The following is a 139055-nucleotide window of genomic DNA, read 5'->3' on the forward strand; positions in this document are numbered from 1 at the left end:
ACGATTACAGTATTTCCTTACCACTTACAGCAACCCTTCCAGCTTTGTCAAGGCCTCCGTTTTCCGCGAATATCAGCACTGCAACCAAAGTTATATGAGTTTTCTCAGCATAAGAACATGAAAATATATGAGGCAGACTGCTAGCTGGCACAAGGCAGCAGAGATTATTGGGCTTGGAGCCGGCGCAGACTGACACCGGCCAAGGATGCAGCCCTGCTGATCGGCCGCCTCTAGGAGGATTACGAGAAAAAAGGCCGTCAAAAAGCCAAACACCAAACTTGCCACCTGGGTGCAATTTGTGGGTTTCAGTATTTGTTTAGGTCATCACATATTTCGTCTCGAATGAAGCAGCCGTGAAGTAGCGCAGCGCTGTCTGGCATAAAATAGCTCCTTAAATGGAGATAATTAGCAGGAGTTCCGCGGAACCCAGGCAGGCTGTGCTGCACATTCAGCTCCCGCGTTCCTTCCTGATGTGCTGCTGCTCGGACCCCATGGATCTGGCCATTTTCTCTCTTTTTAGCTTTTTACAGTGCGTGACCCAACCTGATGAGCTAACAGGAACCTTACATCATTCAGGACAAGAAAGCTCTGTCCAGGACTAAAAATACCACAACTGCTTGTCCAAAAAGAAAGACAAAGTGTGCTTCCTTGAGTGCTGTAAATATTCCATTGGACACCATCCTTTACAGCCTCTTACTCATGGATTCTGTCTTCTCCGTCACTGAAGCAGAGACAAGACCCAATAAGCTGCCTTGCTCGTGTGGTGAAGAATATTTTCCTAACAGCACCATCCAAGGTTTTTTTTGCCAAGATCAGCGAGTGGCTTCCACCATTTCCTTTGTCAGATCCCTTGCAGGATGAGGAATGCAGGGCTGTTTTCCCCTGGTGCCTGTTGTGAGTTCGATCTCCTCCCTGCCCAGTGGCACAGGGCATTCCAGGTGGCCTCTTTGTTGCAAAACAAAACCTTTGTGCCAACGCCATGCAAGAAACCCAATGTTTCCCCAATTTATACCATCCTCTGGCCAAGGATTGCCCTGAGCGCAAACCCCGCGCTTCACTTTCCTTGCAAAGAATAATTCTTCTGTCCAGGACTATTGTTTCAATCTCTTAAAAGAACAATATGACACCTATTTCAGAAATTCTGCAAAAGCACAACACAGAGAAATACCAGGGGATCCATAAAGCAGAAAGCTTCCTCCAGCACATGTTTAAACTATTCGCGGTTCTCCCGGGGCATTTTGAACCGACACAATCGACTCCGCGTCCATGAAAACAGAACAGCAAACATCGACCTGTGCCAAGTATTTGTGTGCTCACTCCTTCGGCTGTGACCCCGGCTGCTTTGAGAGTGGAATTCTTTGATTTGGGAAGAGGAGGTTCAGAATGGACCTCATGGCTCTGCGCAGCTCCCTGAAAGGTCGTGGTGAGATGGGAGTCAGCCTCCTCTCCCAGGTAACAGCGATGGGATGAGAGGTGATGGCTTCACGCTGCCCTAGGGCTGGTTCAGGTTGGATATCAGGAACAGTTTTTTCTCTGAAGGAGCAGTCAGGCACTGGCTCAGCTGCCCAAGGAGCGGGGTGTCAGTGCCCCTGGGGGCGTTCCAGAATGAGGGGATATGGCACTGGGGGACACAGTGAGCATGGTGGGGTGCATTGGGTTTGACTTGGGGATCCTACAGGTCTTTTCCAACCTGAAAGAATCTATGAACCTCAGGAACGTGGTGCAACACGGGCCTTGCAAGCTCCTCCTGTGGAGAACCCAGGTGATGCCCACACAGCATAGGGATGGCAGGATTAGCCACGGGTGAACATCAGTGCTGCTGGGAAAAAAATAAGTGAGCTTCAGAGCACCGTTATGGCCTACAGCCAACCAGAAAAACATATTAAGTCTTCAACGAGTCATGGCCAAATGGAAAGGTCTGAACAATTCCTTCTTCCTTCTCATTTTATGAGCCCCCAGGACTGCCAGGCTTTGTTTGATCTTGTAACACCTCACCTTGCATTCCTACACATCCATAAAAATTCCATATTCTTTGGCAAACAAATGCTACTTCGTACAATGCCTTTTAAAGTTGAAATAGCCTCCTCTCAACAGAGCCCTCAGCTGCTCCTGCTCACTGGGGCTCTATCCAGAGAGGTGCAAACCATGGGGCAGCCACACGCCCTCAGTCCTGTGGGATTTCAGACAGATCCACTTTGGCTGAATCCATAGGAGCATGCGGCAGAAAGCCGGGGGCTCCAGCACAGCTACCTGCTTGGTTTGCTGGCTGTTCACCATTAGGTGCCACAGCATTTCCCATCCAGTGATAGGATGAGAGGTAATGGCCTTAAGTCATCTGCTTGAAGCACTACTGTTGTGTTGGTGAGGACAATTTTGGAGATAATGATTGTTAAAGGCACTTAGCTGCCTTAGCTAGAGAAACAGACGGGGCTTATTTTCCTAAGAATAAATAAAAGGTCAGCTATATTCCTTACAGTAAAGTCACACCATGCTTGAGGCAGACATATGCTTAAAGCGTGCTCATACCATTTGCCCACTGTTATTATCATCCCTGCTGCTGCTGCTGCTGGGAGCACTCCTATGGGCATCGCTGCATCTCGGTCAGAGCTTTCCATCCTGATAGACTTGGCTTTGTACAGGATCCTAAATATCCTTAGTTTTATTTAAACTCTGAGGGCGAATTCTACTCCAAATGATGCTGCATAGCACTCAGCCTAACTGAGCTGCCCTGATGGAAGCAGCACAGAACCTCTGCTTGGCAGAGTAAATGGCTGACCCACTTCTCCCTGTAATGACAAATCCTTCAACATACTTTAAATGCTGTTTTCAGGCTCAGCTTTTCCAGGTCTTAGTAACTACTGCATCCTTGGAATGAAGGGAAAGAGGAAATTAGGTTACCATTCGTGCAGGATGAGTTTCTCCATGGGGTGTGCTCGGAAGGGATCAGGGTCGGGAGCCTGCAGCCCTGTGTGTGAGCAGACCTCAGTGCTGCCAGACGCAGGGATGGCTGCACTTCTCAGAGCCCTGGGTGAGGATGGCCCACAACCAAACCTGTTCAAACCCATCTCGTCTGGCTAAAGCCAACCCGTTGAGCAGGTATGGGGAGGGATGAACCAAAGGGGACAACCTCTTCACCCACATGGCTGGAAGGGGATGGCACCTACAGCTCAATGCTGCTCATGTAGGGAGGGAACCTGGACTGGAGGCAGCAGGCAGGGCTGCTGGCAGCTGGGTGAGCAGTGATGGATGGTGTTGTGGCAACAGTCGCTGCAGGAGCAGAATGGGAACAAAGGGAACAGGATGCGACAGCGAAGGAGGCTGATGCGTTACATTCCTGCAGGCATTTATGAATCTGTGCTTATGTGCTCAAATCCAAACACTGGCAATCACTTCTATTTTTTTTTTGTCCACTCAGCAGAGCTACCGCCTGCACTCAGGGCTCCAAACGTGGGCTGTTACATTTTTCTGTGATCTCACAAACACCAAGTTAGGGAATATGAAGAGAGAAATACAAGAAAAGACATAGAGGATGCCTCTGTAGATAACTTCTGTATAGGTGCTGTAAGTGATGAGAAAGGAGGGGAAAGGCCTCAGTGCAGTGCTGGGTGTTGTGCTTTGCCCCCTGCTTACCCCTAGTCCTGGCACAGTGACCATGTGCCTTCAACCCACTCCTTAGCACACTCCTTGTCCCTCTGTCCCCATCAGGTTAAGTCTGTGGATTATTCTGGAATGAATTGTACAGATTCTGGGAAATCCACCTACAGAATCCTCAGTGATTCCTGGGGCTTAAAGTCGGCATCTGGGGAGCTCAGCCTTCCAAAAACATTGCATTTGCCAAACTTATCTCTGAGTGATAAAGGGCAAACTCTTCTTGACCTGCATGAATTCGAAACTTTCAGCTTACTTCTCTCCGATTCCCTGTGTTCTGTAGCTGCACGACACCCAAAAAAGGAAGCACTGCTATCAGTGAAGACCAGAGGTAGGATGATAAATGCCAAAATCCCAAAGAAAGGCTTAAAGCCTATGCTGCTGAGTAGCTGCAATGGCTTTGCTTTCTACCTTATGAAATAATGACGACGATGATGTGTAGTCTGTCTGCAGAGCAGCCATGCAGCTGATGTCTGCAGTGATTTCACAAGGGAGAAGCAGAGAGGATCAGGGTTTGCTCAGGAACTGGCTCAGTACGTCTGAGACTCTGACCCTGATCTTCCAGGAGCTGCTTCAGACAGGAAATCAATCAGTTTAATCCCGTAAGGGGAACAATTAGCCCTACAGAGCAGCAGATCATTGTAATCTCATCTTCTGCCCACAGCCTTACGCCTGCACTTCCTGTGGCGTTCCCTCTTGGTCACTGGGTAGATTGGGGCAGGAGGTCCTTTCATCCAAAAAAGACTGTGCTTCGCTTTGAAAACGTACAATGGAACACTGTGAGCTTCCCAACAGCCTTGAAAAGCTGCCTTGTCCTCGTCCCTGGGGCTGCCCTTGGTGAGGAACGGGCCGTACCGCGCTCTGACTCAGCTGAGCATCGCACTCCCATCAAGGTCCATCTGGGGCCTCATCTGTGCACAGCCATGCACAGCCATGTACATCCATGTACAGCCATGTACAGCCATGCACAGCCATGCACAGCCATGCACAGCCATGTACAGCCATGCACAGCCATGCACAGCCATGCACAGCCATGTACAGCCATGCACAGCCATGTACAGCCATGTAAAGCCAAGCACAGCCAAGTACAGCCATGCACAGCCATGCACAGCCATGCACAGCCATGCACAGCCATGTACAGCCATGCACAGCCATGCACAGCCATGTACAGCCATGTAAAGCCAAGCACAGCCATGTACAGCCATGCACAGCCATGCACAGCCATGCACAGCCATGTACAGCCATGTACAGCCATGCACAGCCATGCACAGCCATGTACAGCCATGCACAGCCATGCACAGCCATGCACAGCCATGTACAGCCATGTACAGCCATGCACAGCCATGCACAGCCAAGCACAGCCAAGCACAGCCATGCACAGCCATGTACAGCCATGTACAGCCATGCACAGCCATGCACTGCCATGCACAGCCAAGCACAGCTTCTTGCTCTTTTCTTTGCAGTAACCCCACAGAGCTGCAGCCCACCCTGCCCACAGCTCCCAGGCAGGAATTCTGCCAACTCCATTTCTTCCATCACTTTGACAATGTCTATCACAGCTTGGTTTTTCACCATGGGATGCCTCGATCTGTGAGATAAACTTTTAGATAAATGATTTGGACAAACGAAAGAATTAACCAGAATTCCGAATGACAGCTTCCAACACTTGGGCACTGGCCAAGGAACTTTCAAAAGCTGAAATAATAGCTCAGATCTGAGAGATTCTGCAAGGCCCATAAATTAAATAATCCTCTTCAAACCCGCCGCCGGATCAGCCATGGGGCTGAGATTTGCCTGGACTTCATCCAAATAATGGGCTTCAAAATTAAATGTTTTCGCAGGATGTTGTTTTTCGGATATTTTGGATGTTTTTAACTATTAAGTAAAGAAATAAACTGAAACCCCACGGAACTTGTTGTACACGAACATGGAGAAGGTCCCATAGGGTCAGAAAGGCACCAGAAGGTGCTAATTTAAGCCGGGGAAATGGAAATTAAGATGAAACCATCAAGGACAAGTGATGAATGCATGAAAAGCTATACTCTGAGAAATAACAACTGCTGGGAGGGCGAATCCAACCCCAGCTGCACACAAGCCATGCAGCTCTACATGGAGCTTTCCTCCTGCAGGCACTGAGTGCATGCAGTCAGCATTGCCTTAGGGACTGCTTCCAATCCCAAACTAGAGAGGGGCAGCCCATGTCAGAACCTGCAATAAGCATTCCCAACAGCCATGCAGCCAAGGAGCTGCATTAGAGTCCCACCTTCATTTAGAAGTGAAATACAGGTGGTTGTAAGGAATAAAAGCTGCATCCTGTGAAACATGTATGTAGAATCATAGGATCGTTAAGGTTGGAAAAGACCACAGAGCCCATTGGTTCAAAATATTTCCAGCACAGAAAGAAACCAGAAGATCCCACACCTGGGGTTACCACCATAAGCTGAAACAAAGGGGCTGTAAAAATGCTTTCCCCACCTTAACGATAGAAGTATTTTAATTCTCAGGTGATAACATTAACAAGAGCTTGGAATTTTACATTGGCTACATCAGATAGAAGCGCAACAGAAGCTCTTTGAGACAAATCATTCATCCGGAACCTCCAGGCAAATAAAGCTGAAGGAAGCATTTCTGAGCTTGATGAATGTCCCATTAAAATGAACTTTTCATCACATCTCGTTTAGTGAGCAATGTGGGGAGCTGCATTCTGCAGCACACAACAGGAGGATGCCTTTGGGCTCGCTGCCCACCTGCAGAGATGCAGTACTCTCCACACACACCCTCTGCAGCTCAATTTGTGTGGGAGTGCCCTGCAGGCTCCCAGCCCCTTTGCACACACTTTTACACCACCTGACGCCGTGCACCCATCAAGCACCCAAAGGTGTCCTTTGCAAAGGGCAAATTGGCGTGGCAGGTGGACAAGTGGTCCAGTGGTCCTGCACAAAGCAGGGGGGTTGAAACTGGATGATCATTACAGTCCCTTTCAACCCAGGCCATTCTATGATTCTATGATCCTGTGAAGTGCAGTTCGCAGCACATTCCCTGCTGCAGGTTTTCTTGTTGTATTCCTGCATGCATTCTTGTTGTACTCCCAGTTGTGCAGTGAAACGTTTTCCAAGTAGAAATGGAGAAATAGAAAATGTAACTACAGGTGCTACAGGGGGTCAGCGCTGCTGGGGGTTCCAAAGCCATGTGAAGATCCTGCAGGACAATAATGCTGTGCAAGGGGTGTGAAAGGTGCCGTGCAGCAGCCATGAAGCCACCCGCAGGCACCAGATGTGCTTGCAAGGAGCACAGCAGAAATGCTGAGCGTCTTGAGCATCTTAAGCCACGTGCAGCCCAGGAGGAAGAATACATTCATAACCCGCAGATCAACATTTAAATCACTGCAAAGATATCAAAGGAACTTATGTCTATATACTCCAGACCCTCTACAGAGAGGGCTGTAGGCTGCCCTCAGCCTTTTGCCAGCACCCCGAGGAGTGCAGCCCATGCCCAGAAGAAGGCAATCTGAGCTGTCATGCTGTGGGGATCCTTAAAATCATCCTCGTGTGGGCAGATGCTCAAAGGCTTTATGGGAGGGTCATTATTGGGCCTTCCAGATAAATACAGGGCTTCTGCTGGACGCTGGAGGTTGGCACATGGAACGCAAAGCTGGATATCTGCAGATCTGTGATAACAAAGGAAGGAAGCAGAGGGACACCGGTGGCAAAGGAGAGCCTGAATGAAGCGCTGGAAAAAGAAACAAAGAGGTGATAAGGCTCCAGGGTGGAAAAATACTGGAAACAAACACCGAGCAAAACACTGGGAGGAAAAAAAGTACGGTGAGCGGAGGGGTGAGATTGAATTCATGATCATGTCTGACTTTCCCTTTGAGTAATGCATGGTCTGTGTTGCAGCATGCTGGAGAGTTTCATGCTCAGCAAAAGGAGCACACTGGAGATTCTGCTATCAGCTCAGGGCCAGGGTTTGCTCCCACAGTGAGATCTGTATCACCTCCTGGTGATCCTGGTGGTTTCTGTTCCAGCAGAGCAGCTCATTTTTGGAAATGACTAAAAATACAGCTGAAAAGTCATCGAGTCATCAGAGACACAAAAAAAGTAATACAAATCACTAAGTCCACTTTTCATCACCACAATGTGAGTGGGACTGGGCCCTTTTCAGGCTGCAGAATTGTGTTGGCTTTGGTCAGAGAAAGCAAGGAGGTGTGTGAGCAACTGGGGGGAATGGGGCAGCGAGGATGGGGTTCTGATGTCCTCCTTCCCAGAACCTGGGGATCGAGGGGTCAGGAATTAATTCCTGATGCTGTACGGTGATCTGAGGGCTGGTCCCCAGATGGACAGGTTCCAAGGGGAGGAATAGAACTGCAGATACTTTTATTCAGAGTAAAACTGGCTCTACTTCAGCTCAGTTTAATGTGTTTTGGAATGCAATTTAATTTGGAAGGAGCACACCAGCAAGTTTGAACTGATGTGGCCGATTTCCATCGCGTTTCACATGGGTTAACAGTCAGGTGAGGTGAGGGGCAGCCTGGGCTGAGGACGTGAAAGGCCTCGAAGAGAAAACCTCCCCAGGTCAGTAACTTTCCCACCGGATTTCTGAAAGGAATGCTTTAATAGTGGGGATTTCAGTGTTTTCATCATCTGTTTTCTGGGCCAACAAATTACTTTGAGAACCCAGCAGTGCCGAGCTGCATTCAGAAACCACCCTGGGACCAAAGCCCCGTCCCTGCTTCCCAGCACCCAGCAGTAGGGAATTTTCCCCTGCAGGATGGTGGGAGCTGCTCCTCCAACACTGCACACTGTGTCAGTGCTCGGCTGGGAGGGTTTTCTAATGCAAGAAGGAAACCTCAGGCTGGGCAGCTCTGCTAGCGGTGATATCACCCAGGAATGAGGGATGATTCATCACTGCTGCACAGACAAAAGGGAGCTCTGCAGCCTGGTGTGGACATTAAGGATGGGTGAAGCACTGCTGCGCCTGCTGCATCTCAGCTCTCCTTCTGGAGGTGTGATCCCATCCAGATAAACAAAGCTTGCTGTGTTTGGGGTTTGGAACAGCCACAATCTGCCCCAAATCATGAACGAGGCTGCAGCTCCCACCCAGCCCTGGCCAAAGCATCCTGCACAGCCCAGGCACGGCAGCCTCAGACAAACCCTCCTGTGGCACAAGCGAATGCACACGAAAACATTTTGCAGAGAATAGCACATAAATCAAAGTCACAGAAACCGGGCAACATGAAGCCACTTCATGAAACTGGACCTTTCTAACAATGCCTCCTTTGTTCAGCCCTGTTTGGAAGTCAGAGATTCCGGCCCAGCCCTGCCCAGGCAGAGCACTGTTTCCCAAGCACCAGCATTACGAGGTTCCTGCTCACAACTCTGCTTCCAATGGAGCCCAGGTGAGAACTTTGCCCACTCTGCCTCCAGGCTGCCACCCAACACCACCCAGTGCCACCCAACTGTGTCCTATCCAGCACCACGTCACCCACTGTTGTCCTATCTTGCTGTGCTACCAAATGCTGTGCCAGCCAGAAATCTCTGTGGCACAAGCATCCTTCTGGCATCCCAATGCAATCTGGGGGATGCAGTGCATTGGGCGACAGCCCCATTTCTCAGTGTACAGCTGAGGGGACATGACACTGCCCTGGCAGCCCTTCCTGGGCATAGCCACAGTGAGTTGGCACAATCTCCCAAGCTGCTTGAACCCAGTCCATCATTCTGTTTGGAGTTTCAACCTTCTCCTTCAACACGCATGTTGTGATGAACAACCAGTAACGCCTCTTATTTCTCCAAAATATCACAGCATCTGCCTCACACTCTTGGGGAAGCAGCAGAAATTTGCATTGGCTGTGGCCACACGATTGGTTTCGGTCACTTTGTTCAGTTTTGCTTTGACCACATCAATCATCCAACCATCCCCAAAATCAAAGCGAAACCAAACTGAGCGCCTGCAAACCCCGGGGATGTTTGGTGCTTCCCCAGAGATGCTGGGTGCCACCGGAAGCTGGGAGCCCCCACCCCAGACTCCTTTCCCGGCGGGGACAAGGAGCTCCGCTCACCTATCGGGGTGCCACCAGCTTTGTAGCACAGGACGGGGACCCCGCAGGGTCGCCCAACACGGGGACGGGTCCCAGCCTCCCCCGAGGGGACGCGCTCCCCAGCTTCCCCGCTCCCCGCCGGTCCCCACCCGGCCCCGCACCCCCCCGCCCCGCCGCCCGGGCCCGCCCCCCCGGCCCGCCCCACTGCAGGGCCGGCCTCGGGGCCTCGGAGCCGCTTTAAGTGGATGCGACGGCGGCGGGCGGGAGCGGAGCGCAGCGCTGGGCACGGAGCCCCGACCCCGCTATGCCGCACTCGGTGGCCCTGCGCGGCCCCTCGCCGTGGGGCTTCCGCCTGGTGGGCGGTAAGGACTTCAGCACGCCGCTGACCATCTCCAGGGTGAGCGGGGCGGGGGGCTGCGTTCATTCATCCATCCCTCCCTCCCTCCCGGGTCAGCGTTCGGCTCCGGTGCAGATGCTGCTCGGCCCCTTTTGTAGTCTTTAGTTCCTTAGATTTAGGTTTAAAGTTGGCAAGGCGCTCGGGTTCGTTCCCAAAAGCGGGTCTGTGGGATCTGAGGGGGGGGCACCGGTGGGGTTGGGGCGGAGTCCTGTGCGTGGCTGCGGGGTCTATGGGACCCGTGTGGGACTGGTGGTTGGACGAAGTATACTCGTAGTGCTGCATGACAGCCCGAAGATGCGTTCTGGAAACTTCTTAAGAGCATCTCGGTGAGCGCACAGTGGGCTCTGTGTGTAGAGAAAGCGAGCTGAGCCCCGCGCACGGTGGGGTTGCTCCCGTGCTCCATGCCTATGCTGCAATGGGAGCAGTGCCCAACGCTGCTCAGCCCTTCCTCTGGGTTTGGGGGTATCCGTGGGCTCGATAAACAGTGAGAGCATTGAGAGGCTCTAGGAACAGCTGGATCGTAAAACTGTTGTCCTAACACATAAAAGCTGTTTGCCATCTCTTTCTTCGCCCGCCAAAGCCATGACAGAAAATGGAAAACATTTACCCTGTGCTATAAAGAATGAATTAGGGAAGAAAGCACCTCTTAAAATCTGCTGGTTTGTGTTGGAGCTCAGATGCGCCTCTCGCGTAGCTCCCAGTGACTGCTTTTGTTCTGGTGCCCCTCATGGGGTGAAGGATGGATGTGGGGGAGCTCGGAGAGGGCAAATAGAGAGGAGGTGAAAGGAAAACTCTCTTTCCCTTTTCCCTCTCCCCCCCCCCAGCTGTGCAGAGTAATACTGAACTTCACAGTTGCCTGTGGGTGTCTGCGTGAGTGTTTCTGCTGTGAAATGGAACATCTTAAGGCAGAGGTGGGAGCTGCTTTGCTGTTGCTTTGAAAAAGTTTGGCTTAATGTTCAACAAGAGAAAACAAAGTCTGCTTCTGCACAGTGAGGCAGCGCGCAGCTGGGATGTGGGACCTCTGGAGGTGTGAGAACAGCGTTTATTGGGACAGGTTCTCCTCTGAGCTGAAGAGGGTGTCGCAGGGTGGTGCTCAGGTCATGGATCAGGCTCTCCTCCCTCTCATCCAGCTCCTGGTGCTGCCCTGCCTGGGTGGGAGGCGATGCTCCTGTGATGGTGCAGGGCATGATGATGGGCATTGGGTGTACTGCAGTCCCCATCCTGGGCTCTGCTCCTACCATAAAGAGCCCTTGCTGGCTTGGGAAATAACACCCAAAAAGGATGCAATGAAGGAGGAACTGCTGGGTTCCCTCTGCAGTGGTAGCAATGGCCGGGGCTGGGGGGGCTCTGAGAGCTGTGCACAGAGCAGGTGTGCTGCCCTGCTCCTTCCATCTCAGAATTGTAATGAGATAATTAAACTAATTGCTTGAGCAGCATTTAGGTCCCTCTGTTGGGCCAAACTGAGGCCGTGGCCCCTGGTCCCCCCCTCACCTGGGGCAGGGGGAGATCTGCAGGGCTGCAGACAGAAGTGTGGGAGGGATCCTCTCCCCGCAGCCCATTGTTGAGGCTCTTGGCTGGCTTTCGCCTCCTTCCAAGTGCTCTCTTATTTATTTTGTATTAAAACGTCATTAAATTACAAACAGAGACTGTAAAAGGCAGAAGTGGTGGTGGGAGGAGGGAGCAGACCATGGGGCTCCTGCATGCTGCGTGGGGAGCAGAGTGGGGTGCTGGGTGCGTGGCTGTGTGCTGCTGGTTACAGTGGGAGCTCAGTGGCTGTATTTTGGGATTTGAGATGGCTGTGGGTGGCTTTCAGACAGGTCTCGGTGCCAAAGCTGTCTGCCTCTTTCTAATCCTACTCCTACTTGTTGTGAAATGTGAATTCCCTGTGTAGGGATGGAGGGTGGTGGAAAAAAAGTCTTGGTTGCTCGTAGGTTGGTTTCTCTGGTCTTTGCTAGACTGCTGAAGGAAATGATTTCTCTTCAGCCCCAATAGCCCTGTGTTGTTTGGAGCTCATGCTGCTGCCTTCCTGGAGAGCTCTTCCAAAACCTAGCTGAGTGCCATTGCTCTGATGGCAGAGATATTAAATCGGTGGAGACCAACCCCAAAGTGGGGCTGCGGAGGGGAGGGTAAGAGGTAAAGAAGTGATGCTGTGAGGGAAGCTGTTGGAGCAGCGGGTGCTCAAAGCCAAGCCTTGGGCAGTACCTGCAGAGGATGAACGTGGAGAAAACATAGCTTTGGCAGTGTGGAAAACAATGATGTCGTACAACACTGGTTTGAAATGGGGCTTGAATGAGTTACCAGGGCTTGCTTTACCCATGAGCTCCCTATGTGGCCACAGTTGCACAGGTGCAGCAGCGGTGGTGAGTCCATCACTTGCAGCTGTTCCCAAGGAGCTCATTAAATTGATCCATGATCTATTTGAAAGCAATTCTCTTCCCGCTGTGCTTTGCTAATGATAAATGGGGATTGCATCGAGAACAGCTGATGCTGAGCGCGAGGGCTTGAGCTGGAGCACGAAGTTCTCCAGCCTTAGAGATAAGGAAATGCAAATGCTGATGGGTGGGCCTAGGGGGAGCCCTGCTTTGCTTTGTGCTATGGTTACAGAAAGTTGGAGCTGGGCGTAGTGCATTGTGTAATTAAAGGTTCCTCCTTCTAGGGATATTTATAGGGGAAGGGAAGTGACCCAGAGCGTCTGCTTAGAGTCTGTTTAATGACTCAGTAGAAAGTGGGTTTGGAGCTGGGTTCATTTTCTGGTAGCTGTCAGCTGCTGTTCCTTGGCTGAGGGGGGTGACAACGGGGCTGTGCCGGGGGCTACTGCAGCTCCATGCAGGTATGTGGAACAACTGACACAGTGCTGTGCCCATAACCACACCAGTCACTGCTGTGGGTCTGTGTGGGATCACAGCTGGTCTGCCCCTTCAGAAGATAATCAGTCATTAGTGTAACTAGAATGTATTTAATGGCCTGAACTTGCTCGTGGAGGTTCCTGCAGCAGCTGGCACTGCCTCCTGCCCAGCTCTGCCAATGCCAAGCACTGCTGCTGTTTGTCATAGCAGCTTGGCAGGTATTGACAAATGGACCGAATCCAGTGTTAGTAAATGTTTTTTTTTCTTAAACTAAAAGGCTATTTAATGGCATTTAAGAAAAAGACACAGTTGTTCTTTTATCCACTGCCCCCAACATCGATATACATGCTGGCCTCCAGGAGAGTAGCAGAGCGTGCATTTTGAGCTATGGGTGTGGAACCGTAACACGAGGAGAGCAAGAAATAATGGGTCTGCAATCCATTATCTGGGCATTGTTTGGCAAGTTCGGGTTGGCTTTTCAGTGTAAGGAACTTTTCTGTTTGAGCAAATAGTTCTGTTGCAGGCTGAGGAACTCGAGGAGGGGTTCTGTCTGTGGAGGAATTCCTACGAGGGCTGCTGTGTTTGCTCCCCCCTTGCTGTGCTCCTGCCCACTGAATGCTGTGACTTATGGGGTGGGTGTTCTGCAGGCTGGGATGGCAGAGTGGGGCTGATAACCCCATAGGTGCCCACCTGTTGGCTACAGGGATGCAGCTGGAGATGCCAGCGAAGGGCATGTGGCTTTCCCTTTGTTCAGCTGCTAGGCCATAAAGCTGTTTCTTAGCTTTCTGTGCAAATGGTGTATATTGGATTGTTTGTTAAGTGGAAATGACCCACTTTGCTGTGTGCTCTGAAATAATGGCTCTGGTCGAGCCTAAAGCAAGGAACACCTCTGGCTTCTGCTGCCCTTCAGCTTTCCTGTCTGTATGAAAGAGCTGTGTCACTGTTGCACCTTTGTGTTTGTTCCTCAAATGGGAACAATGTTTTTAAATGGAAGGAATTCATTTTGCTTGTTCTTTCACCGTGGTTGGTCTCGCAGTGATGGCTGTAAGGGGCTCAGTGGAACATCTGTGCCATTCTGGTACTCAGCACTGAACGTGAACTGAAGATGAGTGCTCACAGAAGCATTGCAGAGATGTTTGCTGCTGAAGGTACTGAGATGTGGAGGCTTCACTTAATAACTGGAAGCAGAGTAAGAGCTGGTGCAGGAGACAGCAGCGGTATTGCATGTTGGAAGGAAAGCTACTGCTAATTACCCTAATCAAGCACACTGATAATCCTAAGTGGGAAACCAGGCGGAAAGAATGATTCACAGAGGTCTATTCATACCCAGGCTGACCTTGGTACGGGTGCAGCAAAACAAATGCAGCACACCCCTGAGAGTGCTTCAGGCCTCCACTGGGTTGAACAAAGCAGAAAGGGCTCTCTTGGCTCTTGTTAGAATATTGACATCACCTTCATTTCAGAGATTGAAAGATTGCCTGTTGGGACAGGTAGGCAGAGCTGCTTGGAGAAGTGCATGGGTGTAACCTGCTTGATGCAAGGATAAAGTAGAATGAAGTGAGGTATTGGAGTGCTGCTGTTGGTGTGGGCAGCGTGCAAGGGAAATACCTGGGGTGTTTGGTTTGGTCTTAAACTTTGTGTTGCTCTATAGCACAGTAAGTGTTGGTTAAACATAGAATCATAGCTTGGATTGGGTTGGGATAGAGCTCTGAAGGCCACCTGGTCCCACTCCCTGCAGTGGGCAAGGGCACCACAGCTCAGTGCTCAGAGCTCCCCAGCCTGACCTGTGCCTCTCCACCTTTAGCATAAGCAACTTCTTCCTTATAACCAATCTAAATCTCCCCTTTTTCAGCCTGAAACCATTTCTCCTCGCCCCGTCTCCTGCCCTTTAGGAACTGAAGGGCCACTTGTGTAGGTGTTCCTGCTGGAGGGACATCAGTCCTTTACTGCAAGTATGTCACTGTGGGCTATGTGGCATTAACACAGACAGTTGCAATTCACTCTTCTTGTTTGGGGGAAGTGCAGGTGGTGTCTGCAGGTGACACAGTGAGTCCTAGAGCATGCACATCCTCTTACAAATAATATTTGAACTTCTGTTTGATTTGAGCTCTATGTCATCTCCTGGCTCTGATACCCAAGCACGCAGTGAATTATCTATATGCTTTAAGTCACCTGTGTCCACGGGTGCTGGAGTGTGGGGCTGATAACGCAGCCAGAGCAAACTTGTTAACAGGAGGTGCAGGCTGTGATTTGCTGTGGGTGGGGACTGCAGTGAGGCACCAGCTGTGAGTGTGCTGGGTTTGTGCACAGCCGTGAGCACCACGTGTGCTGTGAGCCCTGCAGATAAGGGCCGAGGCGTTTGGTTTCAACTTCAGTGCTTGCACGCAGCCCTGAGCAAGAGGAGGATATGTTGGGTCGTTGGAGCAGTGGCAGAGCCATGGAGCACAGTGTATATGAATGTCTCCATGCACGGGGGTGGTTGCAGAAAGTAAGCCTCTCTGACCATACAGAACAGATCCCTATTTAAAAAAAATCTCTGTGTGAGAGTATTTCCACTCATAAGTTTTCCAAATGTCACGAAGATGCCTTTGGGGCTCCTCCCTCACTCCATCCTTCTTGTCAACTGGAGAAGCAAAACATTGCAGCTCATGTTCTCACCCATTAATCCTTACATAATTCTGCAGAAATACTGACCCTGGGAGCTGTCACCCACTGTAAGGCACAGAATGCTGCCTGGAAGCCCTCAGCACACACAGGCCAAACCCTGTGGGATATCTCCATGCACAGATAAAGCAGGGGAAGGTGGTGGTGTGGCAGCAGCATGGGGCTGATGGCATGTTGCTTTCACCAGGCTGGGATTTCAGGTTTGCTCTCCAGCTGGGTGTGAGCTGCTTGTGCTGAGTGCCTTGTGCTTGGTGGCACTGGCAGGGTGTGCTGGGCATACTTTGAGGGCAGTTCTGCGAGCAGCTCAGGGTTTCACTCTGCAATGTGCCCATGGGATTCTCCAAAGAACCCAAATTCCTAGAGATGGAGTGGGAAGTTGGGGCTTTCCTGCAGTGCTGAGTCCAACAGGACAAGCCTTAGGTGCTGCACAGCTTCTATATAAGCAATTATAAAAATGCAACTGGATTAGTGAGGAATGCATGTTGGCTCAAAGCACAGTGCTTTGGAGCACTGAGGAGCATCCCTGTGAAGAGTGCTCAGAGGATCTGGGGGCTCTGTCTCTGTTAGATGGCCACCAAACCCCGCTTCTTCCTGTGCTCAGACAGTGCTGCTGTCAGAGCAGCCATGGCTGCACTGTGTGCCTCCTGTGAGCACAAGTCTGCTTTGTTTAGAAGCTGAGAACTTTGTCACACTACCTTGAGAGGCTCTCCAAGGCTTTAATCAGGCTCTTTTGATCATGCTTGCAGAGCAGAAATTTCCCTATGACTTGTCAATCTTAAATCCAAGGTAATGTGTTACAGTGTGGTCTGCATAAGGTTGTGTGAGACTGTGCATCTTAACTCATTAAGTGCTGTGAAAATGATTTTGTTAATTGATGGGATGAGTTGTTTTGTTGCTGTAGTATTCAATATGTTCATCTACTAATGTAACTTTTTAATGTGACCCATAAAGCTTTTGCACAAGCGTTAGATGATCTTCTTGGTCTCTCCCAACCTTAATGATTCATTATTCCAGCTGGTGATGTTGGCCTGGTTCTGGAGCTCTCTTGTGCAGAACTGCTGCTGGGTGGAACTGCAGTGCTTGGGTCGGCCCCTGGCTGCCCACAGGGTGGTGGCAGTGCCATCAGAGCAGCACTGGGTTCCTTCTGGGGGTTGGCTCTGTGCTGACTGCTTGTGTGGGGCTGGTGCCCTGCAGCGCTTGTGCTCCAGGACTGAAGGAATCGTGCTATGCATGTTACAAAAGTCAACTCTTAGTGCAAATAATACTGCTTACCAAACTAGATAGCTGGTGCTGGGAGCTGTGCTGGCTTAGTGGAACACTTGCCTCAGTGTGCATTATTTCCTTGGCCCAAAGTCAGATGCTAGCACTCAGTAAATCACAGCGGGGCCCCAGCGGCCAGATGAGAGGCACTGCTGGACTTGGGGCTTTTCCCAGACCTGCTCCAGAGCATCCCCACGGCTGCTGGGTTGATCCTATTGCAGCATAGCCTGGTGGTACTTCCCATGGGCAGTGCTGGGATGGAATTGCCCTTGATGTGGTGACACCGATGTCCTCAGTGAGCAGCAGTGCTGGGCTCTGGCTTAGGTCTGGTGCTGTTACCCTGCTCATGGTCCCCCCCAGTCCCTCTGTGCTGGCACTGGGCTGGTGCTCTCAGTGTAGCAGCCGTATCTGCCACAGGGACAGAGCACAGGGAGAAGGATGGTGTGTGGGCATCTGCTTCCCCTTGTTTTAGTTCTGTTTCCTCTGGTGTTTTGTGTTGATGTCTTACACGTATACATGCTGTGAGAGGGAAACAAAGAAGCAATGCCTTACTCCTGCAGAGGGGTTAAATGCAGAAGGTTGTTCTCTCCTGACAGGGCTTGGCTCTGGAGCTCAGAGAATGCCACACGTTGTGAGTGTGCTAAGGGGCACACGGGGGGGCTGCATGTGGATGGAGCTGCAGGGCTGTGTGTGCCAGAGGCTGTGATGGGGGGGGGGGGGAGGGGGGAACTCCGCAGCAGCTCCTTCCTGGCACCGCTGGGCACCTCCCAAACAAGCCTTGTTGCTGGTTTTCATAAACACGTCCTATTCTCAAGAATCAGCTCCTCTGACGGAGGCCCCTCTGGAGAGCACACAGCCCCAGTGACTCGGAGCAGATTGGTTTTGCAGCGTTTGTAACTGTGATGTATCCAGTTACTCCGAAATTGGTGCTTCGTTCACATCATGCACGCTGCTTGCGGCGCAGCAAAGCCCTCTCTCAACAGAGGCATGGATGGGTGGGTGTCTATGTTAGCAGCTCCCTGCTGCCCCAGGATTTCAGTGCCCTGCTGATGTGGCGTCCATGTGAAGTGCATGGCTGCACCCTAACAGAGCTGCAGCCACAGAGCGTGAGGGTCAAGGCTTCCCTGTTTGTGGAGGTCGATACTCAGTGCTGGTGTGGTGGCAGCTGTTGTTGGGGAGGAAATGTGGCTTCTGAAGTCCTCAGAGCGTTCAGGTTTGAGCTGACCCATGTCCCTCTGCTCCTTCCCATTTACTTGTGCATTTCTATGCAGTAAGCTGGAGGCTGGACTGCAAACACGTGCTGCAACAAAGCTTATTACACTTAATGCTGTGCCCTTGTCTTCATGTCTTGCAGGAGGCTGTGTGGCTCCACATAGAGCAGGTAGGGCTGTACCATAGCCTGGTCCTGCCCTCAGAACGACACAGTGGCACAGCCTGGTTTGCTTTGCTCTGGCACCTTTTGGTGCTGATGGTGTCACACAGCTGCAGTTGGGAGAACTTGGCTTGGAGCATCTCAAGCATTCATCACTGGCAGATGTGAGCTCTGGACCTGCCACGTGTTCCTGTGCTGGTTCCCAGACTACGACCCTGATGCTGTATCTCAAACTAATGTGCTCTTGGAGCTCTGCTCCATTTCCAGCCCTCAGTCATCTCCATGGATAGCATAAAATGCTAACATGAAGATGCTGCCAAAATAATCTGAAATAAACCAGAAACCGAAAATAGGAAACAGCAAAGAGCCCCATCTATGAGCAGCTTTTCTCTAAGGAAGGTACGATCTGGTTAAGATCAGTGTAAAGGGAGAAACGCATCAGACACGAGGAGCAGATGAGAACAAGATGTGGTGGCGTTGGGTCGGGCTGTCAGTACGGGGCTGGGTGGCCGACAGCAGGGGATGCATGTGGCAGCACGTTGTTCTGCAGAGGTGTGTGCTTGGAGGTGCTCCACGGGCTCCTGCCTGGCACAGGGCAGGGCTGGCAGCTTCCCAGGCTGTGGAAGGAGCCTGGTGCTGGGGAATGCCATTGTTTCTAATGTGGGTTCAGAGAAAAACAACGGGATAAATGAATTCCAGGGGCGGCGGGGGGGGGGGGAAACAACGAAAACAATTAATCTCTCCGGGATTAAAATGCCCCATGTCACAACTCTGCAGCCGATATGCTCTGCGGTGAGAAATGCCTCCCTTTGTTTGCTGTGGGCTGAGTCAGAGGCAGCCAGGAGGTGGCTGGGCAGGTTTGTTTGGAGGAACTATTGAAGAGCAAAGGGTGAGCGCTGATCTGCGCCGACAGCACGACAAAAGGCTCAGCACGGCATCAGCTCTGCTCAGCTGCACGGAGCTTTCAGAGCTCCCCGTGCACCTCCAGGTTCAGGGCACAAACGCTGTGGCGATGCACCTACAGACGTGCTTACCTGTCCTGCCTGTGTGTTGCACTGTTTTGTCTTGTCCCGAGAATTACAAGCGTAATAATTGGGTTGATGTAAAGGAAAGGGTAACTTCTGAAGGTTTTTCTGTAGGCTGTGGGATTGGCCCTATGTCTGAGCACAGGCGGTACCCAGCCGTGTCAGTGGTACCTTGGGAAGGGAGTTGGAAGCTCTGTAAGGTTTTGATGTTCCTACACAAACAGTCAGGATGGGCTGTGGGGATGGATGGGCTGTGGGACATTCTGTGCAGAGCTACAGAGCGACGGATCCTTGAACGACGGTCAGGAAAAACTGATGTGAAATGCAGCGTCCCTGCAGGAAGCAATTAGGGTGACTGCTCTCACCCTTAAATTACATCTTTTTCCAAAGTTTTTATGTGCTTCTAGGGACTGATTCCCAGAGCTTGTTTTAAGGCCTGCGGGCTGAAGGAGTTGGACTTGATGGTCCCTATGGGTGCCTTCCAACTCAGAATATTCTGTGACGCTGTGTTGAAGGAGGGCATTGTGGTGTTTGAAGGGGACCTGGGCACGTGCTGGGGCTGATGGAGCTCTGTGGGTTGAGAGCTGGCACCTGATGGCATCTCTGTGTGGCATGAACCCCAGAGATGTTGGTGTGAGCCCAGGTGGAACCCGAGTGCTGTTGGCTTAGCAGAACACACGGGTTTTCTCCAGAGATGAGCACACTGAGGGAGCTGTTACTCCAATAAACGTTAATTTCTTTAAATTGAGCATTCTTTTAAATGCATCTACTATCTCTTCTCACCTAGATTAACCCTGGAAGTAAAGCAGCCCTGGCCAACCTGTGCCCTGGAGACATCATTCTGGCCATTAATGGGGAGAGCACGGAAGCCATGACGCACCTGGAGGCACAGAACAAGATCAAGGCATGCGTGGAGCAGCTGCTGCTGTCTGTGAGCAGGTGGGGATGGCCTGCAGTGCTGTGTCCTCAGCAGCATATTGCAGTGGTGCTTTGCTCTTTTTGCTCTTGTGTCCGTTTTGGTTGATCCTTCTGCAGAAGGCTTGCAGCCAACCCCAGAGCAGGCGTGCCGTGGGGTTTGGTTCTGGATGCATCCCGGTGCAGCTGTTCTGTGGTTTTAGACACACTGAGGCAAAAGCTGTTTTTGAAGGAGCACCGATTAAATGAGTGGGTCTGGATTCTCCCTCAGTGCCTCTCAAGGGTCCCAGGGGCTGAGCAGGATCAGACCCTGCAAACCTCCTATATAGGAGGAGACCTGAGCAGGAGAAGCACTGGGGCCAAAACCCCATTTGGGAAAGGCCTCCCATATTCTGTTGGCTCCTACCCATTGTTTTCCTAAATGTCTCTTCCATGAATGTGTCTGGAGGTGCTGCCAGCTACACGTGGCGTTTTTGTTTCTTAATATTTCAAAGCAAAATGAAGGTTTGTTTTGGTTTCTTTGCTTTCTGTTGAAGTTAGTCTTTTAGCTAAAGGCTTTTGATGCAAGTCACAAATGATCTGTTCCTTATAAGGCTCCTAAATGGCTGCTATCTCTTAACAGATTTAAATAAATTTGTCATAATTATCCACTTCAGATTAAAAAGGCATTTCCTGCTATGAAGAAGCTGTCACTGAGTGTTTTTGCTTCTCTTAGGAAATATGTGGCTTCTGACTGGTAGCTGGGTCCCAGAGCGTGGTGCAGCCACCCTGCTTGCTGTGTGAGGAGCGCTGCTGTGAAGCACAAACCTGGTTTTGTTTCTGGGGGTTCATGGGGCAGAGGCACTTACGAAGCCTGACTGCTGCAGGGACCACCAAGCCCAGCCATGCTGTAGTGGTTACATGGCTGCTACTTTGGGAAAGAAAGGGGACAAAGATAAAAGAAAGGACCCTTCATGCAGGTGGGACTTCTCTGGCTTTCACCAGGAGCAATTTTCAGGAGGCTGCTACCAAGTCCTGTTTCTCGGCCCCTTTTTGAGCATCAATTGGCATGTCTTTGCTCATAGTGGCTTAGATTGGGAGAGACCTTAAAGCTCATCTCATTCCACCCCCTGCCATGGGAAAGGTTGCCAACCTCTAGATCAGGCTGCCTAAAATGTCACCCATGTGGCCTTCAGTGCCTCCTGGGATGGGGCGCTGCAGCCTCTCTGGGCAGCCTGGGTTGGTGCGTCACAGCCTCTGGGAAGAAATTTCTTCCTAATGTGTAACATTCGTCTCTCCTCCTTTAATCTAAAACCATTCCCCCCATATCAGACCGTGTAAAAAAAGTCTGTTCCCCTCCTGCTTGTAAGCTCCCTTCAAGTACTGGAAGGCTGCAGTGAGATCTCCCTGGAGCCGTCTCTTCTCCAAGCTGAACAGACCTGACACCCTCCAACTTAATTCATAGGATGCTCAGCCCTCTGACCATCCTCATGCCCCTCTTCTGGTCCTACTTCAACAGCCCCACATCCCTCCTGTACTGGGGATCCCAGCCTGGGCACAGTACTGCGGATGGGGCCTCACGAGGGCAGAGCAGAAGGGGACAATCTTTTGTTGAGGGAGATGGAGTTGCAGGTATTTTTTGCCCTGAACATTGACTATCTGTAAATGTGTCTGTGTGTGTAGTGTCATCCTGCAATGCTGAACTTATTCAGTACTTATATGTCCATGTTTATATGCAGAAGATAAAACTTAGCTGAATAGTCAAAGGGAACATTGTCATCACAGCAGCTTGAAGACTTCTTTCCATCTGCCCAGCCAGATGTGGGGCCGTGCCAGTGGCCATCGCTCACTTTGTGCCCAGCAAAGCTCCAATTGCTCTGCAAATGTGCCTGCTGGAGGTGGAAACTTTGTCATGCCTGGAACGGGGCTCTGCCAGATGTGACTCAAGAGCCTTGATGAAATCATCAGATTTTTCAACTGATTTTTTTTTTCTAATCTGTAAGCTGAAGGCTGTATGGCTCCCCCCAATTCATGGCTATAGAACAGGACGGGAGGATGGTCCCCCACCTGGTGGGGACTGAGGGAGTCAGGGACAAGCATTGGAAGTCAGCCACTGAACTGTGGGCATTAAACTCCTAGCTGAAGCTGTTGTGCATCCCGCTGTAGGAGCCTGATGGAAGCTGCTGTGTTGAGGCAAGGTAATTCAGGGGTTTCTGACCTTTATCCCTGCTGGCATGTTAAGACAAAGAGATGATGCTTTTGTTTTGCTTCAGCATGCTGTGCTGACGGCACAGTGGTTCAGGAGTGGCAGCAGTTGCTCTGTGCAAGCATTGTGCAGTCCTGCTGTTCACCCATATCCTATAAAGGAGGTGATTTGTTCTTCAGAGCCATTTCCCATTTTGGTGCTCTGCAGCCCAGGGCTTGCTGGCAGCAATGTTCGCTCCTCAGAGGAAGCTGGCTGTATCATAGAATCATATCTGAGAGGTCTTTTCCAACCTTCCTGATTCTGTGATTCTGTGTGTGTAAATGCAGATTTAAATCCCCTGGATGGATGCAGAGAGCAGCAGGGGCCCATGGGGAGGTCTGTGTGTGGGGTAGCTTAGCTCAGCAGCAAGGCCATCACAGGGCCTTATGGTTGTTCAGCTGTGGGGTTCTTTAGAGAGCAACTGCCTTGCAGGGCCCAGAGAGCTTTCTGTAATTCCTCCTGATGGGAAGCTCTGACACTGGTGATGTGTAACAGAGTTGGTTTAGTTTTCAGATTGCATTCAGTGAATTGCCTTTGACTGAAAGTAGGGAAGTCAGAATGGGTGAAAACTATATGGGGAAAAAAGCAGGAAGGGTTGTTTGCCATCCATTGGCACACAGACCTGGGTGTCCCGACAGCAGCCTGGCCCACATGGGCTCTGTGTGCATAGGGTGCATAGAGCCCTATGATGGAGATGCAGAGGGAGATGCTGATTATCATTTATCGGGGTCACTTGATGAAGATTCTCAGTCACACTGATGGGTAAGCAAATAAAGAACCAGGATGAGTGGTAGTTTGTGTGCAGGATAAACCTCTGGGGTGTAAAGCTTTCCCATGCAGCATAGACTGTTTGCTCCCTGTGCTTGGGAGGAACCAGCTGGAATGGGTTTTGTGTCGGGATAGGGGCTGGCACCAGTGAGGTGTGACAGCGTGGGTGAACTGCAAATGGACGTGGGCCTCTTCCTTAGCACAGTCTGTCATTAGAGACCTTACACTGGGTTTGGCTCTCTTGCCTGGTGGCAGGAGCTGCCTCTGCTTTCAGTCTGGAAGAAGACAAACAGAGTGCTTCTGACCGAAGGCAAACGTGCAATTTCCTGGCAGCGTGATGGGAAGCAGTGCTGAGAGCAGCCTGGCTCTGCACTGAGTGCTGGGAGGATGGCAGGAGGGGCATTCAGTGTCTCTGCTGAGCAGCAATGAGAAGCTGTGAAAACTGAATAATTGCAAGCTGGAAGATTGCACCTGAATTCTCTTTGCTTATTAACATTATTTTTCTCCCCTTAACCCACCTTATCCTCCTCCTGGAAGGCTGTCAGCCCTTGGGCTGGTGTATGCTGTGTGCTCTGGCCCTGAGCTAACTGGCACAACAGCACAGCTCAGCCTCTTCTCACGTAGTGCTGTGCAGTGTTCTTATTTTTTCTAAACCTCGCCTGTTCCTTTACACATCAGTGTCTCTTGTGGTTCTGGTGCAGCCCTGGTTATTTGAGAAGACTTATTTCTTCAGATGGGGTTATGCTTCAAGTGAAAGCAGCCACAGAGTTCAGCTGGAGCTGTGCTTTGCTGAAACCCAGGTGAGGCTGCAGCATGGGCACTGCTCACTCCTGTTTGTCCCAGGGTGGGGGGTTCTCAGGAAGGTGCCTCCCTGGAGGAGGAAGCCCAGCGATGGGATCTGCCTGGACCCACACGTCACTGACTTTCTGGAGTCCCCTTGTCTCTGCACACCTCTTTCTGGATGCTCCATTAGACTGAGCCACGCTGCTGGGAGATGGAAATGTTACAGTGCATGATGTGCCCCTCCTGGAAACTTGAGAACAACTGAAAAAGTGAATCACAGCTTCCCCTCTGGAGCCATGTGAGGACGAACAGAGGGGAAAATCAGCAGTGTTGCAGTGCCTGGTGCTAGGGGAAAGAAGGCAGCAGCCCCACAGCTGCGCCCTGTGTGGAGTGCTGGTGTGGTAGGGGCTGATCCTGCACCCTGCAGCCCCATGGTGAGCATTGTGAGCATCCCTTCCCAGCAGGGCAATGGCCGTGTGAGCAGCAGGAGTCACCTCTGCAGCTGAGACCTTAATGGTGGGAGATGGGCAGAATCCAAAGCTGCTGCCCTACGGAGGCACTGAGTGGATGTGGTCATAGGGGGAGGTGGTGGCACATCCTGGGCTGCGCTGCTGGGCGCTGCATGTGAGCATGGAAAGGGCTGCAGGAAGGGGATGTGGGGATTCTTACAGTGTGAGAATGGCTCTGTCAATGCAGAGAGCAGGAATGGCAGATTGTTACCAGGTGCAAAAACATTGCGGTGAAAATGTGTGAGTGTATGTGAGTGATTCTTTGAAAGTGATACTGAGTCTTTTTAGAAAACAAATTGTGGGGTAAAAGGTGTCTGCAGCTTGCTTTATTTGTTTTAGGTTTGTCTTGTTAATGAGCCTGTTTCTCACGCAGCCTTGAGTTGAAGGGCCCGGGTCAGATTATTTTCCTTAGGATTGTCCGAGCAGCCGTCAGAATAGAGCAGAGCGTTGTTAATGCAGAGTAATGATTTCCACATAGCTGACTTTAATCCCCTGCAATGTATCTGAAAACACTTTTCCCGTGAATTAAACAGCTTGAAACATGTAATTGTGGTGTCTGAGCTCTCAGCCATTGTGTTACAGAGTGTGATTGGTCTCTGCTGTGCCCGAGCAGCACAGGGTGAGTGCCTTGGGGTGGCCCTGCTGAGCCCAAAGCCTCAGTGGGTCTCCCTGGTGCTGGGGATGCTGCTTTGGGTTCATTCCTGTTTGCCTGGGAGAGGGGAAGTCTCTGAGCAGGAATGCCCCCGATACTTCAGTAGACCTTGATTTCTCTTGGGTAGGGCTGGCTGCTCCCTTGATCCCTTCTGCTTGGCAGGAAGTCTCTGAAGATGTTGGATAAAACCAAAGCTGCGCCGTATCGGTTTAATTTCAGAGCAGCTCAACTGGAAGCTGCTGCTGAGGTCAGTCTGGGTTTGTTCCGGCCATTGCTGGGGGCTGGTGAGGTTGCATCTTGTGTATGTGGGGAAGCTTCTGGTTGCTCCAGGGGAGTGATGGCAAAGCTTTCGAGTTTCATCATTAAAAGCACCAACTATGATCAGGCTTCTACCTGGGTGCCTGCACTCTGACCGCCTCTGTCACTAAGTGTGCAGACCCACAGCTCTGGGAAATGCACATTTAGCTCCACTCTGAGATGGGGTCAGTGGGTGGGGGGCTGCAGCCTGGCAGTGCTTGCACAGAGAGGATGTGCTGCTGCTTATCGCTCCTGTCTACTGCAAGCAGGACGGCTTTGTGGATCACACTTATTTACTGGCAAATCAAAATCTGTGGGGATTTGTTTTTATATGAGCTGTATTTGGCATGTGGGCTGCAGAGCCGTGCAAACAGGAGAGCCATAACCGCCTGCTCCTCAGCAATGGTGTGAGCCAGCATGGGGCTGATGCAGAGCGTGGGGGGAAAGCACGGAAACTGTAATGAGGTCTCTGCCAATGCAATCAGGAGCCTTCATTGTTCTGGGCCTCCAGATGAGATTCTGAATGCAGAATTCTGGTTCTGAATGTGGAAGCAATACATGCAGCAGCAGATGATGGTGAATGCTGGGAATGCTGCCGTTCCCAGGAAGGTCAGCTTCCTCTGTCCCAGCAAACAGCAGTCTGGGAGACCAATTTAGGCAGAAAGGTCTGAGCCTAGAATCAAGTAATTGTGGTAGAGAGGGCTTATCAGAACGAGACATCTATGCAGGGAAAAAAAGATCAACCTCCTTCCTGTTGAGAAAAGCAGTGATGGTGAGACAGGGTGGTGATTTGGGGCAAAAAAACCTCAGACCTCAGGACAGTATCCTGCGCATGAAGGGCAGAGGCAGTCTTTGCTTTTTTGGGTTTTGGGTCAGGCTCTGAGTTTGTGGGGTGCGTGGTGGTGTGTGTAAAGCAGGGCCGCCTGCAGGTGGGTTTCAGTGGGAGATACTGAGCCCGACACTCCTCATCACGGATTCCTGGGTTAAAACTATGCTCTTTCTTTTTCACAACACTTGGACTCTGCAGATAATTAAACCCAAACTGAGCACAGCACATGTCAGAGGCCAGAGTCCAAGCAAGGGCACTGGGCTGCAGCAATGAGTGGTTGGTGCCTCCTAGAGCAAGAACACTTCCATTAAGGTGTGCATGCAGGCAGTGAAGTTAAACATGATGATGTGCACTGTGTGCTGCATTTCTCATATCGCTCCTTATCCCTGGTGAGGATGAGAAGCAATGGAGCAGGCTTTGTCTGTTCTGACAACAACGTATGGGCAGCTGTATGGTGATGTCTTTGCAGAACCAATGTTATCTGCTTCCCATTTGGTTCCTGAGCAGCACAGACCTCTGAATTGTGTGCTGCCTGGTGTGGCAGTGCTGGAGGGATGCAGGTGAATAAAAACTGGATTTCGGGGCTTTCCGCAGCAGCTGCATTGAAAGGCATGCGATGGCTCATCCTCTACATGCCTTCTCACTGGGAAGCAGCTGTTGTTCCTACTGTTCCTGTATATTGTTTCTGCCATGTTGCTTTTTAAATCTAAGCTGAATGTACCTGATTTCCCGTTACAGAACTGAGGGGAGGAGCTGGTCACCACCCATACTGGAGGATGGGAAGGCACAAGCTTACCGCATCAACATCGAGCCCGAGCCGCAGGTAAGGGAGCATCAGGATGGGTGTGCTGGGCAGCAGAGCTGGGTCTGGGGAAGTGTTCTCCTGGGTTTGTGGGCTGAAATGGCAGTGTGGGGATGGGGCAGAAAGCAGGGCAGGAGAGGAACTGGTGCCTGCCTGGAGCAGCAAGGCTGGGGCTCAGGGATGGAGCTCATGGTCCCTAGCTTGCAATGACTGCTTCCTGCTGCACCTGCCTCCTGCTCCTCTTTCCTCAATTCACCGTGTCCTCCTAACCCTGTGGTGGTGATCTGCTTGAAGGGTGGTTGTGTGGGTTTGCCTCATGGTCCCCGCTCTTCCTGTCTCACTCCTTTCTCCTCCTTTTTCTGTCTTTCAGCTGTTCTCCCCTCTGTCCTCAGCTCTTTCTCTCAACCTTCCTGTGCACCCTGCGTGTCCTGGCCCTGTGTCTGCACGGTGATGGCACTGCTGCCTGCAGTAGTCAGAAGGTGATGGGCTGAACTGATCTCGTCCTGCACCCATGTGCTGCCCAGCAGGTCCTTAGCAAATTCACAGGTGACTCTGGCTCTCCTGAAAAGGCAGAGGAAAGCTGTCTTTCTGCTCCTGTTCAGCATCCCAGCTAGCTGAGTGTGCGGCATGGGTTGAAATCCTGCAATGGCCGCAGCCATTGTTCTCAGATATGGTTCTTCTGTCCTGAAGGTGGTTTGTGTTGGAGGCTGTTCCATAAGAGCCCTTCTCCAGTGCTTGCAGAACCCCCAGGAGCAGGTGCTGCTGGCTTGGCTCTTCTGCTTGTTGTAGCAACCAAGATCCTGAGTGGACTCTGAGGCTCCAGGGTGAATATCAAAGCAGCTAAGGTGATGCTGCTGGGGATAGCATTGCCTTGTTCCCTTCAAGGAGTGAGAAACTGACCTGACAGCACTGGAAGTTACCCAACGATGAGCTCAGTGCAGGGAGGATGGGGTCAGGTCCTCCACGTGCCACCAAGATCTCTGCATTCACACCCATTGATGCTGTGGCCGTTGCAACTGATCTGCCAAAATCTTGCTTTCCTGTGCCGTGACAAGGGGCAGCAGATGGGGACGAGGGCATTCACTTGAGCTGCAGCACAGTGGCCGTGTCCCTGCAGAAGGGACCCCTCTTGTCCCTCTTGCAGCTTGGGGACCAGCTGGAGCCTTGGCGTTGAGTTCTGGCTGTGCGTGCTTCATTAATCCATTACAGCAATCTCTTTTCTGACAGGCCTTCTTAATAGACTTTGATGTGCCCAAAACCCTATGAATAATGTTAAATAAGGAACAAATGTGCAGCGGTTCCACTGCCAGATACAACATTTCTGACATTTAATGCAGATTGGGTTTGATTCCTACTATTAATATATGCTACATATGGATCTTTTTAAAAAATTAGACAGTTACATAGAGTGTCATGGAGGGGGCAGGGATGGATTTCCCTGACTCCAAACCTACACAAACAACGTCTAAATCTGGAGCAATCAGTGGCTAACCTAAACACATCTGTGGCAGGGCACCAGGAAAGGCCTGGGAGCGCGATGGAGTGGGTTCAGAGAGCACATTCCTGCTCTTGCTCTTCCCAATGGCTGCAACCCAGGGACTCCATGCAGCTGGTGGGCAGCAGCCCATTTCCCATTTCTTCTCACCCAGCAGCCTCTTGGATGAGGGCAGTTACTGGTTGGAATTCCACTTTCTGCTGGTATTCAGAGCTTTGCATTATCACAGCAATCCTCTGGCTTGCCCAGTGCTGAGGATGACTGAGCTCTGGGAGTGCAGCCTATTTGCAGAGCTGGCCGTCATCCCATGGGAGCAAGAGCACTCAGCCCCATGTGGCATCAGATCCATCCCTGCCACGACAGCTCTTGTTAGATTGCAGGAAGCAAAAGGCTTGGTGTCAAGTAATAGCTTGGCTCCAGTGTGCAACCTTGAGGTGCATTTCTTAGCATCTGAATAAGCGCAGTCTGCTTTGAGATGCAAGGTTTGAAAAACGTATAAATTCCTCTGCAATTCTGCCCTCAAATTGCAATAATTTGCAATAGGTTTGGGGTTGTCCTTGAAATAGTTTTAGGATACTTACCTCTTCACATAGTTCATATGTGTTGAGTTCATACGCCACCAAGTTTGATGATCTGGTTTACTGGGTGAAGGGGTTGCCCAACACGTCTCTGTGTGCCTGTGAGGTTTGCTGTGTGGTTTGATATTGACTCATTTGAAAGCAAATGAATGTTCTCAGTCCATTGCAATGCATTGAGCTGCTGTATTGGTAACCTATGTGAGATCATCTCTACCTCTTCATTACCAGCGTCGTTAGCAAGCGAGCTTCAATAATCCCGATGCATGAAAGAGGAAAGAATGTTCTGTGGGTCAGTGGGGAAAAAAATAGGGTGAAATTTTCAAGTTGGTGTTGTTTTTTTTCCTATCCAAGTACCTTGCATAGCTTGCTCTTATTGAAAGTGAACAACTGTAATAAAATAACGACAGCTTGGGCAGATTTAGGACAAAATAGCCCTTCATCCAGTGGCGTTTCCTAAGGGATAGGTGTGCTGTGTTGTTTTCCTTGATAACATCTGTTCCAGGGGTGATTGCTGGCACGGGGAAGGAGAGATGGCATGCTGCTGCACTGGGGAACGCTTGTCGCTGTCTGTGTGAAAGCACACAGAGCTCTGGTTGGTCCACAGGGAAAGCTGACTTAACACACTGCGGTTTCCCTTTCTGCTTACCTAGAATGATCATTCTGTGCAGCCACTCGTTATCACTTCTACATCCCGAGGTGCTCCTGAGCCCCCAATGCCATCAGTAAATGACCCTGAACACGGTGCTGCTCTCTGACTTCTCTGCAGGGAGCAGAGTGCAGTCTGTGCAGGAGGGCTCTGCTGCAGGCACTGTGGAACCTCAGCAGAGCACACGCTCTGCACTTGTCCTGCTTCCCTATGACAGTGCTAATGAAGCAGCCCTGCTCGTACAAAGCCCTCCTCTGTCTGCTTGTTAAACACACCCTTGCACGGCTGATATTAAAAACATGCCCTCTGCGCTGGAGCGGGCCAGATAAATGGAAACACATTTTGATCATTCTTGCCGTTCTCGGGTAACTTTTTCCGTTGCTGTGGGTTTCTATGAGGCTGTGGGGGAGCTGGATCCCCTTGGGGACAAAGTGCTGAGGGGCTCCGTGTGCTCCCAGTGCAGTGGCTGCTCCTGGGGATGGGGACCCTGTGCCCCCAGCAGTGGCTGTGCAGCTCTGCAGTGCTTTGCTAGTGAGGAGGGATTGTCCTGCAGTCAGATGTGTGCTGTGCTCTATCAGAGCAGAACATGTGCAAGCACAGAGCTGGAATACTTTCCTAGCTTATCCCAAAAGCACTTTTTAATTTTTATTGTTATTATTAATAATAATGCCTCATTTTACATCCTGGAGCAGCTTCTCCTGAGAGCACTCCTTCAGCAATGGGTCGGTGCTTCCCGCCCCTCTGAACAATTCTGGATGTTAAGAAATCCCCAGCCATCACTTGCAGATGATTTAGGAACTTCCCCATCCGTGCAATTGCACATCAGATGGCTGCTGTCGGGACTGCTGTAATCCCTCTTCATTCAGCACTGGAAGGAAATGTTCTGCTGTTCCTCTTTGTTGCTTTTGCTTCTGATCCCCTGTTCTTACACAGGAGGGGACAGCAGGGCTTGTTTGGGTGTTGGTGTAATCACTCCTTGTGCACAAATCAAGGCTGCTGTATGGAGAGATGTGTGTCTCCAAAATGGAGTTTTGTGCTTTTGGACTCATGTCAGATGGTGGGTCTCAGCTCAGTCCTGCTCCATGCTGCAACAGCTTTAAGAAATGCAATAGGAGCTTTCTTGCAGTGTTTTTTCTTTTGTAGCTGGCAGAGCTTTAGCAGTTTCAGAATGTAATACAAAAATAGGCCAAACTGAGTCCTTATGGAGGGAGCTGTCATTGCAGAGTGCTGCCTGCAGCATCCCGAGCTGGGATGAGGACTGGGATGTGGGGCTGTGTCCTGGGTGGTGATACAGAGGGCTTTGCTGTTGGGCAGATGTCTGCAGGATGCATACAGTGAGGAGTACGTGGTGGGGAGAGCTCTCTTCTGCTCTGTGGTTTGTACTGAAATAGTCTTGGCAGAAGAGCTGAGGTCCACCTCATGAAATAACTCACATTCTCCGTTCATCCAGCTTCAGCAAACTGTGTCCTTATCTGATGATCTTCTGAGCTGAGCCCGGCAAGCAGTGCTGTGCTTGGTGTGGCTGACACCCACTTGTTTGCGAAGCAGCACGCAACCATGCCAGCAGTGTGCTCACAGCATAGCACATCTCTGCCAGGGAGCTGTTAAAGTGTGCGTGGCATAGGGGGTGTCTGTGCCCTCCTGTCCCAGCTGCCTCCCACCAGCACCCAACCTCCTGCCCTGCTGTGCTGCTCAGCTCTGTTCCTAGCTGCTCACCTGAGGATGATTTGGAATAGATGGAGAGAAGTAGTTGCACAGCATGGGCCAAAGCTGGAGGGTTGATCCATTCCTGGGGGCACGCCACAGCATCTGTCTGTTCTTTGCGTTAAGACGAGCACAGTGCTGTCTGCCCTTTGCCTCCTTTGTGTGCTAATAAGATTTCCAGGACTCTGAACCACTTTATCAGATACGAAGCGCTGTGCTTGCTATTGAAAAGCTGGGGATACAGCGGAAGGGATGTCTGTGTTGTGGTTTTTTGCAGAGGCTGAATTTCAGTCCTGAGGGATGTGCTGCTGTACACCCATGCAGCATCACCAAGCCCAGGATTGCAGCTGGCTTTCCCAGGACTGTACCACTTTCAGGCATGGCTGCAGCCCTGCGCATATTCCAGTGCAAAAGTGACCCTGGCTCTGCAGAGAAGTACTTTTGCCCTCTGCTCCCCTTCATCTAGCTGTACAGTGCAGAGGTCAGGGCAGAGGAATGCTGGCTGTGTCCCTGGGGCGCATCTGAGCTCAGTGACAGCAGCTCAGGGAGCAGCTGGCTCCACAGCTCTGCCTGCAGGAGGGATATGAGTGACAGCATGGTCACAGTGGGACCTCTGTGCAGTGACCCCGGTGCTGAGCAATGCGCTAACTCAGGATTTTGGCAGCACGCGTCTGGCTGCTGCTGTCCTGCTTGTAGGAAGGCAGCGGGTCTGAAGTACATCAGGGAGCTGCTGTTGGCTGAGCGGAGCTGTCAGTGACCTTCAGCTCCGTTAGGTCTGCTGCTGGGTGTTTATAAAGGCAGCAGGATTGCCCCCCCATTGCTTTGCCTTAGGAAAATAAACAGTGCACGGAGCAAAGCACGGTTGGTGCCATCCCACAGCTCTGAGCCCTGGATGTGCTCTGGTCCCTTGAGGTGCCTCTCATACTGATGTTTTGGTTTTAGTCTCTGTAAGACGAGGCTCATTCTGTGCTCTTGCACTCCTAAGGGTCTAGCCGAAAGCCTTGCGAAATGAGCACGTTTTAAATGCTTTGGGTCACAATGTTATTACATCTTTTGTCCTGCAAAGCTATGCCTACAGTCTTTATGGGGCAGAAATGTGAGTTCCCACAACTTCAGAAGCAGCATTTGTGCAGTGAATGCCTGGAGGGCTGTGGGCAGTGACTGCTGCAGCGCTGCAGCGCGATGGAGGCAGCTCTGCATGCCGAGGGAAGGGCTTGGGGTTAAATCCATCATTAAAGTCTTCCCAGTTCTGGATCTGGGAGTTATTCCCATTGAACACACCATTTCAGCTGCCTGCTTGCCTTGATGTATTTTTAAAAATCCAAGCGGATTTATGCTTTTTGTTGACCTTACAAATGTTGGTTACAAAACATGATACAAACTCTTCCAAAGAGAGAGAAGAGACTGAGACGAATTCCCTAAACCCTTCCAAAATTCCTGGTTGGCTGCACGTTTTTTCTAGCTATGGGAACACTTCTTCTAGCAGGGATTAGCTTGACAGAAGTGTTTAATTTCTGAGTCTTCTCTTGCGTTGTGGATTTGACTTAAAGCCTGGGAATGGAAGTTCCAATTCAGCTGCACCAGCGGAGTCTGCAGCCCAGCTTTTGTGAGCCAGCAGAGCAGAGCCTGCTTTGTACCCAAAGTTTGCCTAGAAACAGTGAAGCCACAGGATATATTTGTGTGCGTATTCTGTCTTTCTTGCACACAGTCTCTATTCTGCTGGATGGAGCTGCTGGAGCTGAGCAACACCTGTGTGAGGGGAAAGCATTCTTGCTGCCACTGTGCATGGACAGGTCGTGGGCTGAAAGCATGCCTTTGTGCAAGCGTTGATGCAAAAGAAACATTTTTCATTAGGGAAGTGGAAGGTCCGTTCCCGTTTCCAACAGAGATGCAGACCAATGTAAGGGTTTGGGCAAAGCAGCCTGTTAATTGGCTGAGCAATGTTTGGCAGGAGCTGCAAAGCCATGAACCACTCAACCTGGGCTCCAGGAGCCCCAGATGCTGTCTGTCAGCTCAGCCCCTCTCAGTGATGGATGCTCCTCAAAGGCAAGCGTGAGAAAGCAGATTGCACATCTCTGCTCTGCAGGCTGCAGGAGCTCTCCTCGGCGAAGCTGAGCAGGCCAGCTCTCAGAATGGGTTTGCAAACCCTCTTAATTTAAGAGAGGCCATAAAAAGTAGGAAAAAAAGCCAGTGGAGAGAAGCAAATTAGGTCCCAAAGGGGGAAGAAACTTTGTGATCTTGAATTTTGAGAACTGGAAAGAAATCCATCTGGTTCTAGGTTTCTGAGAATGAAGGCGTGAGCGCTGTGCATGATGTAAAGCCTCATGCAGGTCTCGTGGGAAAACTCTGAACCAGCTTTTGTGATGGAAAAAGGGAGACTGAATTCGATCCAGGGAATGGTTTTTCATGCAAGAGGGAAGATTTTAGCAGAGAAGTAAAGACAAAGAACAAAACTCTTTGTGCGCATAGAGGGGAAAAATGCTTTCTATGTGTTCCCCTTCAGCTGCCCCCTGATGCCAGCTTGGCTCAGCAAATCTGCACAGAGCTGGGGAGGCTCAGCAGGAGCCCATCTGCCTGACTGTCCCTGTTAGAGGTTTGGGGTTCCCAGCCCTACTGGGGTAGCAGCACCCTGCTGATCCTGGCACTCAGCGCTGGTGCCCATCCTTGGATAGGGGCTGGACTGGGCAGACCTGATGCTTTATGGAAGCATTTGCTTTGTGAATTGCTGAGTGGGGCAGGAAGGAGCACGCCATGCTTCGTGGGCTGCTGTGGGTTATGGTAAGCCTGCACAGGGGAAGGCTCTGTTGTGCTGTGGGGAGGGCAGGAATCCTGGCACGTCCCAATGGACACAGTGCTGTTTGGGCCCTGGAGCCCACAGCTCCTGGTGCCCTGCCGTCCAGGGGCACGTGCTGCTGCTTGCCTCCCCAAATCCTTTACAATCCCTATTTTCCTCCCCATGTCGTGGTTGAAAGTGTATTTCTTTATTTCCCTTGAAATAGCGATGTCGATCTGGGAACTGGAAACCTGCAGCCTGGTTGCAATTTTTAGGTGTTTTTTTTGTTTTTTTTTTTGAAGAGCAGAAATTGGGGAATAGTTAAAAATGTTATTCCTGGCAGTAGAATTCCCTTTTTAATAGCTAATTTGGAGCAATTGGGTTGAAAACCACTTTCCCACGTGTGTGTGCAGGTGTGCCGTGTGGTGATGGCACCCAGGGCTGCAATCACACATCTGGGGTACAGGGAAACGTGAGGGCCCCATCCCACAGCTCTTACTAAAGCCCTGTTTTTATCAATGGGGGTTTTGCCCCAGGAAGGCCGAAGGATTGGACTTGCAAAATGTTTTTCTGGCAGGATCTGTTTTTTATTTCTCTTAACCGTTCGTTTTTACTACGCTTGGAAGTGCTGGTGTTTTCTCCTCTGCACCAGTGATAGACATTTGTTTCCCATTAGTATTTATTAGATGGTTTTGGTCAGATGTAGGCTTAGAGCCCACGCTATGTGCTTTGCTGGTTGTTTGCAGGTATTTTTTCCTCTCTGCTCAGCCCTTGTGCCACAGATGTGGGCAGCACTCTCCTTTGGAGCAGGGCAGCAGCACTGCACGTCAGCCCTGGGATGGGTGGAAACATGAAAGAGAGCACGGCTGCCTGCAGAAGGGTCTATTTCTTTCATCACCGCGGGTGTGTTTCTGACTCATGTGGATGGAAATAGCTGCAAGTAGGCAAAAGTGTAGGAATTCCAGAGAAAAACCCAAGAACTCAGCTGTGGGTCACACCGTGTGCCCACAGTGCGGCCGGCTGCTGCTGTGCTTTGCTGGGTGAAGCAGCAGGAAGGCACTGAGCACTGCAGGAATGGCTGCGGGGACTGGAGCAGCCTCACAGCCCTTCTCCTGCAGAAATAACGAGTGTGCTTTTACAGGAGAGTAAATGGAGGATCCTTGGCCACGGCCGGCCCTGGAGAAACAGGCAGGTTTGTGATTAGAGACCAGGAAAGGCTGCATAGATTCAGCGAGATCTAATTACAGACTGTCCTCCTGGTGCAAACCTCTAATTTCCACGGTGTGTATGAAATACAGCTACCGCAGTTTCACATCACAGAGCAGCCTCGTGTTGCATTCGCACCAAGAGCAAGAAACCTCATGCTTTTTCTGCTTTTTTTTCTTCCATTGCAGGATAACGGCCCTGCAGTGGGCAAGAGGCCCGTGCTCCACTCTGCAGGTGGGAGCCCAGTGGACAGCAGGCAGGCACTGAGCCTGCAGCACTGCCAGCCCAGCCGGCCACATGCCAGCAGCAGCGCCGATGCTGCCTTGCCGCTGCAGCTCAGTGGGCTGCACATCTCTCCTTCCCAAAGGTATGATGCACGTGGTGTCAGCATGCAGAGGGATTTCAGTCTGCCACTGACAGCTCTTTGCTTGCATCCTGCTGAGGACAGGAGAGGTGACAGCTGGGGTGGCGCTCCCAGAGCTCCTCGCAGCACTGGGGATGCTGGGTTTGGTTCCTATTTCATTGGTCAAGTGGAGGTGGGAGGGAAAGCAAAAACTGGAGCTTGGCAGATGCCAGATTCTGAACAGAACTCGTGTTTGCAGGAGCCACAAGACCCTTGTGTGAATATCAGGGCAGTGCTTGATCATCTATCTCTGAGGTGGCCAAACATTCACTATTCCAGGTCCACATAAGACCCCTCTGTTGCTGATGACCCCCAGCCTGGGGCTGGCACCAGGGGGTATCATCTACATCACCATCCTGGTTCTTCAGAGCATGCATTCAGATGGGTTTTGTCCTCCATGATCTCAGCAGCCAACCCTTGAAACGAGCGCTGGAATTGCTCACAGGGAAAAAGAAAGCCTGATGAAATGGGATGTTTATAAATGTACAATCTGCTCAGTGCAGCTGTCCAGGAGGCCACCAAATAAATGTCCATAGGAAAAAAAAAGTTTTTATACCAAGAGCAGCCCAGGTGGGTCTTGCTGAGGCAGGCTGGGTTGCGGGCTGCCATGCTTTCACACATCCTGTGCCAGTGGTGCCACTTCAGTTCATCTCTACTCAGCAGGACAGTCACACATTGAAAGGATGCTTCTCAGCCATCCTGGCATAATGCTTTGCCTTGCTCTTTGTTTGTTGTACCCCACGTGGATGTGCTAACTCAGAGCTTCCCAGCAGAGCTGACCCAGAGGGACCGTGGTGAGAACAGCAGTCCCCTCCATGCCTGCCACCAGGGAGCTGTCACACAGGCTGGATGGATTCCCTGAGACCTACATAATTAAAAGTGTTGTTTTATCCTTTTTATTTTTCCCCCCAATAAATGCCATTTGTGGTAGGGAAGTGTGCAGTGTTTGTGAGCAGCCACCCTCTCTCCTGAAGGCATCCAGTAAGTGGTCCTGCCCTGGCTGCCTTGCTCAACAGGGAACAAACAGGAAACAAGCTGATCCCAGTTGGAATAGCTCTGTGCCGGGATGGGCATGCCTTCAGGCCTAGATTACAGGGAAGAGAGGTGCTCTGCTGTCTGTGTGAAACTGGATTCCATCCAGGTACATCCCTGATGAGCTGACGATTGCTGCGTGTATCTGATCTGAGTATTTCTTTGTTTTCAAATAGCACCGACCCCTTAAAGTCCCTCCCACGGAACAGAAACGGGATCGACGTGGAGTCAGATGTCTACAAGATGCTCCAGGATTACGAGAGGCCTGCCTCAGAGCCCAAGCAGTCGGGGTCCTTCCGCTACCTGCAGGGCATGCTGGAGGCTGGGGAGAACGGTAGGAGGTTTGCTGATAGCACTGTGCTGAGTGTCCCCAAAACACCTCCATTCTGCCCCTCCGTGCCCCCCTTCATGGCCATGTGCCCACCAGGATGCTATTGCTGGCTTAGCTGTGTTCCTTTTCCTTCTGAGCTTCGGGTGCTGGGGGCTACGAAGGGCCCTGGCAGGAGCTGGGGGCATTTCTGCATGCTGACCAGCTGGGCTGCTCCTGCTGCTCAACTGTGCATTGCCCACAGCTCAGCAAGAGCTGTGCTGGTTCTTTGCATTTGCAGAGAGCATCTCCATGGCAGCTGTGTTCCTGAGATTGTTGGTACAAATGTAATGGTTGAAAGCAGTTTAGTAGGATCATTATGAAAGATCAAATGGCTTTTTCAATAAATGGCATTTGCATAAGGATGTAGACGGTCCTCAGCAGGAATAGAGATCAGGAGTTTCTGGCTCGCTCTTAGCTCAGTCCCAGCTTCCTGTCTGTTTCATTAACTCAGGTCATCGCCAGCTCTGTGCATTAAAAAATAAGATCCCCAGAAGATACATTTCAGCTTCTTTTTATTTGCCTTTCAACCTTAAGTCCTTTGAGGCTTTTATGTTCAAGCTTTCAGGCTTCTCTTTGCAATCACTGGGGCTAAAAGCTTCTTCTCGTTTCCTTCCAAGAGCCTCTTACTCTAATCATGTGAATCCAGGAACTTAGATTTTTATGGGAAAATACCAAGTGCTGCAAATCTCATTATGAAGTTCCAAGAGTCGTAGGAAGTCAGGGCGCTGTGCTGCAGTTTGAAACGAGAGAATGATCTGCTTTGGCTAGGAGGAGGAGAGAGGAGGATACAGGAGGATACAAAGATGCCTGGGGGCTGTATGTGCCCCAGCTGTTGCGTAACAGACCAGCAGTTTTGGGGACCTGAGTGATGAGCATCTCTCCAGCACAGAGCTCTGTAATGCTTCAGCAAAGTTCAGATGACCAGCAGTGCTGCTGCTGGGTTTTTTGACTGCTTCCAGCCCTCTCCCTTTTCCTTAAGCTTTCACATGTCACAAAAACACAGCACTTGGCCCAGGGCCGCTGATCTTTAGATCTGCTCTCCTGGGGCTGTTGGGATGGAGGGCTCTGCTCCTGGCAGCTGCAGCACAGTGATGGCACCAGGGCTGTGCCTGGAGGCTGTGGGCTGGGAAACAGAAGGGTCCACTGTGCCTCTGGGCAGCCTGGTTTGGTGGTTGGCGACCCTGCATATAACGGGGGTTGAAACTACGTGATCACTGTGATCCTTTTCAACCCAGGCCATTCAATGATTGTGCCGTATTCCTCTCCAGTGGGCTTGTTTTGCTTTGAAATTTAATCACTAATCACTAATTTCGATCTGTGATGCTTTTTAAGAACGTCTGTGCATTGAATTGGCACTGTCCCAGTGGGGACAGACGTGCTGCTGGGGTGAGCAGAGCAGAGGGTCTACATGGTGTCTGTGCCCGTCTGTGCACCCAGCTGTGTGGTTTTGCAGGTTGCTGGTCTCACTGTTTACATGTTTGCTCTTTGCTTCCTTGCAAGCAAGCTGTGACAAGCAGAGCATGTCTTCTCCTGGGAAAAATAACCCTCTGGCTTCTCAGCAACAGTAAAAATAAAGAACAAAGCGCCAGGGAGCAAGCCCTCAATCTGTGTTTGTCTAAAACTCTTGGCAGGTGAAAAACTCGACAGACTGAGCAACCCTCGGAGCATCAAACCTCCAGGACCAAAGCTTGGCGCTGCCATGTCCGGACTGCAGATGCTCCCTGAGTGCACGAGATGTGGCAATGGGATCGTGTAAGTGCTGCTGCGTGCGTTGTGCAGCCAGGTGGCTTTCCACCACAAGCTAGAAGCTGTAGCAGAATCCTTGAGTCCCCTTTTGCTGTTGTTTGTTTTTTGTTTTGTTTTTTTTATGAGGATGCTTTTTTTGCTAAGAGGAGGACCACTAAAATGATCAGAGGGCTGGCTAGCTCTTCTATGAAGAAAGGTTGGAGGAACAGGGCTTGTTTAGCTTGGAGAAGAGAAGGCTCTGGGGAGACCTCATTGTGGCCTTTCAGTACTTAAAGGGAGCAAATAAACAGGAGAGGGTTGTTTACGAGGGTGATAGGACAAGGGGAAATGGCCTTGAACTGAGACAGGGGAGGTTTAGGTTGGATATGAGGAGGAAGCTTTTCCCGCAGAGGGCGATGAGGCACTGGCACAGGTTGCCCAAGGAGGCTGTGGATGCCCCATCCCTGCAGGCATTCAAGGCCAGGCTGGATGTGGCTCTGGGCAGCCTGGGCTGCTGGTTGGTGACCTGCACACAGCAGGGGGTTGAAATGAGATGAGCACTGTGGTCCTTTGCAACCCAGGCCATGCTGTGGTTCTATGACTAAAGCTGGAGTTGAGGAGGATGGTGGGAGCTGCCCCTTCTAAGGGAATCTTGCAGCAAAATGCAGATGATTCACTGAACAATTCTGCCCTGCTTATCACAGGAATAGCACCGTGCTCTGGCACTCCCTCCCTGAGACAGGAACGCTGTCAGGGTCAAGCAGAAGAGATCTGTGGTTTATTTTTGTCCATTTGTTGAGGAACGGCTCTCAGGCAGGCGCGCGCTGAGTCACATTTCGGAGAACGCCGGCGTTTTTATTTCTTCGTGCTCTAAGAAGGCAGGCTCACAAATCACAGTTTTCCTGCGCATGCCTGCAGCTCTCCAGCTCCCAGCACAGCACAGGGATAATATGGGGGGGGGGGGGGGGGTTTCTTCTGGCTGCATCCCCACTGACCCCGCTCTCCCCATCCCCAGGGGAACCATCGTCAAAGCCCGCGACAAGCTCTACCACCCCGAGTGCTTCATGTGCGACGACTGCGGCCTCAACCTGAAGCAGAGGGGCTATTTCTTCATCGAGGAGCAGCTGTATTGCGAGACCCACGCCAAGGAGAGGGTTAAGCCCCCCGAGGGCTATGACGTGGTGGCTGTTTATCCGAACGCTAAAGTTGAACTCGTCTAAACCCAGGGCTCAGACGGCGCTCGCCCACCCGCACGCACGCCGCTGGCTTCGCAGAGTGGCTGTAATCAACCCCGATTACTGCAGCCCGACTCAAATGCCTTTCTGTAGATAAAACCGTTTACACTTGGGATCTCCAGGGGATGGTGTTGAAAGCGTAGGAACAGGTTTTTCCCTTCTCTTTGACACTTTTTTTTTTGGGGGGGGGGAGGGGGGAGGGTGCTGTGCTGGGTTATTAGTCTGTGCCTTAACCTTATCCAGGATCTGTATAAATATTGATTCATTCTCTTTTCTTTTTCCCCTATAAAACCAGGATTCCTTCCCTCCCCCCTCTGTCATTTAAAGGAAGGAAAGCTCAAAGAAAATAAGGCACTTTACCTACTACAAAGAGCTGCCTCCTGTACTGCAGCTTCAGTTTCCCACCCACTGGTGACTGCTCTGTGCCTCTGCACAGCGAGCACCCAGCAAGGCTTGCTCCTGCCTTCCCCATTCAGTTGCTCTCTCCTGCCTGCCCAGCAGCACATCTAAAGGATGCTGAGGCAGTGGGAGCACACCTGGCTGCCCTCCTGCACCTCAGTCCCCCTTGCTCCCCACAGCAAGGTGCTGTGCTTCTATCCTTGCTTTGACCTTTTGTTGGGTTTTCTTGCAGAATTCCCCCCTGCCCTTATGCAGCAGCTGGGGATGGGGTGGCAAAACCCCCCCAGAGGTTGGGAGGAGACACAGGAGCTGCTTGGTCCCTGGTCCTGAGCGAGTGGATGTGACCTGTGGCAGAGCTTTCCATGGGCTTTATTTAAGGGGGAGATAATTGAAGCTCTTGGGGTGCTGTTATGTTGGAGAAACGTTTTCCATGTTCATGACTGGAGGAGAGGGGTGGAGTTCAGACACCCTGCTGTCAGATGCCACCACAGTGATAGAAGCTGTGTGGTTGGTAGCACCAGGTCCCACATTTCTGTGGGACATTTGTGGAAACATGTGGAAACACATTTCTGCTTTCTATGCTTTATAAATACGAAAGTTCCTTCTGTAAAGGCAAAGAGCATTTCCTTTGTGTTACTGCATCCCTGTGTAAGGGGCCAGCAGGACTGTGCTGCAGTGGAGCCCCCAGGTGATGACTCCATGGGGCAGATGGTGCTGGGGGGCACCGACCGACCTCTGGGGTCTGTGAGAACCAGCAGTGCAGCCCTAGGGAACAGCCCTAAAAACAAAAGTGGGGGAAAAACACCACCTCTGGGGACCAGAAAACCGAAAGTGAGATGCTGGGGGTTGGGGAAATGTCTGCTCCCTTCCATGGACAGGGATGGAGATGGGCACTGCCATAGGGCTACAGGGAGCTGCCAGCAGGATGTCCATCCCAGCTCCTTTTGCCATCTGTGTTTTTCATTGTCAAAGTACAAGGAATGCGTGGCAATGTGATCACCCAGCTGAGCCTGGGTTTGCTTGTATTTGCATAGCCTTGCTCAGTAGGTTGGGCCAGCTGAATAGAAATACTTGGGACAGCTGTAAGTGATTAGGAGACTAAGGCTAATCAGGTATGAAGTGTTATCACCTCTTGTTTGTGGGCCTCTGCTTGGAGCTCGTTAGTTTGCAATCAGCAGCAGCATTTGCTCTGACTTTCCTTATTAACCTCGCTTGTTTCTGGGCTGGCAGCAGTGCTTCTGGAGGAGGGGGAAGGAGGGGATGTTGGGCCCATTCTGCGGTTTGACCATAACTGCTGCTCATGGATCGCTTCTGTTCCCTTTATGGCTCTGTTTGGAAGGTTGCACTTCACCCAGAGCGGGGCCTGACAGCCCAGCAGGGCTCCCCCACATCACTGCAGGAGTTGTGCTCCCCAGAGCAGCTCCTCACCCTGCAGCACAGGGAATGCCCTAAAAACCCCACGAGCTGGAAGCACCAAAGTGATGCCGTGGGTACCGCAGCCCCAGGCTTCACCTGCATCTCTTTAGTTTGGAAGCACATTACCCACAAATCAATGTTTTTTACACCGTTCTCTTGCGATGCTCATTCCTACGAGTTACCAACACCTTCCATCCTCCTGAGGAGCATAAAGCCAGAGCCACCTCACAGCACTGCAGTGTGACAGTGACTCTTGGCACCAATTCCCCACATGATGCCCGGAGCCAGCATGGGACCTGGCCTCGCCAGCGCCACCTTCTCCCTCTATTTAACGCTGTAAAACATTTGCAGGATGATGTGGTTTGTATGAAATACAAAATAAAACGGTATTGTTGGTTTTCTGCCTCACCCTTGTTGCTTTCCCTTTGATCCTCGGGTTTCTGTCACCAGCACCTGTGTGTGTGTGTGCTGGAGATCCCATTGAGCACACGGCCACCCCTTGAGGCTGTTTTGTGCTCTGCAGCACATCATGTGTCTCCAGCTGTGCTGCTGCTGTGTTGTGCTCTAATCGCAATCCTGTGACATAAGCACAGCACAAAGAGGGTTTTCTTACCCCAAATCCACTCATTCCTGCTCCACCAGCCCTAAGGAAATATAAGAGATGCACCTCTCTAATGACATATCATGCATCCGGTTGTGTCCGAGGTTTGCTGCTGGGGGTGTTAGGTTTGAATTTTCATAGAACCATAGAATGGCCTGGGTTGAAAAGGACCACAATGCTCAGTTCCAACCCCTGCTGTGTGCAGGGTCACCAACCAGCAGCCCAGGCTGCCCAGAGCCACATCCAGCCTGGCCTTGAATGCCTGCAGGGATGGGGCATCCACAGCCTCCTTGGGCAGCCAGTTCCAGTGCCTCACCACCCCCTGGCTGAGCCCCTTTGGTGCATGGCAGCGATGCCCAGCGCAGTGCTGTCAGTGCTGGGGCAGATCCCAGGGCTTGATGTGGGCAGGAGGGAGAGCGGCCGTGGGAAGAGACATCCCCAAAAAGTTCTGTTATTGCTGGGAGTTGGGGAAAGTGTGCTGTCATTTCCAAGAAACAGAACAGGAATGTCTAACGGTTACGGATTGAATCTAATGAGCGCGTTTAGCGCTTCCTGCACGCGTGTGTAATTAGGGAATTAAGGGCTCAGCGGGGCTGTTCCAACGTTCCAGGTGAATGCTGGGAGGGTGAGGGAGGTTTGCTGGGCTTAGCAAGCAGATAACAGAGGGCTGTTTGCTTACGGAGCTGAATTTCCATAGCGCCCCATCGCTGCTCAGTTCAGTATGGGGGAAAGTGGGAAGTGATGTGAGTTGTTTTGTCTCCACAAATGACTGATCAAAAAGGTTTTATTTGGAAAACAATCATGTATGGAAATTGTTATTTGAACGTGCCTTAAATATTTAAAAAAGCCAAAGCTGCTGCGGATCTGCACATGCTATGAAACCTCCTGGCATCCTTTCATGCAGCCTGGCTGCGTGACCCTTGTCTGATTAGTGCACAAATTCAAATAACGAATGTGCTTACAGCTCTTCCTGCAGCCACTGCTTTCATGTCTGCCCTGGAACACTTGTGCAGGTCTCAGGTGGGGCTTTGCCCAGCAGCACCGGACCCCCAGCTCCCCTCCCCACTGCTGCCCGATGCTCCCGGTGCCCCCCGCCCTGTGCTGGACGCTCCCTGTGCTCCTCCTTGCTATGGAAACAACGCCTGCTGAGATCAAACGGGACGATGAGCGCCGTTTATTAACTCGATGAGGTGGGACGGGAGCCAAATTGGTTGAAATTCTAATTGTTTAACTTTTTCCATGTATCATCAGCGAAGTTTCCTACTTAGCCGGCGTGATTTCCATCGCCGCACCCCCTTTTTGTTCTGCTGCTTTTGTTTGGAATTGTTTAACTTCGCCCTGGTCGCTGGCTGGGCGCCCCAGGGACCTGAACAAAGATCTCAGCTGTTCCATTTGCGCTGGGATGGAAATGTTGGTGCTGGAGGAGGGGAGGCAGTGGGAAAGAGGCACTGGAAAATGTGTTCCCTCCTCGCTTTCTCATGTTGTCAGAGGCTATTTTAATGACTTTGGGGAAACAGATCTTCCCCACGCACACCGTAAAACAGACAGAGCTGCTCCTGGCGGTGCTGGAGCCGTCTGTCATGCAGGGAGCGCTGCGGGTGCCGCCCCGTGCTGCGGTGCGATGCTCGGGAGCGCTTCAGGCTCTCGGCTCTGAACATCTCCTCGCTTTAGGAGAACTCCCCGTGCTCTTCGGTGGGAGATGAGGTACGAGGGGTGCATGATACGAAAGATGCGGGGCGGTGCGTGGGACGGGCGAGCAGCGTGGGGCGCAACGCGGCTCCGCTCCGTGCGGTGCCCCTCCCGCACCACCTAGTGATGGAAAGCGGAATGCAGCCGGGCTCGGGCAGAATAAGGGAAAGACCCGCTATGAGAATTAGCGGCGCTGGGGGTTGGTTCTTGGTTTAAAACAGCATCATACAGCGGGGGAGCAGCAATCCGGCAAAGGGAGGAGCGGTTTTAAGCCGAAGCACTGCGTTGGAGTCGATGTGGCACCGGGTAGGATTGCTCAGTTCCTTGGTGAGGGGCCGAGAGGCGTTGGAAGAGCCCTCCCCGCTCCCGGAGCTAGTTCTATGCCCTATGGACTTGCCCAGCCGGCACACGCTGCTGCGGGCAGGATCCCCGCTTCCAGCAGTTCCACCTGGTGCCTGCAAAGGTGCAACTCCTTGCAAATAACGGCAGGCACCTGCACGGAGGAGACCCCCGGAGCAGCCGTTCAGACTCAGCACACAGCCTGACGAAACAGTTTCTGCTTTGCCCTGCTGGTCTGCGAGCTCTCATGTGATCCAGGAGCTGTGTGAACAACACGGAATCACAAAACTCCACGTTCCCGTCTGTGCTTTTAATTCCCAGCTCTTGAGGCACCTGAGAGCTGATTTGGCAGTGCAGAACGGGGAGTGGGGCTGTCCTGGGAGGAACTGCTTCAAGCAGAGCAGGGGATCCCAGATGGTGACACACTGACAGCCACGCTGCCATCACTGACAGCCACATCATCACACACGGTGGGGTTGATGTGAACACACGGCAGCTGCTCTGCTCCACGGCTGCTCACTTCCCCCTGACCCACCTTAGCTCCAGGCTGTGTTAGGAAATACATTTGCTCAAGCAAAATATGGGAGAAAACCCAAAGGTGTTTTCAGCTTGAAGGCATAAATTTATAATGTGTTGAGGATTCATCCGTAAACCGGATAAATGTGAGCACATTCTATTTGTGAGCACTTACTTTTATATGCTAAATTTGAAGTCTAACCACAGGTGTTTATGAGCACTGCAAATGATTCCTCCAGGCAACTGCAGTTACTGCATAATTACTGTTGACTCAATAATGGCAATAAATAAGGATCTGAGAGTGCACTGAATCCTTACACCATTAAGGACTGCAGCTGCCCATCTGCAAGCCCTGATCCCACTGTGGCCCCGCTCACTCTTATCGCCAGGACCACCTTGGGCTGAACGGTGACTCTGGAGGGCATGAGCCATCCCTTGCAGTCCTTCTGCAGGCAAGAGGAGTCCCAATCTTTTGCTCCCATCTCTAATCTTGGTTTGCAGCTCTCTGCCTGGCCTGGATCAATGCTGCCACCTGCTTCTCCTGCGCAGGCACTGCTGCAGAGCCCTCCTGGCACTGCACTGCTCTTTTTGGAGCCTCCACCTCTGATTGTCACTGCTGCCGAGATGCCACCTCAGCAAGGTTTGTTCTCCTGCATGTTGTTCCCCAGGATGCATCTTTAAAATAAAGACAAGAAAGCAGCACCCCAGCCAGGAGGGAGCAGGCAATGCCCAAGGGGGGGGCTTGTTGCTTGCTGCAGCAATTTCAGTGCCATCCTTGGGGTCAGCCCCTTGCTGAGCTCACAGCCTCACACCATGTGTGCAGCAGCAAGCAGCCCGTGCTCCCTGGGAGAACGCTGCAAACAGGAGCTGCGTCTTCCTGCTGCCTTCCTGCTGCCCACATCACAGCCCCACTTTCCCTCCTGGCTGATCGTGTTCCACATACGCCCAGAGCTGTGCCAGCATTGATAAGAGGACAGCCCCAAACCAGGGCTCACAGGGCTGCCCAGCATGGTGCATGGATGTTTTGGTGTCTCCCAAGGCACCAGACAACATCACAAGCATCGGAAGAGCCTGGCACAGAGAGCATTAGGAAACGATTTGAGCTCTGAGCACATTTCAAACACCGCCGTGTTTCTGAGTGTCCTGTGAGCTATTTCAGGAGATGATGACAGCGCAGCTCAGATTTCCTGCGCAGCCTTGCAGCTGTCTGCAGGTCCTACTGCAGCATCACGTGTTGCGCAGCAGCAGGCAGCAGATAGGATCTGGCACAGAGTGCTGCTCTCGGGCTGGAGCTGCTGCAGGAACCCTCGGAGCGGACACCGCTGAGCCTGTGTGTGATGTAGGGTGAGCACTGGGGAAATAAACATCGTGCTGCAGGGGATGGCAGCTCCTGGGGGGGCTGAGTGCATGAGGTGTGTGAAGCTGTGGCTGACGGCGGCTGTTTCTCCATCGCCGCTGCACAGCAGGGCTCTGCTCGCAGAGCTGATCCCCCTGCAGCTCAGGGATCAGGGGCAGTGCTGTCAGCCCTGCGCTGCCCGTGGCTCTGTCCTAACTGCACTCATCCCCCAGCTGGTAATGGAGAAGCCTGCTCCGAAAGTAATGCCTCCCATTTTATCGCATGGGCTCACAATAAAAGGAGGTGGATGTCGGCGATTAGGCAGTAGGGGCTGAACACATGCTGACATTCATCGATGCTCGCTGAATGTTTTTGAGACCAAACAGTGGATGTTGGCACAGTGAAAGATAGGCTGTGTGGGCAACTGTGTGTTGTGACTGTGTGTTTTCCCAGCAGCTGTGAAAAGGTGGGTCATCTCCCCCAGTGAAGATCTGTACGAGCCCAGCTGCAACTCTTGTTCATCCCTGCCAAAAACGCACATTTAATGGTGATGACTACGTTGAAAAATAGTATTTTGGAGCTGAGAACCTGCTCTATCAGTCTCTTTGTCGCTGTTGTAAATTCCACGGAAATAAACAGGCGGCATTACAGTCAGAGCGACCGACGTGTTTCTGCGTTGATCTCTGCCCACTTGCTGTGGCACATGCCCGCTCCGCACCGCCGACCGCAAAGCTCCGCACCGCATTCTGTCGGCTGTGACGGGAAGCAGCCGGGAAGCAGGAGACGCTCAGAGCGCGTGGCTGCGGAGCCGCGCTCTCAGAACTCCCGCAGCGGCTCGGGGGGCGGTGGAGCGGATCCTCGGAGCTGGACGCACCGCCCCGCGGGGCCGAACCGGGGAGGAGCCGCTCCGCACGGGGCGCGCAGAGGCGCGGAGATTCACGCAGCACCATGCGGGACTACGAGGAGCTGACTGCCTTCCTGGGCGAGTGGGGCCGCTTTCAGCGCCTCGTCTTCTTTCTGCTCAGCGCCAGCATCATCCCCAACGGCTTCAATGGTATGTCGGCCGTGTTTCTGGCCGGTATCCCCGAGCACCGCTGCGCTGTGCCGCCCGGAACCAACCTGAGCGACGAGTGGAGGAACGCCAGCATCCCGCTGGAGCTGCGCGGCGGACTGACGGAGCCGAGCCGCTGCAGCCGCTACCGCCTGGAAGCGCTCGTCAACCTGTCGGCGCTGGGGCTGCGGCCCGGCATCGACGTGCAGCTGGCGGAGCTGGAGCAGGAGCCGTGCCTGGACGGCTGGGAGTACAGCAGCGACGTGTACCGCTCCACCATCGTCACCGAGGTGCGCGGGTGCGGTGCGGTGCGCGCTGCCGGAGGCGCGGAGGCGCGGGGCGATCCCCGGGGTGGGGGAACAGAGGGACAGAGGGGGACAGAGGGACAGAGGGACACCACCTCCCGCAGGGCGAATTCCTGAGAGAATGCGTCGGATGCCTGATAGAAGGGCTGGGGCAGAGGTGATGCTCTGGAGGAGGTGAGCGGGAGCTCAGCCGCAGCGCGTGTTATCGCTGTGTGTTTTCATTTCGAGCGCCGGCGCGGTTTGTTTGGAGAGGGATTTTCTGTGGCAGAGAGGCTGAAAATAGAAGCATGATGGTTTCTCCCTGCTGTTTCCTCCTGCTGTTTTCTCCCTGCTGGCACGCTGAGCGTCCTGGCTAATTCCCATTGATTCACCTCTTGGCACGAGGATGCTACCACTGCCAAGGAACACAGAGCGTGGGTCCTTGGTGACTGGGGGCTTTGTGGACAGTGGTCGGTCGGGGAGCTGGCTTTGAGGTGTGAGCCCGTGGCCAAGATGCCCTATTCGACTGTAAGCCTGTACAATGGCATCACCATAAGCCTGTGCAATGGCAGGGACATGGGGACTTCAGTGGTGACTGCCACAGGAGCGCTTCTGTGGTTTTGATTTAGATGGGCTCTCTGCCTCTGCTGGCGATGAGCTCTGCTAGAGCACAGTGCGATGCCCCAAAAGATGTGGGACTGCTGTGCTCTTTGGTGTTGTATCAGAGGGTGATGGCAATAACCGGCTCAGCTCACGCTGGTGTGTGGCAGCCGATGGCCCCAAGTGTCCCAGGATGGGCAGTGTCCCCAGCTAGGATGGCTCCAAGTGGCCCGGGAGGGAGCAGAGCATCCCACACAGACTGAGGCCACTGTAGCCTTGGGCTTGGGGTAGGCTTGTGCACAGCTGTGGAGATCGGGATCCTGTCCAGGTCGTGCTCAGCAATGCCACCATTAAGCCTGCTGGTACCACAGGGTCACGTCCCATTCGTGCAGCCCATGGCTTGTGCTTGGGGTGTGGGCAGCAGTGGCTGGCACTGGCTGCAGCCCTGGTGACTCAGCAGGGCCATTTGCCACCAAAAACTGCTGCACGGCTGGGCAAGGTCCTGCCAGGAGCTGTGGGGTGAGCCAGGGGCATGGGGACACCGATGTGGGGGAGGGGAAAGTGGCAGCAAGACATAGGGAGGGGACAGCAACCCCGGATGTGCTCAGCCCCCAGTGCTCACTGTGGGGTTTGCCTTGGGGACCTGGGGCAGAACCAAGGAGCCAGAGCACACTCAGTTTCAGTGGCAACCAAGTGCTGGGTTCCCATCTGTAGACCAGATGGAGGAGGATTCTTGTTGTTCAGAACAGCATGAACATGTGGGAAAGATTTTGGGTTCAGTTTTGAAACAGAGAAAGCAGGCAGTGATGAAACCATGAAAAGGAGCAGTTTGGTTAAACTTGTGATGCTGTTTTTTGTGCCCAGCGTTTCTGTTTGTGTTCGTAAAGACAAATCTGGACACATCATCAGGCAAGCTGCAAAACCGTCCTCAGCAGAGGAATAGAATTGGATGGCACAGGATGAAACACCGGAGGTTGTGTTCGATTCACTGAGTTGCATCAAATCCTGTTACTGCTGCTGGAATGGAGCAGGCTGGGGGATGCCAGCTCCGTGCTGGGCTATGTGGGGATGTGCAGATCCCCTGGGCAGAGCATCCCAGGCTCAGTCACAGGGTTGATCTGAAAACAGATGACAGAGAAGGGAACGTGCTGGCGCAATAGCAAAGGGCCTTTCGGTGTGGTAACAGTGATCACAACCAACTCTTATTCCTGGTGGTGAAAGCTTGGAAGCTTACCTGAACTTTGCTCTGCAGTGCACTTGGCCTGGAACGTTACAGTATTATTTATTTGCTGGTTAATGGATAATTAATCCAGCAGAGGCCATTTGGACACCCCGGCTGTGCGTGGTGCAGCTCTGTGTCGCAGAGTGCAGCAACCCCCATCAGCAGCACCGTTCTGCTGAGCAGCCCCAGGTGTGCTGGGGGGGCTGTGAGTTTGCTATGTGTGTGTGTTTTCTGTTTGTCAAATGCAGTGAGTGCCTTTAGACAGAAATCCCAGCCCACCACCAGCTGCTCCATGCTGCATATCGCATCCTGCAGATGTGAAGGGCTTTGACCCAATGTCAGCAATTCCTGCTGTCTGTGTAGCGTGTCATGGGACAGCTGGTGAGAGGCATTAGGCGCTGCGGAGCACGGGATCAGTGTGTCTTCAGCTGGTGCCTTTGGCTTTGTGTAGGCATTTTGGAAGTGCTGACCCATCCTCAGCTCCCACCCAGCAGTGCAGAAGCAGGCATTGAGATGCTGCCCTTTTAGGACAAGAGATGATGGCCTCACGTTGCATCACAGCAGGGTCTGGTTGGATATTAGGGAAAATTTCTTCTCTGGAAGAGCCATCGGGTGCTGGCACAGCTGCCCAGGGAGTGGAGTATGGTGAGGTGGGTTGGGTTGGGCTTGGGGATCTGAGAGGTCTTTTCCAATCAACGATTCTGTGATTAACTAGTGACAAATATTAATCCTGGGGCTTCATTTCCAACTCATGGGCTGAGTCCATGAGCCCTGAGCTGTCGGGATGCCTCCTGGTGCTCCCAGAGCAGCATCCTGGTGTCCAATGCAAGCCTGAAGCCAGAGTGGGTCAGGGTCACTGGGGACAGCTGCCACAGCTCCATCTATTTGCTGGGTGTCACATTTTCATGTCCTGAGTAATGGTCTGTGTTGGCTGCGCATTCTGGCACCGCACTGTTTGCTGACTGCAGAAAGTTGGGCAAGTCAGGACATGGCAACTTGGAAACCTTCTCCCTTGTTCGCTGTCTTTTTGGCTTTTCTAGGAACCTTCTACACCAACTCTTACTTGGAAATCTCAGTGCTGGGAGATCACAGGAGGGCACAGCACAGTGGCACAGTGCTGGCCCAGGATAGAGGCCCATGGAACCCAAGCTTGTGCCGTGCAGGCGCAGCCCTCTTGCCTTTGTTCATTTTTTTTCTGAAGAAACTCTTGTTTTTGTGTCCCGTTTCCTGAAGCTGAGTTTCGCTTTGTTTTTAATACAGGGTTTGATTTCCACCAGGTTTACAGAGATCTCCATTCCCTTTGACAAGATTCACAGATCCCAGTGCACACTTTCCGAGAGCAGCATCCCTACTCCAACATTTCAGGAAATGGAGATGATGATCCCTATGGGTCCCTTCCAGCTCGGGATATTCCATGACTCTATGATCCCTGCAAGTGTCAGAGCTCTGCTCAACTACCTTTCCCCTCCATTTTATCAAAAGCAATTAAGATAATCACAGATGAGTGCCTAGTCCTGGCCTTTGCCTACCCAGCCCTCCCAGCAGGGACAAGATGCTTTCTTTTAGGTACTAATCAGATTGAAGGGGTTGAAGCACACCTCCTGGTTCCTCTCCAAAGGACGAATCCTGGCAGAGGCAATATCCCTGCTCTCGATAGCAAAGCTAATTACTGAAATTACACTGCACTTTGATCTGGGGCTGGCCCGCCTACCTTCATGGTACGCTTGTCTCATCCGTTTGAAGTTCTGCAGAGCCCCATAGGTGTGCCCTGGCCGGGGCTGCTCACTGGGGTGTCAGCAAGCCCTGCTGCACTCATAGTGCTCTTCTGATTTTTTAAGCTCTGTGTGGGTGCTGGGTGGAAGTTTCCATCCTGGCTCCCGTCCCAAAGCTCGTCCCAGCTGCGAGGGTGAGCGATGAGCACCTGCAGGCTGCAGGGGGAAAGGGAACGTGCAAAACCATCTGTGTGAGAAAATAGTTTGTTCTGTGTACGCTCGCACATAGATTCTGTCGAACCCACAAGCCAGAGAACCTGAGGATGTGGGTAGTGAGCATGGTGGGGATGGGCAGGGGGTGGACTTGGTGATCTTAGAGGTCTTTTCCAACCACAGTGATTCTGTGATTCTATCAGGTCTGGATGCAGGCAGTCCCACGGGCACGGGCAGCTGCATGCTGACAGCAGAGACCTCAGTGTCCCAGCGCTGAGGATAGGGGAATTCATCCAAATTATATGGAAATGGGCACGTTCCTGGGAAGCAAGAGTTCCTCTGCGTGACAGAGGCTGAATGTGGGCCCTTCTCTTGCAGTGGAACCTGGTGTGTGAGGACGACTGGAAAGTGCCACTGACCACATCCCTGTTCTTCGTGGGTGTCCTCATCGGCTCCTTCGTCTCGGGGCAGCTCTCAGACAGGTAATGCTGCCAGCACTGCTCAGAGCAGGGCAGAGTCCAGGATCAGCCCCAACTGGAGGCTGTAGGACCCATAAGGGAGCTTAAAACCTAGTTCTCCACATTTCAATCAGAACGTGCTGTAGCTTCTTTAGAAGTTCCACATTTCTCACCACAGCTAGATCCCCTCTTCCCAACCATGTCCTTGTCCTTCCCCAGGTTTGGCAGGAAAAGCATCCTCTTCTTGACCATGGCTGTGCAGACCGGCTTCAGCTTCCTGCAGATCTTCTCCAACAGCTGGGAGATGTTCACAGTGCTCTTCCTCATAGTGGGCATGGGACAGATCTCTAACTATGTGGTGGCCTTCATACTGGGTAGGAATTGATCTGCATTGGTTTAAATGCTTGCTTAATGTATTATTTTTTTTTTCTTCTTAATCTGCACTTCATTAAGGGCAGCACTAAATCCTTGTTGGTACGGTTACTAATTTAGGCCAGTATGATTTATTTTTTTTCCTCCAGGATGCCTTAAGGGATCTCTTCAAGTAATTAGTTAGAGCCTGTACTTTCTGTAGGCTTAGAGAAGAAGGTGGGTGCAGCAAACATCAACACAGCCACCCATTCCTGTCTGTTAAGGGAAGGGTTTGGGGGAATGCTCAGGGCTGCTATCAGCAGGAACAGGGCTGGCAGCAGCAGCATTTGGGGCTCCTCCCTGCCCAGCCCCAGCAGCAGAGGGATCTGCACACCTCAGAGCAGAGCAGCATTGCCATGGACAGCACGTAGCATGCTTCTCCCGCAGCATTATGTCACAGCCAGCTGCTGTCACCTCCCTCCATCCTGAGGTCAGCTTTGCCCCTCATGCTGCATTATTTGGGACCAGGAAGGGGTTGGCTGGGGCCAGTTTGAGGCCCCCAGCATCACCCTGCGTCCATCACCTTGCATCCATTATGCTGCATCTGCCGTGGGAAGCTACTAGTACAGAGTTATGGGCTTTGGGCAATACAGGTGACCCTGATGGCCCTGGATAGCCATAAAATCCCTCTTTATTTTCCCAAGGGGAAACACGGGGCAGTGCTGTGGCTGTGGAGCTGCATTTTTTGGGGTTCTGCTGCAGCTCCTGGCAGAGCTGTAGGGCTGTGCTCAAAATGTCTGTGTTCAGGTGCTGGGGCTGTAAAACAACACTGCTTTGTGAAGGTGTGCTCGTGTCAGCCCAGAATTGCCATTTCCTGGTCTGGAGAATGAGGGCAGGGGAGGAGCAGAAGGGAATTGTAGCTGGCAGTTGTCAGCTCCTATTGGCTTGGTAGTGATACAAACCCTCTATTTATACGTAATGGTTATAAAAGAATCACGGAATGGTTTTGTTGGAAGGGATCTTACAGCCCCCTCAACTCCACCCCTGCCATGACTTGGCTGCTCCCCACCAGCTCGAGCTGCCTGGGACCCATCCTTGGCCTTGTCCACCTCCAGGGATGGTTTACAACGTCTCCAGTTCTCACTGCTAGATGTTGCACTGGCCCCAGGCTGTGTCACACAGCTCTTGCTGGCTGCGGTCATGTGGCAATGCTGGTTGCAGCCACAGAGTGCTATCGGAGACCACTGTCCTCCTGTTTCATGCCCTGCAGCCACAGCGTGCTGCTGGCAGTGCAGCTTTGTTCCCAGAGATAAAGCAGCACTGGTTCCCACCCACAGACCAGTTTTCCTTCAGCAGCGAATTACTTGTTAACCCCAAGCTGGTTGTGCCGCAGGTGGGGGTGCTGGGATGGGGGGCAGCTGGGATCCCAATCTGCCAGCTGGGAAACCCCAAACCCAAGGGCAGAAAGCTCTGGGAAGGGGCTGAGCTCCCCAGCACTGAGCAATGCAGAGCAAACAGCACCTGCAGCCTGCCCAGGGCTGGGCTTAACAGAGCTGTGGAACATATCTGTACAATACATATCTGTATTTCAGATATGAGGTTATCAAAGGTAATTTAGGTGCTCTCTGATCATTTTGTTTCCCAAGCAGAGGTCATTCACCTTCACACAAACCTCTGGCTGCTGCTGGGGGCATTGGCTGCCACTGGGGCTCAGTATTTCCCATCTGCTGGGAGCAAAGCACAGAGCCTTCCCATTTCATTTCCACGCGGCTGCCTTTATTTCTGTTCCCAACTCATTTATGATGCTAAGAGGAGGACTTCATTAAAAGATACTGCCAGCTGTTTCTTTCTTAATTTGCGGCAGAGGAGAGCTTGGTGATCCAAATTGCTCTGAGCCCTCTGTGAGACCTGTCAGCTCTGATGGCGATAACACAGGAACTGCTCTCCTCGGCAGTGTCCACTGAAGTGTCACATAAGAGGAACTGCTCTTTTCTGCCATTGTTCAGCTTATCTCCTTGTAAATGCACTAAAGTTTATAGTCGTGATCGACCAGAAAGAGTTAAATTGCTAATCCAACCTCCCTTGTTTTAAACAGGAACAGAAATTCTTGGCAAATCAGTTCGTATTATATTCTCTACGTTAGGAGTTTGCATATTTTTTGCAATTGGCTACATGTTGCTGCCCCTGTTTGCTTACTTCATCAGAGATTGGCGGATGCTGCTGCTGGCTCTCACCCTCCCCGGGCTGCTCTGCGTTCCGCTCTGGTGGTGAGTGTGGGTGTCCTGGGCGCCTCCTCCCCTTCTGGTGGATTTTCTTTTTCCCATGAGAAGGGATTTGCTTTGAGGTGGAGCTGGGGGGGAGGGGAAGGGGATGGTTTTTTTTGTTGGCTTTTTTTTCGGTTTTGTTTTTGGCCAGTTCTGGGCTCAGATAACCTCTGCTGATCCTCATGCTGCCATGGGCTTTTTTTTTTTCACCAGCTTCCAGAGCAGCTTGGAAATTTTCGACTTGCCTTATGCCTCCAGGCATTGCTAATCACCTCTCAGCTTACTCTGTGGAACTGCCCAGTGATCTGCTCTTAACTTTTCTTCCCTGCTTTTTCCTTTGAGTCATTCTTAGTGAGGATTCAACTGCTGCTGGGCTGTGAGATCTCAGCAAAAGGCCAGCAGTTCACTGTGCTATCTGGTCCAATTCTCCCCTGAGGGTTATTTTGCTCATTTAACTTGAAATGTCTCAGAGTCCTTTACCACAGTTGTGTATCCCTCTGTCCCAAACTGCTGCTCGATGGAGAGGTTGGTTTTGCATGCAAGCTTTCAGATTTCTGCTATGGGATTGGCACCGTGAGGCATGAGAAATATGTCCCTAAGGCAAGGCTTCAGAGTCCTGCTTTGCAATTTGGTGGGAATCTCTATCAAAGCATGCAGAAGATTGCTGCGGGTGCACTTTCGGTATGGAGTTAATGTGGTGCTGATAGAACTCACATGGCACTCAAAGCCAGGACATGGGTTAGCCCTCCAGGGAGCTGCTTGGTAAAGGAATTATAGAATAACGGAATGTCTTGGGTTGGAAAGAGAAGAGGGTTTAGTTAAGGAAGGATGAGGCCTTCTGTCCTGTGTTTGGTGTTAATTTGCTCTTCGCGTGCCTGGAATTGGTTGAAAACTGCCATCAGGGACACGGCCAGCATCCTTTGCCTGGGAGAGCCTGCATCAGATCTGTGGTGGAGTTGTCATGTTTTGTACATAGGATTCCTATGACACAGAGCTTTTTGATGCACCCTCTGCACATTTAAAGCATTCCCACACCGTCTGTTATTTCCTGTGAATAATTTTCTAAACCTTGGTAGCGCTGCCCCCATTCTTGATGTCTGTGCAGTAACTGTGCAGCTTGCTGGGGGGCAGCAATGAATGAAAGCAGCCCTCAAGGAGAAGTGCCCTGCTTCAGCACGAGGACACACACGTCCTTTGTGCCCCAGTCCTCCCCTGGTCCCAGTGGGATGGGTTGCATTGCCTGCATGCTTCTCTGCTGACTGAGAGCATCACTCATACAGAGCATCCATGTGGTTTTAATAATGCCTTACTTCAGTGAAAAGCATTGAGTCATTTATTCTGAAACTCATTGCAGGATCATTCCTGAGTCCCCTCGCTGGCTGATCTCCCAGGGAAGATATAAAGAGGCAGAAGTTATTATCCGAAAGGCTGCAAAAATAAACAACACCCCAGCCCCAGCCGTGCTTTTTGATGCCACAGAGGTATGTGTCACACATCCTATCGCTTCTGGCTTGTTGTAAACTGCCAGAGCAGAACTGGCCTTCAGCTGCAGCTCGCAGAGGCTGGCAGGGCTGCTGGCCTCAGGTAAGTGTTGGGGCAGCGGTGCGAGATGAGCAGCCATAGGGCTTGCTTCCTGGCTTGCTTTGCTAGCAGCAAAACTTTTTTTAGCAGAAGTTGGTTGTGGTTTTCAGAGCAAGGGTGACCCAGCTTCTGCTTCACCCTGGGGGCACTGAGGAGGCCTGAGGAGGACAAGTTTGACCCCATTCCAACTTGGGGCACTGTCAGCTCTTTGTACTTTAACTACGGCCCTTTGCTGGGCTGCACGTGAGCACTAAGTCCAGGTCCACGTGTGCAGGGTCTGTGCAGCCCCAGGGATGCTCCAGCTGCACAGAGCAGCAAGTGCTGGAGCTGCACTTAAAGCACATGACTAAGGCGAAGTCACTGAATCACATGAAGTTCTTCTGTAGGCCTGTTTTTTTTCCTTGTATTTCATGTTTGTTGGTGAAAAGGAGAAAGCCGAGGAACTGCTTACAGCTGTGAAACGGCTGGGTTTCGTGCCTGCCTCCCTACAGGAGCTTTGTCCCACTCTGGAGCTCCTGAAGTCTCAGAAAGAACCCAGGCCAAGCTGATGGTGACCATGGGTCTGTGCTGAGTTTGAATTCCTGCGTCTCACCAGCACTTGCAGTGTTTCTCCTGACATCTCCTGGTACAGCAATAGCAAAGCACTACACACCCTTTGCGATACTTGGAGCAAAATGCTGCACGCTGCCCCTGTAGTTGGCAGCACCAATTTATTGCGCTTAAATTTTGGCTGAGCTGCTGATGAGCTCTTTTCCAAACATCTGTGGTGCTGTAAATTCAAGTGCAAGTTCCATCTATGGGAAGCTATGGGCACCGTGGAAGCGTTATCCTTCTCAGTTGTCCTTCATCCTGGATGTGACCTTTCAGGCTCTGTCAGCTGAGTACAGATCATCACTCTGTGCATTTCTGGCACCAAGCAGCAGCTCAACTGTGCTCATTTCGTGGGAACCTCACATCCTAAGAGCCTGTCCACAGCAGCCTGAGGGTGACGGCTGCACCTGAATCTTCCCACTGAAGTATTGTTCAAATGCTGCTGTAAAGATATCCTTCAGAAACTATCATTCCTTCTTAGGAAAGGGAAACCTCTTTTCCCTCCACAGGAGAGTCAGGGCTTCATTACAGGAGGTTCATCTTCGCTCTGGGGCTGGGAGGAAGCCTGGCTGCCAGCACTGACCTCTGCTTGGGCTGCTCCGTGCCCCAGCAGGGTGCTGACTGGCTCACCTCGGCCTCTGCACTGAGACCCAGCATCAGTCTCCATCCCCCGCCAGCAGCAGGCAGCTGAACTGGTGTTGTGCATTTATCTGCCACCCTTCTGAATGATGAGCAGAAGAGAGCCGAGTGCACGAGCGCACACGCACAGAAAAACGCCTTCACTCATGAGGTTGCTCCTGGAAGGACTGTGTTAGATCCTTGAGGAAGTATTAATGTGCCTTTCTGGCCATCTAATGAGCGTGCACAATGCAGCTGTACCAAATGCTGCCTTTTTTGACCCAAAAAATCAAGCCACCACGGAGTGCTGCTGGTGCAGGCGCCAGCTCCGCTAAGGACTTGGGCTGACCCATTATCCCAGTGCAGTCGTAACTTCCTACTGCCCGAGCTGTTGGTTTGCAAAGGTTGTTGTGCTCTGAGGTGTGTGGGAATTTTTTTGGTTTTGTTTTCCTTTTTCCTTCAGATGCAGGATTCGAAGCCTCAGCAGCAGCAGAAGGCTATCCTTCTGGACCTATTTCGAACCCGAAACATTGCAACTATTACTATTATGTCATTACTTTTGTGGTAAGGAAATGTGTATTCCTAAAGTACCCAGGCAATAGAACAATCTCTGATTTGAGGGCACGTGTCACAGGTTTAGATAATGAGTTTCAGCCTTGGTGCCTGCCCACACACAGCCCTTGGCTGGTGCATGTCCCTCAGTAGCCTCTGCACCTGTGCTGCCTTAGCACACAAGTGTGGAGGTGTAGCCTCAAGTCAGTGTAAAACAGCAAGGAAATCGTATGTAACAACCTGTGTATGTAATTTTTTTTAAGCTCCCATCTCTGTAGCCTCTGTTTGAAGAGAAATGTCTCATAGCGGAGGCAGCATCTCAGTAGCATAACAAGCACCAAAATCAAGGCCAGTGCTTGTGCTGTTCCTATCTGTGAGGTCCTGGTCCCTGCCTGGGCAGCCACGAGGAGTGAGGACCGAGCAGTGCATTGCAGGCAAACTGTGGCCCCTTTCTGTATCTATTTCCCCACAGGAGGGACCTGGCCGGCACACTCAGGATGCTGTAGGGGGGCAGGTCTGAAACCTGAACATCCAGCTCCGCTATGAAGGTTAAAGTCAGATGTATGCAGAATGCTGAGGGTGGGAGAGCCCATCAGTGGAGCATGCCACAGTTGGCATGCGAGGCTTCTTAGTCTTGTGGTTGTCGTTGTTAATGAGCCCACTGCAGGGAAAAGCCTTTGTGAGCGACTTCCACAAAGGCTCACGCTTGGTGTAGAAGGCAGAGGAAGGACAGAGAAATCCGAGGTCTGCAAGCTGCTGTGGATGTGGTCACTGGAAGGGATGGCAGAGTTAGAAAGATGGGCTGCCACTGAGATGGCTGAGCCATGGTGTCCATGGTGATGCTTTGCGACATCTGATTTTTGTAGCAACCTCTGAGGCAACACCGGAGGTGTTCAGAGCGCAGCGTTTCGGGGATCATTTGGTGTTATTGCTTTTCTCAGGTTTTTCACCTCCGTCGGTTACTTTGGCCTTTCCCTCAGCACTCCAAACCTGCACGGTGATGCCTACATCAACTGCTTCCTTTCAGCAGTCATTGAAGTCCCAGCATACATCATTGCCTGGCTGCTCCTGCGCTCCCTGCCTCGCCGCTACTCCATATCCAGCACCTTGGTTTTGGGGGGAGGTGTTGTCCTCTTCATTAAGCTGGTTCCTACAGGTACGAGATCCAATACACCCATTAAATAAAACCTTGTCGTGCTTTATGCTTCTGTCTCGTGGTTCTGTGAAATGAATGGAAACTCTGATCAAACTTGGGATCTGAGGTTGAATTTGTGCCGATTGCTAGCAGTGATTCTTTTTCCAATGCACACATATATGCTGAGTCACACACTGCTCTCAATTGTGTCAGATTTCTGAGCTTTTTATAGGCCAGGGAACCAGCCAAAAGTGTACTATGATTTATTTGCTTATGCACAGAGGCTGAAACCATCCTGCAAGCCTCCCAGACTTCACTGTGTGCAAACCTCCACTGAATTTTGCAAAATAGGGATGGATTTACACTTGTGCTTCGTTACTGTGTAATATGGAATTTTGTTCTGTTTCAAGAATGCCTTTTCACTGGGAGAAAAGCAAAAACTGAAAAGTACACAACAAGCTGTGCCTTCTGCAGTGCGCTCAGCAGGGAAGCTGCAGCCAAGTGGGACCAATAGGCTGCAAAATTAGCAAGAAAATAAAACAAAAAATCCCACACAACTCCTATGGGAAAACAAAACAAATAGGGACCTTGGGAGGTAAAAGAAATACAAGGACTGAGCAAAGAGTGTTGTTTATTCATCTTAATTTATTTCTTTCTCCTCCAGATCTCAATGTCCTATCCGTTTGCTTGGTGATGCTTGGAAAGTTTGGCATCACAGCTGCATTTTCAATGCTTTATGTCTACAATGTGGAGCTGTACCCAACGCTGGTCAGAAACATGGCAGTCGGGGCTATGTCCACAGCTTCCAGGCTGGGCAGCATCATTGCTCCCTACTTTGTTTACCTGGGTGAGATATCCTGCACTCTACCTTGAGTTGCATAATTGCCCGTAAAATTACCTGAGCTTCTGAGGTGTAGGTTCAGCTCTTAGCCCTCTCCATTTGCTGTCTTCTAAGTCCATTCTCTCACACTGGGTCTGAATTCTATATTCTGCACTAAGCCAGGCACCTTGACATTCATTCTGCCTTTTTTTCTTACTGTCTACATTTTGATCTATGAGCAGAAGTATTCATTTCCCAAAGAGTTTGGGTTTTTTTGTGACATTCTTTAACATCCCATTCTGATGCACAAAGACTTGTGCTGCACAAAGACTGTGCAATGCAAATGGGAAATAAGAGACAGAATGGCTGTGATGCTCCTTGGGGTCTTCAGTCTCTGCTGCAGCCTAAGTAGCAGTAACAGATATAGACAGGAATAAGCTTTTATGGTTATGTTTTTCTTGCGGGTTCCCATAGGCTCAATCTTTAAAAAGTCTTGTTGCAGCCATCAGAATAATTTTCTAAATGTTAGGAGGTTTTAGGAGGAACTGGTGAGCTGCTGAAATTTGCTACAGCTCAATCAGGCCCTTGCAGTTTGTCCAGCTCATGAGCACTGAGGAGATCAAATCACAAACTTTGGCTCCAAATGTGAAATACCCAGAGGTCTTCATTTTAATCCTAGCTTATTCCTCACATTGGAAATGATGCTGCTATATCCCAACTACAAAATAAAGCTGTCAAGTTCAGTTTGGTCCTTTCTCTGCCTTGCTTTAATTCCTAGCTAATCCCTTTACTGAAAGACCTCTGAAGTTCTGTGTTGCTGTGATGAAAGTCCTGCACTCTGAATGCTGGTGCACTAACTGCAGGCTGCTGGCAGGGGCCGCTGCTTTCATGCTCTAAATCAGAAACTGAGCAGACCAATGTCAGAGCCTCCTGTCTGCCCCTGCAGTGATGCTTCGTAGAATCATGGAATTGTTGGAGTTGGAAGGAACCCTTAAAGCTCATCTAGTCCATCTAAATGAACAGGGACACCCACAGTTCCATCAGGTGCTTCCAAAGAGGAAAGTATGTAAGAGTTCCCCCCTATTGGTCTGTTAGTCTGAATTTGGCCTCTTCACTGCATTATTCCAAATAAAGTCTGCATTTCAATGACATCTGAAATGTAAACTTCATGTGTGGGTTCGTTGAAGGTGGCCCTGTAATTGATCTTCTCCTGTCCTGTGTTCTGCCAGGTGCCTATGACAGATACCTACCATATATCCTCATGGGAAGCCTGACTGTGCTGATAGGGATCCTCACCCTGTTTCTTCCTGAGAGCTATGGCAGTGCTCTGCCTGAGAGCTTTGAACAAATGCTGAAGGTGAAGTGGTAAGTCGGCCTTCATTCATCCCATCTTCCACAAGAATTCAGGGCTTCTTTGTACAAAATCTCTTTTTACAATGAGAAAACATTTCATCGGATCTATTGCAAAACATGAGAGCTTTCAGAGTGCCCTTTAGATCTGTTGCTGTTAATTCTACAGTCAGCTCTGAACCTGAGCACTGATGTGCTTGAAGGTGAGCATTGCAAATAAATGCTGACCCCCACCAGGTGCTGCTTTGGGTACCCTAAGCAGATGTGCCCACTGAAATCTGTGTCATACATCGCAGTGCTGATGCAGTGCAGACAGTGCTTGCTAGTGGCTGTGGTTGGGAAATCAGTGCAGAAGGAGACTGAATTAGTTCAAGTGCAGCTGCACAGACACCATACACCACTCAGCCTTCTGAGGGAGAGTGAACAGAATTTGCCCTTCTAGGGCAAAAAGCCAACCGAACAAAATAAGCACATGGAATTGCCTGTAGCTAATGCCTGGTTGGTAAAGGAGCTGCCATTGTGCTTTCAGGGTAAGAATATTTTTCAGGCCGAGTTCCTTGATAAGAGCATGCTGCTCTTTTTTGCAGCTAGGGACTTCTCATATACCTGACGTTGCTTTTAGCTCTGCAGTTGATGTCCAGATTCCCTTTGCAGACATCTTGCATAAACAGAATGAAGTAACTGAATTACGGTCAGTGAATCACGCTGAAGCTCAGAATGTTGTTTCCTTCTCCCATCCAGAAGGGCATCCTCCAGAGAAGGCCTGTTTTTTTTTCCAGTGTTTGTATCAGTAGTGTAACATGGTTATTTTTGCAGTGCTAATTTGGAGGGCTCGGTGTCTGCTCTCACTCTGTAAAATGTTCTCTGCCTTCTCAGTCTTTTACTTGCTTTCAGTTTCAGGAATGGGCAACAAACCACTGGCACTAGGAATTCAAAGGAGAGTCCTAAAACTCTCACGACACCGTTTTGAAGAAGGATGCACACACTCAGAGGGGCTGGAAGAACAAGACTTCAAAAGGCATTTTCTGCCACAGGAAAATGAACAAAAACCCAACAGCCAATGCTATGGCACTGTAGTTATTGTCCCTTGTGCTACTGTACCCATGTACCTAATTTCTGAACAGATGCTGTCTGCTCCCATAGGGCTCTTAGTTTGTAATTTAGTGTTCTGATTCCTGGAGTGTGTCAGCAGGTCCAGCTCCTGTTGAGAAACAAAGGTCTGCATGTGCTAAACTTGAGGAGTAGTAATACAGTGCACTCAGTCATGTACTCCTTGAAAGCTGCTAAGAGAAAAGGAAGAAGGCAGCAGCGGTGATGGTGGTGGTTTTCTCACGCTGTGCATTCTGACTGGAGGAAGGGAAGCTGGGTGTGCCTTTGAACATCTCACACATCTCTGATGGAAAGATCCCAGCCTCATTTCAAATCTGTAACCAAGGCCTGGGATCCACTTCTGATCCATGTGTCCCTATAGAAGCTGATGCTTTTTCATCAGGCCTGAGCCTGCTGAAGCCGCTGGGCTTTGCCAGTGTTGAGGTGTAAGGACTGAGCAGGGCTCTAGCTTGCTGATTCCTTTAGATGGGCCATGCCCACCTTCAAAAGAAACAGGCTTTATCGACTAAGTGGTCCTGTTCAAACATGCTCTGCGTTTTCAGCTTTTGTGTTTCTCATGGTACACTGACATAAGCAACTTCTGTATCTTTTTGTGGTTCTTTTTCAAAGCATTTCATTTCTCCTCTGAATATATGCTACATTATGCTGTACCTTCAGAGAAAACTCAACTCAGTTTTGCAAGCCTTTACAGAAACCTTTGTGCCATTTACAAATTTAAAGGAGGTTTGATGCTTGCAAAAATCAGATGTTCTCTACAGGAGATTGTAATGTGCAGCTATTAAGAACTGAAAAGGGCTCACTGGGGACCATACTTTTTTTTATTTTCTTTTTTCTTTTTTTATCCAAAGCAAAAATAGTGCTGACAAAGCCAGTATTTTGTTTTTCAAGACCTATAGCTTATGTGTGTGGTTTCTTTTTAAAGTTCAGCAAAGCTAGATGAGACGAAATGTTGAATGTAGTAGAGCGTAGATTTGTGCTACTACTGTTTTACAAGCACTGCATAGTTTGAGAAAAAGTTTAATGCCTTTTACTGCTCTGTTTAATGGTTGTGTTTGGACTTCTTGGCCGCATGAAGTCTCTCAGGCTGGGTAGGCAGATTTTTATCTTCTATGAAAACCATTTAGTGGTGATTCACATTCCGTTAAGGCCAACAAAAGCATGCAGTCTCCTCTCTTAATGTGGGAGTTCATGGCAATTTGTCTCATGTTGGCGTTTTGCAGCAAGTGAGCATCTCCCTGTAAGTTCAAGCACAACTGTAAAGGTTTATAACATTTAAATGCAAGGAACTCGTGCAATCATCTCAAGCTGCTCTTTGGGACGTAGCAATACTACTTCCTTTAATATTAATTCTCTGCAGTCATGCTTTTTGCCATAAAAGTCATGTGCCATAAGGCTAACCCACGTCCTCATCCCTTCTCAAACTGGAATTTCCTCAGTGACGGCAGTATTTAATTCTTCATTTTACTTGTTGCAAAGTTGATCTATCCAATAACTGTTGAAGCATAACTAGATTTCTGAACAAAACCTTCCTGTTGGCGTAGGACAGGTCTGAGGGCTTGGATAAATATAGGTGGCCTGTATTTGTATGAAGATTTTTATATTAAGTTCATACTTATTTTATGTGATTGTAGGCTTAAGTATTTCTGAAAGGTAAATATTTTTATATTCTTGAACTTTTTAGTATCTTAAAACTAGATTCCATTTTTTAAATAAGGAAGGGGGGTTGTGGTTTTTTTAAATGCTTTGTTTTAATTGGTCTTATTTTCCTTGCTTTTACCATTGATCAAAAGCTAGTGTCATATTTTAGTATTTTTAATAGCAAATAAAAAAAAAAAAAAGCAAGAGTGGAATGCATTATTGACAAGAATGTGATGTTGTTATACGGACTCAGTGTGTGTGAGCACAGTCAGAATGAGAAAATGAGATTGCTTCAGCTGATGAAGCACTTGTGAGGAGGATTTCTGTCCTCTGACCATAGCTTTCCCAGGCCAGAACAGGGATTTCTGAAGGAACTCAAAGAGCAGCAGCCTGCTGAAGAATCATAGAGGGACGAATCTGGAAGGCAGGAGTGCCAGATTCTGGCAAGTTACTGAATTTTTAACTGTAAAGCTGAAGAAAACAGAATCGGCTTAGTAACTATTGACAGAAAATAAAGGCATTTCTGATGAGGAACCCAAGACTTTCACTGCAGTCTTCAGTGAGCTGTGTGTCAGATGCTCGGTGGGCTCACTGTGGGACCTGTGTGCTCACCTCAGCTGGGAGATGCACACACAGCTCTGACCAGAGGATGGGAGGGAAGCACAACTGGATGCTCCCACCGATCGCACTGGGCCTCAGCTCTTTCCTCTGTCACATTTACCTGGGTCTCTCTGTGTAACCTCTTATTGTGGGTAAGATCTGGCACTGGTTTGTTGGATACCGTAAAGAACACATAAACACATAGTTGTTGTCACCTGGGAACTCCTGTCTTTATTGGAATAAAACATACACTAGCATTGTGTAACCTACTTTCTGTGTATTTTGTAGTTGAAATATAAAGTCTCCTAAATTTAACACTTTATTTATAAAGATGCTTAAATAAGTAATTAGAAATGAACTTAGTGTGCATAAGTTATGAAAATAAAAACTCAAACTCTTCCACGCAAGAAGCTGCTCTTCCCAGTTCCCTGTGAGCAACCCGGACTTGACCGTAGCAGCATTTCAGCCTTGCACCATCATCAGGCATTGACCATGATGCTGTTTTGTCCTTGCACCATGCACCTGGCTCTGACCATGGCAACATTTGGGCTTTGCACCTTAGACCTGGCCTTGGCTTTGGTGGTATTTTGGATTTGCACTGTGAACCTGGCCTTGACTATGGTGTCATTTTGGCTTGCTGGAAAGAAGTAATCCCAGCTGTCAGGCCATTGTCCAAAGGCAAACTTGAGGCCTCCCTCCATTGCCTGCTGCCTGCAGCACACCAGGGGCTCATCCCTCGCTCATCCCTTGCTGCCAGCCTTAGGCTGAGCAGAGCAGGAGCCAGAATCCTGGAACTGCGGGAGTTGGAATGGACCTCTGGAGATCGTTTAGTCCCAACTCCCTGCTAAAACAGGCTCCCTACAGCAGCTGCACAGGAAAGCATCCAGGCGTGTTTGGATACATCCAGAGGAGGAGATGTCCCCACCTCTCTGAGCGCTCTGTGCCAGGGCTGTGCCACCCTCAAAATTCTTCCTCATGTTCAGATGGAACTTTCAATCACTGCTCTTCTGCACTGCTGCAGCTCCAAGAGGCGTTTATATGTTAAATTAGTCCTCAGCGATCTATCCAGATTGCAGTTATCATCTGACTGTTCGCTCCATGATGGTAACCAGCGGGGATCTCCCCATCCTTTTCGACCATCGAGCCCTTTTCCACCCTATTTTCTCCCTCTGCTCCCTCGGGAGTGGGGAGTGAGCTGTGCTGCAGTTGAGCTGCGCGTGGGGGCAAAACCAGCACGGGAACGCAGGCTGCGTACCATTCAGTAGGTGTAACTGCAGCTCTCTATCTATTATCACAGCGCTTAGGACTGGAATCACGCAGGCGGCAGCGCGGTCTCAGCCCGGATCCCCTCCCGGCTCAGCCCAGCCCGCTCCGGGCGGATCCCCGGCCGAGCCCCCGCCGCGCCTCCGTGCCGGGCGCGGTGCATGCCGGGAGCTGCCGGCCGGGCCGCGCTGCGCCGGGTTGAGCCGGGCCGGGCCGGGCAGCAGCGCCCGGCCCCACCTGGGAGCCCTCCGCCTGCTAACCCCACCCCCGGCCGCTCCCCCGCCGGCGAGGCCCGGCCCATGGCAAAGCGCTCGGCCGGTGGCTTGGCGGCTCAGGGCCGGCCGCTTCCTGCCCGTCGGTAGCGGCGGGCGAAGTTCGGCCGCGCCATGCGGGACTACGAGGAGGTGACCGCCTTCCTGGGCGAGTGGGGCCGCTTCCAGCGCCTCGTCTTCTTCCTGCTCAGCGCCAGCATCGTCCCCAACGGCTTCAACGGGCTCTCCATCGTCTTCCTGGCCGGTACCCCAGAACACCACTGCGCTGTGCCGCCCGGAGCCAACCTGAGCGACGAGTGGCGGAACGCCAGCATCCCGCTGGAGCTGCGCGGCGGACTGACGGAGCCGAGCCGCTGCCGCCGCTACCGCCTGGACGCGCTCGTCAACCTGTCGGCGCTGGGGCTGCGGCCCGGCATCGACGTGCAGCTGGCGGAGCTGGAGCAGGAGCCGTGCCTGGACGGCTGGGAGTACAGCCGCGACGTGTACCGCTCCACCATCGTCACCGAGGTGAGGGGCGCAGCCGGGCTTCGGACTGAGCCCGCTCCGCGCCGCTCGGGCTCGTTTCTTGGGTTTGCTTCCAGCCGCACGGCCCGCGTGTCCATCAGGAGCCGCGTTCCCGCTGCTCCCGAAGCGGCACTTGCCGGCAGGACGCACCGCCCGCACTGCGTTGCCTAGGGAGTGTGTGTGGAGCTCGGCACTGCTGTCCTGGGCTGCTCTGAGTGTTCCTGCTTTTAAATCTGGCGTGCTGCATTTAGTATGAGAGCTAGGCTTCTCTCTTCTGTTTACTTCCACTCGCAAAAGTGGTCTCCGGTTGCAGTGCTTTGGCTTGTGTGGCCTGTATGCGGTGCCTGCTGAATTGGTGCCAGCTGGCATCTGCAGGAGGACCTTGGGGAGCAAGGGTCAGCCCAGGAACAGCGAGTTGTTGGTGGTTCAAGGATATCTCTTTAAACTTGTATATCGAAAGGGTTTGCTTTATTTTCTTGCTAAAGGTGGCAGAAGTCATCCTGCAGGTGTGGCAGTTGGACGCTGTAGGGGAGTTCCATTCTGTGCTGTGCTACAGAGGACCCCAAATTTGCTGCACATCAACCTGATATCCCCTGTCCTTGTTCAGCAAAGCTGTGTCCTGCCAGCAGAGCCTCTGATCCACACAGCCAGCAAGGCTGAGGCTGTGCTGGTTGTGCTTGTGTCAGGTGCAAGGTACACAGACTCGTAGGCACTGGCTGCCTTAAGACACAAGGAAATACTCGGATTTCACACTGCAGAAAGGACTTCTCAGAAGGCTTGTTAACCGTTTATACCATCCAGTTTCCTGTTTGTACATGGGAGCAATCTTTGCAGAACTGTAGCAATGTTTTCTGCCCAGTGGCCTTTGTTCTTTGCTCTGCCAAGCAGAGATGGATGTTTGTGTACTTAGTGCCTGCTCACAGAAATCCTTCTTGGGTGAAGGACCAGAGTGAAGAAGAGAGTGTGGGAGAGATGCCCTGTTAGCGCAGGGAAGGGTGGGCATGGCAAAATGTGAATTGTGAAAACTTCCCTTGAACATGCACAGTCCTTAGGGCTTGGGTAGCTGCCACAAGGTGTTGCCTCACCTGTTTCTTAAAGAACTTCTTTCTTCACAAAGAGTAAAACTAGTTCGTGGTCATCAGTGAAACGTATGGCTGTGAAGGGATGAGGCACTCTCAGGACAGTGTAAGGCAGTTGGCATCCTCTGGAATTCAGCATTTTGCAGGTGAATGTGCTGGTTTTGTCCTGAGTGCCACAATACGGTGCTTGTCCTGACTGAAGCGTCGTTTGTCAGCACATTTTTCTCCCAGCTTCTTCACCGGGCTTTGACTCAGTGCGAGTTACAGGGTCTGATCTGTCAGAACATCCAGAAGCTCCGAGATCCCTAAGGGGAAGGAGCTGCTGACGTTTTGCTACGAGTCTGCAGCGGCTCTGCACAGTTTGGCAGAAGTTCTGTGTCTGGGGGAGGTAGCGGTTGGCTGCCCAGACTTCGTGCACTGAGGCAGCATTTTTTTCTGCCTTTAATACTAATGCTTTTGAGCCAGTTTTGCAAGAGCTGTGGCCTTTTGCATACTTGCAGGTTTTCTCTGTTCAGCTTGTTTAAATTGCTGGCTTGGTGTTGCTGCTTTCATGGTTGACTAATGCTGTGTTTGGTTGCATATCTCGAACTTGTTGAATAATCATGAGGACCTTTGTCCCAGATTTCTGGAGCTGACACGGGGAGGGGGATGGGGCGTTTTTTAAGAAAGGTTTTTGCATAAATCTCTCTTGACTCCAGGGAAAGTCCTCCGTTCTGTTTCTGCTTAGCAGAGGAGGCTTAATGCATTCAGTTCTCATTTGAAGGGAGACTTCCCTTTTTTCCAACAGACACAGCAGTAGCCAGTCTGCCCTATTTAACCAGTTCTGCTCGAGCAAAATGCCTTTTCCTCCTTTACTACAGCGTATCGTGAGGCATAAGAAAAGCTTTACTTTAGCCAAAGTAATCCTTCCTCCCTGTGTCCCATAAAAAAAAAACAATGTAGTCGTAAGAGTTCGCACGTAGTGCTAGGAGAAATATTATCTGGGGTAATTAAGGGGAAAGGCCAACTTCCACTCCCAGTCCTATGTGTGAAAGCCTGGTATCTGCTGTGGGATTGAACTGAGCAGTGCCTTGGAGCAATAGTCGTCTAGAGAAGTCACATCATGAAGATATGTTGGATGATGGAAACATTTTAGTTTGGGAGAATTCTTATGTACTCAAGTATGGAAATGCTTCTTATATACTGGCACTTAAATAGATGAAGAGTTCTGTGTTCATCTTCAGTTTTATAAATGTGTTGTACTGTTCATCAGCCTGAAATCAGCTCAGTGCAGGCATCTTTTCTGCTTCAGAACTGCATGTTTTGAGCCTGTTGTAGTCTTAATGTTTGTCGGTGGCTATTTTTGCAAAGGAAGGATGCTCACTGTGGAGCTACTGCAGCACCCTGAAACCTGGTGTGATGCTGAGGCTCCGGATCCTTTGTGACCACAGAGGTGAATCAAAGCCAGGTGAGCCAGGTTCAGCTCTGCTGGGCCCATTGTTCACTGCCACACGGCCTCCTCCTGTGCAGGAAGTCGCACCCAGATTTCCATTATTCCTTGTCCATTACAAACAGCACGTCCTCTTTCTTGCTGCAGGGTAATACTGCGTATTTTTCTCCATCTCAGGAGCTGCCACAACTATGAATGTGTTATAGATAAGTACTGAGGCTGTGATTGATTTATAGGTGCAAAATGTGAGTGTTAATAATTTTGTCTGAAGGAGAAATGTCTCATTTCCAGCTCATAAGTGGATGTGAGTAGCATCTGTACTGAAATGCTTTAGAGATGCAGTGGTTCCTGTGTTGTGCTGTATGAAGCATGTGTTGCAGGGCTGTTCAGCCATGCGATGTAAAACAGAGTTAGGATTTTTAAGGAGTGATTGACCTCTTGTTGACGCCATTAAAACTGAGACAGTGGTCATTTAGAGGCACCATGCGCAATAAATAAGGGAGTAATGATGGATCCTGCTAGGATGTCTGTAACTTTGGATTGGTAATCCAGTTTTTTTCCAGTTCCTGGTGTCAGTGCCCCATTTCCTTTCTTTTCCAGCCATTTCAGAAATGGGATGTTTGGGAGAGTTCATTTTTTTCACAGAAATTATGAAATGTTTGGTGTTTTCTTCTATGTTCTATGCAAGTTTTACTTCTGTGGTGGTTTAAAACAACTACAAGGGGAGACATAGAGCATAATGTATGTTTTGTAGATGCAGGCTTCCGTTTGTAGATTAAAAGCCGTGAAAGAATATCTAAAAAGCAGAATCACAGAATGGCCAGGGTTGGAAGTGACCTTAAGGATCATGAATCTCCAACCCCCTGCCACATGCAGGGCCACCAACCTCCCCATTTAATACCAGCCCAGGCTGCCCAGGGCCCCATCCAACCTGGCCTTGAGCACCTCCACGGATGGGGCATCACAGCCTCTCTAGGCAGCTGTTCCAGCACCTCACCACTCTCTCTGTAAAGAATTTCCCCCTGACATCCAACCTCAATCTCCCTTTCCTCAATTTAAAACCATTTCACCTTGTCCTGCAGTTATCAATCCTTTCAAAGAATTGATTCCCCTCCTGTTTGTATGACCATGAAATATCTTAGATATCAGAATGTATTTTCAGAGGAAAAGTTGCTTAATAATGCTTCACACTCTCGGTTAAATGGAGGATTTTTACATGGGTATGATGGAGACCAGATTCTGAATCCATGGCTGTAGGTACCCTGCTGTGAGATGGGCACAGGGGCTTTCTAAGAACCTGCCTTGCTGTACAGAGAGAAGCAGTTGGTGGGAGGGAGCGTGTAATGCTGGATTCACTTCAAAACTTCTTACTAAAATGTTGACTTTTTAAAAAAAGCAAATATTAGCACATGAGCCTATCCCACTTCTACTCTCTTATGTGCAAACATAACTGTGCACAGCTCCCAAAGTTTTTGGTGTTTGTCATAGTGCTTTGAGCAGGGATTTGGTTACCAGTATCGGGGAAGCACAGTTGATGCTGCAGCGGAACACGAATTGAGAAAAGTGTGGGTTTTTTTTGTTTGTTTTTTTTTTCCACCAGTGTGATCCTGAATTATGTTGTTAACCTTGTGATTATTTCTATAACTTTCCAAAGGTATTTGGTAGCAGTTTGTATCTGTTTGCTGTGACACTCTAATTGCGAGGACTTTGGACGCTTTGTGGAGCTCCCCCATATTCAGACTTGCAATTGCCATATTATGGTATGTCATCAAATACTGAGCAGACTTTATGCTTGAATATGATTGTCATGTTGTTATTAGCAGTTTGTTAGTTCCTGTTGTATCTCCTTGGTAGAGATGGCAAAATCCCCGTGAAAGTTGGTTGCAATAAGGTGTCTGCATCAATGTCTGGGTGGAGCACTGCTGGGTTTCATGTCAGGAACTCGTGAGGTGTCAGCTCTCCTTCCAGGGCAGGTAATGGTCTCCAAGCACAATGGTACAGTGCCCATACACAGAAAAAGTAGATAACCTTTACCTCTGGGTGGCTTTGAAGTGCACAGGTTGCTTGGAAGAAGTACCAGGATGTGGCAACGTCATCAGCTGCACTTGTGGCCAGAACTTGCCTTGCAGCTGTAGTTTGATGCCTTTGTTTGCACTGCTGCCTGGTTTTCTGCAGAACTCAAATATTTCATCTCAGAGTCTGAATTTCTTTGTGATTGTGGAGGCACGTGTGAGATTGCTGTGGCTCCCAGCTCATTGCTGCAGGTGTGAGGTTAATTATGAAGACATTGCCCTGATGAGCTCTGTGAGAAGTATTTACAGCCTAGTCAAAGTACTGCACTCTGAGTAGGAAGATAAGCTTAAATCACAACAGATTATGTCCTTTTCCAAAGTTAGAATAATAATTGTGAGAGAACTCTGTGCCATTAGCAATGGAGAGCAGCGTGGAGGAGCCGACGCTTTGCAGGGTCAGTAGCTGCTCTTTGGAATAAGGGCTGAAATGTATTCTTCTCCTGTTTGGAGCCACAGCACCTTGCTGAGGTGAGCCTTATCTGAGCCACTGGGGCAAAGGCTTTGCTTACTCAAGGGATACCAGGAAATGAAAATAGCACGTGATTTTAGAGCACTGGGTCACAGCGTGCTGTGTCCAAACAGCCCTGCCAGCAGCAGGAATCAATCAGTAACTGCTCTTGGGATGTTCACTGGCCTTCCAACCGTGATGCTTCAGTGACTTTTTCTTGAGCAATGTATGGTTCAGGGAAGGGTAAAGCTGCAGAGTGGTTCTGGAAGACCGATGCCATCATCAACACGAACGATGTAGATCTGTCTTGTGACTCATTAAAAGGCTGAGGACTTCATTCATTTACTGACTGGGGTGAGAGGTAACAGACCTGAAAATCCATCTGTTCTGATAGTTGTACCCGTGGAGTTTTTAGCTATAAATAAGTGGTATTGCACAACCAAGCTAGTTTTTCCTTGGAAACTCAACACTGAAGTTCTCTTTGGTGCCTGGTCTGAGTGCTTGTCATCATAACAGCTGCTGTAATTATGTGAATAGAGTGGGCAGAAAAACAAGATAGTAATTAGGGCACCGCCTGAAGGACCGGTGTGTTTCCACCTCTCAGGGCAGCCGTGTAACACATTTCATAACCACAAACTTTTCCAAGCAATGTCTCTGTCTTAGCATTCACAGGAAATGTTTGTTACCAGGCACAGCATGCTGGTGTCCAGCAAGCCAAGCGTGGTGCAGGCTGGTGCTGAGCTGCAGCGTGGGAGACAGCTGGAAGGAGACAGGCCATTGTCAAGTACAGTGTTCAGCTTCTTTAGGGATGTAAAGTGATTTAGTTTCTTTCTAAAGGCCTTCTTTAGGAACAGTACTCAGTGATTTCTAATAACATAACTAACATGTCTGGTTCCGGTGGCTGATGGAAAGGATTCTTGGAGTGAGTCTGTCAGTGCAGTGCTGGGAGTGGTGCTCGATTCCCTGATAAATACCATCACATGGAGACATGCAATAGCCACAGCAGCCTCTGGTCTGTGTGAATTTGGTGGTGATCATTCACTGTGTATTTCCAAGCACTGTTAGTTTTACCAGAGCTTCTTGGCTGGCGTAGCTTGTGTGAGCAGTCATCAGAGAACTGCTCAAATATTCTTCCATCTGTAACGCAGTGTTTGTGGCATGAGTGCAGATTAAATCATAAACATGTTAAATTACAGCTTTTAATCTACGTTGTATTGATAATCATAGAATATTGTGGCTGGAAGGGATCCATAAGGATCATCACTTCCACTCCCTGCCCTGCACAGGGCCTCCCAAAATTCAAATCCTATTTCTGAGAGTCACCCCCTGCTTCACAGCCAGGTTAAAAACAACAGAGCAGAACCCACAGTACTGAACTGCTTGTAACTTGAGGAGGAAAGGAAGGAGTTGTTGGGACCAGCATCAATATTTTCATTTCAACCTCTTTAGTGCAAACTGAAAACTCCCAAAGTTTCCATCACTAAAGCATCACATGGTGCCCTGTCAGCAGGATCTGGCCTTGTGTCAGAAGTGCTGGTGGCCTCCAAATTCCCCTCCTGTGCTCAGCACCCAATGGGGTGAGCAGGACCCAAGGGGCAGCAGCTGCAGGCAGAGCCCAGCAGTGAGGGAGGACCGAGGAGCATCCCTGCTGCTCTGTGCTTTCTTCTGGCATTTATGAATATTGACACCCTTTTGCTTTTTTCCCCCTCAATAACCAAAAGAAAATTAAGACTCTTTCAATAAGAGCTGTTGATAGAGATAACCAAATAACATGAATGCTATTTCTGAAAAATGAAACTGAAGCAGGTAAGAGGGTTGCAAACTGTTGCAGTCTTCATTTAATAGTTGTCTTGTTTTTTTTTCCTTCCTATTTTTGCTAACGTATTTTCATTTTGAAAATGATGCTTTTCTTGGTGTGTATTTCAGTTTATGTTCTGAAGATTGCAACTGATCCTTCCCTGGAGAAGTGAGATCTGCTGGGCTCTGCAGGTCCTGTTGCAGACCCATGCTTTGCACTTAGGTCCCTGGTGAGCAGTGAAGTCTATCCCAAAATTAAATTGTAAATTTATTTTAAATGTAAATTTAATTACATTAAAACGTAATAAAAGAGGAGGCACTTTACTCTATGTAGTTCAATTTCTCTTGAATTATAAATGTGAGGTTTTAATGGAAACATTCACCATATGCAGGAGAAGACAACTGGGGTTTGTAGTGATGCCTTGCAAACCCAGCAGGATTAAAAGGGAGCTGAACGGAGCATGCAGTGAAATTGGGAGTGACTTTCACCTGCATACACAGGGGGAGAACCATTAGAGTCAGCCATTGACTGTGTAAAGAGGTGGTGGTGCTGTGGCCTCAGATGGGTGATCTGAGGAAGGATTGGAGCTGGTGGCATTTGGCCTCTGCTGAGCAGCATTGGTTGGAGTTAAGTTTGTCCAGCTCTGTCTGTGCCTTAAATTGGTTGTTCTTTCCTTCTGTGGAAGCTTTCTGCCCACAGGGCACGTTTCCCTCAGGCTCAGCCAACTTGCTTAGAAGGAGGGAGGGAAAATGCTGTTGATTTAAAGCCTTTCATGTTCTTTCTTCTTGCAGTGGAATCTGGTGTGTGACAATGACTGGAAGGGGCCCATGAGCACCTCCCTGTTTTTTGTGGGCGTGCTGCTCGGATCGTTCATATCAGGACAGCTCTCAGACAAGTAAAGTATATGCACCACAACCACTGCTCTTTGATGTGTTTTGCAAGCAGTTCTTGCATGTGAGGTTTGGTACAAGTGTTTTCTGTGACCTCTAACGTGTCCTAATTCTGTGAGTGCCCAATCTGAATGTGCACTGTGTAGAGCACATGGCCTGACTTAGAGCAGGATGTCACAGGGATCACTGGTAGGGGTGATATTTACCAGTTTATTTTCTCAGAGTAATCACTTCTGCAGCAAATCGTATTTATGCCAGAAAGTGTAAGCAAGAGATGCTTCATTTCTTTCAAACGTTTTCCTTGTTATGTTTGTTTGTTTTTTTTTAATGTGCTGATCTGTGCAGTGAAGTGTTTGCTGTGTGGAGGTGGAGCATCTATTATTGCTTTTACACTGCAAATAACGTTGCTGACAGTGAGTTGCTCATTCTGTCAGAAAGGAATGAGTGGTGTTTCAGCATACACCTAAAGGTGACTTGGCTGTGACCCTTGGAATATTATTTTCTCATGTCCTGTGAGTCTCCTCATGTATTTAGAGTAGATGTGCATGTGCTGCTGAATCTTTGCTTCTTGCAGATGTCTTATCTCCTTAAGTAATTTCTGAAGATTTAATTCATGCTGTTCTTTTCTTTTTTGTTTTCTTTTCATCTAATCCCTGGAAGGTTTGGCAGGAAGAATGTGCTGTTCGCAACTCTGGCAATGCAGACCATCTTCAGCTTCGTTCAGATCTTCTCTACCAGCTGGGAGATGTTTTCCGTGTTCTTTTTGCTGGTTGGCATGGGGCAGATCTCCAACTATGTGGCAGCGTTTGTTCTTGGTATGGAAGTCCTGCTGGGCCCAGAATGCTGTCTGTTGTCCTGTCTGCTTCCCTGCTTAGGGCTGGTTTGCTTTGTCAAGAAGTGCTGTTAAGTGTTTGTCCTCACCACATGTGGATCCTCACCTCATGCTGTCTTTGGAAGTTTCCACTGATAGAAGTGCAGTCTGAATTAATTCAGTGAGTTACCAGAGGATTCAAGTGTTTCAACTAATAGAGAAATAGAGAATTCCAGAAGGTTTTATGGGTCATGGCCTAATCTAGGCATCTCTGAAGTATCCTTTAAAGAAGCTAGTCTCTCCATAAGCTGCAGAAGATCCTATGGAGATCAAGCTGAAGCTAACTCCTGGTACATCAGATGGTTTTAAGTCCTCAGGTACAGTAGATCATAAAAACATAGAAATACAGAAGAGTTGGCTGCATCTAGCTACAGAAATACTATGTGGTCTGATCAGTTACCTTCCATACTTACAGTTACTGGATTGATGCAAGATCATCACGCGAGGCAGAGCTGTGGTGCCTCCAATAATGCATGGCTGTGTAGTATGTCCCGAAGCCAGTTATTTGTGGTTGCTTTTATGTTAAAATACCAATCTTCGCTCTTGTTCTGAACAGGCACAGAAATTCTTGGCAAATCCATTCGTCTGCTATTCTGCACGTTGGGGGTTTGCATCTTCTATGCCTTTGGCTACATGTTGCTGCCACTGTTTGCCTATTTCATCAGAGACTGGAGGATGCTGCTGCTGGCGCTTACTTTACCTGGGCTGCTCTTCATCCCACTGTGGTGGTGAGTGCAATGAAAACAGAAGACTTTAGAAGTCTTGTCAATGGGTTTTTAAGAGCCAGATGTCAGCCAGGCTTTGGCATTGAAAATTAGGAGTGGACAGAAGAGCAGCCATTGTATCCTTTGCTGTTCCCCGTTCTTTAGACTTAAGTCTGCAGCTCTGTGAGTAATCTCTGTCTGATTCATGTGTGAAGAAGTTAGTCTTCATTTTCCTTGAGGGTTCTGGAAAATTAAGTGATTGTACATGGAAAAGGAGGAGGGGGGAGGGAGGAGAAAAGGGGAAGAGAAAGAAAAACCAAAACGAAAACCCACCTTCATCCTTCTGTACCAAATAACACCCATTGGGTAAGGCCTAAGCTAAAGGCAGAATGAAAAAGCAGTTATTTTGGAGAGTGACATGGTGGCGTAGATCTGGCAAGCTGTAGCTGTAGAGCAGTGCTTGCACACCTGTGCAACCTCAGTATTTCCTGCCCTAGTTAAGGAAATGCTGCTTTGCAGTGATGTGACTTGTAGAGCTCAAGTCGTCCACACGATGGTGGTGTTTCTTCACTTACACATAAAATGAATGCCGTTGCCTCTTCCCCGTGCAGATTTCACATGTAAACGCTGCCACATTCAGCCAAGTCAAGTAATGATTTGATGTGCTGCAGTTACTAAGCAGGTTCCTCTTCATTTGCAGAATGCTGCTTGTGTATTATTCACATTTCTGAATTTCTTTAAACCATTTTTCCTGTACTCTGAAAGTTTCTGTTGCTCTTTTTTTTTTTTACTTGTTTTCCCCTGCATCATTCTTCAGCTCTTTTGTACTTTTAAAATATGCAACACGTTTTAGTCTGTTCTTCAGCCTACGAGTTGGCTCTTGTAAATCTCATTTCTGTTGTCTTAGCTTTAATTTCTGCAAGATGTGTCAAGTTTTAAGCTCTTTGTGCCTGGAACAACATGTGTTGGTGTCTGGAGCAGCACGTTCTTTGGAAATGCTGGCATATTATTCTGAATCTTTCACACAGGTTCATTCCAGAATCTCCACGATGGCTGATCTCTCGGGGCAGATTTCAAGAAGCAGAAGACATCATCCGAAAGGCTGCAAAAATTAATGAGGTTACAGCCCCAGATGTAATCTTTGACCCTAGTGAGGTAAGATTCACTGAGCAGTCAGGTTGTTTGCTGGGCCTGTTAGTATCTATGGAAAGCAATGAATTTCCAGTTTGGCCTGCACTGTATCATGTACTTTTGAAGTGGTTAAAAGTTCATCCTTTACTGGAAAGGCCTTAAAGCAAAATACCCTTTCATTAAGGTTTGAAAAGGCCTTGCTGTCCCAATCCCATGCAACATTCCAATGAAAACATCAAGATGTCTTATTTTATTTTATTTTTAGCATGATTAACAGCTTTATTTTCTATTTAAACCACATTTTTGGAAGTGAATGTAATTAATTTGGTTTGCCTATTGCTTTGTGATCTGAATACATCCCAGATGAAGCCAGCAAATTGGCAGGAAGTCTCGTTTATCCCAGTGACTCTGAATACAGTGGATCTCCTTAACCCAGGCAGCTGACAAATGGCTTCTTTGGGTCTTCCAGGCACCTGAGACCTGGCCACACTGCACTGAGGAGTGTATGCCTCAGCACCTAGCAGGGAATTCAGTCTCCTGGTCTCTTAGTCTTTGTTTTTCCTCCAGCTTCTGATCTTTTTGGACAGAAGCATCTGATTCTGAGTGGCTGTTTATAGATAATACTTATGTTCTGGACAAATTTTATGCTTGTCTGCTCTAATAGAAAACTAATCCTAGCTGGTGAAATAATGCTCTTCAAGTTCAACTTCGATTTCATGTAGAGGAGACCAAAACTTGAGCGTCCTTGAGCTGGAGTAGTTAGCAGTAAAGTTGTTCTTGTTTCCTTCAGGTATCTCTGAGCTGTTGGTATCCTTAAGCTGCAGAATGAGTTCCACGTTCATTTATTCACAGTTCAGACAGGCAAATTGTTTGCATAATCCAGGGGAATGGGCACCTCCCTAAGCACATCTGTAGTGTCTGTCTGGGCACAGTTGCTCTGCCGTATTCCCACTGACACTGGACACTGTCTAGTTGTTGATAAGAGAATTGCTTGTTCCTATATTGTCTTGATTTACAAAGCTCTTGGGTCTTGCAGTCTGAGCCAAATGTTTAGTCAGTTATCTCAGATGTGTTGCTATTGAGGCTGAGAAGGCTTCATTTGGCTTGCAGATCGCTGAGGTGCAGACAAGCCTACTTATCTAGGCTAAATTCTAGATAGCAAGATAGACATCCTGGTCTTGCTGGAGCAGAATGCCAGGAAAACCTAGACCTGATGATGGCTTTTGCACTGGACTGCTGTTGAAAGAACCTTTTTTTTATTTTTTGTTACTGCTTTCTTTTTCCTTCCCTCTCCTGCTTTAAGCATGAAAACTCATCCTGTGCCAGAAAGAGGACAGAAAATGAGCTCTGGCTCCAACATTCAGTGAAGATAATCATACCTGGAATGCCTCCATTTTCTGTTCTTAGAAAGAAATACTGATCTGTTCCCCATCTCTGAGAGGGGCTGGGTTTGAAGCAGCAGAGCAGTTCACGTTTCTCCAGGGAGGGGGACTGGAGCAGGCTGGATCGCAGAGATCAAAATCACAGCACATCAACTTCCAGAAACACAGTTTACCACTCAAAGCAAATGGAACTCAATTATCAGGGGTTTGTTTAACTGCAGAACTCCCAACCATCTTTTTTTCTTTTTTTTTTTCCTTCTTTAATAAGCTGTGACAAAATAATTTGTGCAAAGCCTTTCTTCATCTGCGGTCCCTTTATCCTCTTCTTTTGTGTGCTTTCTGAAGAAGGCTGGCATCTTCCCCTGAGGTTTTAGGAAACGTGTTTATGCTGCAGCAGGATTCTCAGAAACAGGCTGGCCCTGAGGCACTGTGCAGCTGGAATGGAGGAGCTCACAGGGCTGCTGTCCTCTGAAGCGTTTAAACTCTGAGGTTTCCAAACCAGTTTGGATTTCAAAACCAGTTCAGATCCGTGATCACAAACAGTCCATAGAGCGTCAGTAGGGCCTGGTTGGCTGAATTGTCTGACGTGAGGGGAATGAACAGGTTTGGATGACAGGTTTCATTCCAGATGCCTTCCTTTGTCACAGCTTCTTGCTCTGTCCTGTCCTGCTAAGGGGCTGCATTATCTGGCAGGGCCCTTTTTTCTCATCACTAATTTAAATTTTGCATTGTTCCTCGTTTTGTTTTGTGGTTTGTTTGGGTTCTCTTTTTTTTTTTTCTTTTCTATTTTTTGTGTTTCCTGTTTGTAGGTTTCTTGGCAGCAAAGAGTGGCAGAACTGGAAAGCACAGAGGGAAGATCATGTGATTTAAGAGAAAGGGCTGTGGGCTGAGAAGCTGCTGCAGCTTGTGCAGGGGGAGGCTTAAGCTCAGGCAGAGTAAAAGCTGTCCAGTGTAAAGAACTGCTTGCCTTTAAGAGAAAATTAAGGTTTATGAGGGCAAATGCACTGAATTGTGGAGTGCATGAGCAGTAGAATGCTGTTTTATCTTCCAGGTCTTTAGGACAAAACACTGCTTGAAATAATGTTCACTTGGCTGCAGAGTTATATAAACTTTGTGCTTGCGAGATGTGGAGGAGAAAATACATGTTTTGAGTTGAGGGACAGGACTTGAGGGCTCCATGTCAGTCTCCAGCAGCTAACTTGCAAATTATCACCTGCCTGAGATGGAGGAGAGGCTGACAAGGAACTAAGTGTAACGAAGGGTTGCTTTTATTTCTTTGCTGGTATGCTGGAATGCATCCAGCTTCTTCCATTGAGCCTGTCTGATGTTCCAGGGGAAAAAGAGTTGTGAGTTGAGCTGATACAAAGCAGAGGATGCTAGACCAGGCAGAAAGAGTTTAAAGGCCAGACAGAAGTAGTTTAAAGTAGTGAATGCACTGTGTTGGAGTGGCAATCTGACTTTGTAATCATGTTCACACACCATAGTATACGCAGTGCACACAGAAGGTGTTCAGTCTTATATGTGTAAATTAAAGCTGTTGCTTTGTAAGTCAAGCATGGAAGTTAAAATAAGCGGCTTTTATGGAGTCTAAGGGAAAGAAAATGCTTACTGATTTCAGCTCAAATGTTAAGTGAGTTTAAAGAAGGAGCAGCTGTTTTTACAGATACTTGTATGTGGGCACAAGAGACGTGTTTGGTTAAAAGCAGAGCACCAGGTTCAGCTTTACAGCATACCAAAACGGCCCCAGGAGTACTCAGAATACTGGTGTGTAAGTCAAGGCAGTGGGCTTGTTGTCACAACTGTTCTGTTTGTGGGATGCTGATGTTCCATGCTTTCTGTTTGCTTGTTTTCAGCTGCAAGATTTGAGTTCCCAGGAGCGACAGACGTACACCATTTTGGATCTCGTTAGAACACGAAATATCCTCACTATCACGATTATGTCAGTGATTCTGTGGTAAGCAGGAGTGTGGTTCAGGAATGTGTCAGCACAACAGCAATAAAACAATAAGAAAGTTCCCTTTGAACACTGAAGTATTCTAAAGAGGTGTGGGCAAAACTGGTTAGCTTGAAAAACAATGGGCTGAAGTGACATCATGCTGTTTATGTAGGTTCCTTGTTTCTTAGGCTGAAGAGCACATGGTAAATGAAGTTTTGCAATGAGAAAAAGGAGTCAACGTTGTGGAAGTTAGTTTTATTATCTTAAATGCTCTTGCAAATCCTGCAGAAAAATATTTGGTGGCTTGAGGCTGCTTTTAAATTGGTTTTACCTTGTTGGTCAGTTGCCTAATCTGTTTTTAGATCATTTCCCAAAATATAAAGTATCCTATGCTGATTCACAGCAACGTTTTATATACACACCCATGGTATATTCTGAGTTATGAATTGAAATTCTCTGCAGGTGTAATTGCATCCAGGTTTGCCAGTGTGATAAACTAAGGCAAACTGCTGCTAAAAGTGAGTTCCAGCAAGAACAAGTAGGTTTGTTTAATACAAAAAGAGCTCCTAAAAGCCCCGTGTTGTACAGCATTATGGAAATTACTGCGTAATAACTGTTACTGAGGAGAACAGCTTTACTGGCACATCATGCACACCAACAGGGGGATTACCTCTGTTATCCCAGGCAGTTTATTTTAAGCAGTTGAACCATGAAGGTTGCTCTCATGTGAAGTGAGAAGAAAAGAGAACTGAGTTTTGGTCAGTGATACACTTAATGCTGTGCAGTAATTCTGCTCTCGGTTCTGCTATGACACAAATGCAGTGGAAGGGAAGTGCTGAGTGCTCCGTGATGATCTTGGACAAATCCTGAGCCAGTGTCATTATTTACCATGTGCTAGTGAGGCATAACCTCCTCTTCCCAGTGTCTCTAAAACAATATAGATTTTATCACCAAAGACACCTCTGTGTTTCCCCTGGTCACGTGTGCCTGTCTGGCAGTGGCACAGTTAAGATGGCACTGTTCCCAGCCTCTAAACTCCATCCTGTTAACCAGGCACAGAGCCATGCAAATACAACTTGAATGCTATCCTGCCAACTCTGGGCACGGCAGAGGAAATCCTAGGTTGTTTGGATCTGCCAGGATGCCATCCTCCTTTTGTCTGAGCTCATTCAGCAGGGCGGGTAACCACCCAGGCCGCTCTGATGGACCATGCTCTGTTTTCAGGATGATAATCTCCGTTGGTTATTTTGGACTTTCTCTCGACACACCCAACTTGCACGGCGACGTCTATGTGAACTGCTTCCTCTCAGCAGTGATTGAGGTCCCAGCCTACATCATCTCCTGGCTGCTGCTTCGAAACCTCCCCCGACGGTATTCAATGGCTGCTGCGTTATTCTTGGGAGGCTGTGTTCTTCTCTTCATTCAGCTGGTGCCTTCACGTATGGAATCGTTAGTTGATCTCAAACACACATGATAGGCCAAGTCCAGTGCCCTGCATTGGGCAGATGTGGAGGAAAAGTATCCTGAAGGGACTAAATATAGTTTTCCTATTTTTGCCATCCTTCCTTGGTTCTCAGTGCTCCAGCACCGGGAGCTCACAAAATATACCAGGTCAGATGTGTTTGTAAAGACAGGTCCTTGCTTTTGTGGTCTGTTTGCATCAGTACCATAGTCCAGTTTTGCCCTACTGCAGATCTTTGGCAAAGAGCTCTGGTAAACTCGTGCAGGTAACCTGAAGGCTGCAGAACTTGCTGCTTAAAAGGCTGCCACTGACTGCCTTTAGAGCTTGTTTGAAAGTTAATGTGGAAGTATTTTTTAAAAGCAAAGATGCTTGCACTGCATTAAAGTTAATAGTTATCATTTTGCAAATCTGAGGAGGGCAAATCAACATTTATTGGATATCAAACCAGCATGCATCTTCAGGGTAATGAGATTGAGGGCTATAGACTCCATCAAATACGATGTCATATTTGTGACAATATATGGAGGTCAAATTCAAATATGATGTGGGAGTAATCTTGTTGCTTAACACTTCTTTATTCTTTGATTTATGAACAAATGAGGATGAGTTTATTTTACACTGGTAATTATGAGTCACTTTTTTTTAATTAGTTGGAAACTGATATGATCTGTTTTGATTTTCCAATCCAGCTGTCCTGGTTAAAGGACAGCACTGTAGAAATGACTGGATTGTAGAAACCAGAGTAGCAAAGTGAAAATGACTTATTCAAATGCTTCACTTTGCTCAGTTTGTTAAAAAGGGATTATTGGCATTGTTTGCAATAGCAAAGGTCTGCCCCTGGAATCTGGAGAAAACTTTTGAAGTTGTTGCCCTGTTGTCCTTATTTTTTAAGCTTCTCGAGAGGAAAGTGGAACTGTTGGCTCCTAGTTTAAAAGAAAGAAGTTGCCCATGCACAGACACGTGTGCAGAAAGGAAAGGACACCAGATAATGCAGTTAATGACACAGGAGTTGTGCAGTCAGTAAATTTACAAGATACCATGAATTGCCAAGCGTTTTATTGAAGCTCTTGCATTTTAATTTCAGATATTCGTGCCCTATCTATTCTCCTGGTGATGTTAGGGAAGTTTGGGATCACATCTGCCTTTGCAATAGTTTATGTTTACACGGCTGAGCTCTACCCAACGGTAGTCAGAAACATGGGAGTTGGAGCAAGTTCCATGGCCTCAAGGCTTGGCAGCATCCTCTCACCTTACTTTGCTTATCTTGGTAAGTGAATGTGCTGGGGGGACACTGGTGGTGGCTGGAAAGCATTGGTTCAGTGCTGCCTGCAGGGCTGAGGGCAGAACTGCATCTCAGTGCAAGACCCGATTGCAGGGTTTAAAATAAACCAAACCAAAATCGGTTCTGCTCATTTGCTCTCATTCTTGAGCAGCCCCCCACAGTGTCTGTGAGGATGGGACCCTGTGAAGACTGTCAGCTGCCCAGCACTGCAGTGCTCATGTCCATATCGTGGCTCTAGAATCCATTGTGGCACTGTGGAGGTCAGGGAGCACCAGCTGCTTTGGATGCCGTGCTGAGAGGATTTTGTTTTAACTAACAGCTGTTCTAAAGTGCAAATGTTGGCAGTGAGTTGGAATTGATGCTAGCTTTTGTTGCTTTCTGCTAGGTGCCTACGATAGATTCCTGCCTTACATCCTGATGGGGAGCCTGACTGTGCTATCAGGAATTCTGACTCTGTTCCTGCCAGAAAGCTATGGAATGCCTCTTCCTGACACGATTGAGCAAATGCTGCTGGTAAAAGGGTAAGCATTGCCTTCTGATTTTTATACGTCTGTTTTACCTATAAATGTAAGTGCATGCCTCTGTGTATGTCCCCATTGGTAGAATCTTGCTAAAGTATTTGATTTGCTCTAAAGTGTGCTGACAGTAGGAAAAGCTAGTTCTGTAGAGACTACTGCAGTCACAGCACAAGTAAGGAAGGGCCAATATACCCCTGTACCACAGAAGCTGCTGGTTAAAATTTGGCTGTACTTACAGAAGATTTGATATTTGATAATGAATTGTGTAAGGAACGTTGTTCTGGAGAGAGGTGGGATGCACTGCACTAAGAGGGGCAAAGAGTTTTTGCTGGTAGGATGGCTGACCTGATAAAGAGAGCTTTAAACTGGGGGTAGGGCAGCTAGCAGCAGCCTTATGAGGGACTGGTGGGCTTGGGTGACGTGGAGAAAAGAGGATGCAAAATCAGCAAAAGAAGGCTTTTGGGCAGCACCAGCTGCAGCATTTGCACATAAGCAAGGAAATATCTACAGCCTGCTGCTTTGGGGAAAGGCAGGGGGTGGGGAAAGGTACTTTCTGTGATATCAGCCTGCTGGGTGCCTCTCTGAGGGGTCTATACATGGTGCATGCAGCATGGGGAGTAAACATGAGGAGTTAGATTTGTGTGTGCAGTTGCAGATCTTGTTGGGATCATGGAGACGTGAGACAGCTCCCGTGACTGGAGTGTTGCAGTGAAGGGATACTGGCAGGAGAGAGATAGGAAGGACAGACTTTGCTTTGTATGTTTGCTTTTAAAGGTATAGTGACGTTTTATGGATTTAACAACCAACTCACTGACAAAAGTATTTTCAGCCCACAATGGTGAGGTAACAATTCTGGTTGAAAGGACTTTATTGTTCAGTCTGTATGTTTGAAATGATTCTGCAGTATCAAACTGTCACAAAGTAATTTATCTTTGCATCTTAAAGCGGTGCAAGTACTGCTGAATTCTCCCAGTTAATTTCAGCTGACCTAAAAAAGCATTGAGAGTTGGACCTTCTGCCATGGCTCTGAGTGGAGGCAGATACTGTTAGAAAAGGACCCGTTCAACTGAGGTCAACAGAACATTAAACTTAGTCTGTAATGTCTGATAGGGTTCAGAATATCAGTCTTCTTTCTCTGATTGCTCTTTTAATCTATTTTCCTTTCTCTTTTTTTCCCAGACTAGAATACAGGCCTGCATCTAGTGCCAAAAGGAATTCAAAGGATGAAGAAGAAAACCCAGAGATTTTTAAGAGCACATCTTTTTAATGAAATGCCTACTTCCTGATGGACTGAAAGTTAAATGGATTTGCTCCTAATGCTCATTCTAGAAAGGGCTAGTGGCAACACTTCTTCCTGCAATTTTAACCTTATTTATTAATTTAAACACTGTGTTCCATACATTCTCTTTTTGTATGACCACAAATACTGTGTAGCCTTCACTGATTTTTCAGCCAGTTGTTTTAATGTGTTTTAATCCTTTAACCAAGGAACAGTATCTGATCAGACCTTTGGAAGTAAGTGTGTAGGTGAGCTGAACAGTACCTGGAAGTGAGTTCAAGGGCTGGCAGAGCACCTGGACTCCACAGCCAGTCTTCTTCAGAGCTGATGCCCATCAAGAATTTAGAAACACTAGAAGAAGCTGCTAATTACTTTTGATTTCTTGACTTCTGTCTTTGGACAGGAAACTTATTTATTAGAGTGCAGGTCATGCAAACATGCCACTGTGATCTTGTGTGAATTTGCATGTGCTGAGTTTGCTAGCAGGTTCAGAAAGGTGCAAAGAAAGATTTTCTTGAGAATGAATTCTAACTTGGTGTGCTGTGTGTAGGCTGAAAGGATGGTCTTGCACAGAACACAGCACTGAGGTTCTGCTGACAGAGTCCTTTCGAATCCAATGCTGGATTTCAGCTACAACTTTTTGGTGACGTTGTTTACATCTGACACTGGAACGTGGCCCACGTTGAGGCTGTGTTTATTTAGAATGATGCAGAAGGTTTTATGTGTGTGTGTGTGGAGAGGGTGACTGCTGAAAATGTTGGTGACTGCTGAAAATGTTGGTGACTGCTGAAAATTGTCTTTCTGAATTGTTTGGGTTTTCAAATCATAGTCTGTGCGATGCGGTTGGCAAAAAGCAGTTCTGCTGTCTTAGTTTCTGACCTTTCTGCACACACACACACACACACACACACACACACACACACACACACACTATCAATAATCCATGCCACTGCCTTGACCTCGTGGTGAGAATTCCCGAGATCAACGCTTACAGTGCACTTATGACCACTGGATTTTGATTCTTGGCTGCCAACTGTTGGCCTGCTGCGAGGTCTCTTATTTCCCTTCACTCCTGTTAATTGTTCATGTGAGTTGTGTTAGGATTATTATTATTTTTTCTTAAATCATGTTGAAAATCTGCTGACTGTTCCTTGGATCACAGCAGCACCCTTGGCATCGCCTGTGTCTGTTTAAAGGTGTGCATACACGTGGTCTCCTTTGTGCCATCCTGATCTCACACTGCATTACAGATGTACGTGGTGAAAGCATTCATCCTGTGGCACTTGTTTGTCTGTTGTCCTGTCTTGCAGAGGCTGAATGAGCAGAACCCCAGTTGCTCTGCTCAGGGCTGCTGGGGCCTTGCTGGCTGCTGGCTCTGGGGTGTTGTGCAGCTCTGTGCCAACGTCAGCTGCTCCAAGGCTTTTGTTAACCAAAGCCCTGTACCCTGTCCTCACCAGCCATGCTTGCTTAAGCTGGAGGGTTTCACTGCTTTCTCTGCTTCTTCTCACCTTTGTGCTCGGTGCTCTGTCTGGCTGATGGTAGCAGGCCCAGATGACACGGGGAAACTCACTGCTGTCACTGTCAGCTCCTCTGGGAAGAGAAATCCCAAAGCTTTGGCAGGTTCCATGTCACTTCTGGTTGAGAGAAGGCCATTGGCTGATGGGTTTAAAACGCACCGTGTGCTTTGAAAGTGGAGCATAAGTTGAGGATCTGAATTTTGCAAGCTTCACTGCACATCGTGTGATAGCCTTGATGTGTGCAAGTAAACATCAGGAAAGTGCATGAAAGCAGGCAGGCTGCTGTGTGGTGGTGGGAACGTGTCCTCACCCCACATCCGTGATTCTTTTTGTTGTGTACCCCACCTTTTGCAGAATACTCATTGCAATTGTAAGAATATGCTCTAAAAGTCAGCACAGATCATTTTCTCTGCATGCCACGTCTCTATTAGGCTTATAGGAACTGGAACATTGAGAAGCAGCTTTTTTGTGCTGCAGAAGAAGCCTCGCCACAGGAATTTGAGGCAGAACATTCAGCTGCAACTTCCTCGTCATGAATTTGCCAATGTAAACAGCCCTGCCCCACAAATCTTTTCCTGTAAACTGTTTGAGAAGATAGCCTGAGATGTGAGATACGTGATGTGTCGTGGAAATTCCTGCTGCAGCTCATCCAATGTCTCGTTTAGCTGTTATCTTTCATCTGCTATTTCACACAGGTTCTGTGCCTCGACAGCAGGCTTTTGTTCTTGATTCTAATGTTTATTAAGTGCTTGTTTGGGATTTTTAATATGATTAAATTGGGGGAATTTCCTGGTTGTGACTAATCCTACTACAGCAACAACCTCTGTGTCACAAGTTATATTTTCTTCCTTGCTAATCTCCTTAAAATCTAAAAGCGAGTCAGAAGCAATCTATCTAATATGGCATCCTGTGTTCCTTTGTTTACTTTCCTCTCCTGCCCTAATCCTTGAGCTTATCTCTGCAACAGGGAACTTGTTTTGATGTGAAGTCAGAATCCAGCTGCTAAATATTTCCAAAAGAACCCCAGGGGATGTTTTAATAACATCAGCAGGCAGGGGTTTTGATCCGGGCAAGCAGGATATGAGGGTGGAGGGTCTGACCCAGCTGTAAGGGCGATGGCAGTGCTGGCAGCAGGTCAGATCTGCACCAAACGGGCTGTGGGTGCCTTCTGTGTCAAATGGGGGAGTTCAGTGCTAGGGTCAGGTTGTGCCTGGTTCATGAAGGTGCTGCTCAGTAGTGCAGAATCTGTTCTGCTGCCCCTCGTGGAAGGCCTTGTTTCGCTGAGAGCTGTCCTGTTAGCCTCAAAAAAGTGAGGAGTGAGGGGTTGGGCAGAATTTGCCTATGAAGGAGGTAAAACCAGGAGCGTGGTCACTGTGCAGGAGGGTAATACAGAGTTTGGCTTTCAGGTGAGCTGTAACCTGTGAAATGCAGGAGGGCTGTGATGCCCTTATCGTGCATTACAACCACTGAGATCTCTGGTCAGGGAGCATTGCTGCACACTGCAGGATCTCTGGTGAGGAAAACAGCATTAAGGCCTTGGCTTGGAAACTGGGTTCCCTTCATTCCCAGCTCTTTGATTCCTTTCATCTCCCTGGGGAAGATGCACAGCCCCGTGACTTTGGTTTCTTTGCTTGCACTGGGAATATCGTTAGCTCAAAAAGCATCACGGTTTCCTCAGTTCACCCTCAGCAGTGTGTCATTCTCTGATACCACTCTCCTGGCTCTGGATATTGTGCTCTCAAGAACATCTTCTAATGGTTCCTCAAGCAGGCAGCTTGGGATGAGCCGGGCTGACGAGAAGCATCACTTCAGCATTAATTTTCTCTATGCACTTAAGTATGTTGTGAAAGTGTTGTTCTTCCAGGGGACTTTCCTTTGGAGAGATGATGATACTGTCTTGCTGGAACTTGAGATGAGTTATCCCCACCTCTGTTTACAGCTGCTTGTGTTTCACGGCCTCACCCATGGGTTCATTTATCTCCCTGGGGACCGTGAGCACAACAAGCACCTGAGGAAATGGTTGGGACTGTGTCTGTGATTACATTCGTGTTTCAGTATTTGTAGAATAGGACCTTAACTTGTAAAGCCTTTGCTTAAAGCACAGAATCAGCTTAGGCAGCATAACATGATGCTCATACGTGCCTTTGGGGTGCTTCGACCTGCTGGTAATGGCCACAGCCTTGTATATAGAAACGTATGGAAACTTCTTCTGAGAATGTAAATACTCTTAACTGAATTGATTCTTACCCTCTGCCGTTGTTTTTGGTTTGGTTTTGTTTTATAGAAAAATGCTCATTGTTTGTAAAATTCTGAATAAAATCATATCTGGGATTCGCATTCACATGAAGCGTTCTCTTACTTTGTTGCATCATCTTTTGTTACACAAATACCAGAGGTGCTTCTTTTTTGCTTCTCTTTACAGTCCTGTAGACTTTATGGTGGTTGATTTCTTTTTGCTGATGTGTTCTAAGCCAAAGGGGGGGGGAGGTTTCCTTATAGCTTATCACTGTCTGTCACTGCTGTCTGTAGCTCCACAAATGGGCTTCAAAAACCTGAGCCACCCTTGCTCTCCTGCTTTATTTCCTCCCAACCACAAGTTCAGTGTGACAGTGGGCAAGCAGTGAGGTGAGATAACGGGGCACCTGGGGCTGCTGGGCTGCTTGTAATCCTCAATGAGGGCTGGAGACAAAGCAGGGTGTAGAACTGCTATTGAGTAACAACTTACTTCACGTGGTCCCTGTAGAATGTGGATCTTGATTCTGGAGCCCTATGAAACATTGGAGAAGAACTAGGTTGTATCTTGACCGAGTGCCAGCCCTCTTCCTTTAATTGAATAGCTTCCAGCTGGTTCAATCCTTGCTCAAAGGGGCACCTTTCTGTTGGACGTTGGTGGAGTTTCATCGTTTAACAGCCCGGTGCTGTTTGTGCATCGGATCGTTTTCAGTTAGGGGTTGTTTTGTGCATCCGAACAGCAGCGGTTCTGCCCGCCCCTGTGTGCACAGCCCAGGGCTGTGCCTGCTTGTAGCAGCCGTGCAGTCACTGTTCATCCTCAGCTGCTGCAGCACTGAGCCCTGCCCCGTGCCTTCTGCTCCATCTCAAACAAAAACCATAAAAGCAAACGAGGAAAAAGCCAATTATTTAAGAAGGTAAAATCCCTGCTGCCTCTGCTCTGGGCTGCCGCCTCATTTCTTCACTTCTGTTTGTAGAAATAAATGTTTCCGAGGGGGCCAAAAGCAAACAGCTTTCTTCAGAGCCACTGAGGGTTGTGGAGATGAGTGGCTACAGCTGTAGGGGAGTTTCTCTGCCCCGCTCGCGCCTCTAACGCGAGCTCTTTAACCTCCAGCGCCGCCGCCTCTTCCCTCCATCTCTTCCATTCGCTGTGAGCAGCGCCTTCGGGCTCCTCCGTGGGTCGGGGGCCGAACTCTCCCCGCAGCTCCGTGCGGGTGGGGCCGGGGCGCTCCTCCTCTGCAGCGGAGAGGGAAAGGGAAAGCGAAAGGGAAAGAGCGGGCGATGTCCCCGCAGCGGGACCGGGGCAGGCGGCACACGCAGCCCGCAGCGAGGGGAAGGTAAGCGGGGAACGGGGATGGGGGAGCGGGGCGGGGGCTGCCCCGACCGGGGTGCGCGGAGGGGGGGTCGGACGGAGCCCCGGTACCGGGACGGGGTGCCCCGAGTGGCCGCTCCCGCAGCCGGTGCGGTTTGCGGTCCGACCGAGCGCTGCTGCTGCGCCGTCCGCCGTGGGCAGGTGCGGGTTGAAGGGGAAATAACGGCTTCTTTGGGATCGGGTCTAACCCACCCGCATCGGGTACCCCGCATAACTGCACCGAAGGACTCCTTTCTCCCTTTTTTTTTTCCCTTTCTGCCCTTCCAATTCAGTTATCTGAGCTGTTGCGGTTTTGTTTTTGTTTTTGCTTTTGCTTTGCATCCCGGCTGTTTGCCTTTGCCTCGGATTGCTCTTATGGCTACTTTCTGATGCAGCCAAGAGAGGCAGGGAGGCACCGCTGCATCACAGACAGACGTTGTGCTGGTGGGATCAGCATTTGGGAAGGCAGAACTGGTCCTGCGAAGTCCCTGGGTATAAACTGGTTTATGCAGATTGTAATTAACCAAAACTTTATTTTTCCTTTGTTCTGAGTCACATCGAGTGTGAATTGCAGCTCTGTAAACGCTGGTGGTGGTGGCAGAGCAGGAAGAATAGGAGACGGTCAGGAGCCTGAGAAAGAGGAGAAAGAGATTTGGTTAGAAGAGAGCAGTGAAGCTGTGTGAGCAGGGAGGGCTGCGCTAAGGACATGAGGCAGGCTGAGGCCGGATCAGGAGCTCAGCACAAAAGCTTTAAGGTTGAGGTGGCCATGAGTTCCTTCTCTTTTTCTGTGGTCCTCTCCTTAAAACCAGAGGTGGGCTGCAATCTCAGGGCCCAATGCATCCCTGGGTGTCGGGGAGACAAAGCTGCCAATGGGGGGACTGAGAGGAGCCCAAGGCATCAGGTTTACCAGAGGCAGAGGTGCCAGAGCTGAAAGCCCCACACTGCACCTTTACCCTGGGCAGCTGAAATCCAGCTGTGCCTCTGCCAGCTCTCCTGGGGAATAAAAGCCCCATTCAGCAAACAGCCATCACACAGGACCCAGGCTATAGGACAGGGGGCTCAGTGCCATCAGGGCTACCAGAGATGCTCTTCAGATGCACAGAATGCTCGGAGTAGAGCTTGCAGAGAGCTGAGGTTTGGACAAAGAGCTTGTGGGCGCCAGCTGAAAATGAGGTGAAAATGAGGTTGGGCACAAATAAGGCAGTGGGATTTTCTCAACTCTTTGCCCTCAGCTCAAGAAACAAGGCTGTGAAGCAAGCTCTGGAGTCGCACTATGAGTGTTTTCTGGTGACGAATGCCTTAGAGGAGCTGATAGAATGATCCATTCTGTCCTCAGAGCACTTGGGGAATGCTGGCTGTGGGGCCGAGAGGCAAAACAGCAGCGTGTGCTGCTCATCTCGTGCAGGAAAGACAATAAGGTGCAATAGAGACATGTTTATGGTGTCTTGCAGTTGCATGACGTTGCGGATTTTGGTGCCCAGAGCTGAGCTGGTGGCCTTGGTGTGAGGGTTTGCAGCTGAGCTCTCGTGGCCCTGCACCAAAGTGCTGCTCCTTGACCCCGTTGAAGCTCTGGAGATAAGGCTGCAAATTCATCAGCTGGGAAAACTGCACCAGCTTTCTCAAAACTGAAAGCTGGATGAATTCGGCTCAGCTTTTCGGGTTCTGGAAATCACGTGGTGCCAGGAGCAGGTGGCAGCCAAATGTGGATATGTGAGCTCTGAGCTCCAGCTCTCCCCGAAACCTGCCCTCCTGTTGGATCGAGCCTTCAAGGCTCTCCTAACTGTGATTTTCTGTGTCGTCAGAGCTCGCAGAGAGCCTGGCGGGGCTGGGGATGCAGGCTGGGGCTCCCTCGCTCTCTGAGCTGAGTCAGAAGCAGCTCCAGCTGCCAGAGCCCTTGGCTCATCTCCTGCTTTCTGCTTTGCAAAGCCGCAGAGCGCTCTGCTCTTGTGATTAATGTGCTGCTGCACAGCAACTGCTCCAGCATTTGTGATAACACAAACCTGAAACAAAACTCCCCGTTTCCGCTTATAGCATCAAACGGGAAATTATGTAATTTTATATGTACGGCTTCCTTTACTAAGAAAAGCTTTCAAAGCAGCAACGTTCATTTGTCCAGCAGCACAACGGGCATCAGCTCCCGGTGCCCGGAGCATCGCCTCGCTCCCCCGCCCTGCGCACGGGGCCGGAAGGACGGCTTGCAAAATCGGCTCAGCCTTCACTGACATCAAAGGGAGCTCGAAGCAGCCCGCTGGGATGGAGGCGGGGGCTGACGAGAGCGGCGGAGCTGCGCCTTTCCCCGGGGACTGCAGAGGGCGGTGGTACCCAGCGGCGGCGGCCCCAGGAACGGAGCGGTGCCGCTGTGGGCCGGGTGCGCCAGCACTGTGATGCTCGGGAGCTGCGTGCTGCTGCTGCTCTCCTTCCTTCCCCGGGTGGAAAGGGGCCTACCCGCAAGCGAAGCAGTGTCAGGGCACGCACAGAGCTCGTCTCGCCCTATTCCGAGTTCTCTGCAGGTGGAAATTGCCCTTGCAGGGGGCAGGAGAGCTGCAGCTGCGTTGTTCTCGGGCAGTGTGTGTTCTCTGTGGTGTAGAGGCTGATGGCTGAGACTCGGAGGCTGGAGGATGCTCTGACAGCTGAAGGCATCCTCAGAGCACAGCCAGGGCAGAGCTTTGCTTTCACTTTGCTTTGGTTCTCTGCTGGGCTCCTTTCCCTTCTCACCTCCTTTTCTCTCACACACTGGAAGTGCAGTTTGTGGCTGTCGGTGCTTCTCAAGAGCGTTCCTCTGCTCCCAGTCGATCCCAGCAGCTGCTGCACACAGTGCCTGTGCTGTATGGCAGGCATGGGGCATTGAGTTGCTGCCAGTTCACTGTGCCTGCCTTCCCTGGGACCCAAACCTCCCCCTGCCAGCCCTGTGCAGGAAGCCTGGCACAGCTCTGCTCTGTTCCTACCCGTTCCTTGTTCTCAAAGCCAAACTCAGCCCCAACAGCAGCTTCAGCTGTGTCACATCTCCCGATGTTCCAGCACATAAACCACTGTGTTTATGGGGCTCGAGTTCAGCTCAGTGGTGAAATGCACAGAGCTTCTGCATGGGCTGCAGCACAGCTGGAGAGAGACGCAAAAGCGTGAGAACCACAGCCGTTCCACTCATTGCTGTGCCCGTGAGCTCTATGGGGCTTCATTTCCTTCAGCGCCTCTTCAGCATCACCACAGCCTCAGCCTCCTGTTTGTCACACACCCGGGGCTCACGCCGTCCCACCCTTCCTGTCTCATCTGGAGCTGCTGTGGGGAAGGAGCTGCCATGGCAGCCGTGCTTATCGCTCCCCAGCAGCTGGGGATGCCTGGCAAGCACAGCCCCATCCTGCCAAACTCGGCTGCAAGAGCTGAAAACAATCTACTGTACGTATATTATTATTTTTTTAAGATGAACAAGTCTTATCAATATAGCTGCTATGAGGCAGGATGGAGAAATTACTGTGTGCCAAAGGCCAGAGCAATGCCAAAGTGCTTTAGGATGTAGTTGTGCACAGTGTGAGTTACACTCTGACATGGATCATGCTTCACTTACCCCACACAGGGAAGATGTACATCTGTTCTCCTTAATGCCCTCAGTGCTGGCTCTGCCACGGAAGCCTGCAGGGAGAGCTGGGCTCCTCCCCACCTGGGGCCATCGATGTGCCATTAAAGCACCAACGAGGTGTTCAGGTCCTTCTCTTCAGCCTTTGTGATTGTTTCAGCAAATTACGTCCACAATTGCTCCTTGAGAGCCAGACGAGGATCCCTGGAAGTGGGGATCCAAGATCCCTGGAAGTGGGGCAAATCACCGCCCCTCAGCCGCTGCGTTGGCACTGCAGGATCAGGGGGTGGTTCTGCAGGTGAGACAATTAACGGGAACCCAACTTAACGAGGCTGTGTGCTGCTTACACAACAATACTGGTGTTCAGCTGGCATGCAAGTAATTGGCCGGTGACTTCACCTGAACTCTCCCACTCGCTATAAATACCTTCCTTTCCATCAGCAAGTGAGCGTGAGGAGTGTCTGCAGAACCAGTTCTGCCACCTCTTTACAGGAAAAGGTTCTTCTGTGCAATTCTCATAAATCACTGCTGTCTGAATGAGAAGTCCCACCCCACCTGGATGCCAACAGCGTTGGGCTGCCAGCTTCAGCCTCTGCCCAACGCTCTCTGCCAGTGTGTGCAGATGAGGAGGTCCCGGATGGCAGCAACTCAGAGTCTGTGCTTTCCCTACTGTTACCCATATATCTGTTAGAAAGGAGAGTTGTATCCTGGCCACCTAAATCACAGGATCAGTGAAATACAGAAACCTTCACATCCCTCAAACAAATGCATTGTTCCTCCCTGGAGGAAGCTGGCCATGAGTTTTCAGTACAGATGTGGGATGCGTGGGTCTCGCTTCTGCCCAGCTTTGGGTTTCTTGCCAAGTTGGCAGCATCCCCAGAGTATCCTGATCAATGATCCCTTCAGGGTCTGCTGACTCTGGGAAGTCCCTGGTTAGGATATATGTATATATTTCTTCTCCTGACATGCAGCACAATGGTAGCTGGGTTTGCATGCAGCAGCTGTGCGCAGGACGGCCGCTTGGTCCCACTTGTGAGCACACACGTGAGAAGTCTGAAAAGTGAATTCAGTTCTCATTTGGAGAAAGCTGACATTTATCATCCTCGCTGTCTGCATGCCTGGAAATTCTGGGTACGGAGTTAATGATCTCCAGAGGGTAATAAAGCCAACGGCTCCCAGACAGCCGTGCTGGGGGACTTGGTGCTGTGCCCATTGATGCTGCCAGCAGTGAGAGGTTGCACGAGGACTGCTGCACTGTGCAGTGTCTGTGTGACGGGGACACGGCCTTTGGAGCAGCCTTGCTGCAGGTTCAGTGCCCTGCCAGGCGTGCAGCACAGTAAGAACTGTGCTTCTCGTGCTTTGCAATCATCTTAGCTGCCTGCTCTTAGTGCGCGTGCAAGAGCTTTTATTTGTCGCATGAGTGTTTCTATCAGCATGTTATGTTTTGGTCTAATTCCTTCCATTGGTGGTGTGTGATGCAACAGGCTGGTGATGCTGGAGGTGGCTGGGACTGATGGAGCTGAGCTGATTTTATACCACTTGAGAAATAGGGGTAACTGGAGAGTTGGGTGGAGAGGAACCTGGTGAGGTTCAGCAAAGGCAGCTGTAGAGTCCTACGCACAAGGAGGAGTGACTGAATCAGTGCAGGTTGAGGGCTGAGCTGGTGGAAAAGAGCTCTGTGGAGAAGGACCTGGGGGTCCTGGTGCACCAACAGTTGACCATGAGCCAGCAGCATGCCCTGGTGGCCATTGTTGATGGTGCCCTGGGGTGCACGGCACAGAGTGTGGCCAGCAGGCAATGGAGGGTCTCCTCTCCTCTGCTCTGCCCTGGGGAGGGCACATCTGGAGCACTGCACACAGTGTGAGGTTCTCAGCTGCAGGCAGATGGGGAGCTACTGGAGAGAGCCCAGAGGAGGGTGCAGAGATGGGGGCCTGGAGCACCTCCTGATGGGGACAGACTGAGAGCCCTGGGGAAGGAGAACCAAGAGGGGATCTGCTCAGTTCTGATCAGTATCTGAAGGGCATTAGGAGGACGGGGCAGGGCTGTGTTTGGTGGTACCAGCAACAGGACAAGGGGCAGTGGGAACAAACTTGAACTCAGAGAGCTCCATCTGAACATAAAGAAGAACTTCCATGCTCTGAGGTGGCAGAAGCCTGAAGCAGAGCCCAGGAGGGGTGCAAGTGCTGTAGGGGACCTGCTGAAGGGGGGTGGACTGGGGGATCTCTGGATATCCCTTCCATAGGGACAAGTCCACAGTTCTGTAATTCCATAACTGCAAACTATGTATAGAAACGCAGGTGGACGCTTTGGTTTCATGTACATTATTTCCATGAATCTAAGTTCTCCTGTGTGATCCTTCCCTGGTGCAGACAGCCTTGGTTTTAACCCTATGGGTGTCGTGCAGCCTTGTTGGTGCTGTGCAGCTGGCCCACTGCTTCTCCCCATCGATGTGCCTGAGCTGTGGGGAAAGAAGCAAACCATTGTGTTGAGATAATGCAGTAGGGAAGAGATTAGATAGGGAGAAGGATTGCCTTATCCATCCAACCCTTGGAGTTCAGACCCATGAGAAACAAGAAAGGGAGGCGTGAGTCACAGGCCTCTTGAGGAGGTCAGTAAACATGGCAGTGGCTGTCCCCGTCTGCATGGCTTCTCTTCTGAAATAAACAACGCTGTACAAAGTAGCTGATGCTTCACGTGCTGCAGTCGCAGCGTCTTCCTCTGTAGGAGCATTGTGGTTAATGATGCACAATGTGTGATGAGGCCGTGATAACGAGTGGCTGTGGGAGGTCCCTGTGCACCTAGAGCCTTGTCAGTCTCTCGAATGTGATGTGCAGCACATGAGTGTGACACCTTCCTATCGCAGCACCAGACCATGGAGCTGCCCTGCGAGGGCTGCAGGTGGGTCTGAAAACTGAACTCAGCCCATTCCCAGAGAGCTGATGGGACATTTCCTTGCAGTGTTGCTTTGAAACTGTGTGATGCCCCCCAGCTGTGTGGGAAGAAGAGCAGTGTGGGATGCCCTGCAGCTTTTTTCCTGCTTCTCCTCTGTGCAGCGAAGCGCAGCTGGAGCACAGGATCAGAGGGGACGTCCCAAAACCCTGCTGTCCCCATGCTGTGCCAATGGTGGGAGTGCAGGAGGAAAGCTGCTGGCTACCAAGTGCTGTGTGTGTGCATGACTGGTGCACAGGAGGCAGTGCAAATGTAGGAGCTGTAGCAGGTTGTTCTGCCACCAACAACTCTATGGGTGCCTCTTGGTGGTGATTTCATTGCACGGAGGGGAACTGCCCACGTTCTGCAGCACATCTTCCTGCTGTGATGCGCCCTGCCAGCTCACTGTCCCAGCACTGTGACCTTGGCTGCCAGGAGCACACCACTGGCTCTGCTTTTGTTTGGCTTCAGAGAGCACTGTCCTCTGGCTGACAGGCATAAATCTGACCCAGACAGTTTAAAAAAAATATACAGTATGCATTTGTTGAAGTACGTCCTTCCCCAGTAATTTATCTTGCCTGCACTCTGTTTGGAATCAAATGTACACACATCTCTAGGCACACAAAGCAGCCTGGGGGGAAGGGGGAGGAGGGGGTGGTTTGCTGTGTTGCATTCAGCAAACCTCCTCTTTTTTTTTGCATGGAAACATGGGGAAAAAAAAGATCTCCTGGATGGATACCTGTTGTTTCATTTCAAAGAATCATTAAAGTTGGAAATGACCTCTCAGACCTCCAGGCCCACCCCACCTCACCATGCCCAGTGCCACATCCCCACAGCCCTGAACACCCCCAGAGATGGTGATTCCCCCGCTCCCTGGACAGCCTGTGCCCGTGCTGATGGAACAAATTGTTCCTCACACCCCCTTAACCCCAACTTGGCATGATGTGAGACCGTCCCCTCACCTCTCATCTCTGTTTGCTGAGAGAAGAGTCCAACCCCCACTGCCACAGCCTCCTTTTGGGGAGCTGCAGAGAGCACTAAGCTGCAGACAGCTGGAGTAGGGGAACTCTTTTGGCTTTAGAGCCCTATTCCTGCTGTGTGCACTGAGCTGCAGGGGCCATGACTGCTCGGTGCTGCAGGACTCAGCCCAACACAATGCTGCCCTGGGCAGGAGGGGCTGCAGCTCTCAGTAGTTCTTTCTGTTTGCCAGGGCTTGTAGTGCTGGCAGCTTTGCTCTGGAGAGGTATTTGGGAGCGTGTTTGCTTCCCTCTTGGCACGGCTATTCTGCAGAGCAGGCTGTGCTGCAGCAGCCATGCTCACAGCTCCTGCAGCAAGGTGCCAGCCCTGCACGGACCTTGCACTGCTGCAATGGAGGGCTGATTGCTTCCCGTAAACCAGGGCATGCAGTGCTGGGAGGAGCCAGGCTGAGGGGCTGCCTGGGGCTGGCTTGGGTAAAGGTGAATGATTGAAGCCAAAGGTGCAAGCGTGTGCCCATCTGCTTTGTCTTGAGCAACCTGGCAAAGCAATAACACTGTTATTGTACAGAGAGCTGCTGCAGCACCTCTGCATTATGCAGATCCATAGGCAACCCAGACTGCCTGGCTGAGTTCATGCTGCTCTGCAGCATCACAACGCGTTGGTGGGGGGTTTATGTTGGTGTTTGCTTTAATTATCACAGTGAATCTTGTAAGCCTGTTGGCTCTGGGGCTGTGCTGCTGGCTGTGTCTGTCACAGAACCACTCTCAGCTCCTCACACCCAGCACCGTGGCAGGGATCTCTGTGCCCACCAACCACTGTCCCACTGATGATCCACAACGAAGGCAGGAGGAGCTGCTTGGCTGGAGGCGCAGGAGGCCCAGATGTGGGTCAGGCCCCTCTGGCAAAGTATTACCCATAAGAGCTCTGCCGTGCAGGCTGCATTCTTTGCTCACTGCCTGCAGTGTCAGTGATGCTGCCCCATAATGCTGTCAGGGTTCTGAGGACATTTCAGGGCTCGAGGGCCATGTTGCAATGAGAGCTCATTGCATTGCACACACCTGACACAGCAACAGGAAGCGCTTTGCAGTCACATTTGCATGGCAAAAAAAAAAAACAAAAAAACAAGGCAAATGTCAAAGAATCAAAGCTGTAACTGTAAAAGGGAAGAAAAACCCATAACAGCCCTTTATCCCGAGCTTTGCAAGGTGGGGCCACATGCTCTTAAAGCTTCATTCACACAGGAGGAAGAACGAAAGAGGTAAATTTGTTTGTTGGTGTTTGCAAACTGCAATACCCGTGCTTGGCTGCCCTCTACCAACAGACCTCGAGTGCTGAGGGTGTGGGGCCTGAATTTACACCACCTGAGCTCTGCAGGGTGATGCTGGGTGCTCCTGTCACCCCCTGTGCCACACTCCTCTCTGCCAAGCAGGGAAGCAGCTCAGAGCCCATAGGGTGAGCACAGCCTCAGCAGCACTGATTGAATTCTGGTTTGAAAATGGAGGAAAATCTCATGGTTGGCAACCCTGAACATAGCAGAGGGGTGAAAGCCAATTGATCATTATGGTCCTTTTCAACCCAGGCCATTCTGTGATTCTCTGATTCTATGAAAAGGGGCAACGTGCTCCAGCATCAGGAAGGATCCTGCAAGCATTTTGCTTGGGTTGGTGGGGATGCAGCCAGACCTTCTCTCCTTTAGCTGCGAGGGGAGTGGGGCTGTTCTGGGTTTGGGATGGCAGCGGGGAACGATGCAGCCCTTCCCACCCCTCCGTGCCCCACAGCTTAGCTGAGCTGGGCCAGGAGCAGCAGTGCCTTTGGCTGACCCAAGAAGAGCAAAAATGTTGAGCCAAGCACTGAGAAGAATCGGTTTGGAGGAAGAAATGGGCAACGGCCCCAAGATGAAAACAGCAGAGCACAGCAGCGTGGCTGAGAGCTGGAGCTGTGCTGGGCTCTTCCCGAAGCACAGCAGAGTGCAGGGCTGGTGGGCAGCCCATGCTTACCATGCTTACTTTCAGAGAGGCTCGGGGATACCTGCATGAACTAGGAGAGAAAAAACAAAAAAAGAAGGCTAACGAAACATCCGCAGGAAATTCTGACATGATTTCTGTGACTCAGCTGGTTCATATTAGCTGTGTTACATAAGTGGAGGTCCAACAGATTGCCCTCTGGGCAGGGCAGGCCAGGCGGGTGCCGAGGGCAGGAGGTGGGTCGGGAGCTGCCCCAGCTCCATGCCAGCTCCACGCAGCTCAGGGGCGCACACAGCCGCAGAGGTTTGGCGTTTCACCTCAATCCAGCAGCAGCCTCTTGGATTTTATTTTTTCAATGGGCTCAACAAGTGTTTTTGGTTTGGTTTTCTATTTATGTGGGGTATTTTGAGCAAAACCTGCATTTCCTGTGGGAAATTCCACTTTCATCTTCTTTTGGAGTACATGAATCAAAGCACATGGGTGGGGAGAAATCTCCAACCAAGTCCAATTCCAGCGCCCATTTCAGCCACTTGAGGCTTTCTGTGCCACTCTCCAAAAGCACTTTATTAGCATCAACATCCAGACACTCCATGAGAAGCTGATGGTCAGACTCAATGATTGCAAGCAGGGGGTTGAATCTGGATGATCCTTGAATTCCCTTCCAACCCAAGCCATTCTATGATTCTATGATAACAGTGCTCTTCTCCAACCTTAATGATTCTATGATAAGCTATGCCTTCATTTTGCCAGTATGGTTCTATCTCGTGGTTTCTGCTTGCTGATGTGCTTTGGGGTGTTTTGCATCACTCTAGGGCTGTGCTTTGCCTTGCAGGGGCTCTGCCTGCAGCCCCACTGCTGTCACTTTTTATCCTTATACGATTTTTACCTTCCTCTCTCTTTTTCCTTTTCAAAGTTGAACTAGAAAAACAAAAACACTCAATGTGTCAACACTGTCCCTTCCCTTACAGCATGTGATCATCGCCAGGAGGTGCACAGGGAGAGGTCCCACCAGGACACCCCTCCTCCCAGGGGTGCAGCGGTTGATTACGGGGTCCTGTGACAGCTCCACATCCACAGTGACCAAGGACCCACGGGGACGGTGGTCCTGGAGGTGGCTGGTGACTGCAGACTGCTGGAATGCTCCATGCCTGGATGAGACGTGTGAGGGTGCTGGGGATGCTGGTGGCTGTGGGTTTCCTACTGAGCCCGGATCATCGCAGCCAAGGCAGGCCAGGTTGGACGGGGCCTTGGGCAACCTGAGCTGGATTTCAGCCTCCGGATTTCAGCTCCCAAAATGTGCCAAGCGTGAGCCTTCAGCAAGAGCTTCATCCACCCAACACATGCTGGACTAATTCATCCCAACCCCTCTCTGCAGGAGTTTTGCCTTCACAGAAGCAGCCGGTGCATTAGAAGTTGGTTTTGGAATGCACTCACAGTGCCAACAGCCATAGTGACCGTCCTGCTGAGCAGGGGGGGGGTCTGCAATGGGGATGGAGCCCAAACCGTGGCCTTGGGACCCCAGCTGAGTTTCCCTGCTGCCAGCTGGGGGATGGGGGCATCAGGAACAGGACACATCTAGGAACAGGAGCAGGCGTTGCCTCGCTTACCCTGGGGCTTTAAAGGCCAGGCTCACCCCCAGCAAGGTCCTCAGTTAGCTGCCCAGCTCCTTATAAAGTCAGATTTGTCATCTCAAAATACAGTTTGCTGTAGAACAGAGAATATTTAGGAGGGATTTGGTGAGTAACATCTGCTGCTGTACTGAAAATTCAAAGTGTTAAAAACTTAAAAAAAAAAAAGAGGTTTGGGTAAAAATAAAAGGCCTTTGGAGAGGTCTCCTCGGCAGGATCCTTTTCTCCCTGTGCACACAGCAGATTTGTCCATGTTCGTTCGTCACTGTCCTTCTGAACATCAAACCAGAGCGCAGCAAAGGCTGGCTTTCGAGAGATAAACCTGGAGGCGCTCATATTTCACACTGCATAAAATCACCTCGGGAATTTTCAGTTCTCCTTTGTAACATTACGAGGGCCTTTAGAAAAAGTGTCACAGCTCATGAGCTAAAAAAGAAGAAAAAAAAAAAAAGCATCAGCTTGTGGCTTTGGATGCATTCAGAGCGCGTTTGTGGTCGGAGTTTCCCAGGCTGCTGGGGGTGAGCGCCAGGTCGGCCCTCGCACCGCGCTGTTTCTGTATGAGCCGTGGCAGGCAGTGAGCTGCAGCTCTGTGGCCGAAGGCTCCGTCCTGCAGAGGGGTTTGGGATGGGGATCTGCTGTGTTTGATGAGGTGGGAGCGGGCGCCAAGCCTGGGTTTGAGGGGTAGAAATAGGTTTTTTCTCCTCAAACAACGAGGTTTGGCTTCATCCTTGTTAAACTTCATTGCCACAAGGTGAGATGGGGCACGGATGGGTGAGTGTACAAATGAGGAGGTGCTGCAGAGTGCTGCCATAGGAAGAGGTGGGAGGCTCTGGTTTGGCAGTTACCACAGCAATTAACCCAAGCCCAGGGTCCCCTGTGTACAGCCCTGGCAGTGCCTGCATGCTCACAGAATCACAAGGTTGGAAACAACCTGCAAGATCATCCAGTCCAACCACCCTCCTGTTCCTGTTGGTACCACAAGCTACTAAACCATATCTCATAGCTCCTCATCCAGGCACCTCTTGAACACTGCCAGGGATGGCAACTCCACCACCTCCCTGGGCAGCCATTCCAGTGAATGCTCACTGCAGATGGGTTGTTGTGGTGCTGGGTGCACCTGTGTGCTTGATCTGTGTGTAAATACAAGAAGGCAGGCATACAAGCACTGCCCTGCACTCAACCTGGCTGCCCTAAAACAAACCCACAGCACAGCATCATTAGACGGAGGCAGTCCAGGAGGTCCAACCTTGACACACACAGATGTGCCCGCTGCCAGCCTGCTGCACTGACCTGTCTTGCTTCCATAGAGCTCCACGCTCATTCGCTGCATCAGAAGTAGTCTTAAAACCCAAAACAAGGGACAGATCTTTCTGTTTTCTGTATTTTCTCCCCTGGGCAGGAAAAGGGTCAGGTCTGCCAGCAGAACAGACCACAGCAGACGGGCTGCTTTCCCAGTGCACTTCTCTGCAGGAAGGAAGATGACACTTTACACGTGAGGTGCCACCTCAATCAGTCACTGCACAACGCCCTTCCTTGTCCCCTCCATGCCCTTAGCAGTCAGACATCTGACTCCAATTGCTCTCTTTCCCAATTGATATAAGGAGTGTTGTGCATGAAGGGAAGTGCACGGAGGTGAAACCCTCCAAGAAACATCGCGGCCACTTCTCTTTTCCCATCAGCAGATATTGCTTCAGTTCCTATTTCCTACCATTAACTTGCATTGGCTTCGAGTCCTGTTCACTGCCTGCTTGCTAAGGATTTCTGAGCCTTGGACCATGACCTGATTTCACTATTTAAAATCAGATCTTCCATATTCCTATTGCGTTTTGTCTTTGAATGGGCGTTTGTACAAAATAGTTCCATTTTCTCTGCTTGCAAGCAACACAAGTTTGAGCAAGGTGCTCAAACTATGGTACCAGCAGGTCCCAGCCATGGGAACAATTCCTGCCCCCCCATCTGGAGCCCTCTGCCCACCTCCCTCCAGTCAGACCCTGTGCTCCCCCTCTGGCCCTTCATCTTACAGAAAAGCACAACAAACACCAATGTGTATCTCAGACTCCCTGCAAAAGCTGAGGATTGCAGGCCACCAGAAAGCTGCTCAGACAATCACAGTGGCTGAGCAATGCTGGCTCTCACCATCACTGCTCCGCTGCTGTCCTGCTGCTGCCCCAGACCCTGCGACCTTTGCAGCAATTATTTTTGGTTCTGCGGAAAAGGAAATAGGAAGTAGAGCTGCTCTGCTGCGTTTTTGCACACCGCGGGGCTGCCCCATGCTCTGACAGCCCTGCTTTCGTTGCCAGTTATTCACTCTGGGATGCTGCAATCAAACCAAAACGGCAGCGCAGTTACCTGAAGGTGGAAGTGGCTGAGGAAGCAGAGAGCAGTCCTGGCACTGCTGCTGTCAGAATGGGACACAGCTTGAGAGATGAGCACGGCTGGGCTCCAGAGCTTGGGCTGCAACCACCCTGCTGGTCTGGAGCTTCTGATGCCTGGCTCAGAAATGTATCTAAGGAAGTTCGTGTGTTCTTGCTCGAACTGCTCTCATTCTTGGCCTTAATCCCACCTTCCCCTCCAACAGACAGACAGACTTTGTGTTTGGCTCTGCTTGCTGCTGCTCAGCAGTGCTGAGGACTGCCATGGCTTGGAGCTAATAGAAAGTCTGAGCAGCTCTGGTGGGTGCCCAAAAAGGACAGGGACCAGCACTGAGTTGTGCCTGCACCAGGCACAAGGCAAAATGGAGCTTTTGCTTCCCATTATTTCCTTATGCCTACACATTCAGAAGCCAACAGTGTGGAGGCCAACACCGCCTGTTTTCTTCATCAACCAGTGAGGAATGGTGTGGTGTGGTTACTCTAGAAATAATGTGCGTTCTCAGGCACTTCCCACGCTGCCTAGAGGCAGAGGGACTCTTTTACTTTGGCTTTCTGCATCTAGATTGTTCCATGGAGGAAGATTCTTGAGAAATTGAAGCCACTTGTGTGCATGGCTGCAGCACTAATAAGACCCAAATGTGGGCAGAGGTTCTGGGAGCTTTGCTCTTGTTGCCTTGCCCTGCTTCAGATAGCAAATGTAGGGCTTTGACATGAAATAAATTGGCAGAAAAGCCACATATAGAGTGATGGTGACTCAGCTCTGCTGCTGAAGGGGTGTAGAGGGCACCGGCTGGGAGCTCTGCTGTGTGTGCAAAACACTGGAGCTGTGCTGGCAGAGCTGTGAGTGTGGGGGAGCAGGAGGAGCTGCTGCCTGATTGAAGCACCAGCAAAACTTTACAAGAACTCAGCTCAGCTGAAGGGATGCTGGAGGAGTCAGCTGCTGGTAACAGAGATGGGAGACAGGTGGTAAATCAGTGCTCAAAGAGAGGAGAGCAAAGAGCCGCCTCAGTTGTGGTTGCCTGCTCTGAGTTGGAGGAATGGAGAAGAGCTGCATGAAGGCTGGTGGTCTCTCCTTTGCATTTGCTGGCTGTGGGCCTGGTGGGACGATGGAAAAATGCCTGGAAGGTAGTGGCAAAAATAAATTCTTGGTCTGTCTGACCCATGGGGCTGTGAGCGATGGAGATCAGATGCGGTGGTGGTGGGATGCAGAGTGGTAGGGAAGGGGAGGACTGGTTATCCTGGATCCTCAGTGTGCCTTACATCCTAATGATTGCAGCAAGCATGAAGCAGAGGGCAGCAGCAAGGTGTGCTCTGGAAATGCTCAGCTGGAATGTAGTTTGGGCCAGGGGGACGTTGGCAGGGTGAGCATTTCCACTGCCACCTCCCTGAGCACCGTGGGCTGCTGTCAGTGGCGGAATCGCAAACAGCCACAAAGGACGCACCCTGATTTATGCATCAAATACCAGGAAAGGCTTAAATTCTGTTTGTCACTCGGCAGATGGTGACGGTTGCCCCAGCATGTGAAATATTTCATGCCTGACACCTCAATTCAGGAAACAGTGGTTTGCTCAGCAGAGGCGCGGGAGGCAGCGAGCTGTTATCGAGGGTAACATTGCCCTTTGCTTCTTTTTCTCCACTGGCAGAGTTTGTTTTCTAGAGCAGTGCTGTGCCTGCAGGCACATGCAGTGGGGGCAGACCCCCAAACCGCGTTGGTTTTTTGGATGTTTGGTACCATAGCGAGTTCGTTTTCCTGCAGGGCCTGGCTGCTGCCTGCAGCCCTCACTTGCTGGGTTTCTGTTCCCTGGGCACCTCGTGCCTGAGGTTTGCTGAACCACAGGGAGCTCGTTGCAAAACTGGGCCGTGGAAATCGCTCCTGGTACTCTGAGCTGTGGTTCTGTGGGGCTGGAGCAAAGCCCTTACGGAGAAGGCAGCAGCAGGAGGGTGATGCACCATCCCATCCCCTCCCACCTGTGTCCTGCAGGTCCAGTGCCTCAAAGCAGAACCAAGCAAAGGAAGGTGGGCATCTTCATACTTGTTCTCACCTGGGACATCTTCCTGCCTGTCCTTACACAGGCCATGCTGTGACCAGAGCTTCCTCTTGTGCAGACAGAGGATGTGCTGATCTCAGCCTTTCCCAGGGGGTTGGCAACATCGTAACCCATCTTGAGGTGGCTCTGCAGCTGCAGAGGTGCAGGGCTTTGCTCCATGGAGCACAAACCAACCTTTGTGTCAGGCTCTCTGCCCTCCTGCAAGTGGCTCAAATCCCAAGGTTACCTCACCAGGGAGAAGGAACTGCCACCAGAACTGCAGCACACCCCACAAACACAGCAGCCCTGGCCCACAGGGTGGGACTTGGCAGTCCTCATGATGTCTTGTCTGGAGGCAGCACTGTGAAAATGGCTTGTACCAGCTCTGATTGGGCTTTTTATTCATAACTGTCCCTTAAACTCACTTCTGAGTGTGCATTGAGTTGAGATGTATGTGTTCTGAAGGAACACTGGGATTCTCTACACTCTGAAGGCAGGGGGTAGGAGATGTGGCAAGCGTGCAGCTGTTTCTGCAGCAGCATCCCCATGCAAGCAGGGTGTGGGAGTGAAACACTCTTGTTCATGGAAAGTAACAAAACCTTCTTCAGAGCATTGAGCTTGCATCTCTGAAATACAGGAAATCCTTGATTTGGGTCTGAAAGCAAGTTACAGTGCAATGTATTTGTGTGGTGTGGTGTCAGTGCACCAGCTTAGAGCCCTGGGGCTGCAGGTGGGATCGCAGCTGTCCTGCAGAGCCCTTCCCAGCAGAGGGAGGCTGCCTTGAGAAGCCCAAGTCTGTTAAAATCAAAGGAAATTTTAATGGTATCTTCCCTAAAACCAGCGGCTGTGAAAAGACCACTTCAGTAGTAAGTAGAGCTTTAAGAAAGGCCACCACTGAGCTGACAGCTGCTCAGTCACAAGATGTGACTTAAAAATAGGTCCAAGAACGTACCTGCTCCTCACTGTGGGGTTGTTTAAAGAAAACCAAAACCCTCTTCCCTTGTCTGCTGCTTGCTCTCATCTCCCTGCCCCATGGAGCAGAAGCTGCCCTGTGAGATGAGTGCACAGCAGCAGGGAGCCTTGTGGTCCTCATACAGCTGCTGCAGCCCCACTGCTCAGGCGATGCTTTGTAGGCAGCATCTGTGGGGCTTTGCTGCAGCTCAGGTGCTGTTGTTTGCTGGGGTGAGTGTGATGGATGTTGTGCATTAGCAGATAGGAAGCTGCTGCAGTCCACGTGCTGCTCTGTGTGTCCTTTGGCAGCAAAGGTGGAGAAAACAAAGCTGTACCTGCCCGGACTTGGTTCCTCAGTTCATTTCCTCTTTCTGAAGGTAGCTGGAAGACCTTTCCAGCATTCAGCTCATCACAGAACAAGCCCTGTGAAATGAGATCTGGGCATGTTCGGTGTTACGCTTGTGGTTAGCCCTGGTCTTGTTACCTAATAGCACAGCTTGCTCCTAGCTGCTGTGTGTCATGCTTGTGCTGGGCTTGCTTTGAACCAGGGCCAGCATCTTTATGCTGCACTTCATTCCCTGTGCTGCCACTGCTGAACCACCACTGATCTGCAGGGAGCAATGCTTCCCTCTGCTTTCGGCTGCCCAGAGACAATTGCCATTCTGCTCCTGGCAGGTTCCTGCCCAACCACTCCCTTACCCTGCACTACCTTTAACCACTGCCCCACCTGCTTTAGCACAGGTTCCCAAGGGGACAGAAGGCAGACATCCCTCCTCCAGTGGCTGAGCTCTGTGAAATGCACCAGGCTCTGTTCCGGCGGTGGTTCCCCAGCAGCAGTGCCACATCTCTGCTCACTGCAGTGTTGGGTGGAGCGGCAGCACGCAGTGGTTTTGCACTGTAAAACAGAGAGCAATAGGCGAGAGCTGTACCCGAGGTGTGAAATTTCCTACACTGAAATAGGGTGTTGCTTCTCCTGTTGTAGCTGAGCGCTGCTCTGTGCAACCATCAGCACAGCCCTTAGGTGTTCTTTCTGTGCAGCCAGAACACATGCACCCCTGAGAGCATCCCACAGCCCAGCCCTGGCACTGGGCAGTTGCAGTGCTGGCAGTGAAAGCTACGTCTGTTTGTTTCCTTGTGGCAGAATTTCCTCCTATTCCTGGAAATCTCTTGGCAAACCAATGCCTACTCCATCTGTGCGTGTCCCTTTGCTTACTTCTGACTTCATCCAGCCCGCCCATCTCATGGAAGGGAAGGTTAACAGTCCTGTGTCCGTGTAATGTGGATCTTGGTGCCTCAGCTCCTCAGCTGGCTGCAGGGTAAGGACAGCAGTGCTTGTTGCTACCCACCCCCATGGCTGCAGTGCTTGTTGCTTACTCATCCTCCTGCCTTGTTTCCATGACGTGGCACTGATTTCCACATTGCTGAGCAGGGCAATTAGTGGAATGTGCATATAATTGCCCTCAGGTAGCAGTTCAGAATCCCTAATGGCATGGTTTCACACCTCCTTTCTCACCCTGCCCATGGACCGATGCACCCACCAGCAGTGGTACTAACACCTCTGTGCTCAGAGCATGGAGAAAGCCCATGGACTCGGATGGTGCATGGTGCAGGATGGGGGGCTTCAGGTTTGTAGAAGTTTGCTCCCTTCTTAGGGAAGACTTTCGCCAATCTGTGCTCTGACACTGACTTTCCTGTAGGCATTTCAGCCAAGGAGAAGCCAGCCCTGTTCTGTGCGGTGGGACAGGCTCCTTTCCCCAGCCCCGTGCAGCAGAGGACTTTTGTCAGCAGCAGTCAGGAGACGCTCAGCAATGAGCTGCTCCATTTGTGCCATGTTGGCAGTGTGGGGCTTTGTGTCGCATGCACTGATGTGGGGAACTTCAGGAACCAGCAGACGATGGTCCAGAGCAGCCAGAATGATGTTTGCAGACCTGCACACCTGGCTGCTAAATCAGCAGCCGTTTGACTTTGTAATACTAACAAGCTTTTACTATTAGCTCCAGTAATAAACTCATACCTTTGGTCTGAAAAATGGCTGCCCTTTATAGGTGTGATATCACAAACCATGTGGTTTCCTGGAAATGTGTCTAATTATCAGAGCCGATCAACATGGCAAACAAAGCTGGGGCAGTAATTGCGGGCTGTGCTGCCTGTGGGGCAAAGCTCACCGAGGTGCCTCTGCTGTGGGCACTGAGAGCAGGAGGTTTCTGGGCACAGCACAGCTCTGCACCACTCTGAGGGCGCTGCTGATGGGGGGCTGAGAGCTCAGAAGGGTGCTGAGCAGAGCGCCTTCGTTGTGGAAGGGCGTTTTAATGACGTGTTTGGACACATCTGTGAAAAACAGCGATGCTTTATTTGGAGGTGGAGGGTTTTCACTGGGGGGGGGGGAAGAAAATGCTGCAACAAACAGGTGCATGGAATTATTGCTCCTGCGGCACTGAAGGTCAGTTGGCAGCAGCAGAGGTGCTCTGCACGCTGGAAGCAGGATGGTGTGGCAGTAAACCTGTGGGAGCTGCTGCTGTGGGGTTGTTTCTGTGACTCTCATTGTATTGTCAGTAGGCTCGGTGCTTAATGCTCTAAAATTAAGATGAGTTTTGCTGTTGTTTCAAGATCAGCTTTACATTTGCATGTTAGCTACCAACTGAGCTGACTTGGGTGCGGCGCGAGCAACCAGCAGCCTGCAAGTGTCAGCTCTGCTCATCTCCCATATGAGTGCCAACTGTGCAATGGCTCTGCTTTGTTTTCCAGCCATGGAGAGGTGATCTCTGGTTATTTGCCAAACAGTGGCACAGCCCGCGTTTCTTTCTCATGGTTACACTGGGTTCAGAGCACAGGACAGAGCTGTGTACATCACGAGCTGTGGAAGAAGCATTGCATTGTGCTGCTTTGTTGGGGTGGGCATGGGAAGCTCCTGCAGCAACCTGCTGTGCTGCTGTGAGTGCATCCCCAGCTGAATATTGCTGAGTGCACACTGAAGTTGTAAACCAGACCCAGGAGCACCAGCTGAAGCTTACTGAGCATCTGAAAAGCTCGTTTAGGACAGGCAAGTTGAAAATAATCCAATGTCAAGGGTTTAAAATGATTTTAATAGAATGCTCTGTGCAGGATTACCTTCAGAAGATCGTGTTCCTCCAGGTATAGGCAGCCTGCACTGCTCCTTAGCTTGCATCTGGAGTCCCTTCTGCACAGCCCACTGCCCCAGGTGGCAGCAGCCCAGCTTCTGCACATCATCACACTCCTGCTCCAAGCACTCCTCTGTCTTTTTCTGAGCAACAACCAAAACAAAACAACTTCAAACTTGGTAGCTTGTCACCCAAGTGCCCACACTGATAAATTCTGCCTTGTCATGGAGCTTCACTCAGTCAGATACACTCGGTTGGCGAAACAGCTGCTGGCAGCAAGTGTGCACCTCCATGGCCTGATAAGAGGCACTGTGTGTGTGGCTCTTGGCTGAGGGGATGGCTCTGCTCCTTCTGGCCTGAAATCTTGGTCAGCCCTCTAATCTGTGCTGTATTGGGCGCTGCTCCTTTGTGTAAGAGCATAGCTGTGACAAACCCGTAATGCATCAATGGGCAAATGAATCCACATGTTATTTTGGGCGCTGTTTGCATCACAGAAAGTTTCCCTTCTTCCTCCCCAGTGTCACAGTTGTTCCTGAGCAAACCCCATTTCCTCTTGTGTTGGTGAGCACAGAATGGCTTTGCCATCCAGCTGTAAGAAAAGGGCTCCAAATGAGAACAACTACAGAAGATGGAGCACGGGGCCTGAAAGGCTGAGAGATGATGGCCCTATAGTGCCAGAGGAGAGTCATGTTGGATAGTGATAGCAACTTCTCCTTGGAAAGAGTGGTCAGCACTGGCACATCTGGCCAGGGAGTGGGGAGTTACCATCCCTGGAGGTGCTTCAGAATGTGGGGATGTGGAAGTAGGGATGTGGTCAGTGGGCATGGTGGGCCGGGCAGGGGTTGGGCTTGGGGATCTGAGAGGCCTTTTCCAATCTGAATGATTCTATGATCCCAGGGGTGATATCTCAGTCCATAGGTGCTGGCTCTGAGAACTGCCACCACCAGCTTCCTACGGCCCCAAATTCCCCTATAAGCCCCACATCTGCTGTCTGTGTGGGACCCTTGGAACAGCAGAGCCTGTGACAAAGGCAGTCAGAAATGTATGCCTTGTTCCAGCAATCTGGGTTGAGTCTTCCTCTCCCGGCACCTGATGTTCCCCTCAGGCTGCCTTCCCTCCTGCTTGCTCAAAGTTATCCCCAAAGGTTATAGTTGCACAGCTCTGAAACAAGATCTAAACAGACTGAAGCACTGAGCTGCTTGCTCTGGACTTCCCAAGCTTGGTGAGCTGCCCAGGAGCACAGCCCGTCCCCCACAGCTTCCCTTGGGCACCTGCCAGCTGTCCAGATGCTTTTTTGGTGCTTTCTTCCCTTTGGCTGTGAGTAGGGCTGTGTGCTGAAGGCTGTTGATAGAGAGCTTCACTGGGAGCTGTAGCCAGTAGAACTCATGTTAAGAGCAGCAAGAGCAGCCCATTTCCATGCTGGGGTGACCCCCAGATGGTAAGGGATGGTGCTGCTCTGTAGATAGGGTGCTGGTAGGGATGCTTGTGGTACTTCATCATTTCCAATGGCCTGTCCTTCCTTGACCCAGAGGCAGCGAATCTCACTGGCCCTGTGCATCCCTAGCAGTTCTCTTGCTCCTGTTTCTCTCTGGTATCAGGCTCAGAAGGAGCAGAGCTGCACTGCTCACTGCAGGGCTTTCTGTGCAGCAGCAGATTCCCATGCTAGCAGCTGGGCACACATTGCATCAGCCAGCCTGGGCGATGCTCTGACATGTCACACGAGCCTGAAAGTCTAGCAGGTGACCAAAATACACAGCAAAAAACTGTAAACACTCTTTCCCATTTCCCTCCAGACTGTCTGTGCTTTCATTTTGGGCAGCACCAACTCAGCTCCAGCTTCCTTAGCTCAGGAGCTGCCAGCTGGCAGACACTGCTGGCTCGTGCATCTGATGACAGCGGGGCACACCGACTCCACGCCTGCACCTGGGCCATGCAGGGCTCCTCCCGTCAGCGCACTGGGATGAGGAGGGAAACACGTGCTCTTAGATTCCCTGGGTTTTCATGACTCCTGTGAACAACCCCCCTCGCTGCCTCTCCCCAGCACATCTGTTAGGGTGTTGTCATGGAATCTGGAATGCATCCTCCCCGAGCTCTCCAATGAGGAAAAGTAAACATGTTGTATATAAAACACTTTTATTACAACAAATATACAACGCTTTATATACAAAAATAAAATGTACAAGAAAATAAGTTTATGGCATCTTAGTGATTTGTTTTCTATGCATTATGCGTGGACTAGAAGCTCCTCCATCCTGCTTCTGTGTGTGCCCTTGCTTGAGGCAGCTGCAGGTCGCTGGGTGCAGAACTGCAGGATCTGCTGGCAGGAGGAGTTCTAGAACAGAGCTCTGAAAGGCATTGCATAAATAAAAGTTCTGCCCTCGTCAGTGCAAAATTCTATGATGCGGCTGCTCCTCGACTGTTTGGTGGGAAGGGACACGGCATGCCTACGACAGATAACAGCCTATGAGCGAGCCCGGCTAAGTGTGCTAAATGGAAGCAAAGCCTAAAGTGAATTTTCACATTTTATTGGTCAGAACTATTTACATGAGTTGGAAAGATCTGATCTGAACATGAACTACATGCTGGAGCAAATGGAAGAAGAGAGAGGGCCAATTAGTGCAGTTTATCTGACTAAGTGTAATGAGAGTCATTAAGCTCATCACATCAGCAGTGTTGCACAAGTGAGCAGCAACCAACAGAGATCCATTGCACCGTCTCCTGAGCACCCCATGAGTAAAGTGCTGGGTGCTGGGGATGCAGGACCTCCTGGCCCGCAGTATGAGCATCACCTTGGGAGCACAGCACCGGTGCCCCATGCGTGAGATGGGCTCCTCTGCTTCTCGTGGAGATTTTCTTGCTTTTTTAGGCCTAAAACTGAAACGGAATAAAACGGCTTCTTTCCTCTTCCAGTCAGTAATAAGCGACTTCTGCCATTCCCTTCAGGTCTCTAAGAGTCTTTACAGAACTGCAGTTCACTGGCTGGGAAGCCAAGGGTTTACAGGCTGCAGGAGATGGGCTGCATGGATCTGACGGAGTCCAGCCAGGAGAAGTCCAGGCTGCTCTTCTGGTCCAGCATGTGGAACTCCAAATCCCCTGCACAGAGAGACACAGAAATGAGCACAGAACAGAAGGAGCGTGAGAACCCATGGATGGCAATGTATCAGCAAAGGAAACCACCCTCAGAGGTGAGCAAATGCCTTTGATTCACAATTTGCTGCAATACTCCAAACGCTCGCTAATTAAGCTCTCCAATTTAAGCTATCGCTAGTAGAAAACCTTGTTATGTTGCTAGGAAAACTGCAGCACAGATCTATATCATACTTCTACTGGAGGCTCTCTTTATCTCAACAAATTCCCTACGGACTCCCAACAGGCTAATTAGAGGAGTTCACACTTTCCCGTGTCGTAAGATTCCAGTTTCTCCCTCCCGGTTCAAGGAGTGTCTTGATGAAGGCCCTCTCCTGTACCCCCCCCAGCCCATAATGGCACAAGGCTCTGTACCTGAAGACATGTCGATCTCGCAGCCAAATGTGCTGCACATGGTCTGCGTGCCCGGCTCGTTGGTGAAGAAGCCCTTCCCCTCAACACTGGTTGTGTGCCAGTCCTGGGCGGGTTCGAATGGCTGTAAGGCAGTAAGGAGATGGTAAAAAGCCTGAGAGAGAGAGGGGTAGGGGAAATAGGGGTCCTCATGCACTGAGTAAATCCTCATCTAGCTAGAAGAGGGGGCAAACAGAGCAAAAAAGAAGGTTTTGTTAAGATAATGCTAATTATACAAAACTCATCTCACTCCTCATTTAATGGAAGTTAATGCACAGCAGGGAGGGTGGGAGCACCTTCCATCAACGAACCCCATCTCCTTATCAGTGGGATGAGTGCCCCATGTCTGGGGACGGAGATTAAAAGCCAAACACGAGGTGGAGGGATGAGCAAAATAAATAAGTCTTTCTAGAGAACTCGAAGGCCTCGTGGGCTCTGATACAGCAAGCTTTGCTTCTAGCAGTACTCAACAGCTTTCACCAGCTTCTACGTAGGGCATCTCAAGTTTGTGCTTGCAGAATCACCTCTTTTTTATCAATCATTTTTTCAGGCTTCCTCATTTAATGAGAGTTTTGGATTACAGGAAGCATGTGTTCAGCTCACATAAGGTTATCTATGGGTTAGGAAGCTACTGCTCTTCTTTCCTTGGTGCAAACAGCAATTTTGGACAACTTCAATTGAAAAGAAGGGCTGTTTTTACCTTCATCATGTGTGGTTTCATTTCATCCTCATCTTCATCCGCAACTGTTTTGTAATCACATTAAAAAAAAAAGAGATCTGAATGTCAGTTTTTCTCACACCTTCCTTCTGCTTCCTCACCACCACTGCACATCCCTGTCTCACACCAGCAGCACACTGAGGTTTCCCAGCCCCTGCTCAGATGGGAGCACTTCTCCACAGGCTTAGAGCCCTTTGCAGGCAGTTGGGATGGGATCCCACTGTGCCCCACATGTGCTACTGAGGAGATGCTCACAGCTTGAGGTCCAGAAGCAGCTCCGCAGCCTAAACTCTAACTGCACACCCCAGCTCCTCTCTACCCTGGCTGTGTTGTAGCTCTAGAAACCCAAATCCATCTGACAGAAGCTGCTTTTCCTACAGAGCAGCTCCTGCTTCTCTTAGCACCATGGCACCCTTGCCTCCATCCTGCCATAGCACCAGGAGAGTGCTGAGAAAACGAGGTGGGCAGGAAGCAACACCAACCTTCTGAGGACGAACCCAGAGGGGACACCTGGAGCTGGTAGAGGTCGTTGGTGCTGTCAGCCATGGCGATTTCATTCGACATCCTCCAGTCGGTCAGGGAGCCGCTCACCTCGCAGGACGAGAGGTCTGGGGATGCACAGGGAGGGCTGCTCAGAGCAGATCCCACCGCAGCACGTGGCTCTCAGCACAGACCCCCCCCCTACTTCCCCCTCTTCCTCCTCCTCCCCCCTGCACAGCCCTCAGGCAGCTCTGTCTCTTGCTGACACCGCTGTGGCTTTAGCACCAGCAGCACTCTTCTCTCTGCTCGGAGCTGAAGCTCTCACCTAAGGTGATGGATGTGTTCTCCACCTCCACTTCCTGCCCCGTGTAGTCGTGAGCGGTGTAGCTGCTGTGGTCATCAGGCAGAGGGGTGCTGGTTAGTCGTTCTGCTGACTCCTCCGTCCTCATATCCTCGTGCAGCTACAAAAATAAGAACAAAGCATGATAGGTTGTCTAAGAACTCACAAGTTCCCATACGAAAGAAATTAAGCTTGAAAACCACCAAAAAAAAAACCTCCAGCTCCTTCAGCTGCCTCTACAGATGCGTACCTTTCTCTTGCTCTTGTTTCTTGCTTCCCTTGAAGACTTTGACTTCCTTTCTGTTAAATAGAAATAAGACAAAGGTGAGCACGGCTGCGGGGCTGCTGAGCAGCTCCACCACTGCTGCCAAGCTGACCCCAGGGCATCCCTCCAAGTGCTTTTGTTTGGGACAAAATGAGCTGTTTGTCTAAACCATCACCAGCAAGCCCAGCAGCCCCAGGGCTGCCTGCAGGTCTGTGGGATGCTGCCTAAGCAGAGCAGGAAATCTAAGCAGTGCTTAAGCTGAGGGCTTACCCTTCTTCTGGTCCTTTGTCAGGGGTGGGAGCATCCTGTACACACGGACAGCGCTGGAGCCTTTGTTGATGCTTTTGTCCTTCACTTCTTCAATGTCAGGCAGTGAATTCATGGCACAGCGGAAGTTTGCCTTCCAGGTTTTTGGGTCAGGGTCCTTCTCACCTACTTTGTATCTTCCTGTTAAGAAGAGATGGGGTGAACGTTGAGTGTTTTCATCGCAGTGATAGTTCTTCACCCCAGAAAAGTTCTTTCTCTGTTTCCTCTGACATGTAACACCTGAGGTGTAAGCCGGGACAGGAAGGATAACACTGGAGATGTTCACATGAGTGGGGGACTGAAGCCAGCACACACCTGTATGGATGGCCCAGCTCCGGAAGAGGCAGGCGTCCTTCTCTATGTCCCAGCCATGCTTAGCTGCATGTTTCCATGGGATCTGAAATATCATCTTATCCTGAAATTAAACCAACAGAAATCTGAATTAAAAAAAAAAAAAAATAAAAGCATCACATGCCAGATTGCAATGATGGCTTTAAGCAAAGAATTTCCTCAGCAGCAGCTCAGAAGCTTTGAAACCCTCTCCTCACATCCTCATTTAAGAACTGCTGGTCCACCTGTGGGGTTTGGGAAAGGTCTGTGCAGTGGTACAGTAGCAATGAACAGCCTCAGCTCAAGCTCAGAACCACTGCAACGTGTTGCACCTCATCTGCTAGTGTAACATTTTCCATGTATGCCTGGATACAGAATCCCTTGAAAGGCTACAAGTGAGACCCTGCATGAATCCCACCAAAACCATGCCCTAGCTTAAATGGTGCCTCGGGATGGATTGGAAGCTTCAGAGACAGAAATCTGACTCAGTAAGCCTGGTGATCCCATTCCTGTGGGACAGCAACAGGGATGTGCTTCTCAACGCCAACCTGAGATGAACTGAGAGTTTATTTTAGGTCAGAGATAAAGATTTCTGTCCTGTGTGGGGAGGCGTAGGAGTAGCTACTGAGCTGGGACAGAAGGTGGCCTGGCTCCAGGAAGCACCAAGAGATGAGTTTTCTTGGTTCTCAGTCAAGTTCAAACTGCATTTATTATTACCCATAGGAGAGTTATCAAGAAAAACATTGAAATCCTGCATTCTGTACCAACCTGAGCCACCTTTCCTGAAAATGAAGTTTTCTTTTAAAAATAAAAAGTTTTTTAAAAACTTATTCATTTTCTTCTTTCCTTTATGATCTTGACTCATGTTTAATATCAACTAAAAACAAGCTTGGTTAATGATACGGTAATAATAATAACGATGCAGCAATAATAGTAAAAAGGATGGCTCACCTTGTTGATCCAGATCAGCCCCGGTATTTGATTGGAATTAATCTGCATTTCCAACCAGGGTCTCATGCGCATCCTTGAGACGGGCATGTTTCCTGCGGGGGACACACGGGGTCAGCCGAAACCTCTCCTCTCCTACCTCAACCACCCCGCACTGCCCCCATCTCCCGGCTCTCCCAGTGACCACAGCCGCGTTTAGAGTCTTTTGCTCCGTTTCAGAGCCTTCTGCCCTGAGTCCCGCTGCATGACGAGGTCCTGCTGCGGGAGGGGAGCAAAGCAAGCAGCGAGGACCCCCGCGCCACCCCTCTGTGCGGCCACCCGGTACCTCTCTGCACGGCCTCTCGCTCCAAGTTCGCTTCCTGCGCCGAGCGAAGCGGCGATTCCGCCGTACCTCCCCTGCCCCCCCCCCCCCCGGAGTGCAGCGCTGCGGCCGTCCTCCCCCCCCCCCCCCCCGCTCCGCTCTGCCCCTCTCGGAGCTTCCTGTTTGCGCTGCCCGAGGACAGCCGCTCCCGAACAATAGGGCTGCGGCTTTCCCAAGCAACGAGACAACGGCTCGCAAAGTTCTCGGAGCCGGGAGAGAGGGCAGACGGCGCCGAGTCGAGCCGGGCCGGGGTGTGTGCGGCCCTGCAGGGCGCAACCCCGGAGTCCAGCGCTGGCTCCTGATGAGCAACAAAGCCACAGCCGCGCCCAGACGTCGCCGTCCCCTTAGGGCGCGGAGGATGTCCCGTCCCGTCCCGTCCCGTCCTGTCCGTGTTGTGGGAGCGGGGCAGCAGCCCCCGAAGGATGCCCGGTGCCCCTCGAAGGCTGCAGCATGACGGGCGCAGCGGCACCTGAGACACCCCAAAAGCACCTCAGCATAACTCAGACTGGAGGTGTCTCCGCTTGGCGAGCCGAGCCGAGCCGGACCGGACCGAGCTGAGCCGTGTCCCCTTGAGAACGCATGCAGCCAAAGCAAGGGGCGGAGAACGCCGGGACCCACCTCGCCGTGAGATCCTGTGCTGTGCTGAGCTGCGACGAGATGCGACGAGATGAGCCGAGCGGAGCCGAGCGGAGCCGTCCGTGCTCGACGGCCGCCGAGCCACTTCTGCCGCCCGCGGGTCGCGCCCTCGGGTATAACGCGGTGGCCGGGATTCCCCGCCGCCCGGGCTCGGCAGCGGCTTCACCAATCAGCGCCACCGCTGGAGGACGGTCGCGCCGCTGATTGGTCTCTGCATCCGGCATCATTTCTGGGAAATCAGGCTGTTGTAGCACCAGCGGAGCGGGGGGAGCACCGCCCCCCCCCGGCACGGCACGGCAGCGACATGGCGATGGGACGGGGATGAGACGGCGATGGGACAGGGATGAGACGGCGATGGGACGGCTATGCACGTCCTGCGGCTCCGCTGGCACGGTTCTCGGCCCCACCGAGGGCTGCCTCTGCATGACAAAAGGGACTCAGCCCACAGACATTCGGTGTTTGTCCTCCTCCCCTCCCCCGTTCTGTGTTTTCACCCCTGACCCCGGGTGGGGGCAGGTGAGCTGCAGCACAGGACCTCTGACCCCACAGCCATCCCAAAATGCGCACCCGCGGACCCGCCGGCTCGGTGCAGCACAAGTAAAGGAGGAAAGGAAGTGGAAAAAAATAAGGGTCAGAATGGGGCTATTTTTAGTGCAGTGGGAATTGGCCAGCACTCAGCTGCACTTAGGGAATGTGCTGGGAGGGTCAGTCATTGCATCCAACGTGCACAGCACCCCGAGGACCACGGTGCCCCAAAGCAGCACGATAGCACTGCTGAGAGCTCATGGAGGGTCCGTGCTGCATCCTCGTGTGTTCTGTGCCAGCAGTTCCCAGAAAGGGACTTGGAGGATGTGGAAGAATAGGAACTATGGGGATGGGTGGCAGGAAGGTCTATAGAAAAGGAAATAAAAGAAATGAAAATGATAAGCTGTGTTCCTGTGTTTATATTTCCGTGCCCACTGTCGGCTTCCAGCGATGCACATGAGCAGAGCTGCACTCCTACCCAGTAAGCACACGACTGATGGACACAGGCATGCAGTGCCCAGAAGATCCCTGAGCATAGCACAGTGCTGCCAGACCTTTGAACAGCCCAGAGCCCACCATCCTGCTGGGCAGTGCTGCTGCATGCACTGGTTTGAAGTCTCAGGCACTGGACTGGGGCTGCTCAGCCCAGTGCTGGTGGTACTGGAGCCCTCCTGCAATGCTGCTCTCATGCAGCTCCAAGCTGAGCTCCATTTGCTTGAGTGTAGGTGCTGGACACTCCCAGTCAGTCTGATTTCCCATCACCATAATGGCACGCATTGTGCAATACCTTGCAGCGAGTCGTGTGTTTCTGATCATCTGTCTTCTGGGTAAATGGCTGAAGAGGTTGGGGCAATGGAGGCAATCTGTAAAGCCTGGGAATGCTTTTTTCTCCTACCTTCCTCAGCCAGGGCTGTGAGTGCTGGGCTGCTTTGAAATACCCTTGGATGGCAGTAGATTGGAGTTGTGGTTTTACCCACTGCCTTAAATGAGCAGAATATTGCAATGCTTAAAGGGCTGTCCCACCTTCTGACTTGCCTGGCTCAAGTTGAGTGAAGCAGAATTGTTTTTGGATGCCTATAGAATATACAATTAATGTATCTAAGTAACAAAGCCTCCCCTTCCCTTCCCTTCCCTTCCCTTCCCTTCCCTTCCCTTCCCTTCCCTTCCCTTCCCTTCCCTTCCCTTCCCTTCCCTTCCCTTCCCTTCCCTTCCCTTCCCTTCCCTTCCCTTCCCTTCCCTTCCCTTCCCTTCCCTTCCCTTCCCTTCCCTTCCCTTCCCTCTCCTCTCCTCTCCTCTCCTCTCCTCTCCTCTCCTCTCCTCTCCTCTCCTCTCCTCTCCTCTCCTCTCCTCTCCTCTCCTCTCCTCTCCTCTCCTCTCCTCTCCTCTCCTCTCCTCTCCTCTCCTCTCCTCTCCTCTCCCCTCCCCTCCCCTCCCCTCCCCTCCCCTCCCCTCCCCTCCCCTCCCCTCCCCTCCTCTCCTCTCCTCTCCTCTCCTCTCCTCTCCTCTCCTCTCCTCTCCTCTCCTCTCCTCTCCTCTCCTCTTCTTTTCTTCCTGTTTCTTTTTTAATACATATATATTTTTTTAAAAATTAAAAGATAACAGAACAACAGAACCATAAAAGAGTTGGGCTGGACGGGTGGGAATGCTTTCAGGGCCAGGATGGAGTCATGTGCAATGGGAAGAGGCAGCCTGGACAAACAGTGTCACACTGTTGCACTCCACCTCCACTGCTGTTCTGTTTGTTTGTTTTCAACAAGAAAATTAAAGAAAAATCAAGCCCAAACTTGGATTTTGTGCAGAACTCTCACCCCTGGAAGTGCCCCATGTGTTTTGCCCACTCATTTTTTCGCTGTCTCAGTAGTACCTTCAGGTTTTGCCTTTGTGCAGGGTGAGGCAGGGCTCCTGGTGAGCTTTCAGTGTCAATAAAGATAGAAGGCATCAGGTAAATCAAACACAGGAGGAGACAGAGAGGCACGCGGCCGAGGCAGGGCAGCACAAGGCCATTTCCAGCTCATGGGCTCCGAGCTGCCTCATGCTGACCCTCGGGCACGAAGTACCCTGCACTCAGGAGTGCTTGAAGGTAGCGAAAGGAACTTGAAAAAGAGATGGCAGAAGGTACGTGAGGTTCCAACACCAATGCCATCACAATAAAGAAGTCACAGCATCTCTTACACAACGTAAATATTGGCAAGGCAGGTCACGCCGTGGTTCTTTCAAGCTCCAGCCTCCCCTGGTCTGTTGCTCAGCCCTCAGCTGGCTTCACACCAGAATAACCCTGAGCTTCTTGGGCCAATGTGCTGACGATTATATATGGAAGATGTGTCAGAGATACCTCAGTGACCTCATTTTGAGTGGCAACTTAATTGATCCGTGACTTCTGCACCACAGTGCCACTCCAGCTATTTTTAGTGCTTATCGCTGGCAGCAACTGGCATGGACGAGGCATCAAATAAATACACCCAGCATAGAAACGCAGCGCTAACTCTGCATCTCCACCGCTTTCTGCAGGTATAAACCCACACAGATCGCTCCTGGTGAAAGCCCACTGACCTTTCTATGCTGGCTATGCCCTATCTGCACAGCCAGTTGGTGCTGAGGGAGTGCCCTCCCCAGGCTGGGATGCAGCCTGCTGGTTTGCTGCTTTCTTATCTCTCAGCAGAAACAAGGAACTGACAGCTCACCTCTGGCAGTGGAGCTGTGTCAGGCTCACACAGAGCTCACAGAGCCACTCTGTGCCACCACGCCAAGGGACATCAGCTGCTCACAGTGCCTGCATGCCTGCTCTGCAGGAAGGCATGCGTGTGGAGGTAGGGTGTGCTCGTACAAAACACAGATAGTGAATAATGCACTTCAAGAAGCAAACAAACACCAGGGAAGCGTTTTGCTCCACCCAGCTGTCACCTGTAGGGAGTTGCCATTGCTCCCAGCTCTTTGGTGTGGGGTCCCCTGGCCTCCATCTGGATGCAGGCTGCTCCCAACCCCTGCCCTGCAACCCCCACTGCCCTCTTCCTCATATCGCCCTGCGATTCACTGACGGTATTAACAGTAAACTGAGATATAAGGAAAAAGATCACCAGAAGCGTTTCATCACATCTACCCAATGCAGGGCGACCCCAAGTCCCAATTTGTTTCCTTGATCCGCAGGAAGTTTTTCCGTGTCATTTTCATTTAAAACCTAACCAAATCCCCAGGCAGTGTTCCACGAGTGCTGTGTGCTATCCTGAGATGGACACAGCTCTGTCTGTAACCAGATGCTCCTGGGAAGCTCCATACTCCATGTGACACCAAAAAGCACCATCTACATGGGATCGGCTGGGAGAACACAGAAGCAGAGGATCATGGATTTGGCCAAATGGTGTTGATGTAGCACTTTGTTCCCCATCTTTGCCCCTCGGGTCAGTTAAGCTGCTATATAAGGCAGACCAAGATGGTTTCATTCTGGTGCTGTGTAAAACAAAGCATGCTGGCTGGCACTGGGCTGCGTGCATTGAATCGGGGGTGAGGAAAGGGTTCCAGCCCTACAGATGCTTGGATATCACAGCTCTGCTGGGAGAGCACGACTGCAGGACAGGGCAGACGGGATGCAGTGTGGCTTCAAGGTGGGGAAGAGCAGGAGCATGGTGAGAGTCAGCCCTTATCTGCTTCCCCTCCGTGCCACCTGCTTCCTTCCAGAGATGCACTGTCACCCCCCGCCCTCTCCAGTACTCAGCAGCCTCTCCAGGCCAAGCACCACACATGGTAGTTCCTCCTCACCACCAGTGCCAGGTTCCAGTCTCTCCCCATGATGCCTGGTGACCTTGCAGGCTGTCCTGTAAACCTCCCCTCCCCTTCCCCACTCCTTCCCTTCACTGCCTGCCTCCCCTCTCCCTCTGCAAACTGCTCTCATTCACATCCTTTCTCATTCTCTTCCCTGCTCCCCTTCCACCCTTTCCCCATTAAACTCTGAAACTGCTTTGCACCGGATCACCTGGGCACATGGAATAGCTGCAGAGCCCACCCAATCCCCTGGGAAGCCCAGAGCCCCAGCAGTGAGCACCCAACCGACTGCGTGTGGCTCTGAGTGGCACTGGGCAGGGAGGGGTTAACACCAAGCGGGTGCAGGGTGCAGGCTCAGCCTGGCTACAAAAGCAAACACCAAAAAAAGCAGCTTCTCCTGTGCCTGCAACCTTGGGAGTACAGTGCTCGCTGCAAGCTCTTTCCATTTCTTATAAATGGCTCTCTTACAAAAAGGAAGTCTGGCTGGAGCACATGCAGGGCAAAATGTGAAAATTGTTGACGCTGTGCCCAGTGAGGTAATGCTCACAGGCGCTCTGATTCTCAGGCTGCAATAAATACATCCTGGGATGGGCTGCCTGCAGCTTCCTGGAATCCAAAATCTCTATCTCAGGACAAGAAATCAGTGCAGTTCTCCTTACTGATGACACAGCCAATTTTTCAGACCAAACCAACACGAGATTCTATGCTCAGGTTTGTGGGAGAAAAAGGAAATTCTGACAATTTCACCCATGCTTCCTGAATTTCCCCTCTCCCTGCTTTTCTCTGAACCTCACAGGAGATGGCTTTTCCACAAAATGTTTGCAGGGCAAAGCTCAGTTTGCAGTGGAGCAGATCCCATGTGCTACAGCTGTGCATTTGCCTAATGAGGGCCAGAGTTGCAGACCTCCCTGCCAGGGGTGGGCATAGGGCACCTGGGGGTCTTTCCTTGTAGAGCACTGATGCAAGCAGGGCTGGTAGCTGCAGAACATGGGAGCTGTACTATAGGGGCTGCCACCCCCTGCCCAGGTTGGGGGCTGCTGGCTGCCACCCTCTGTTCCCACCCCACACCTCGTCCTGCAGCTCTGCAGAAGGACTCATCACAAAGTGGAAGATGCACCGCGGGACCTGTAAGCATTTCACCCTCTGCTCTGCCTTGGGGAAGGAATGAATGGCAATGGTTTTATTTCCAAACCTCCATCCTCTCATATTGCAAAGAGGCTACCAAAGAAAAGAAACTCTTGCTGTTGCCTTGTAGGGCTCATCCAGTTGGCACAGTGCAAGCTGTGGGGCAGAGAAGTGAAGGTTGGGATGCATTGGGACTGTGCTCTGTGCTCAACTCCAGGGGAGGAAACTCCTGCAGAGTGGAAGCCCAGCACGACTGGCAGGCTGCTGAGGGGCATTGGGTTTGCACTGGGATCCTAAGGGAATAACAACAGTGAAGACTGAAAATAATACATGTCTAGCATCAGAGGTTCAGACATCTGAGCATTCTTCCTTATTTTTATGGTCAGTTACTTGTTAGCTGTTAACTTGATGCAGACTTTTCTGTCCAGTTGAGTCCAAAGGAGTGACCAGCAGCCTTACTTGATAACAGTGCATTTTTCATGGGTTGTGCAGAAAAGAGTCATCCCTGGAGATCCTGAAGTGTACAGCAGGGCTCAGCCCAGGCCTGCTGGTTACACCCCACTGTGCTGAGCCAGCCCAGCTCCAGTTGTGTGCCAGGAAGGGAAAGGCTGAGCTCAGTGTCCTGCCGAACCCCACAGAGCTCTACTGGGGGGCTCAGCAGCCGGGCTCATCTGCATGCTTCTCCCCACAGGAAAATGGGGGCATTCCTGAGCAGTGCCTGGAGGGATCTCCAGGGATCAGGGCACTGTGCAAGGAGCATCTGACCCACGCAGGTCTCTGCTCAGACAGCTTCACCTTCCAGCGTCGCGCAGGTGTGATTTCTTCTGAGACAGACATAACGATGTAGGTCGCTCTGAAAGTAATGCCTCCTGTCTATTGCCACGGAAAGTACAACAGATACAAAGAGCACAATAACACTATTTGATAGAGCAAATTCTCAGCTACAAAACACTGTTTTTCAGCATAGCCGCCACCATTCGCTATGCTTTTTCACCAGTGATGAATAAGAACCTGCACAGTGCGCTCATACAGATCTGCCCCAGCAGAGGTGCCTCACTATCACCACTGCTGCAATGCACTCCTGTGCTCTGTGCTCACATCCACTCTTTGGTCAGCGAATGTCAGTGGGTGGGAAGATTCAATCCCTACTGCCATACCACCGACGTCCTCCTCTGTCATTGCGGGCCAACAGAATAAAATAAGAAACATTAATTTTGGAGCAGCTCTCTGCATCTATCTACCCATCCATGTGTGTATTTGTATCTATAACAGCAATTACTCTGTAACCACTGAGATCAAGATCAAGATCAAGATCAAGGCATAAACTGCCCTTCTTTGGCCAAAGTCCGGGAGCAGCATGGCGGCCACAGGCAGCACGGTGTCACCCCCACCTCTCACAGGGTCCACAGAGGGCAAAGAACCCAGTGCCTGTTTGCCACCTGAGTCACCCGGGGGTGCGTGACATCCCCGATCTGCTGGTGGCCGTTCTCTCAGCACAGAACCGCTGACGGATGGGGCAGGAATGCAGAAGTCACCCTTTGGCACGCTGCACTTCAGGGCGCTCAGGGCAAGCGTGGGTGCCATCCGCAGCCCCAGCGCGACGCCAGCTGTCACACCCCAGGCGGCAGGCATCCAGCGGAGCTTTCCTCCGTGCATCCCCCGGCAAGACTATTATTCTATTAATTGTATTCTATTACCGTTACGTTATTAATTATGTTATTAATTATGTTATTAATCACTTTTTTTTTTTTTTTTTTTGGAGAAGAAACAACCCGCCCTTTGGCTCCCGGACGGGCCGCTGAGTGGCTCCGCTCCTCCCGCCCCACCGCCGCCCCCGCCGCCGAGTTTCGCTTCCCCGCGGGAGCGGCTCCGAGCGCTTCCGGGAATCGGCGGTACCGCGCGCCGCCGCGGGGGGGCGCTATAACACGCGGCGGGACCCGGCCGGGGGAATCCCAGGCGTGAGTCAGGGGCCGGGAGCGGCCGGACTGCGGGGCTGCGGGGCTGCCCTCCGCCCGCCGGGAAAACCCGCGCGGAGGGAAAAGCACCGGGGCAATGAGAGCGATGTGTGCGGCCCCGGGGCGCAGTGCCGCCGCCCCCGGAGCAATGCCTCACAAAAAGAACAACGAAAAACCCCAAACGCTGCGCCCTTTGGCTCGCGCGGCGCAGGATTTCGCCCGTGGATGCGCGGATGAGGAACGGGTTTTTATGGTTATCATCCACGCACGCTCTGCGTGCCGTATGTATTCATTACCTCGCACAGATCGTTTGTCTTGCGCATCTCTGCCGTTATTTATTATTTCACGGTGATAAACGGGCGGGTTTAGCAGAGCAGGGCCACCTCCGGGCCGTGAGCCGCACTTTGATGAGGCAAAACAAGCCGTTAATTCTGAATTGCTCCTCTGCAGGGCGCTCTCTCCGCATGTTGCCACTAGGGGGAGGGGGGTGTCTCACCCGTTCAAAATAAGTTCATAGCAGGCTGGTGCTAAGCTCCACAGGCAAGAGCTGGGCGCCTTCAGTCCATGCCACGAGAGCAGTGCCGCCCTGTGCAGCCTTCTTCGGCAGCTGGCACTGCTCTGCTGAATGTCTGGCTCCGGGTTGCACTGCTAAATACATCACAGGCACCACAGTGCCCACAGGGTACGTGCCACAGCTTTAATGTCAGTCAGTGAACGGTGCCCTGGGCACAAGCCATGATCTTCAGTCAGAGCCATGGCTGAGTGCATCAGAGACACAAGCGGGGATGCATCTGGAAGGTGAGACCAACATTCCCAGTCTGGTGTCATGCTGAAAACGCAGCCCAGGTGTTGCTGAGTCAGAGCTGGGCCCAGCCTGGTGCTGGGATGCTCCTGCCTGCCCACAACCAGCCACCACCCACAGGTTTCTGCTCTGACTGCTCCACTGCCCTCGCTTGGAAGATTTTGCACCTCAGCTTTTCTTGGCAAGGGTTTGTCTCCATGTTTTGTGGGGAGAAAGCAAACACCAGAGCTGCGCCTTGTTAGCTGTATTCTGTAAGCCCTGGCTGTGCATTGGGAAGGGCTGAGGGAGACCCCCATGCATAGAGAATAACAGGGCTTTTAAAATCCTGATTACATAGGCAGCTGCCTCGCTTACAGGAGAAATAATCACAGGAATAATAACAACGTGAAGAAATACACAGTTGCTCTCTGGAAATGAGTAATACATTGTTACCAGGGTCTATTAAAATGTAATAGTTACTGTAATTCAACTTCTAATAAGTAAAATAGCATTTATTTAGTGCTAGAAGAAGTGATTGGTTTGGAGGTATCTTAGCAGTATTTAAAGCACAGCTGGAATCATTCACATCTGATGCAGGTGGGTGAGGAGATGTGTTGGGGCAGCACGGCTGCAGCCTGGCTTCTGGGTGAAGCTGAGAGTTATTTTTAAACTGAAAAGTCCTTTTTTTGGTGATCCTGAAGTCATCCTGCTGGGCCCATTTAACTGGTGGGAGGTGGATGAATTTCTTTGTTGTAGGCAGTTTTATCACAGCCATCTCACTTCTCCTTCAGTGCTCGGTTATTCCTGGTTGTCTTCTCATGGTGTTGGGTTTTTTTTTGGTAAAACAGGAGACTGCTGAGGCCTTTTCTTCATCCTTTGACCCCTTCCAAAGTGCACACACTGCTCTCAGTGACAGCTGACCCAGGATTTTGGCAGTAAGTATCTGTATGTGTGTGCTGAGCTCTTGTTGTGTTGAAATGGCATCAGTAGGCACATGCTTGCTAGGACCAAATACACGTGTTCCCTAAGCATGTCCCTGTATTGCTGGGCTTTGGGCTGGCAGCCCCTCCTCCTAGCACAGCATCAGTGGGGCGAGGGATAACAAAATATAAAATAAGGGCTGGCTGTGTGAGGGTGTGGATGAGCAGTGCCTGCTCTGTGCTGGCGTAACACAAGGTGCAGTGAGAGCTCTGATTGTGATGAGGGCGAGAGGTGATGGGTTCACATTGTGCCCTGGGAAGTTCAAGTTGGATGTTTGTTAGATTTACCCAAGTGTGGAAATGGCTCAGAGGGGATTTGTGTGTGTGTGAGTGTTGGGGGGGAGGGGGAGAAAATAAAACGAGGGGAAAAGAAAGGCAGAGATGCATTTATTCCCTCTGTGAAAAGTGGTAGAAATACAAAATATTTATTTTCTCCAAAATACACATATCTAAAAAAAAATGCAATATAATTTAATTGTCACTATATGAACGAACTCAGAATGATCAAAGCATTCCCATCCTCAGCACCAGCTTCAGGAAACACGTGCTGTCTCAAAGAGGCCCATACCTGGCTCATTTGATCTTCAATAGCCCAATCTCCCCTGGTCTGCAAAAGCTGCAGGTGAAGGAGAACGCTGGGCCGTGTTTCTCAGTGCTTAGGAAAGGCTGTGACCAGGCTGCAAAGCACGAGCACGGCGTTCTCCTACTGCTTGCCAGTGGGGGGTGTATGAATATGCATAGCAGTGCTCCTGCAGGGCAGGGAAGGCAGAACTTTCCGTGAAGATGAATTTGCAGTTCATCCTCACCTGCCTTCAAAGCAGTGGCAAAGCCAATTCTGAACTTAAGAAAGTTTTGCTGGTATAATTACACTGATTAATCCCCTGTTATAATCTTGAGATTCTCCCAATACCAATTCCCTGAAGAAAATTAACTGTTCTAGCAACATCAGTTGTGTGTTGGTCTGTAAGTGGGTTCTTGCTCTTCTGAAAGTGCTATCAAGAGTAACACCCATGTGGGACCCAGGTCTGTTGAGGTTACGTGATACCAGCAAATGTTTCCAGCAGAAATTTGGCCTTAAACCTGAAAACACGTGGCTCCTGTGGTTAGAATTTGTGCTGTCCCCTCCACTGGGGGACCTGGTCTTACAGAAAGGCAAAGAAAACACCCATCCCACATCCCAGCGCACTGCTTGGACTCGTGGAGCAAGGGCTGATGTCTGAGCATCCATCTGTACCCACCCCTACTGTGGGTGTTTTGGTATCAGTGTCAGCTTTGCACGTGAAACCAGAAGGCTTTGGGATTAGCCCATATTTCCCCATACCCTGCTCTGTTTGCTTCACCAGCAGGCATTTGCAATTTCATCTACAGGTACGAATGGCTTTTTGTGGTCGATGCTTTGTGAGATTCCATTCTGAACGTGAGCCAGCACAGTGCTGCTGGGTGGAAGAGGTAACCTTTGCAATTTGAACATAAAGAATTAAAACAAGCACTCTTTTTTGCTGCTTGTTTAAGCCTACAGTGACTCTGGGAAGTTGTAATTACTCTTTTGCACCTCTTGATAATTTTCGGATGAATGTTCTCAGTTTTTCTATGAATCTCTTCACATTCTTTCTTTCTGTGTCACATTCTCCCTGAAAAGTTAGCAAAGAAAGTGTAATTACGCAGTGTTTGACCATCATGGTTTTTTCACCCTGAAATCATTTTATAAACAATGTTTTCCTTAAGATTTAAATAAGCCAAGTGTGGCAATGAATCATCATTTTAGAGATTAGAACCTCAGAATTGCAGAGCCAGGAGAATAATGCCAGGATTTCTTCTTCCATGTGCTGAACGAATCCATTTCCAAAAGCGAATCCCCCTTCTGCAGCCATAAGGGCACAGTTATGAACCATGGGCTGTGTTTCACAGATCTCTGATAGACAAGAGATGGATCCCTACCTCTCTTGCCAGCTTTGCTGCGAGAGATGGCCTCAGTTTGTCAAAACTTTGGAAAAAAGTGCTGAATCTCTTCATCTCAGGATTATTTTTCAACAGTTCGGTTCCTTCAAACAATGTTTTGATGCAGCTTTCGTCCTAGGATGGAGGAAATACCAAAACCGAGAAACAAATTCATCACTATGAACTGCAATTCGTTTGATAAACTCATTTTGATTGACATCCAGCTGGCTGGGTGACAAAAATGTGGTATTCCTGACTTCCAGACTCATGTTTGCAAATGACTTTAGGTGAGTGCATCCAACTGATGCTCATTTTTTCTTTGCTGCATGATAGCTTTTGTTTTGCCTGGATGGAGCACTGGATTCGTGCATAGCACAGCCCCTGCTCTTACTGCAGCCTGAAGAGCAGTTGGAGCTCTTACATCTGCTCTTCCAGCTGATCATTTCTTTTTCTGGCCCCAGGAGCTGCGAGTTTGGAACATGAGAGAAAGAGTTGAAATGAACCCAAAGCTCTCTTGTCTTTAACCCCGCCATATCTGCGTGCCCAGAGAGCAGTCAGCATGGCTGCATGGTGCTGCAGAGCTGGTCCTGCAGCCAGGGAGGTGCTGGGGTATGAGTGGAGCGTGGAGAGGCAATGGCTGCACCGTCTGGCATGGAGACATCAGTGAAACATGCAGGGGAGGAAAGGAGGAGGAGCAGGCGCTGCTGTCAGAAGCAGGAGCAGAGAGAAGTGTGGCAGGAGGAGAAAGTGAGGAAAATGAAGCAAAAATCAGCTCTGGGTGGAAGAAACCAATCCCCTGAGGTGTGGTCTCGTGCTGTGCACTCCCGGATACTCCATGGCCATGAGGACCTTGTGCCCTCACTGGGGAAGATGTGAGCTTCGGTCGTGTAGCAGAACAGAGAGAAGTGATGGAGCTGGGAGCTTTGCATCTGATTTGCAAGGTAATGGGTTGAGTTTATAAATGAAAAATGAGTTCTGTAGCTAGCTGACGTCAGGAATGTGAATTATTCTGCTCTTACAGTAAGTCAATTGCTTGGGTTGTGTTGTCACAAATACACATCTGGCGGTGATACACCTGAAGAACTCCCTGCTGGAATGTGGTTTCCCATTAGAACCACTTTTCCAATCGTAGAATGAAGTTCTTTTGTGGTGTTGGCTTGCAGGAAAAGTTGCCAGAGAGGGAACGTGGATCTTTCTGAGCTGCTGAGGAACTTCTGGAGATGCAAAAGGAGCCAGAAAATGTGTGGAGAGGGATTTGGTGCCCTGCTAAGACAAACCTCCTTCGCAGGACCCATCAGTGAGTGACTTGCTCTCGGGGCAGAAAGCACTGCTCAGATGCAATGCGATAATGCAGCTCTGCCTTCACACAGCCCTGAGATCCCTCGGCTGACAGCAAAAGCAGAAAAAGACATTTCTGAAAGTGGTTTGATGCAAGCAGAGCATTCATGCAGGCGGCAAGAAGGACAAGCAAAATGTACAAGTGAGTTCATTCTTCATCCCTTCCTAATGTCCCTTGTTTCAAGAGTTAAAGTAGAACATCGCTCTGTGTGCTCTGCAGAGGTTTTAGAAAACCACAGAAGGAGAATAGTTACGGCATTACTGCCCTTGGCCACTTCAGCATCACAGCATGTCTTTGCTTGACTCAAATTTGATTGTTTGAGATAATCTGTTGATAACGTTGAATAATGTATAATAGCTTAATTTTCAAACTATTTGTTCTTAGATACAGGTGGAGTAGATTAGGAGATCATTCAGAAAACTTTTGAGATAAATTTCCACTTACATCTGAAGAAACTGGAGTTTCAATCCTCAGATTCTGGAAAAAAAAAAAAAATTAAGCATTTCAAATATCACCATCATTAACATGAACAAAAAATAAGGTATGGCATAAAACGATGGCTTGGCTTTCAATAAAAGCTAAATGTTCAGAGAACTATTCAATATACCTGCATATCCAACCACTGAATAGAAGTAGAAAATGGAATTTACCAGCATGTCCACTGACTGGTAGATTTCTTGTAGCCATGTCTGTAGCTCAGCCAGGTTGCTTTGCAGAGGAGTGGCAAAGGCGCCCGCAGTGAGAAGCAAAAGATACAGATGGGTCCTCATGGTCCTGATGTGCTCAGAGAACCTGGGGGTGCTTCTGGAGCCTCTGTCATTGCATGGCCTCTCTACAGGGAAATAAATAGTTTGGGTTGATGTTAGGAAAAAAAAAAAAAAAAAAAAAGGCCATTTGTTGAAACTTTCTGGAAACTCTGTGATTAATTTTTGGGTATACTCCTTACCCAGTCAGCATTTCCATAGAAGTAGGTAATAAGGAGACAAGGATGTGGCCTCTTTCTACTAGAATCAGCAATGCTCAGGATGACCCAGAGTGTAGCCAGCCAGCTTTTATTCTCACTACACTTCTCTGGAAATGGGAGCCTGATAACTGCGTGTGATCATCTGATAGATGATGTGAAAGATGAAGCCTCAGAGCAAAAACAACTGCGGAGAACGCGTGGACTAATGTCTGGAAAGGAAACCATGTTTCTGTAATACCTCTGATAACATTTGATCAAATCTCAGATATTCCTTTAGAATGAAACAGCTTGCATCAGCAGGTGGTGATGGTGCACAGAGCAGGAAATGTGCCGATGTGGCACTTGAGGGCATGGTCAGAGGTCATGGTGGAGCCAGGCTCTGGCTCCTTTCCTCCATCATCTTTCCAATGAGGATGGTGACAGCTCTTAGTGCCATCCATGGGGTCTGGGGCAGATGGCAGTGATGTGGCAGAGCTGGCTGGAGTCCCCATGCTGTGAGCATGGGGCAGCCCCTGGGAGGGATGAGCAGTGAGATGGCAAAACATGCCCAGTGCTGGATAATGAGATGTGGAAATCTAAGAGGAGCCCGAGGGCAGAGTGATGGCATGTATAAGGAACTGTGCTGAGTCCTTCCCCACCCTGTCAGGAAGCGCGAGCAAGATGTGTGAGGAGATCATGGGGCTTCTTTGTTTTTAATCCATGTTCATAATGGGGCAGCTTTTTACTTCTATAACCTCACGCATGGATTATCAGCGCGCTTCCTCAGTGAGTGCTGTGTCAATGCATTTTCTCTGTGTGGTTCTCAGCATCCCGTCAGCGACTCAGAATTCAGTCCCAGATGAGCTGAGAAATTTTGTAAAAACTGCAATTGGCCCGAAGGGCATGAGATAAATCCTTGTCTTAGGTAGAACGCATTTCTGCAGTATTCTGTGGAAGTGAGAGCATTCTGGAAACGCCCCATACTGTGTCCAAGCAGCTTTTGAGAACAGCTCTAGCAGAGCTATAGGGGTGCGGTGTGTTCTGGGTGCCCTGCAGGGCTGCTGTGCACCTGGCACTTAGGGCTTCACCAAATGCACTGTAAACGTGTGAAGGATGGAACCAGATGGACTAACAAAGGATTTCACTTTCCCTGTTTAGGTGTGGAATCTCCAAAGTTAGACAAGACCTCTCAGATGCCCAAGTCCAACCCCAGCCCACCCCACCGTGCCCACTGACCGTGTCCCTCACAGCCACAGCTCCATGTTCTGGAGCACCTCCCCCATCCCCTGGGCATCCCTGTATGACTACTCTGTTGGAGAAGAGATGTTTCCTAATTTTTCCACACAAAGAGATGCACAGCAAGGAGAGCCGGGTTTTACCAGTCCCTGGAGTGGTGTGACAGGCATTGCTCTGGAAGAAAAGAGAAAATGCTGGCAGGGTGACCATTATTTGAAGCCTATTGTTACCCCTTGTGAGAGACAAAGCAGGGTCCCTGGGCTGGGGGAGACCTGCACAGCACCAGGAGCAGGCAAGAAGTGCAAGCAAAGAGGGATGCAGGGGATGGAAGGTGACAGAGGAAGCGGCTGCTTCTCAGATCCTTGTCAAAGTTGATGATATTGGCTGCTCTCTGTAGTGAGACCGCTGTCAGACTCAGCTCAAAGCAGAAAACTCTTTGGTGTCACAGGAAATGTGGGCAGCAGAAGAGTTAAGAAATAACCCAAACCGTGGCCCCACAGCTCCCTGAAGTGACCTTGCAGAAGAGCGGCAGCAAGATGGATCCTTTGGCTTTCCACATTTCCTCCTGCAGCTTTAACATCTCTTCTTGTTTCTAAAATCCTTTAGCTTCTTCTGCCAGCAAATGAATTTAGTGGGAGTCCGGAAATCCGCAATTATAATTCTTACAGCTCAAACAACTCAGATCCTTTGTCTCTGGTTCTTTGTTCTCTGTTTTCTGATTTTTATCATCCAAGTAGCATGCTGGGTTTCAGTTCCCACACTGTAAATCACACTCTTGCAGAAGCAGTCTGGCTCTGCATCCCCACCTCCAGCGAGAGCTCCCTGAGCCCAGGCTCTGCCAAGGTCACTTCTTGCATGTAGGCACCTTGAGGATGGGCACATATGGCCTTTACCAGTGCTGTGTAAAGGTGCTCCAGAATGGTGGAACATGGTCAGTGGGTGTGATGGGAATGGGTTGGGCCTGAGGATCTTGGAGGTCTTTTGCAACCGGAGTGATTCTGAGACTCTCTGTCTCCAGAAGAGCAAAATGAAGACAGATTTCCCTCTGGCTGCACTCTTCTGTACATGGGCTGAGCTTTCACGTAGTTACATGATAATATGCTGCAATCAGAGCTCTTCTGCTGTAAAGCTGCCTTACCTCAGGCATCCTTTAAGCAGTCAGCAGTATTGGTCCATGCTTGATTCAGGAGTTCTGGCCTGGCGTCAGTGTGTGACATCAGTCCCACTCATCTTGTTGCACCACCTGTTTTTGTGTTTTAACAGGCTTTGGTACGCATGTTGGAAAGTGAGCTTCAGGTGTCCTCTGTAATAATGTTACAGTCACACGGTAATGGTTGGTGGAAAGGTTTTGTTTTGCTTTTTTTTAAATAGGACTGTATGGCTTCTGCAAATGTTGTGCTTGCTTCGCTCATATTTCATAGTTCCACGCAGAAAACTAGAACAAATCATTAAATACAAGGGAAAAATAACAGAGCTCTCCATCCTCAACTCAATTGTAGCCATCTTGCATCGTTACAATTGTGCATGAAAGCTGTTGTTGGAGTGCTTCATGACCTCTCCGTGGATCAAGCTTCCCAGCTGTTGCATCTCTGGGATGCAGTCATCTCCCTCGTGCCCTGCAGGAGGCACCTCCCTGTGTCAGAATGCTCTGAAAGTGTTTGGCTCTCCTGCAGCTGCTACGTCTGTCAGGATGACTAAGAAAGCAGACAAGTGACTTGTGGGACAGGTCAGAGCTTTGTAAAGTTCCTCTTGTTTTGTGTCTATAAGCTCCTGCTGAAGTTTATAATTCATCAATCCAACGCATTAGCCACCTTCACACTAGCAGTAACAATGGCTGGTTTTGTTCTGGTTTATCTCAGCCCGAGACAGGAATCCCCTTGCTGTGCTCTCAGGACCTGTGGAGTCACCCTCAGCTCCCAGCCACCCATCTGCTCCTTTACCTGTCACTGACAGTCTGTCTGTCACCATCTTCACAAAGGTCTGCTGATTTCTTGAACTTACAATCTCAGAACCCGGTTGGAAAAGACCTCTTGGATCCCCACCCTCCCCTCCATGCCCACTGCCACATCCCCCACTGCCACATCCCCCCATCTGGGAGCACTGCAGGACAGTGGCTGCCCACTCCATAGGCAGACCTATGCCCCTTCTGACTGCTCTCTGGAAAGTTCTGATATCCAACCTGAATCCCCTTGCACAAAAACATAATTTTGCTCAGTTACTTATTCACGTGTTTTATTTCATTGATGAGCTTTACGGCTTCCCAAATATATTCACATGTCAAATAGCTTTGTCTTAAAACTTACTAATGACTAGAATGGGCAGCTACTAATGACTGGGCTGACAGGGACTGGGCTAGGCAGTTACTCATGCTTTTTCATGCCTCCAAAGCCAGATGTGATTTCACACACATGCAGAAACCCATTACATTTTATTTGGGAACCAGTGAACGCTTCTATACAATAACAAATGTACCATTTTCCTCTTACACTTTTAAAGGGTTACTTAGGGAAAGGCTCGCCTCTTGAGAGAAGGCAAACCTCCAGAGTGGAATGCAATGGATAATCCATTCCATGAGAGTTCCCTGAGCAAGGTGCCCTGCAACCTTAGCTGTCAGCAAACACCTGGGAGCCTGGAATGCCAACGCTAAGGAAAATACACACAGAATGAGGAATAGGGTGGAGGTCCCATGGCCAAACCCTGTGACCATTCTGCAGGGACAGGGACTGATGCTACTATTGCCACTGATAAACCATTTTGTTTTCCTGAGCCAACAGTTTTCCACCTTCCTGTTAAAAGCTTTCTTTTTATATAAACTTAACCAAACAGTGGTGTTAGCTAGGGCTGCTCGAGAACCACATGAATCTAAGAAAAGGCAATACAATGGCTGAAGGGAGAAGATGACACTGCAGACAAGCTGGGAGGACACCGCTGCATTCCAGTATCTGTCAATGGACTGAGCTGCTCACCACCCCTACGGGGCCACCAATTGGGTAAGGGTGACACCTCAGTTATCCCAAATACTCAGAAACTAAGAGATCTCTGCATTTGTCCCATGGTTCAGTGCAACTGCAGTTAGGCATATTGTTCATCATCCTGGTTTAACCTCCTTTGCAGACAGTGCGCTCATCACCAGCAAGCCAAAAGGATCTGTAGTCTGCTGCTTTAATAAATGGCACTGTTCACTAATAGCTGTGAGAGCCCACCTGAACATGACTGGATGAACTGGGCCGTGTGCTAACTGTGAATCCATAATTGTGACAGTTATTCTGTTAAATGTGACCAGACTTACAGCGCTGCATTGGGCATCATGCAGAATCTAAGCTCAGCCATCCCCAACCCCTCCAGTATCTGAGGAGAAGCTGGGATGAGAGTTTTCTGCTCATCTCTGCTCTTCTCACACAATAGCTTCAGGATCTGGAAAAACCAAGTTTTTATTCAGGGAAAGTAATTTCACTCACACAGTTTCATCGATGGTTTTATTCTAATTATTATCGCCCGTACAGACGCAGCAGAATTAGTTTAACTTCTTACTTTATTCATTATCACTTTGAACATTTGGACTCCGTACAAAATATAAAAAAGCTCTCTATAAATTACAATTAAATAAATACATTAATAGCCGCAGTGAGAAATTATAAATATCCAATGATCCTGATGCAAAACGTTCATGCTCCCTTCACGCCGTCTCCTCGTGGAGCTGCTGTGCCGCGCTCTGCCAGCCCTCACTGCAGCGTTGGCACCCGGCAGCTCTCGTGCAGCCGCTGAAAAAACCTCCTGTAGTGATCCAGGGCATTCTGCAGGAGCTTCTCTTTTGTTTTACAGGGCTGATTTCTCTCAGGTTCCTAGAATAATAGTGATAATGAGATTCACAGAATCACAGAATCACAGAATCACCTGGGTTGGAAGGGACCTCAAGGATCATGTAGTTCCAACCCCCCTGCCTAGCAGGGCCACCAAACACAGATTGAGAAGGAGGAGGATGAAAAGAGCACAGTGGCCGTGACGGTGGCTTGCTGTTCAGGCAGTGTTTAATGAGAGGAGAGACACAGTGAATGAGCTGATAGAAGGCTTGTGAAGCCCAGGATTTACAGGAGGGGATGCATATTTGGAAAGCTGTACATCACATCCCAGCTCCGTGACCTTCATGGAAGCAGTTTTACACAACCATCGCTGAATGGCAGCAAAGTGCAAAACTAGGAGTATTACAGAGATAATGTCAGAATGTTGCCACTGACATTATTGGACCAAAATGCTCAGAGATGTTTAATTTTGCCTTGCTTGAAAACAGATGAGCAGTCCTGTCACAGTGATTTCTAATTTTTACCCATGTAATCAGTGTCAATAGAAGTCAAGAAACTTACTGCATGTTCTCTGTGGAAGGTTGCTATTATGTGCTGTACGTTTCTCCCCATCAGAGAAATATGCCTTCTCATCTGGTCGTTCTCTGAGTAGCTGTTGGTATTCAGCTGTGCCATGGTTCTATTCAGGTGACTGCCAACACAACTGCACTAAAATAAAAATCAAACAATGGCAAAATTACATTATTTAGTTAAAGTTAGTTAACTTTAAATTACATTGTTAGTTAAAGTTCATCTCCCTCCATAACAAACTGTTCGGAAATAGAAATGTCAGTTTCCTGCTCTATTTCTCTATGAGTAGGAAGGGGATGCTTTCCTATATTTTCTGGAAGTTAAGGAATCTAGAGGAAGAAACGAGCAATCAGAACAGATCACTATAAAGGAAATACAAACCAACAGGGCAGCAGGAGTGGCAAACAGGAATAGAGGCTGATGTGGTTGTTATTTTAGTGAGATCAGAGCGAGTGGCCTGAGGAGATGAGATCTGCTAATTGCCCCTCAGAGCTGCATTCTCTGCGCAGGACAGAAGCATCACACCCAAGTGTCCATCAGGTGCTGTTCTTCATCTTTTTAAAAATTGCAAACAAGCAATTTTCCCCTGAAATTAAAGCCTCCTAGAAGCAGAACACCTGCTGTTTGTTACTCTCCGTGAGGCTGCTGCCATTTACAGAGCCTGAGAAACCTGCAGGCCATGGGCTGAAGCCACCAATTGGCACGGAGGGCTGCGTGAGACACCTCGTGCCTGCAGACTGCATCCTTCAGAGATGAGCTCCACTGTGCTTTGCAATGCCCGGCTCCTCTGCCTGCTCAGAGGTAAGAGCAGCATTTCGGTGTGAGCTGTGTTCCCAAATGGCAGCAGGTCCCACCAGGATCAGGCATCAGTGCTGACAGCAGCCTTGGTGCTCAGTTCTGTCAGAGGGCTCATGAGATTGACTTCAGCAGGACTGTGAGAAAGGCTCAAAGGCCTCCAAATCTGTGACTTGTCTGCATGAGGAACTTCACCAAGCCGTTCGTGAGAACACCACCAGCACACGCATTCCAGTTTTGAAATGCTGAGTCTTTCTCATTGGTCTCTTTCTCCAGATCAGCTACAAACCATCCCCATTTTCCAAATGATTACCAGCAGCAGTGCAAGAGAACTTTTAGAAGTCTTACCTGAAATCTCCCCGCAGGTACGTGAAGAAAAAGCTAAAGATTAAAAAATAAATAAATAAAATAAAAAAAGAGAGAGAGAAAGAATAATGTTAGAAGGTATTTCTAAGAGACTGCGTTAAGCATCTCTATCTACCTATCTCCTTCATCAGGTTTTCTATTTCTGAACTTCCTTTGGGGACACAGCAGCAGTGCCAGCTTCAGAGGGGAGGCTGACATGCAGTCAGGTTTAGCATCATCTCAGGTTTAGCAATGAAACACAGGTGATGCTGCTGGACCTGCTGTTAGCCCATAAGTGATTTCATACCCCATCAAGAAAACTGTAGAAAATAAAGAGGAAAAGAGAATGACCCACCTCCTGGTTTGCCAGCTCCACCAATGCCTTGAAGTTCTCTTGAAATTCCTCTATTGCACTGCCCATGGAGACAGAGAAGCAGCAATTCAAGAAGAAAAAGTAGAAAAGCAGCATTTTTGCTTCCAGGAAAGCCACGTTTGATTTAAGCCTTTTTAATGCCATATGCAGCCTATATATACCCAAGAACACCTTGAATACTAAATTGAAAGGAAAATTTTCTTGTATAAGAAAAGGCACAAGAGCACTGTGAAAATTATTGTAGGCACTGTGGGATGCCTCCGTGGGGACAGGTTGGGGGTTTCCTTCCCTCTGACATCAAGAAGGGGAAAATACCTTTGTAGATAAGAGATGCCATTTTCTTACACTATATCAAAAGCTCATCACAGGAAATGGGAGTATTCCTTGTTTAACACATGCATTTATGTGTTCTATTCTTCTTTTTGCATCCTGTAGTCAGACAGATGGAGATCTGGAAACCTCGGTAGCTCTCACATTGTGCTCCACAATATGACCTCCTTTGTTCAGTAGGGTTTACTCAAATAAGCTGCAGTTCTAGGTTTAGTAAAACAGTGACAGCAAATAGACATACACGGACTCTAAAACAACACATTTGACTTCTTCAGCCTTTCTCTATCCCTCTTGCTGTTCTGCAGAACTTAGCAGATGATATATAGGTGGAAAAGGCATAGGTTTAACTACCAACAGCTAAATAGTGAAAGTTTGGTAGCAATTAGCAGGCTTGGCATCAAGTAAAACCTTGCTTGAGTTTGAGACGTCCTGCAATGGTAGTGGAAAATCTTGATGTGTGAATAAATGGCTAAACACCAGTTCCATATGGCTGGCAAGCGTTTGTGAGAAGGTAAGAATCAGTCACAAAAAGGTTAAAACTTTCCAGCAAAATCAAGCTAATCACTGAAAATGTGAGAAGAGTCATCTGGTTTTCCACAGGCATCCGCCTGGGGGTCACAGACAAAGGAGACCCTGTGCATGTCAAGGAATTTATTGGTATCTGATTTTATGAACGAATCAGTTTGTCTTGTTGAAAATACCGCTCAAATTATTTAAAATTTGTACATAAGTTTCGATCTTGAAATACAT

At 50.1% G+C, this 139055-nt stretch overlaps 4 protein-coding genes and 2 long non-coding RNA genes across 8 annotated transcripts; 5 read left to right on the plus strand and 1 right to left on the minus strand.

Annotated features, from left to right (window-relative positions):
* The first annotated feature begins 9888 nt into the window (after positions 1 to 9888).
* On the plus strand, positions 9889 to 42405 carry PDLIM4 (PDZ and LIM domain 4). 2 transcript variants are annotated; one of them, XM_052689662.1, is made up of 7 exons: positions 9889 to 10044; positions 20034 to 20185; positions 26962 to 27046; positions 35616 to 35794; positions 37039 to 37196; positions 38864 to 38984; positions 39973 to 42405. In XM_052689662.1, exons 1-7 carry the CDS (start codon positions 9928 to 9930, stop codon positions 40175 to 40177), a joined length of 1017 nt encoding a protein of 338 aa, XP_052545622.1. In that variant the 5' UTR covers positions 9889 to 9927; the 3' UTR covers positions 40178 to 42405. The 2 variants fall into 2 exon arrangements, with proteins under 2 accessions (XP_052545622.1, XP_052545623.1); XM_052689663.1 differs by having other exon boundaries at positions 9909 to 10079.
* A 4268-nt stretch (positions 42406 to 46673) lies between these two features.
* Positions 46674 to 64907, plus strand: SLC22A4 (solute carrier family 22 member 4). Its single transcript, XM_052689321.1, has 10 exons — positions 46674 to 47829; positions 51949 to 52052; positions 52248 to 52402; positions 54475 to 54646; positions 55998 to 56124; positions 57897 to 57997; positions 58927 to 59141; positions 59785 to 59967; positions 61170 to 61305; positions 62185 to 64907. The coding sequence occupies exons 1-10, from the start codon at positions 47437 to 47439 to the stop codon at positions 62258 to 62260; spliced, it is 1662 nt and encodes a 553-aa protein (XP_052545281.1). The 5' UTR covers positions 46674 to 47436; the 3' UTR covers positions 62261 to 64907.
* A 1268-nt stretch (positions 64908 to 66175) lies between these two features.
* Positions 66176 to 88816, plus strand: LOC128083775 (solute carrier family 22 member 5-like). Its single transcript, XM_052689320.1, has 10 exons — positions 66176 to 66680; positions 74295 to 74398; positions 75054 to 75208; positions 75821 to 75992; positions 76997 to 77123; positions 80335 to 80435; positions 81642 to 81856; positions 82964 to 83146; positions 83547 to 83682; positions 84859 to 88816. Exons 1-10 carry the CDS (start codon positions 66288 to 66290, stop codon positions 84944 to 84946), a joined length of 1674 nt encoding a protein of 557 aa, XP_052545280.1. The 5' UTR covers positions 66176 to 66287; the 3' UTR covers positions 84947 to 88816.
* Positions 88817 to 89301: 485 nt separating this feature from the next.
* On the plus strand, positions 89302 to 101366 carry LOC128083777 (uncharacterized). Its single transcript, XR_008208186.1, has 2 exons — positions 89302 to 90041; positions 100465 to 101366. It is a non-coding gene; the product is annotated as an uncharacterized LOC128083777 (long non-coding RNA).
* A 10736-nt stretch (positions 101367 to 112102) lies between these two features.
* Positions 112103 to 117616, minus strand: IRF1 (interferon regulatory factor 1). The gene is made up of 10 exons (XM_052689322.1): positions 117497 to 117616; positions 116521 to 116612; positions 115555 to 115654; positions 115204 to 115380; positions 114919 to 114968; positions 114654 to 114789; positions 114331 to 114456; positions 113831 to 113874; positions 113095 to 113215; positions 112103 to 112686 (listed from the first exon to the last, which is right to left on the minus strand). The coding sequence occupies exons 2-10, from the start codon at positions 116605 to 116607 to the stop codon at positions 112589 to 112591; spliced, it is 939 nt and encodes a 312-aa protein (XP_052545282.1). The 5' UTR covers positions 116608 to 116612; positions 117497 to 117616; the 3' UTR covers positions 112103 to 112588.
* A 7546-nt stretch (positions 117617 to 125162) lies between these two features.
* On the plus strand, positions 125163 to 128125 carry LOC128084068 (uncharacterized). 2 transcript variants are annotated; one of them, XR_008208322.1, is made up of 3 exons: positions 125163 to 126382; positions 126505 to 126591; positions 128005 to 128125. It is a non-coding gene; the product is annotated as an uncharacterized LOC128084068 (long non-coding RNA). The 2 variants fall into 2 exon arrangements; XR_008208321.1 differs by having other exon boundaries at positions 125163 to 126591.
* The last annotated feature ends 10930 nt before the right edge of the window (positions 128126 to 139055 follow it).

Source organism: Tympanuchus pallidicinctus, unplaced genomic scaffold (assembly GCF_026119805.1).
Source record: "Tympanuchus pallidicinctus isolate F22 unplaced genomic scaffold, pur_lepc_1.0 scaffold25, whole genome shotgun sequence".
Taxonomy (NCBI): Eukaryota; Metazoa; Chordata; class Aves; order Galliformes; family Phasianidae; genus Tympanuchus; species Tympanuchus pallidicinctus.

Bases quoted from the DNA above. Each gene is read 5' to 3' on its own strand.
- PDLIM4 (XM_052689662.1), top strand. From the start codon at position 9,928: ATGCGACGGCGGCGGGCGGGAGCGGAGCGCAGCGCTGGGCACGGAGCC. The intron at 27,047-35,615 runs GTAAGGGAGCAT...CTTCCATTGCAG, and splicing joins ACATCGAGCCCGAGCCGCAG to GATAACGGCCCTGCAGTGGG. The intron at 37,197-38,863 runs GTAGGAGGTTTG...AACTCTTGGCAG, and splicing joins GCTGGAGGCTGGGGAGAACG to GTGAAAAACTCGACAGACTG.
- SLC22A4 (XM_052689321.1), top strand. From the start codon at position 47,437: ATGCGGGACTACGAGGAGCTGACTGCCTTCCTGGGCGAGTGGGGCCGC. The intron at 52,403-54,474 runs GTAGGAATTGAT...TGTTTTAAACAG, and splicing joins TGTGGTGGCCTTCATACTGG to GAACAGAAATTCTTGGCAAA. The intron at 56,125-57,896 runs GTATGTGTCACA...TTTTTCCTTCAG, and splicing joins TGCTTTTTGATGCCACAGAG to ATGCAGGATTCGAAGCCTCA.
- LOC128083775 (XM_052689320.1), top strand. From the start codon at position 66,288: ATGCGGGACTACGAGGAGGTGACCGCCTTCCTGGGCGAGTGGGGCCGC. The intron at 66,681-74,294 runs GTGAGGGGCGCA...TTCTTCTTGCAG, and splicing joins GCTCCACCATCGTCACCGAG to TGGAATCTGGTGTGTGACAA. The intron at 81,857-82,963 runs GTATGGAATCGT...TTTTAATTTCAG, and splicing joins CATTCAGCTGGTGCCTTCAC to ATATTCGTGCCCTATCTATT.
- IRF1 (XM_052689322.1), bottom strand. From the start codon at position 116,607: ATGCCCGTCTCAAGGATGCGCATGAGACCCTGGTTGGAAATGCAGATT. The intron at 114,969-115,203 runs GTAAGCCCTCAG...TCTATTTAACAG, and splicing joins GACAAAGGACCAGAAGAAGG to AAAGGAAGTCAAAGTCTTCA. The intron at 113,875-114,330 runs GTTGGTGTTGCT...ATTACAAAACAG, and splicing joins TCTGGGTTCGTCCTCAGAAG to TTGCGGATGAAGATGAGGAT.